General features: G+C 39.0%; 4 protein-coding genes and 1 long non-coding RNA gene across 5 annotated transcripts; 2 read left to right on the top strand and 3 right to left on the bottom strand.

Annotated features, from left to right (window-relative positions):
- Positions 1-4,956: 4,956 nt before the first annotated feature.
- Positions 4,957-5,565, top strand: LOC112185060. The gene has a single exon (XM_024323269.1). The coding sequence runs from the start codon at positions 4,957-4,959 to the stop codon at positions 5,563-5,565; it is 609 nt and encodes a 202-aa protein (XP_024179037.1).
- Positions 5,566-27,564: 21,999 nt separating this feature from the next.
- LOC112189552 (transcription initiation factor TFIID subunit 10) lies at positions 27,565-84,420 on the bottom strand. The gene is made up of 7 exons (XM_040514463.1): positions 84,386-84,420; positions 84,146-84,247; positions 83,992-84,056; positions 81,666-81,728; positions 28,369-28,426; positions 28,222-28,272; positions 27,565-27,825 (listed from the first exon to the last, which is right to left on the bottom strand). The coding sequence occupies exons 2-7, from the start codon at positions 84,245-84,247 to the stop codon at positions 27,745-27,747; spliced, it is 420 nt and encodes a 139-aa protein (XP_040370397.1). The 5' UTR covers positions 84,386-84,420; the 3' UTR covers positions 27,565-27,744.
- Positions 40,589-41,355, top strand: LOC112185606. The gene is made up of 4 exons (XR_002930335.2): positions 40,589-40,695; positions 40,918-40,919; positions 41,133-41,236; positions 41,331-41,355. It is a non-coding gene; the product is annotated as an uncharacterized LOC112185606 (long non-coding RNA).
- On the bottom strand, positions 51,329-56,869 carry LOC112188786 (oligopeptide transporter 4). The gene is made up of 6 exons (XM_024327996.2): positions 56,286-56,869; positions 55,652-55,749; positions 52,941-53,513; positions 52,583-52,835; positions 52,254-52,436; positions 51,329-52,165 (listed from the first exon to the last, which is right to left on the bottom strand). Exons 1-6 carry the CDS (start codon positions 56,781-56,783, stop codon positions 51,554-51,556), a joined length of 2,217 nt encoding a protein of 738 aa, XP_024183764.1. The 5' UTR covers positions 56,784-56,869; the 3' UTR covers positions 51,329-51,553.
- A 978-nt stretch (positions 84,421-85,398) lies between the features above and the next one.
- LOC112188083 (oligopeptide transporter 4) lies at positions 85,399-127,087 on the bottom strand. The gene is made up of 7 exons (XM_024327106.2): positions 126,543-127,087; positions 125,916-126,013; positions 109,064-109,636; positions 108,698-108,950; positions 108,364-108,546; positions 107,581-108,275; positions 85,399-85,565 (listed from the first exon to the last, which is right to left on the bottom strand). Exons 1-6 carry the CDS (start codon positions 127,038-127,040, stop codon positions 107,664-107,666), a joined length of 2,217 nt encoding a protein of 738 aa, XP_024182874.1. The 5' UTR covers positions 127,041-127,087; the 3' UTR covers positions 85,399-85,565; positions 107,581-107,663.
- Between the last annotated feature and the right edge of the window lie 17,092 nt (positions 127,088-144,179).

The following is a 144,179-nucleotide window of genomic DNA, read 5'->3' as shown; positions in this document are numbered from 1 at the left end:
TCTCAACAACGTTAACCCTCATTGGACTACAAGTACCGTCCATCTTACCTCTGTTGTTTGATCTATTTTTCTCTGTTTAGTGAGAAGGTTACAAGCTCAAAACATACAAGAGCCGTTTAATGAGGTTATAAGATTCTAAACGTAATTTCTACAACAAGCATATTTTGCTGTTAAACTCTCATGCTATGTGAAACGAAAGGTACAAGTAAGGGCAGCTCGAAACAGTTTTGAAAAAGCAAGATTGGAGAGGATTTTGTAATAGTAAAGAAAACCAATGCATGATGTAATACTGTTACATTCTTGAAGATTGATTATCAGATGACTAAGCTGCTGGCAGTAACAGAGGTTAAGCTCTATGTGTTGCTCCCTTACCAATTACACTGCCAATGACTTACATATAATTAATTATGTTATTATTGATTTTGCCCAGGAAAAAAAACACTGATTTTCAAATGGAATTCTTGAAATGTACGTGACTGTAAAGTGGCATGACTAAGGACACGAAGAGAACATCAAGATAAAATTATCGTGACCAATCCCAATTCGTACGTGATTTTGTGATACCAAGCCCCCAATTGGCCGATTGCCGATCTACTGTATATTAGCCAATGTTTAAAACATAATTTCTATTCTATAAATCTTAGGCCTCATTGAGGCCACAAATCATTTTCCTTAAAATAACTATAATAGAATATCAATGATATCATTCTTTGAATGGCCATCTTGAGGTCAACATTACCATAAATGGTTGAGTGGAGATTCTAAAATACATGGAGATAGAGCTAACAGAATCTTCGATACAAAGGAAAGAAAGAGCCGAAATGGGCGGAATCTTAGTTATTGGTATTGCTTCAAGTTAGAAACAACTAACTGATTGAAGAGTCCTTCGTCCCTTATTATTTTTTTTCAATTAAAGAAATATATTATCTATCTTAAGTTAGAATGACCATTACATACCCTTCATCCCTTATTATTATTAATTATCGTCTAGATTCATTCATCTAGCAATTAACCTTAGAAATCTAGTTCTCTATCAAATAGATACTTTATTCTCTTCAAACTTCAATATAAAAATCTTTTTACATTTAATCTTAATTTATTAAATTGTTTGTTTGGAATCGATTTTTTCAATTTAGTTCTGTTAGTATATATTACTTTAATATGGTAGCGACTATATGTTTTATTGTATGAAAATAGTTCTTCAGTAAATAAATCTTCAACATGTAATGCAGCACCACATAGTTTTCAATAGGATAGGAAACATGGAAAACGAACCATCCACCAATTTTTAAAGTTAACGGTTCGTTTATTAGAACAATACGTTACAAGTTAACCAGAAATGGTACACTTTTTATAATTCATTGTAAAATAACAACAATTTATAACAGGAAACAATGCGTTGAGTTGAGAGGCCAGCAATGCTAGCTAGCTCATGCTTTTTTATTCGCATATTATTTGTCCTCAACTCCACGTACATGAAAATGTAGTAACTCACTTCTGAGCACCATCAACGCAAAGCCATTGACCCACAAAGAAGCTGTCGCAATTGATATTAGGGTTGATGGCAAGGAAGAAATCAAGACTCAGGTTGAACATTTCAGCAACAAGACTGCAAGTATCACCTTCCTCTGCACCATAAATGTCATTACAAATCAGGTTTGAAGCCTTCTTCCCTGCAAATCCAACTGCGTTCAGCTTTGTATGTATTAGATAAAGCGGACGGAAAATGAATATTCATATACATAACTGAAGAAAACACGTCCACGATACAATTAATTAATAGAATTACTAACTATAAGTAAGGTCTTAATGTGTATACATGATGAAGATGAAAAATCCTTACCCGCTAGTCGTTTACTCTCAGCTACTGAAATTATGACAAGAAGAGAGACAACTAGAAGTAGAATCAAGCTAGGCCTAGCCATATCTTTCTTCTTCTTGTGAAGCAAAGATCGTATTTCTTTGGTTGATTGACCTTAATTTGGGTTGAGTTATGCATGTATTTATAGAAGATTGTATAGGAACATTGTAAACTTTGATTCAATTGGCCGGCATGTTTACATTGGATCACGAGGGATCTAAGAAGGTAACATTGCATTGGATTGCTCGATATATTGCTGGCCAAATAGGTAGAATTTTGGTTTGTGGATAATGATATATATATATATATATATATATATATATATATATATAAAACAGGCAGGCCTTGTACAGTTATTGTATAAAACAATGTCTTGGACATTTGTCAGTATTGATTTCTAAACAAAACTAGGGGATTACAGCATATATTTTTGTTGCTTGACTTGAATTCGTCTTTATGCTGCAGCTTATATATTATGCTGAGCCATCAAACCAAATCCATTGAACAAAGATACCGTTGGCATTCAGGTTAGGATTGATTGAACAGAAGAAATCGATCAACATCTACACAGAACTCCGCCAAGTCCAATGTCCATGTATAGTATCTTAATCTATTAAATTTCTCGCGTGAGGTAGTGAGTATTTCATATGATATCACGTATTTCATCAAGCAATCTTTGTGAACATCTAATTGGATCTCAATGTAAATGACTCATTACTTATTAGGTGATTTTAGACCTTGATATTTATAGTTAATTTTTTTAAAACAACTAAAAAGTGTATTTAATATTATGCAGTTATTCATTCATGTTGGTGCAAATACACGTCAGTGCTCTAAACTCCTCCTTATATTTAATGTATTCATTGCAAAACAATGATAAATTCAAATCCAATAGACTTCCTAAAAACTTGAAAATTATTCTACGCACCTCTCCGGCCATAAATGATGTGCATCTCATTTATGAGCTGGAACATATATACTAATAGACATCGGCTTCTCTTAATCACTCCATTCATCTTACATGCTAATCCATAATGGACCGACAGAGACTGTTGCAGTCGATGTTACGAACTCAGGATTGATTGTAAAGAACAAGTCAGAATCCAGATTGAACTCCTCCAAGATACCAGTGCAAGAATCAGCAGGTTGTACCCCATAAAATGTATCTTACTTTGGCTTGCCATTCCCACCAGCATCCACAAACCCAACTACACCATTTAACGTTTTCTATAGTCTACTAATTAATGTCCCAAATGAAAGAATTGATCGACAAAATATGAGATAGTTGAAAAAACCAGACAAACTATTAAGTAATTAAAGTTTGGTTTATTGACATCATAAGTTAACTAACCCATCATCAATTAACTGACACATTATCTAGATAATAGATTTTTTTAATGGAACTATTTAAAACCGAGTATGAAATAGTCTAACAAAGAGGACTTGTTGCAGCGTGGTGGTATTTGTTTGGCTTCTCACTGTATTCTTTGTGGTTTAAATGAAGAGTCATTGATTCATATTTTTATGACTTGTCCATTCTCTGCTTCGTTATGGGGTAGCTGGGTGGCAGTTTTTAATTTGACCCATATGCCAGCTTCATTGTTGGATTTATTAAACCTGAGGTGTGTTGGTCGTAGCTCCCAAGTAAAGGAAGTTTGGCTTATTTGTTTCAAAATCACTACTTTGTGGTTTATATGGAGAGCTAGAAACAAAATGAAGCATGCTAATTGTGTGGTTACTGTGGAGGCTACGAAGAGGTTAATTATGGGCCATGTTCAAGCTGCTAGTAAACTAGGCATAGGGAGTGTATAATTCGGTAGTTGAGCTTCAAATCTTAGAATTTTTTGGGGTTAGTTGTCGACCTCGTCGGACTCCAAGGATTGTTGAGGTTAATTGGATTCCTCCAATTATAGGCTGGGTGAAGATTAATACAGATGGTGCATGGAAACGTGTTTTGGGAAGAGCAGGTTACGGTGGAGTGTTTACGGACTATCAGGGCTCTTTTATGGGTGCTTTTGCTTCTAATTTTGAGATTCCTAGTTCCGTCGATCGGAGATCATGGAGGTTATTCAGGCAATTAAGCTTGCTTAGGTTAGGGAGTGGAAGCACATTGGCTTGAAGTTAATTCAGCTATGGTACTTAATTAATTTCCTGCATGCACCCCACCTTGTTCCATGGAGGTTCCATGTTGCTTGGGATAATTGTTTGCACCGTATCTCGCAAATGCAATTTAAATTTTCTCATATTTTTATAGAGGGAAATCAGGTGGCAAATGTGCTTGCTAATGTTGGTTTGTCATCATCAGGCTTGGTTTGGTGGAATGAGGCTCCTCCTTTTCTTTTGAATCTTTGTCGACGAAACTCACTTGGTCCTCCCAATTTTCAGTTTATTTGAGTTGTAGTTTTCTTTTCGCTTTTAATCCGTTGATCAACTAGAGGTTAGAACCTCTTTAGCTTTTCTGTTTTTTGGATAGGGGTATGGGTGATGTCCTCCCTTCTTCTGTTTATATCATCCAACTCTTTTAATAAATCAGGTTGGGAGGCTCTACTCTCTCCAATCATATTTTAGTCCAAAAAAAAAATCTAACAGATATAAATTGAGATATGTAAATGTCAATTTTGAAACTCGTATGTATGAAATTGAAAGCACCCCAATAATTAGGAGTTAAAATTTAATTACCCTAAATTTTTGCTTGGGCTCATTGCTCAAGAACACTTGAAAAATAAATTTTGATTTTTTAAGCAAACTTTGGGAACTTACAATGTCAGAACTATTGAAGAAATTTTTGTTCTAATCCTCAGGTTTTATTTATTTGAGTTCTTAAAGAAAACTAAATAAAACCATGTTCACTTAATGTTAGCAATTGGTGGATAAAAGCATATCGAAAAATAAGTAAATTAAAAAAAAGGGAATGTTTTGACAAATAATTGTCGGTTAATGACCATATATTTTTAGTATAGTTGCCATATCCTAGTACTTAAATGAGTAGGAATACTTAGAGGAATTGTTCTCATCCCGACTTTCTCTCCCCTCTCTCTCTCTCTCTGCTAGGGTTAGGGTTTGGAGTTTTTGAAAGTTGTACGGCGTCCCACTTCATGGCAGCAGCTATTGCTTCCATGACAGCCAGGCTAGCGACCAAGTTGTCGCTCAGAGAGGGTGAGGAACCTGTTGACCTAGGAAACCTTGGGGTTTCGGAGAAGGAATTTCTCGCTCGTTGTTTCTACTTGGTGAGGAAACTCAACACTTGTAGGGCGGTGGTTTTGGATTCTTTTAGGAGTGCAGTGCGTTCAATGTGGAGATTGACGGGGACTGTGGAGGTTCAACCACGCGGGGATCGTTTTCTGTTTACGTTCACTCTTGAACGTGATGTCGCCCTGGTGAAGAAGGGAGGCCCTTGGAGTTTTCAGCTGGCTATGCTTTTGTTGAATGACTACGATGGCTTTTCAGTGATTGATGCGGTGAAGCTTGACTTTTTTTGGATCTGGGTTGGGATCCATGGGCTTCCACCAGGTATCTTGACGGCACCCACTGTCCAGCTGGTGGGAGGAACGATCGGTGAGGTTTTAGAGGTTGATCAACCGGTTATCCAACGTGGTGATGCTTGGGTTCGGATTACTTTGGCCATCAATGATCCAGTGCTTTTGGATCGTCATGTTCGGGTTTCGCCCACTGGTGTTCTCACTTTGAGGTTTCAGTATGAGTGACTATTAGGGAGGTGCAGACTGTGTACCTTCTTGAACCACGGAGGACAGAGGTGTTCAAGGGAGGAGGTGGAGGCGACTGACACTGTGGTGGACGATGGTTTACAGCAGGTTCCGAGGCTGGCTCTTCCAGGGCTCGTGTTTAGGGCTAATTCCCAGCCATCTCTTTCCTTGCCTTCGAATTTCAAGGTCCCAACTCTGTTGAAGAAGAAACCAGTGCAGATTCGTCCTCTCCTGGAGGTGGAATCTTCGCCTGGGTCTGAAGATACCTCTGCTATTGACCCTGTGGTTGGGACGCTGATTATACGCATTTATATGCGTGTAATTATATCTAAAATACTAGAATTAAGCTAATCCTCATGTCAATTAATATGTAATTAATTCATTTTTATTTGTTTTGTAGGAAATAAGCGAAATTGCGAAAACGAGAGAAAATTGTGAAGATTTGGGATTTTTGACAAAAAGATGAAAAGTCAACCGCGAGTCAATTTCATCAAAAGGAGCTAAACTTGATCCGAGACTAAAATGAAAATGGCCGCAGATTCAATTAAACTAATTAACATTAGTTTAATTAAAGAATTATCGCAGCTTAACAATTTGGTTATTTGGTTTAATTAAAGAAAATGGAGCTGCAAGCATGCATGTATGGCTTAATTAAGCCATTACCCCATCATCTTAATCAAGTCATCAATTAACCCACGTGCAATCAGCAGCTCCATCCAGTTATGCTCCACCACTGATTACCTGACACATGGCAGCCCAATCCCATCCTTTCTCTTATGAAGACCACGACCCATTATAAGAAGAGGCTCTCACCCTATTGTATCACGAACTCTCTCACCCTAGCAGCGCCGCACAGCCATTACCAAAAGGGGAGGGCTGCTGCCCTCTCCCATCAATCACCTTCCTACCATCTTTTCTTTATTATTTTCTTAGTAATCTTTTGGGAATTTAGGATTGGATTACTCATTCAAGGCTTCAAGGGAATCATCATCAAGAGCACCACACCTCCATTTTGGGTAGTTTGGTGAAGAAATTGCTTAGCTCATACTAGCTCATAGCTAGGAGTGACCAAGCTAACTCTCCCCTCTCTTCCTTATTATCTATTCCATAATTTTATTTGCTATTGATGATGTATTTAACCATGGATAGTGAGTAGTTCAATTTTGGGAGTTAGGGTTGTGAAGCCCTAACTCATCTTGTATAAATATTGATGCTTTAATTTTAATAAATGCAATTTCCATTGTGTATGCTTTAAATCCGAATTTATTGGTCCTTAGAAGCATATTTCTAGGCTTTGTCACCATTTGAAATTATGTTGTGGGCAATTGTGATGAATGGATTGATAAATTGACAACTTATTGGTCTTGTTGCATCTAGGATTTAAGTGTGGTAACCATTAGCTAGCTTAATTGTAGCTAAGCTTGCTTGGGTCTCTATTATCTTGCACTCTAGGCCTCTAATTTTAGATATTGCGGCCTTAACCGGCGTAATGCCTAAATTAGAGAGTTGATTGTGGCCCTAACCGGCATAATCGATACACCGAAAGGATAATTGGTTTAGTAGCCTTAACCGGTACTAGATACGAGACTTGACACATATAGGAAATGCATGCATTTGTGAAATTGGCATTGATATTTACAAGATAGTTAGTGTGAATCACCCGACACTCCATGTTCCCATTAATTTGAAAACTCAAATTTAATTTTCTAGTTCGTTAATTAGTTGTTTAGTTTACTTTTCGGTTGCGTTTAATTTAGTTAATTCACAATTCAAAACCCCCTACAAATTTCGACTCATTTGTGCATATCCACCACTAGGCTCTTAGTTTTGATTAGGCTTTGGTGAAAACCAAAGCCGAGCATTACTAAGGCTTGGTGCCTTAGATTAGTATTTTTATTTATTTTCTTTTTCTTTTCTTTGTTTGCTAAGTGTCTTTATTTCCGATTACCCAAGGATTGTGGGTTAGCCACTAATCCCCGTGGTACGATAAACTTTGGGCATAATATTTCCCTATTTTGACAATGATACGTACGCTTGCGTAAATGTGTATCAAGTCAATGGCGCCTGTAGACACCAAAAATTTAATGAAAATAAATTCATTAAATAATTCGGTCAACACTCAAAATTATGACTGAACAAATATTAGTCTGCATGTGGGTCCCACAAAATGTCCACGTGGCTTGTGAGTCAGCAAAATCACACAGACTCAGAGAATGACACTTGGCGACACATGAAAGGCCCGACGGCAATAAATGAATTTGCTCCGGCTAAATCAATTGATATTAAAGCGGATCAATCAAATTAAATAAATTGATTCCAAGTCAAATCAAGTATTAAATTAGATTTGACATGAGAAAGGGAAGTGATTTCTCAAAGAGAAGCAAGCCCGAGAAAAAGAATCATGTTTATACCATGCCAGAAGGAGGAACATTGGAATCATGGATAATTCACAACAGCATAAAGGTACGGCACGTATATAAAGCATAATAATAAAAGAAGGGTTAGTTAAATTAAAAGAGGAAGGCAAACAGATACCTCAGCGTTGCCACAATCAAGAACTCGCGTCATCTCAAGGTTCCAGAAGAAAAAAGCAAAACTGTAGCAGCAGGTACCTGTCAGAGAAAGAAAAAAAAAAAAAGCACAGACTGTATTGATTATTTCTGAAGGGATCGAAGGAATGAATGAAGACAAACAACCTTTAATTGCTTGATGATCTTCTGCAAGACTGCAACACAAGGACAAAAGGCAATAAAAGCAAGAAAGTTGAGAGCTAGCAGCCAAATCGTTTGCGTTCAGAATACAAAGGAGGCCGTCCCTTTAAATTAACAGGCTAGGGTTTCTCACTTCATTAATTTCCTAGTTGGGACTAGGAAAATATGGCAGAAATCCTAAATTTTCTGCTATATATGGCAATAGTATTTTGAGTGCAGACATTTTGTGAATAAATGTTTTATTCTGAAAAAATTAAGGATTTATTCTGTAAGTATTCTTATATTATGGGCTTTGTCACATGCCCATTTGAAGTCCTTGCCATATTTACAAAATTAAATCCTGATTGCTAGAGAATCTCTACAAAAACATTTCCAGAGAATCTCTAAGAAATTAAATCAAGATTCCAAAGGAATCTCTACAACTTCGGAGTTCTAGAAGTGGCTACAAGTGAAGCAAAATGCCGCGTCAAGCTATGAAAAAAAAAGAGTCAAATTCAAACTTCAAGTCACACCTCCAACACGTGACGACATGTTTGCGGCGCACCTTGAAGTGGGGGCATTTGTAGACACCAAAAATTTAATGAAAATAAATTCATTAAATAATTCGGTCAACACTCAAAATTATGACTGAACAAATATTAGTCTGCATGTGGGTCCCACAAAATGTCCACGTGGCTTGTGAGTCAGCAAAATCACACAGACTCAGAGAATGACACTTGGCGACACATGAAAGGCCCGACGGCAATAAATGAATTTGCTCCGGCTAAATCAATTGATATTAAAGCGGATCAATCAAATTAAATAAATTGATTCCAAGTCAAATCAAGTATTAAATCTCGTCTGCTGATTAGATATCAATTTATAATCAAGACGGCAATCAGTCATCAAATTAATTTGCTGATTCCTTAAATAGTCGTGATTAAATAAGCTAATTAACGCTGATTGATTTGATTATGTTATTAAGGAAAATGTGATTAAAATCAGCCATTAAATTGATTGGCTAATTCCTTAATGATCGTGATTAAATCAGTTAATTAACGCTGATTAATTTGATTACGTAATTAAGGAAAATACAATTAATTACGTGTCATCAAGGCATTCCAAATTGAGAGAGACGCCGACACTATAAATACCCCCTCTCAAATCAAGAGAAGGACTTTAGCCAGAAAAGAGAAGGAAATACTCTCAAAATTCCTGAAGCCTCCCAAGCTCGTGTGAAGAACCCTCAAGCTGCCAAATAGCCGGTTCATCACCAACCTCAAGCCAAAGCACTCGTCACGTGTCGACTCTCGTGACTATCTTCCAACTCAAGATCAAGCGTCGAGCCCTTGAGTGAAATTCATCGTCGGAGATCGAATCAGAGGATTACCAAAGATTGTAACCCGCACTTGAATTAATAAATATATTATTTTTGTACACGTGTCTGTATCTTGTTTGCTTTCAGATTTTCGTGTTTACAGCGCCGTTGCCGGGGATTAGGGTTTAATAGCCTTAATCCCTTGGTAAATCGGTTCTTTAGGTCACTTTAGCATATTTTTATTTCTTTGTTATTAAAAAAAAAAAATTTGGTTGTTTATTTTGTTTGCTTACTTTCTAATTTTATATTTTCTAATTTTTTTGGTTACTAATCTTACTTTTGGGAACTCATTTATATAGGTGCATATTTCTTATCATATTGAGTTATGGATCAATGGAGCTATGGATGGGAAGACCCAAGGGGATATGAGCAAGAAAGTTTTTATGGTGGAGGTCATCAAGTGTGGAATTCTCATGCGATCGGTTCTATGTCTTCTTGCAATGAAACTTGTGCTTTGTGTAATTCTCCTAGGCATTCATCTTTTGAGTGCTCTTTGAGATTTGAGTGCCCGGATTTTATGCAAGAGTGTGAGTACAAGATGGGCATGTATCAAGAGACATTTATACCCAATACATATCCACAAGAAGAAGCTTATGAGCCTAGTAAGGAATTTGTTGACGGACCACTAGCTCAATTGCACGCCTCCCAAGCTCTATTACAAGCCTCTCAAGTTAGTATTTCACAAGAGACCATGGTTTCCGAATCATATCCTCATGAGCAAGCGTATGAGTCTAGGAAGCCTTCTCTTAAAGAATTGTTAGCTCAATTGCAAGCTTCCCAAGCCCAATTGCAAGCCTCACAAGCTCAATTGCAAGCTTCTCAAGAAATACTTATACATACCAATGAGCAACTTAAGGCTAGTCTTGCAGAAGAGCCACCCTTCACCATTTATGAGCATGAATGTTTCTTTGACCAAGTGGAGCCTATTTCAAGAGAAGAAGTGTATATCGAGCATCTTGAGCAAGAATCCTTTATGCAAGTTGAAAATGATGATAGTGATGTTGATGTACAAGAAATTGAGGTTGGTTATGAAAGTTTCAATGCAAGTGGGGTGAGAGACTACACTTCGGAGGAACCGGTGCAATATTGGAAATCTAATCTTCACAATGAAGAGGAGGTATATGAAGTTGATTCCGAAGAAGATGATAGCTTGTCTAGTAAGGAAGATGTGGAGCTTGAAGACTTACACCATGATCCTTTATTCATTGAGGTTGATATTCCCATGGGGGATGAGAGTCATTCAATACCTTGTGATGATGAAGAAATTGAAGAGCCAAGGACTTTCTCTCCTCCCACATCCACGGAAATCCATCATGAGCTTCCTAAGGTGGATTGTAGAATATTGAGCACTTACATTCTTAATGAGAGGATTGAGATCAAGGTACTTTTACCTCTCAATCCACCATTAAGTGGTCAATGTTTCTACAATGAGATGATGGATTGGAAAGGAAATGAAGCACTTGCACTCACCCTTTCCCATCACTCTCAAGAGCTTCAACCACCTATTGTTCCTATGAGCATCATTTCTAATCCACTTGAGAAGGAGAAGGCAAGGTTGGCTCCTAGAAGAAAAATTGAGAAGAGGGTGAAGACTAAGAAGCTACACTTTTGGCCACCAATTGGAGTATTCTTATGTTGCTCTTGGTCTTGCCTCTATGATACATCAATGAGTCCCATAGCCCCAAACAATAGGGTGGTCGTACTTGAGAAGTATCCACCTTGACAACGATCATGTTCTATAGACCGGCTTGGGGTCTTTAAAAACAAGCGCTTCTAGGGAGGCAACCCTAGGTGGTTTTGAAATTTCTTGGTTTATTTTGCATCAATAAGGCTATTTGGCCATCTTTTTGGAGGATGGGAGGTATTCAGAGTTGGAAGTGTGAAGAAAGAAGGAATTTGGTAGTGAGCAGTTTCTGTCCAGGAAATTCAGTTGAATTTGGGTGACTATAGATTCCATTCTACATGCTATTTTGAGCTGAAATTTTTTGGAGATATTCTTCTATATGTCTACTGTCTTGTGCCAAAATTTGAACCACTTTCAGTCCTTGGAGCTCTATTTATTTGGTGGTCAATATATGAAGGTCAAAACAGAGACAGCTACTGTAGAGTCACTTTGGGAAGCTACACCTTCTACATCCCAAGCAATTTGGAGCTAAAATTTTTCAGAGATGTGTCTTCATATGTCTTCTATAGACAGGAGAAAAAGTTTTTGATTTGAACCTTCATAGCTTCTGATAGAGTGCTCCAAGTAACAGAGGTCAGAAACAGGGCACAGCAGAAACTGCAGAACAGATCAGTGAGTTTGGAGGCCAACAATTTTTGACTCATAATTAATTTTCAAGTGAAATTTTAACCAAAGGTAGATTCATGAGTCTAGTTTTATATCCAGTTGGTCTCACCCTCTTTGGACCTCTGGAACTTCAGATATTATAGTTTTGGTGACTGAGGGTCAGCGGAAAACTTCATGACAGATTAGCAAGTTTGACCAGCTTTAATTTGCATTTCAATTGGAGATAGGTGGCTAACTTTATATGGATAGAAAGCTATCTGAGTATACTTTCCATTTCCAGTGGCCTCACCTGATTGATTATCACTTTCTGAGTATGACCTATAGGCATTTGAAGACAGAAAGGTCATTGCTGGAAGTTTTCTGCACTCACTAGTTTGTGTTCACTCGGGTGGTTGGACTTCTTGAACTTCAACGTACTCTTCAATGGAGGCCATTGTAGGGCTGTTGTGAGGTGTGTTGGAGGTGATCAAGGCCATGTTCTTAATGAAGGACCTTGTCTTTATTCTTTGGTAGCCTATTTGTGACGCATTGCTCTGGGACACTATATATTTTTCAATGGAGTCGATTTTTCTTGAGCACCTTGAGCTATTATGGAGCATACGTTAAGGAAGTCAAGGCCTTGTGCCTTGAAGTTGGTGTCTTATTTTAGTCTTCTCCGAAGGTCGTGAGCAATGGCGGTGTCTACAAAGGGGGTTTTCCGTAACTTTTCTCCGCATTTAGATTTTTATTTTCATAGTTAATTTGTGTGTCTTCGCCTGGACTTCACTCTCATGCCTAAATCCGACACGGATTTTAGCTTTCGAGCTCATTTTACAACATTGAGGACAATGTTGGTTTTAAGTGTGGGGGTGAGGGCTCGGGTGCCTAAAAAAAAAAGTTTTCCTTTTTAGTTAGCTTTATGTAATTATATTTTAGTGGTTAATGCCTTTTTCCAACCCCAATGACGAGCCATGGACTTAACTTGTTATGATTGTGGATAGATTAAACATGATCTAGGACTATGAATTTGTTTTGTAATTGAGTGCATATGTGATCTATGCTTGACTATATGTGTGCACATAGCCTATGGTTAGGTTGGTTCATCATAATTAGAGAAGCATATAGATTATTCAATTAACTTGCATGCCTTATTTGTGAGCTTTTGAGCCTAATATCCATAGTGTATGCATTGTTCATTCACTTTTTCTTTCATGTGTGTACAATTTCATGACATTGCGTATCTAGAACTTGCTTGAGACCTCTCGAGGCTACTTTTAGCTTGCGACATGATAGAAAGGATGGAGGCATTAGGACTATATACCACCATGGCCAAAGAAGCATGTGCCCAAAAATATTTACCACTAGATTGCCACTTTGTGCCTATTTATAATTTAACCTTTTTGTTCATTACCACCACAAATCCCTACCTAGCCTAAACACTTTTATCCTACCCTTCCATGGTAGTTGGTGAAGCAATTCGAGAGAATGAATTTATGTTTGAGTGCTTCAAAAGAAAAAAAAAAGTCAAAAGTGTGAGGTTACAAAAAAAATAAGTGTGGGGGTGAGTGATATTGTTTAGAAAAGAAAGTTTGAAAAAAAAAAAAAAAAAGAAGAAGAAGAAGTTAAAAGAAAAAAAATAGAAAAAGAAAAAGGTGATAAAAAAAAATATTTGTTGAAAAGAAAAAAAATAGCTAGTATTATTTTTGCTTATAGTATATTGTAGTGTGGGTTGTACATCGGGATTAGAGTGAGTTAACATTTGAAAGCAAAAATCGTATATCTCTACAAGAGAGAGTTGCTTCACCGATTTTCATGGACTTTGTCTTTCCCTATCCTTTATTTCTTATTGCCACTTGCCCTTAGCCCCATTACAACCAAATAAAAGACCTCTTAATCTTGAATGTTGTGGGTTACCTAGCGGAGATGAGATCGAAGAGCAAGCATATGGTGACGCGTGTTGTGAAATTGCTTTTGAGTGAAATACATATAGCCCCTAAACACTTGAGCGGTAATATTTAGTGAACTTATGTGAGTTTAGTGGGTTATATCGGGTCTTTTATGTGTCTATTTGATTATGGTGGATTGATGTGACACATGGTTTACACATGCATATACTTGAGCATTTCTTACAGGTGCATCTTAATTGCCTTACAAATTTATAATTTCTATGTCATGCTTACATCAACTTCATGGTCATGTACATAATTAGTTCTCCGATGATTATGGTTGGAAAGGCTAATACCACACTTTCTTTAGTTTGAGCATTTGTGTTTGAGTTAATAGATTTTCGGTTATTAATTTACATTTAGTTTGCTTGGGGACAAGCAAAGTTCAAGTGTGGGGGTGTGATTATACGCATTTATATGCGTGTAATTATATCTAAAATACTAGAATTAAGCTAATCCTCATGTCAATTAATATGTAATTAATTCATTTTTATTTGTTTTGCAGGAAATAAGCGAAATTGCGAAAACGAGAGAAAATTGTGAAGATTTGGGATTTTTGACAAAAAGATGAAAAGTCAACCGCGAGTCAATTTCATCAAAAGGAGCTAAACTTGATCCGAGACTAAAATGAAAATGGCCGCAGATTCAATTAAACTAATTAACATTAGTTTAATTAAAGAATTATCGCAGCTTAACAATTTGGTTATTTGGTTTAATTAAAGAAAATGGAGCTGCAAGCATGCATGTATGGCTTAATTAAGCCATTACCCCATCATCTTAATCAAGTCATCAATTAACCCACGTGCAATCAGCAGCTCCATCCAGTTATGCTCCACCACTGATTACCTGACACATGGCAGCCCAATCCCATCCTTTCTCTTATGAAGACCACGACCCATTATAAGAAGAGGCTCTCACCCTATTGTATCACGAACTCTCTCACCCTAGCAGCGCCGCACAGCCATTACCAAAAGGGGAGGGCTGCTGCCCTCTCCCATCAATCACCTTCCTACCATCTTTTCTTTATTATTTTCTTAGTAATCTTTTGGGAATTTAGGATTGGATTACTCATTCAAGGCTTCAAGGGAATCATCATCAAGAGCACCACACCTCCATTTTGGGTAGTTTGGTGAAGAAATTGCTTAGCTCATACTAGCTCATAGCTAGGAGTGACCAAGCTAACTCTCCCCTCTCTTCCTTATTATCTATTCCATAATTTTATTTGCTATTGATGATGTATTTAACCATGGATAGTGAGTAGTTCAATTTTGGGAGTTAGGGTTGTGAAGCCCTAACTCATCTTGTATAAATATTGATGCTTTAATTTTAATAAATGCAATTTCCATTGTGTATGCTTTAAATCCGAATTTATTGGTCCTTAGAAGCATATTTCTAGGCTTTGTCACCCTTTGAAATTATGTTGTGGGCAATTGTGATGAATGGATTGATAAATTGACAACTTATTGGTCTTGTTGCATCTAGGATTTAAGTGTGGTAACCATTAGCTAGCTTAATTGTAGCTAAGCTTGCTTGGGTCTCTATTATCTTGCACTATAGGCCTCTAATTTTAGATATTGCGGCCTTAACCGGCGTAATGCCTAAATTAGAGAGTTGATTGTGGCCCTAACCGGCATAATCGATGCACCGAAAGGATAATTGGTTTAGTAGCCTTAACCGGTACTAGATACGAGACTTGACACATATAGGAAATGCATGCATTTGTGAAATTGGCATTGATATTTGCAAGATAGTTAGTGTGAATCACCCGACACTCCCATGTTCCCATTAATTTGAAAACCCAAATTTAATTTTCTAGTTCGTTAATTAGTTGTTTAGTTTACTTTTCGGTTGTGTTTAATTTAGTTAATTCACAATTCAAAACCCCCTACAAATTTCGACTCATTTGTGCATATCCACCACTAGGCTCTTAGTTTTGATTAGGCTTTGGTGAAAACCAAAGCCGAGCATTACTAAGGCTTGGTGCCTTAGATTAGTATTTTTATTTATTTTCTTTTTCTTTTCTTTGTTTGCTAAGTGTCTTTATTTCCGATTACCCAAGGATTGTGGGTTAGCCACTAATCCCCGTGGTACGATAAACTTTGGGCATAATATTTCCCTATTTTGACAATGATACGTACGCTTGCGTAAATGTGTATCAAGTCAGACGCGTCGCCCTAGGGAAGAGGAGGATGAGGATGGTGGAAAACGAGCTAAACATAGCTTAGCATTGGTTCCGGGCATTCTGCAACCGGAGAACCTCGGGCTGGAATTCTCATCTGAGGGTTTGGTGGAGGTGAAGGTAACGTCGCCTCCCAAAGTGTACAAGAAGAAGGGCAGGCCTCGAGGACATAGAAATAAGGTCAAGAAGGCGATGTCTGTGAGTGAGGGTTCGGGGTCCATGGTCTCTCTTGAGGATGGCGTTGGTAATGCGCCTGGACTTGAGGGAGCGACGACTCCGCCAAATTCCCGTACTGTTTAGGAGAGGATCCCCCCATGCCTACTAGCTGTGATATTGCTTGTTTGTTTTGGGCAACGTACACAAGAAGGGTCTTAGGCGTCAATTGACTCAAGGAGGTGTCACACTTCGGTAGTTGTAAGGTTATTGCTTTTTAGTTTCTTCTGCTTTTGCTGGTAGTTTTTTCTTTGGTTTTGAACTTTGTTTTCTGGATTTTCTTTTGGTTTTTGAGTTCTTGATGAGCTTGCATTGTAATATGAAGGGTGCTTGTACCCCTCATGCTTGACCGAGTGAGGTCGTTATGATTTTCATCAATGGATTAGTCTTCCGTTGCCCTCAAAAAAAAAAAAAAAAGAATAGGAATACTTGGTTTAGTGAAATTAAACTAGCTGTTAATTAAATGAATGTTCAACCTGTAATGGCAGCCTCACACAACTAATTACATCGGATGAAAGAGGGATGGAAAATCTCATAAGCATATCGAGTAATCCATAAATTATGAAACTACGGCTTCCTTTATTATAACAATGTTAATACAGTACGTAAGTTAACTAGGAATTACGGTATACACTTTTTTAAAATTTTGTAAAATAACAACGATTAACGGGAAACAATGGGTTGAGTTGAGACATGAGAGGGCATCAAAGCTACCTAGGTTGCTAGCTCATCCTCTTTTATTCTTACATTATTTGTCCTCAACCCAACATATACATGAAAATGTAGTAACTCACTTCGTAGCACCATCAATACATAGCCATTGACCCACAAAAAAGCTCCTGCAGTTGATGTTAGGGTTGATGGAAAGGAAGGATTTGAGACTCAGATTGAACATTTGAGCGACACTACCGCAAGTATCACCTTCCGCTGCACCATAAACGGAATTACAAACAAGGGTCGGAGTCCTCTTTGCAAGTCCAACTGCATGCATGCATGTAGCTTTTTATGTATTAGATAAAACGGACGGAAAATGAATATTCATTGACAAATTAAAGAAAATACATGTCGACGATACAATTAAAAAATTACTAATTATAATGAAGATGAAAAATTCTAACCAGCTAGTCGTTTACTCTCAGCTACTGAAATGATGACAAGAAGAGAGACAACTAGAAGCACAATCAAGTTAAGCTTAGCCATATTGTTACTCTTCGATCTTTTTAAGCAAAAGAACTCTATTTCTTTGATTCTTTAGCCTTTGGGTTTAGTACATATTTATAGAGAAAATATGCAGGGACATTGTAAACTTTGATTCCTTCGTTCAATAAGAGGCCGGCTTGTTTTACTACGTTGGATTGCCCTGGGATTTAGGGGAAAAATTTGCATTGGTTTGCTCAAAATGCTTGTGTTGTTGTCTTTGCTTTTAATATTACGTAGCATAACTTAAAACATGCATTCTGTGTCTTATTTTACACTTTATTGTTAAATACATGAGATTTTGGAAGCAACTACATGAATGTATTCGATAAACTGACTTGTTATTGTGAAGCTGTTCCTGTTCAAATTCTAGAGATTATAGTTTTCGATGCAGCTGGATTTTAATCATCTTACTTGTTTTTTTTTTTTTTTTTGTAAACATTAAATAGAGGATTAAGCGATATTAGTTCATCTGCGACAGCCGATTTGAGTTGACTGGTACTAAAAAGAAGAAGAAAATTCATAAAGAATAGCCGATTTCTAAAGAAGGCAGGGGACATGGTTTGGGGATGCGAGGATGAAAAGTAGGCTGTACAAAGCCGTTGATCGACAAAGATAGCGTTGCAGTTGATGTTAGTATTAATTAAAAAGAAGAAGTCAGAATCCAGATTGAACTCTTCCATGACACCAGTGCAAAGAACCAGCAGGCTGTACCCCATACTGTATTGCACTTTGGTTTGGAATCCCCAGCAGCAGCCACAAACCCAACTACACCATTCCCCATTTTACAGTGTATTATGAAATTATTGACAAAATCAGATGATAGTGTACTGTGATTAGATGATTGAAGTTCTCTTCAATCGTATGACTTACTGCCGAGTTTTCTACTCTCGGCGGAGGAGATGATGAGGGCCGGAAAAGACAGAGAACAAGAGCCACACTGGTGTTTGACATAACCACAGCCATGATTACTTTGTAGATAATTTCTCTGTCTAGCAAAAACTCTGTACGCTGTATAATGGTATTACATATAGCAAGAAATCAACACGACCTTTGAAATTCATTGGTTCTTAATTTAGGCCAAGTTCCGGCAGTTTGACAAAGAAAAGGTAGACCTGTAAGGAGATACACATCAAATCTTGCTCTCAACTCATGAGAAAGTGGATCTTCTACCTAGAGGGGATTATGCAACATATAGTCATATACTAAACAAGAGCCATTCATCTATGCTTCACTGTACATGCAATAATGTCAATTCAAAGCGACAAGCTTCTTTGCTTTCTTTGTTTTTCTTGTACAGAAATTTGGGAAAGGTAAGCTAAAATAGTTTGTTCCCTTTGTTGTGATATAAAAGAGGGAACCTTGTAGAGCATGTTGACAATATCCATTGATAGGTGATGAAATGAACTATGAAAGAAAGAACAACGACACAGTGTGAAGTGTTTGAGGATAAGTATGAAATGATAAACAGAGAGAGAGAGTAAGATTTCTGTGAGAATAGAGTTTCAAGTGTGTTTATTCATCTCACACAAAGAGGTATTTATAGGAGTATTTTACAAGTGTGAATGCTCAAAGAGTAACTCAATTTGATAACCTCTACATTTACAGCTGCAGCTCCACATGGTGGCTGTGATGATGATAAATTGCCATGCTTGTTGCCCTTTGGCATAAAGCTTGTCACACAAGTCACAATACCTACATTATACACTCAAGTACCTATTTGTATACATGATATAGACATTTATACTATGACTCATGTTTATACATGTGAATCATATATACTACAACACTCCCCCTTGGATATTTCATGTCAAATAGTATTGTCTAGGTCGTGCGCTTCGAAATTGCCTCGTTAAAAACCTTGCCAAGTAATAAAACTCTGTGGGAAAAAACAACCTTGGTCGAAGGAGAAAAAGAGCACAACGCGCATTGAGTGTGGAGTATGTATCTGGATACTCCCCCTGATTTAGACTCCCCCTGGAGATCGTGGGAGTTCGGATAACCTTCTCAATCCGATACTCTTCACATGTTTCTCGAAAGGGGATTTTGGTAACGACTTAGTAAATAAGTCCGCTACATTTTCCTCTGATCGGATTTGATTTACTTCAATTTTTAGAAGTGTTTGTTGTTGCTGATTGTAGAAGAATTTTGGCGATATATGCTTGGTATTGTCCCCCTTGATGAAACCTAATTTCATTTGCTCAATACAAGCTGCATTATCTTCGTAAATGCATGTAGGTTCTTCTGTGGTAGACTTCAAACCACAGGTTCCTCGAATGTGTCTATTTACAGACCTTAGCCATATGCATTCACGCACAGCTTCATTTAGAGCAATAATCTCTGCATGATTCGAGGAAGTAGCAACAAGGGTTTGTTTTGTGGATCTCCAAGATATCGCGGTGCTTCCCATGGTAAAGACATAACCTGTTTGGGAGCGACCTTTGTGAGGGTCAGAGAGATACCCTGCATCAGCAAAACCTATCAAAACATCATTATCATTTTGATGGAGGGGAGTAGGAGAACGTCGGCCACCATGGAAGGTGTCGCCGGCGTTCATATTGCGGAAGGTGGCCTTTTGCCATGTGGGATCTAATCCCATACTTCCGTCCTTTCTTTTCTCCCTGTAGGGATAAAACAAGCCCATATCAATCGTACCTTTTAAGTATCGAAAGATTGTCTTTATACCAATCCAATGGCGGCGTGTTGGCGAGGAACTATGTCGAGCCAACAAGTTCACTGGGAATGAGATATCCGGTCTTGTGCATTGAGCTAAGTACAATAATGCACCTATTGCACTTAGATATGGCACTTCAGCCTCTAATAAGCCTTCGTCCTCATCCTTTGGACGAAATGGATCTTTTCTGGGCTCAAGACTACGGCTGATCATGGGAGTACTCACAGGCTTTGCTTTATCTTCATTAAAGCGCCTTAGTAATTTTTGAGTATATGCTGACTGATGGATCATAATCCCATCACTACGGTGCTCGAGTTCTATTCCGAGACAAAACCGTGTTTTCCCAAGATCTTTCATCTCAAACTCGGATTTCAAATATTTAGCAGTTTCTTTTAACTCATTTAGAGTTCCAATTAGATTCATGTCATCGACATATACTGCTATAATTGCAAATCCGGAACTTGTTCTTTTAATGAACACGCATGGGCATATTTCATTGTTAATATATCCCTTCCTAATCAAGTAGTCACTTAGACGGTTATACCACATCCGTCCGGATTGTTTCAATCCATATAGTGAGCGTCTCAATCTTATTGAAAACGCGCTCCGTGGTTTAGAGCCATTTGATTTGGGTAATTGAAGTCCATCTGGAACCTTCATATATATCTCTGAATCTAGATCCCCATAGAGATATGCTGTAACCACATCCATAAGCTGCATGTCAAGTTTTTCAGAAACTACCAAACTGACAAGGTAGCGGAACGTTATAACGTCCATTACGGGAGAATATGTCTCCTCGTAGTCGATTCCAGGGAGTTGTGAGAAACCTTGTGCCACAAGGCGGGCTTTGTATCTAACAACCTCATTTTTCTCATTACGCTTTCTAACAAAGACCCATTTATGGCCAACATGTTTTATATTTGGTGGTGTCAGCATTATAGACCCAAATACCTATCTCTTTGTTAGTGAATCCAATTCAGTCTGGATCGCATCTTTCCATTTAGACCAATCTGCTCTTCGTTGACATTCTTCAACGGAGCGAGGTTCGATATCATCGTATTCTATAATTCCTTTTGCAATATGATATGCAAAAGCATCATCAATAGTCATAGAATTTCTATCCATCACCCCATGAATACTAGTGTAATTCATGGAGATCTCTCTATTCTCTGGAATTGGTTCTGTTATTGGAGCGTCCTCCAATGATGTCTCTTTGACATAACCATAATCCGGAATATTTTCATGAGAGGGATTAATTGTATCGATGATTAATGGATTATTTTGTGCCAAACTCACTTTCTTTCTTGGGCGAGAATCCATCGAACCAATGGGCCTCCCGCGCTTCCTGGCGGGAGCCATGGGTCTAGCCACTACGTCACCCATATAGGGGACGTTGGCGCCATTCTCATGTATTCTTGAGATGGCATCATGTCCTCTAGTGTTAGGGACATCAATCCTTGCAGGCACATTTGCAGCAGGTATATGTGATCTTGTCACTTTAGCGATATCAGAAAACGCATCAGGCATTGATTCTGCTACGTTCTGAAGATCGAGAATCCTCCGCACTTCTATTTCAGATTGTGCTGTTCGGGGATCAAGATGAGACAGAGTGGGGACAAACCACGACAATTCCTGTCTTTTCTGTTGAACATTATTGTTCATGTCTCCCCCTAATGATGGGAAGACTGTCTCATCAAAGTGACAATCCGAAAATCTAGCGGTAAATAGATCGCCTGTCAAGGGTTCTATATAGCGGATAATGGTGGGAGAGTCATATCCAGTATAAAGACCTAATCGTCTTTGAGGACCCATTTTGGTGCGCTGTGGCTGCGCAATTGGCACATAGACTGCACACCCGAATATTCGTAAGTGTGAGACATCGGGCTCATACCCAGTGACCATCTGGGAAGCAGAAAATGGTTGGGTGGCAGTGGGCCTCAGACGAATAAGCACAGCTGCGTGCAATATTGCATATCCTCAAGTAGAAATAGGGAGATTGGTGCGCATAACCAATGCTCGAGCAACCATTTGAAGTCTTTTAATGGCAGCTTCTGCGAGACCATTTTGGGTGTGTACATGAGGTACAGGGTGTTCAACCTCGATCCCAATGGACATGCAATAATCATCAAAAGTTTTTGATGTAAACTCTCCAGCATTGTCAAGACGAATTGACTTAATAGGATGATCAGGGTGGTGAGCCCTTAATTTAATGATCTGTGCTAGGAGTTTAGCAAATGCAGCATTTCTCGTGGATAATAGCATGACATGTGACCAGCGTGTCGATGCATCAACCAACACCATAAAATATCTAAATGGTCCGCAAGTTGGTTGTATAGGTCCACAAATATCACCTTGTATTCTTTGCAAGAATGGTATATTTTCTTTAGAGTCCTTTGCATAGGATGGTCTTGATCCTACCTTTGCTAAAGAGCAAGCCTTGCAAAACGAATGATATGAAGTAGTTTTTTCGACCAATCTTTGGTTCGTACTTCTTTTCATTTTGAAGAATGGATGTCCGTGTGAAGTTTTTAATATACGGAGCATCATATCACGACCTGGGTGACCCAAGCGGTCGTGCCAGAGTCTATATGTGTCAGAATCCCATAAATTTTCATTCATGACATGGTTGGATTCAATTACTCTGATAGTGGTTGCATATAATCCACTAGAGCAACACATAAGTTTCTCTAATACTCGTGTATTTCCGTAGTTATTAGAGGTAATGCAAAGGAACTCTTGTCCATTCTCACAATGTGTTTCCACATGAAGGTCATTGGCTCTTATATCTTTAAAACTCAATAGGGTTCTTCCATCCCTAGGAGCGTATAGAGCTTCGATGACATTAATATTCGTGCCATTTGGCAACAAAAATTGAGCTGGTCCTCGACCATGAATCAATTGTGATGATCCTGCCATCGTAGTTATTGAAGATCGACTAGGCTTCATCCATAAAAATAATTGCCTGTGTCGTAATATAGTATGTGTGGTGCCACTATCAAGAAGGCATTCCATTTCTCCGGAAAACATACTGAAAAAGGATAAAGTTCGGAATATTAACACATGTCCATGACATTGAATGCGATACTTTATTGATAAGGAAAATAACCAATGATTACGTCAAGGTTTCCAAAGTCTATTCCAAAATACAATCAAACTTTATACAAATTTGTAATTGCTCATTCCGTTTGGTAATTCCAATGAAATATGACCAGGGAAGTAGAGAGATGTTGGTGGAGCGAGGCTCGCTTAAATACCATGATCTCAATTACTTTCCTAGACATCATATTTTATTGGGTACGCCACATGAGAAAAAGTCAATACAATTGTTTATTGATTAAGGCACATTTGCCCTTGGAAAATAGAAAAAGACTATTCTAATCAAAGTCTGCTGCATCCTCGTGCATTTGTTCAGCTTTGAAGTCCTCTATTGTGAGATTGACATCTTCACTATCTTCATTTTCGGCAAGGTTGGATTCTCGCTCCCTGTTTTGCCTATACTCTTTGTAGCTTGCAGCTAGTTGAGTACTTGCACGGCATTGTTTGAGCCAATGCTCGATTGATCCGCATTTATGACACACGTCATTATGGTTACCTCCTTTCATTGGAGGTGCAGTTTGTCCATGTTGTGGATATTCCCTAGGAGGGTTACTGCTACTACCACGCCTTATGATGCGACCTCCATGGCCCATATTGTTATTATATTCACCTCTCCCACGTGTGGAGTTGCCACCACGTGTGAAGTTGCCACGTGTGGAGTTACCACCATGTGTGAAGTTGCCACCACGAGTGTCCGCTTTATAGTTGCAGTTTCTCTCTTTATTGGGGTGGTTATATGGGCCCGTACGCCTTTCTTGTCCCTTATTATTAGGGTGTTGTTGCTTGCGCCCCTTTTTGGGTGCATTATAATTTGCCTCACGGACGCTCTTGGTTCCAATGGGCCTAGAATGATAATTCTTTACAAGGATGTTGTCGTGCTTTTCAGATACCGACAAAATATTAATAAGCTCATTAAACCTTGTAATTCGTCCAGCATTGACTTCTGTGCGAAATTGCTTTGATATCACAATTGCTGAGACGGGAATGGTGGAGAGAGTCTTCTCAAGTAGCTCATCTTCTGTGAGAGGCTTTCCACAGAACTTCAACATGGCTTTGAGTCGAAGAGCTTCCGAATTATATTCTGCAACAGACTTAAAGTCGGAGAAGCGTATATTATTCCACTGAACCTTCAAGTCAGGGAGGAGGGTATCTTGGATATTACCAAAACGCTCTTCTAGCGCTACCCATAAGTCTCGAGCATCTCTCATTGACATATACTCTAGTCTGAGAGTTTTATCCATATGGCGCCGCATCAAGATAATAGCTTGTGCATGCTTTGTAGGTGTTCTTTGGAACACAAGGCCTGGATCAGGAGCTTGAATTATGGGCAATATCCCTCTTGAAGTGAGGTGGTTCTCAACGTCGGTTACCCAACTATAGTATTCCGAACCCGTTGAGTCAAGCATTTGAAAGTCGAGTCTAGGTTCATTCGACATCCTGAAGATAAGAGAAGATATATTAGTTTCGGAGTTCAAAACTTCCACGAAATCTAAAATCAATAATCTTTAGATCAAAACAATGATGTTTTGTGGACACTCTTAGTCCAAATATTATGAACACTCTTAGTTCATAATTACGAACGCTCTTAGTTCGTTTAGCGTGAATTTCTTCGAATTCCGCTTTTGATTGTAAGTTCCCGAGAAAAATAAAAAGAAGAAGAATAGAGTAAAAACTCAAAAGCGGGAACTTTTAGTAAATAATACCTTGGAATAATATTGCCGGAAGTTGTCCAAAAGTCGCGCGGAAAAGTTGTCCGAAAGTCGCCGGAAAAGTTGTCGACAGATGTGTCGACAGCTGCTCAGCAGCAGCTCGGCAGATGCCCTACAGGTGGCTCGGCAGGTGCTCGGCAGGTGGCTCGGCAGCTGCTGCGCAGGGCCTCGGCAGGTGCTCGGCAGCTGCTGCGCAGGACTTGGCAGGGGCTTTCGGCAGGTATCGGCAGGGGCTTTCGGCAGCACTCGGCAGGAGCTTTCGGCAGGTCTCGGCAGCACTCGGCAGCACTTCGACAGCGGTTCAGCAGCGGTTCGATTTTTCCGGTGGCCGGTTCAGGCTGTTTCCGGCCGGTTCTGGGGGTTCTGAAACCGGTTCTGAGCTTCTTGAATCAAGGGCTTTGATATGAGCTAGGGTTTGGAGGTTTTTTTGCAAGTTTGAAAAAATGACTTCGATCGGATTATGAACTACCTCTCCTCTTTTCAATTTCGATTCTAATTCTAGAGCAATTTCGTGCTGATAACGTGTTTGAGGATAAGTATGAAATGATAAACAGAGAGAGAGAGTAAGATTTCTGTGAGAATAGAGTTTCAAGTGTGTTTATTCATCTCACACAAAGAGGTATTTATAGGAGTATTTTACAAGTGTGAATGCTCAAAGAGTAACTCAATTTGATAACCTCTACATTTACAGCTGTAGCTCCACATGGTGGCTGTGATGATGATAAATTGCCATGCTTGTTGCCCTTTGGCATAAAGCTTGTCACACAAGTCACAATACCTACATTATACACTCAAGTACCTATTTGTATACATGATATAGACATTTATACTATGACTCATGTTTATACATGTGAATCATATATACTACAACATGAAGTACATTAATAAAGCCCAAGTGCTACTGATGAATTATATGTTTTTGGTGAATATACTAGCTATATGGAGTTGCAAGATATATCCTTTACAACATCTATGTTACCTAACTAAGGTTGTTACATGATCTGTAAGATTGGACTTACATTATTCACGTTATGATTTCAACAATTGCATATGGTTACTCATGGATGAAGTGATCAAGATTGCATTAAAGATTCTATCCCTGAAACTATAAGGATTTTATATCTGTGATCCGTATCGTATTAGGAAACTTAGTTTGCTTCTATGAGAAGTGATTACATTGTACTGCCGAGTTTTTTACTCTCAGCCAGGGAAATGATGAGAAGAAGAGCAACAACTAGAAACAAGCTAGCCTTAGCCATGTTATTCTTCTTCTTTCTGGAAGTGAAGAGCAAAGAAATTTTGTTTCTTCGAGTCTTTGGGCTTTGTGCTTATATGTGCCTAAACTAAGATGTATTTATAGAACTTTAAATAGGATCGCCTTGTTTAAATTTGATATTCAAGAGGATGGCTAATTCCCCATGCATTTCTTGCCATGAGATTAAGAGAAAATTTTATTTGCATGAGATTGATCATTGGCTTCGTCTGAGTGCTACTAGCTAGATGCAGGGATACATCTTAGATGCGCTGTTACTTAGCGATCCATATAAACAACTTGGAAACTGATTAACTCAGACGAAGCCGATTGCATTTCGTTTATACATTACGATATAACCGGCTTCGTCTGAGTTAATCAGTTTCCAAGTTGTTTATATGGATCGCTAAGTAACAGCGCATCTTGTAAATCTGGATGTAATTACTGAAAACATAAAAATTGAAAATCACACATTCCACATTGTTTGGAGACGACCTCAAGCAGGAAAGAAGTTATCAGGTCGAAGATCGGGTTAACTTAGTACAAGGGTTTCTGCTTTATAATATTTTAATGATGGGTTCTTCATTCAGATAGTCAATGAAATCAAGAAGTCAGGACTATGTTCAGAGTTGAAAATGTCTTTCTTGTCAAGCAAAGCATTAGCAAATATTAAGTTCAGATCCCCTAAAATTGTATAGAAGTACATGCATTTTTCCAGAGTAACTGCCGCGGACAACAGAAACATCTGCATCATTCTGAAACAAAAAAGAAAAGAATCAATCCTTCTGTCTTAATTAGATGGAGACATCACCTCCAAAGGATTTCATTAAACTGAATTTTGATGGTTCCCTCTATGATAATAACCAAGGAGCAGCTGGATTTGTTACAAGAGATGATCAGGGATTTCCTATTCTTGCTTCTACAAATAAAATAGGATACTCTAATGTTTTAATCACCGAAATTCTAGCCCTAAGAGCTGGCCTCCAAGCTGCTCTTATTCATGGTTACTCAAAAATCAAAGTGGAAGGAGATTCAAATGTCTTAATTGACAGCATCAACAATGTTTCTGCAACACTGGCGCATCAACATTCTTGTTTAGGATATCAAATACATGGCAAGTCAATTCCAAGATATTGAGTTTAAACACAGATAGAGAGAAGCAAGTTTTATAGCTGATGCACTGGGGAATTTGGGATATGTCCCACTGGTATTGCAAGCTAGAATCATGCTCTTCCTTTGAATGCTTCTAATACTTTTAACTTTGATCTTCATGGTTTAAGTAGTGTTAGGAGATTTCCTTTGTAAACTTTCTTTAACTCGATCAAAAGAAAACCAAAAACATCTGCGCCTTCAGGTTTTTTTTTTTTTTCCCTCGGGTCCTGGCTTCAGCTTCACATTGAAATAAACAGATATGCAGTCTGCAGTATTTAAGTCACAATATAATGCCATGAATGTAAAACTACATACGAACAATATCTTCAGTCTAAAACAATAGATTGACTGAACATCACCTAATCATCTAGCAGTAATGTTACACAGATCTCACTACATGGAACAACAGAAATCCAAGTACAAATTATTCCTCTCTTGATGCAGGATCTATCCCAGTCAAAGGGCTGTCAGCAAAATATTCTTGGTGCTTCACATTGACGCCGTACTGCTCGATCAAAAATAACAAGGGAAGCAAGTTAACAGAACTAAATCAGCTTAATAACAATAAGTGAAAACAAACTTAGCTTAAAACTACACATAACAAACGCAGATGGAATCATAATAATAAAGTAGACATAAGCGATTCAGATCAGCTCGGGTGGATCACTCCAGAACTGATCACAACTCCCAAGTCTTTACCAGCACTGAAGATTCTATAGTTCCAGACCTCTAATACAAACCAAATTCAAGTATACGACATAACTTAATCTTGGATTAGAAAATATCCAGGACTCCGTCACTTGATATAGTCCAGCTATGAATCTTCAATTATTATTGAAACTGAAGGGCAGAAAAAGTTGGCTCATCAAGATAAAGTGATTGGAAAGACTATCCTTATTACCTCATGCAATGCCTTTGACAGATCTTCTATAGTCAATATAGGGCGCTTATCCTGTTTCCACGTTAAAGTTAAAACTAGACAGAATATGAAGAGAAATAAAAAGAACAAAAAAAACAAGAAAAAAACATCTGCCTAGAATTTCTTTACCTTTTGCTGTTTGTCCCTTTTGTCTTTCACCACTGCTGCCTGTCTTGCTTTGCATTGCCTGCTTAGAGGAATAAGCATGTGAATATTGTTCCAATCAGTAACAGCTTATGTGCTGGCTCACTACAACTGTTACAAAAACGAGTGCAACTAAATATCTTTTGTTCAAAAAAAAAATTTCTCTGATATTTGAAACATCTAATAGGTAATGCCATTTGGTCCTACATTTCTAACTGAGAAGAAGGATTTTGGTTTCAATTATATGTGTGCATCGTTTCCATGTGTGCATAAGTGAACTCTTGTAATGACTCATGAGGCAAAAAGTTGAGAAATCAGTGGTTTACTGTAGAGCATCAGTTGCAACCTCAGCGACAAACTTTTGTGTGGCAACAGCTACCAGCCTAATTCTGTGAATAGAGAAAAACTCAAGTCAATAACTCATATTCAAAAGTACAGATCTAACTCAACTTTTCAAAAATTATAAAATGAAAACTAAATAGTAGCATTTTTCCATTTGTCAGCACAGCAGAAAGTTATACCAAAAGATTTCTAAAGTAACAATGCTTACCTAAGTCATAGTGAACAACCCTTTAATCGTTAATAAGATTTTAATGGCCCAAATGGAAAGGAAAAGATCCCGAATAGAAAAGGAGAATCGCGTACCTGAAACAACCTGTCTCGACTTAATCATGTCTCGACTTTGCTAGTTTTATGTGCTTAAATAATCAATAACTAGAAAGGCATAGTTTATAATAATACTTTGCTGATAACAAGAATTCCATTTTCAATATTTAATGGTATTTTCCAAAAGGGCAACATTTGAAGTCTGCTTGCGTTAATTTTTCACTTCACGTCCCCAATAAATCGAGAATAAATTGCTTAAAATACCAAAAGGAAAAACATATATATTATTAAACCCTCAAACTCATTATACCAACTCCGCATTTGCAAAGTTCTGGTGAGGTCTTAATGAATCCGGGAGGAAAATCCATTGAGCATAATAGGAAATATTATACTATAGATTTGGGCTATTGGCTAAACAAGAATGGAGGATTGGAGGAACATCAATAACCGGCATATTGGTCCCCATCCCTATAGCTCGGTATTCAAAAAACTGTGACTTCATGAACACTAAGTGGTTTTTGCAGGCTTGAAGCACCTAATTGGAGGGAAGAGACATCAACTGTTGGATCGTAATGGCATATAAATACATGAAGAGGAGAAATGTCAGTATTTAATTAGTCTATTAATCGGAGTTCTTTTCAAGGATGGTAAACTGCTCCCTATCTATACCACCAAATCTTCTCTTCTTCCTTAATGTGAGCTCTCTAATTGATCCTAATACCAAGACATGGAATTTTAGCCCCAATTCAACAATTGATTACCGACTCTAAAGCTCCAAAGATTATGGATATGCCAATCAGTGCCTGGACGTCCTTACGTAGATCATCTCATTTGGCCAAATGAGAAGGGTGGCCCTTAATCTGTTTGCTCCAGTTACCATTGGCTGCAAGATTTTTCAATCATCAGATGCCTAGATTCAACCCATTTGTCTCATTATATCCACCAATACATTAATCTGGACTCTGGAGCACCAGCAGCTTCCACCGTACCCCAAACCCCAAGAAAAAGAAAATTCAATTTAATTACGCCTGCTGCATATGGTACCTTGTATAAGGCATGCTTATTCATCATTCCCTCCCCTACCTGCATGTCAATGTTAGGAGACAGTACAGCAAATGTTACTCTTTTTCCCATGGATCTTGAAGAGATGTTTTTAAATACATTATAAACTGTCCCTAGTTCAGCACAGACCTTTTGATAGGTGGGTGATGAGTCCCTCATCACACAATATGAGCATCGGTGATCGAGATGGATCCTTAACTTTATAGGCTGTTGTGTTGGGACTTGGGAGATACGTAAGGCTAGGTGCAATGGGGTTTTTAAGGAGGTTCTGCCACCACCTAATCATGTTATCTCAAGAGCTATCTGTGCTGTCTTTGAATTTACTAGTGCTACAAGTATCACAACTTCTCCACCCTGCTACTTTAATATAAATTGCTCTCCTAACCTAAAGCTCTGATCTCCTTCACCTCCTCCCAATTTGAAGTAAATGTGGACAGAGCATGTGACGAAAACAGAGTGATAGTAGGTTTAGGAGTTGTTCTCCGAAATTCCCCAGGCCACATCATTATAGCTAAGGCTAACTTAGCTCTATCAACTCCCCACTTGAAGCTCAAGCCTGCATTGCCTAGTAAGGGCTCAAACATGCGCTCGATTCCATCATCAAAATGTAATGTTAGAGAGCTGGTCAACAGCGTAAAGGGTAACAATTTTGGAAAGCTGGTCAATAGCATAGAGGGTACCCCATTTCCAATGGGCACTAGCTTGTAAATGCCTTTTCCAATGGGTTTATCCGCCCCCAACTCCCTTGGCCTTTGTCCCTGCTGATGTTGTTTTCATTTTCTAAGCTGGGTATTATTTTCCCTCTAGCATATGAAATCAACTCTGACCAACCAAAAAAATAAAAAAACCCAAGACCATTATCATCTATAGGCTATAGCAATAAAAATGAAATGGAAGGTTAGACAAAAATCTGAGGTAAACTAAACCCAACAGAAATGGGTAAGTTAGATCATCCCAGCTCCCTAATTGAAAAAGAAAAGTACCTACAATCGAAAGTCGGGAGACTGAAAACCGGTTTTGGCCAAGTAATGCTCCACAAGCTCGTCAGGTATCTGCAGAAAAGGAAAAAGAAAAATGACAAAAATGTATGATTTGATCGGAATTGGAAGAATACGAAATTGATGAGCGGTATTTTACGGTGGGAGTCTAGTCCATTAGGGAGGCAAGGAATTGAGAGAGAGATGCGTCGTCATCGTCATGCACTCATGCCTGCCTTCTCTCGATTGCTGGGTTTGGGTAATGCTTCATCTCATTCACTCATTCTTCTCTCCAACGTTCCAAATTGCAACGCATTTTTTTTTTTTTGACAAAATAGTGATGGCATTAAAAATTACACAAGTTTGATATTCGTGTTTGAAAGAAAAATTGTATTCACACATATCTATGTACTTAATACACACCTTGAAAATTTTTTTTGTCAAATATTTTCATCAAAACTTCCTCTTATACCCTCATTTACATTAAAAAAAAAAAAAAAAAACAGTAGGTTTCAACGACAATGCAAATCTGTGCCAAACCAATAGTCACTTGAGCAGCCTATTTCTTAATCCCAGCTAGTCTCTCTCTCGTATTGACTCGATTCCCAGCACAGCAAAGAAGATATTGGTTTCATAGTGTGATTGTGAGATGAAATTATAAAGGTACTAGATATAAATCAACCTCTCTCTCTATATATATATATATATATATATATATATATACCTTCAAGAAATGTCTCCCACAAACTCTAGAGTAATGTTCTGCTTTTGTCGATTTAATATGAAGCTTTGAATTATCAAACTCCACTCCAGTTCAATGTCTTCTTTTTTGTTCGGCTTTCTCAAAGGGTAAAATAGTATTTAACAAAAATTCAAAAGATAGGGGTGTGTAGCTAGTTTTTTTTTTTTTCTCTTTTTTTTTTAAAAAGATGATCAAAGGGTTTCACTCATGCCCCCATGGTGACTCGAACCCATGACTTAGTACATAGGTAGTGGGTGCTCTAACCACTGAGCTAACACCACTTCGTCTAGGGGTACGGTGTGTAGCTAGTACTTAGCTATGTGTCAATAAAATTACTCTGTTTGAAATGTGAATTTATATCCAACATATTTATTAAGTGGATGACCGCCTCAGCTGTTTACAAAATTCTATATAAATATAGAAATATAAGAATTAGATGTAATTGGGACAAAATTTTCTTGCTAATTGTAGTTCAATGACTCATTTGTCATATTAGACTTATAGTACTTATTTCTTTTTTTATATTGCTAACACAACACTTAAATTTTTTGTTGCTGAATTTTTTTTTTTAAATAGGAATTGATTTCATTAGTAATCAAGCTATGAAAACATGCCAAAATCTAACAGAACTTACATAAGAAAATCCAGAAATCTAGATAATCTATCTAAGTCGAACTAAAGTCATTAAAGTCTAAAGGGACGCTTGCTGGATAGTAAGCCTAAGCAAACAACACAACCTCGCTATTCTAAGGAAAAATCATTCATCTAGTTTAATATGCCAGCACGCGATTGTGGTACAAATACAACTAGAAACATCTTAGAAAAAGCTTATAGAGATTATTCCAACTTTAGAAGGCTTGTAAACCAGATGTCTAACAGCAGAGACCTAGAAAAATGCTCGCTCCTTCCCCTTAGGGTTGGAGTTAGCACCATCCTTGGCCTCTTCAGGAGCCAACAACCTCGGCAACAGGTTGGTCTTGCTCTTCTTATCCGAAGCAATTGCAACAAACTCAACCAGCCCAAGCTTGAGCTCGAGCCCAGGCTAAAAAAAACCATGTCCAAATCCGAGCAGATGGAGAAGAGCCCATCAACCCAAATTCAAGTCCAGGCCCACAAGCCCAAGCCCATACCCGAGCAGAGACAACATCAGCCCTAGCCTCCATTGGTCAGGCTTCCTCTACCGCCATCCATCCCTCCGGAGACCTGCCGTTCCACCACCCCATCAATCCGGCAAAAGACCGACGCGCGTCGACCTTGATGCTTCCTTGATCACCAGAGGTGCATGCCTTCGAAGGTACGTGCCTTCTCTCTGCAGACCAAGCAGCTGCCCCATTGAACGAAACGGCATCGGCGATGATAAACACCCAATCTGAGCCTGATTCCTCTGCACTGGACCGGCAGATTACCCAACCCAGGAAGAGATCGATTTGCCGGAACCCGGAGTCGATTTCAAAGAAGACTTCTTCTCGCCCAGGGAGACGCAGTCCTCCAAACCAAAAGCTCGACATCGAACGTCGCTAGGCACGACGGAAACCAACAAAAATGGTGGCGCCGTTGCTATACTCGAAACCCTAAGTGGAGAGTTCCTAAACTAGACTAATTAAATTATGTGCGGTCGTTCTTGTTCTTGATATGATATGCTATTATTTAATATCTCTTTATAAAAATTAGTAAAAATCAACACATTAATTTTAATCATGAAGAAATTAGCAAATTTAATGGGTTAACTTTAATTTATATTATTACTTTTCTGATTGTGTTAAAGGAAAAACATATTATGTGTCTTCGTCAAAGCGACTAATGGAGAGGGAATCAAGGAATCAGTGATTACCATCAATCAACACGATTACGGATCAATCATCATTTAATGTCATCATTGCAATTGATATTTCCGTTATAATTCTCTCCCTATATAAAGGGGCCATGAAATGAAATGAGTAGACCAATTCCAATCCCTATTTTACTTTTACACGTTATCAGCACGCTCAGAGCAAATAACCAAGAAAAAAAAAACCATAGTTTTCTAGTTTCTTTTTTCCTCCCATCGAGAAAAAAGAAAAAAAAAACAACCCAAACCTAGAAGACTTCTCTGCCGCTACCGATAAAAAAAAAAATCTCTCTGCCGTCAACCCAGTGCCCACATCATCGGCGGCCTTCCCATTAGATCCCAGCCCTCCAGGTCAAGCGCTACAGCCTCTAGCCCCTTTGTGCTTTAATCTTCAGCCTCTAGCCACTGTGTGCCTTGCAACCCTCCTCACAGCCGGCCAGGCCTTGTACATGTCCCAGCCCTCGCGCATGTACACACCCAGCGCTGCAACTCGCGCTCATCCTCTGCCGAACCCAACCTGCAGCAGATCCCGGCCTCCTTCCTGCAGATCACAGCCTGCAACTCGATCGCAAAATGCCACCTGCATATTCCAATTTTCTCTTAAAAAAAAAGAAGAAAAAAAGTAGGCCTGCAGCCCAGAAAACAAAGAGAAAAGTAAAGAAAAAAAAACAATAAGTTTTTGTGGCCCATGCAAGAGGAAGCAGCCCAGTTTTTCTCAAAGCTAAAAAAACATCGCTAAACACGCCTGCATCAACACGCGCGTGCGCTAGGATTGTTTTATTTTTTCGAAACTAAGTATGTTCTCTTTAATTTATTTAATTTCATACGATGGTATATTTAATTATTTATTTTCTTGAGCATGCTTTATATTTTATTGTTTATGTTTTTATCATGAACTTTTGAGCATGTTTCGTTAGATAATATTGATCCTCTTAAAGCATGCCTTGTTATTTATGTTTTACATAATTATGTTTAAGCATGTTTTAATTATGCTATAGTTTATACTTTATTTTGAACATGCCATATTTATCTTGTTATATATTATTTATGCAATTGTGAGCATGTTTGGTGAATTTTATTTACTCTTAGATAATTATTCCTAAGCATGCCTTTATATTATGCTATTGTTTATATTTTATTTTACGCATGATATATTATTACTATTATTATGTGTAAAATATATTTTGGTATATATTTGTGAAATTTGAGCATGCCATGTAATTTATTTTAATATATGCTATGTTTTTATTATTTATTATGTGCTATGATTATTACTTCTTTAGAATGCTATACAAAAAGAATTGCGTTTTGCCATGATAATGAAAGTTCATGCGCATTATAAATACACATTTACTGTGATGAAGTATTTTCACATAGCATCGAAAAAAATGTGACCATTACGAATCTTCGTCTTGAAATCTAATTCATATATTTGGAAAATAATTCACATGGATGTCTTTATGACTGCGTAATTTATTTATTCTCTCTTATTTATGTAGATGGCTGATCCAACTCGACCTGAATTTGACATTTTGGACTTAGAAGGACTTGAGTACCATCGTTGGGTTTTTGATGTAGAAACTGCCTTTGTGGCAAAAGACTACACTGCCACCATTACCAACCCCAAAGATGATGAACTATCTAATAAGGTGTAAGCAAATGCCTTAATGTTTCTGAGACGACATATTGATCCTAGCCTACGTTGGGAGTACCTTCAGTTGAAGACACCTAAAGAATTGTGGGATGCCCTTAAGGGACGTTTTGCGAACATTCATGACACTTTGCTCCCAGAACTGGCTGTTCAGTGGAATGGAATCCGCTTGACTATAAAAGCTAGGGTCAATGACTTCAACAAGGACATGTTGTGCTTATAGGTATGTCTCAATTTCTGTGGAAGAGAAATCATAGAAGATGATATGATCTACAAGAGTCTTTCCACATTTCCTACTTCAGCGCTTATACTAGCGAACCAGTATAGGCTGGAGTATGACAACAAAAGAATCACAACCTTCAATAAGTTGATCAGCCTACTGCAAGCGGCTGCGAGGCATAATGAGATTCTCTTGAACAACAATGCCAAGCCCACTGGGACAAAGAAAATTTCCGAGGCTAGTTATAGAAAAATGAAAGGTGGAAAGAACTCCAATGCCAAGGGATTTAGACGTGCTGATCCCTACCCACATGACAACAACGCACCATGTGGCAAGGGACATGGGGATCGTGGTATGGTCCATGGAGGCCCTCCCAATGTATGGAGCATAGATGGTGGTGCTGGCCCTAGTGGTCATGGAAACAAGGTGCAAAGGGCACCTAAGAACCCTTCAATCAAACATGAAAGAGTTGGCAATGAACCATGCTATAGGTGTGGAATCATTGGGCATTGGTACAAAAACTGCCAAGCAAGCAACATAATTGTAGCCACTTACAAGAGGTATAGGGAGTCTAAAGAACAAGAGGCTCACTATATAGAAGAAGAAGGTCATGACCCAGATGTCAACCTCACTATTGCAGACTTCAATGGCAACAAGGAACTTGCTCCATCAAAGGATGCTTCAGAGTTTGACTGGTCTGCTTTATTTATTTTCTAAAGCCAGATGTGAAGGCATAATGCCTCATTTTTAATTAGACTATTGTTTGGTCTTAAAGAATGGTTTGATGAATTAGATTTCTGAACAATATCTTGATTTGATTATTGTTGGCATATTAATAAATTTCTAATTTAATTTATTCTGAAGCATTGAATTTATTCAAATTTATTTACTACACATATTTACATGGTTCGAAATAGCACTATAAAGATGTAAAGCAATACATCTAGAAAAAGAAAAAATTATTTGAATGAAAAGATTATCATTCTACCTAAAATAGAAATACTCTAAAAAATATGAGATATATTTAATGTCACATACACTCTGTATGCACCAAGAACTAATCGAACCTTGTTAAAGATTCAAAGATATTTGTGCCAACGATTATCATGTAGAAACACACAGTGAGAATGGAACTGAATACCTTTATATAACCTCTAATGAATGTGGAAGGAAACCCATTTTAGAGAAACTTGTGAGATAATCTAGTAGACTGTACCTCACTACGATTCAGATTATTGAATCCTATGCTGTCACCAATAATGAAATGTGGGACACCGACTCATACAGGCTTTGGCACTACCACCTAGGGCACCCCGGTCGTGACATGATGATCCATATTTTAAAGAACTCATACGGACATCCCTTCTTTCGAGTGAAAAATAAAATGAGAAAAAAAATCTGCCACACTGCAAGGTGTCATTCCTATTACTGCTCAAATGCAGTCATTGCCTTCTGAAGTACCAGAAACACTACCTCCATCCCATTATGCCTCATTGACTATTTCAAAGGCACATTACTAGTTTTGCAAAGCCTGCTCTTTAGCAAAAACATGATCAAGACCTTCCTATGCTAAAGATACAAAACAAAACATTCCATTCTTACAAAGGATACAAGCAGATATCTGTGGACCTATCCATCCAGAATGCGGACCATTCAAGTACTTTATGATTCTGGTGGATGCTTTGACACATTGGTCACATGTCGTTTTATTGTCCACAAGAAATGCTGCATTTGCAAAATTCCTAGCACAAATTATACTCTTAAGGGCTCACCACCCTGATCACCCTATAAAGTCTATAAGGCTTGATAACGCTTAAGATTTTACATCAAAAGCATTTGATGATTATTGCATGTCTATTGGGATCGATGTAGAGCATCATGTACCCCATATGCATACACAAAATGGTCTCGCAGAAGCCACCATCAAAAGGCTATAGATGGTGGCTAAGACATTGGTTATGCGCACCAACCTGCCTATATCTGCCTGGGGTTATGCAATATTGCACGCAGCTTTACTTATTCGTTTCAGACCCACTGCTAGCCAACCATTTTCTGTGTACCAGTTGGTAACTAGATATGAGCCTGACATTTCACACTCACGCATATTTGGTTGCGCAGTATATGTGTCTATTGTGTCCCCACAGCGCATCAAAATAGGTCCACAGAGACGATTAAGTATTTATGTTGGATACGAATCCCCAACAATTATCCGCTACTTGGATTGACAGGCGATCTCTTCACTGCTAGATTTGCGGATTTTCACTTTGATGAAACAGTCTTCCAGTCGTTAGGGGGAGATAGAAAAAGGGATTTTCCAAGGGAACGACAGGAATTGTCGTGGTTTGTCCCCACTCTGTCTCATTTTGATCCTCGCACTTCACAATGTGAAAGTGAAGTGAAAAGAATAATTGATCTTTAGAATGTAGCAGATTCGATGCCTAATGCGTTTACTGATATCACAAAAGTGACGAGATCACATATACCAGCTGCAAATGTGTCTACAAGGTTAGAAGTCCCCAACAAGGGGCACGGTGCAGCAGATAGAGGCACTGCAACCACACTTATTGGAGGTGTGGTTAAGGCCGTGGCTCCCCAAAGGAAGAGGGGGAGGCCGCTTGGTTCGATTGACACTCACCTAAGGAATAAGAGGGCGAGTAAGGCACAAACTGATCCATTAATCATCAATGTAGAGAATTCCTCTCATGAGATTGTCTCTTAGTATAGTTATGTCACTACTAGAATAACTCAATCACACGACAGCCATCAGACGACACATGAGTTTTTGTTGTTGTCTGAGTTAGTCAGACGACAGATTTTTTAAACCTGTCGTCTCACTTCTACTCATCCAACACATGATCCTTTGGTAAATTTGAGAGATTTCAGACAACACTAACAAGGATATATGTTGTCTGAAAAACGAAAAAAAAAAAAACAAACAAAATTTAATTTACATTTATTTTTTTCCAACTCAAAACACTCAAAACCTAGTAGCCTTTGTGAAAAACCCGTGTTCCCTCCCTTAGCTAAAATTTTAGGTCACTCTCCCTCCCAAATCGCTCTCAGCCTCTCTCTCACTCACTGTATCTCTCAGTCTCAGTCGATACACTCTCAATGGGCTGTCTCTGTCGATCTAGACTGACTTTAGTCTTTAACCTCCATCTCTCTCTCTCTCTCTCTCTCTCTCTCTCTCTCTCTCTCTCTCTCTCTCTCTCTCTCTCTCTCTCTCTCTCTCTCTCTCTCTCTCTCTCTCTCTCGTAAGTTCTTCTTGGTTTTTCTTACTTCAATATAAGATTCATGTTCTTCAATTTTTCAAATCGAAAAAAAAATTGGGTTTTGATTCTATAATTGGGTTTTGTGATATTGGTGTGCAGCTATTGCAGTAATTTCAATTCTATAATTGACATTCTCAATTCTATTGCCCGCGTCTCTCTCCACCGTAGGTTCTCTCTCCTTCAGTCTCTCTCAGTCGCGACTCTCTTCTCTCCCTCCCTCCCTCCTTGTTCTCCTTCTCTATCTCTTACTTCTCAATCAGATTCAGTTTTTCGTTTTCTTTTCATTGGGTTTTGATTGAGTTTCTGAGTTCTGATATGATTGATTTTCGGATATTGCTGTTTCTTATTTATTGGGTTTCTGAGATCGATTGATACTTTGAATTTCAAAATTGGATTGTTGCTACTTTGAATTTTGAAATTGGATGGTTGCTGCAATTGTTCATGTTTCTAAGTCGGATATTGCTGTTCCCCCCCCCCCCCCCCCATTTCTCCTTGTAAGTTCTTCCTCTTTAAGATTTAGTTCAGTTCTCCATTTTTTCATTGGGTTTCGATTGGGTTTATTGATATAAATGGGTGTATTGATTGGGTTTTCATAGGTACGTACCTAGTGCTGGAATCCATACAAAAGTACTAGTGGACAAGACTTTGCAAGCTTGACAAAAGAACCTTGTAAGTAGAAATTCACTTTTTTTCGACAGAGGAGGTAGTCTCTATTCTTTGTTCAACTTCGTAAAACATAGTGCCAATATGACACATTTAGTAGTTTGTTGCATTTTCAAATGAGCACCAATTCCCCATGCGATTGAGAGTGTAGGTGATATGTGTGTGCACTTTTGCACGAGCTGTGGAGGATTTTGTCCCTGCGTAATCTTTCATATTAAATGGTTTCTCTTGTGTTAATAGGATATATATATATATATATATATATTATATATATATATTATATGTATGTATATGAGCTTAATACATGAGCTATCAATTACTGGTCTGTGGTAGGATGGAGAGGCAGCGTAAAGAGGAAGAAGTCAAAACTCAATCCTCGAGAAAATGACAAGAGGCAGAGCAATCAGTAATGAACAGGGTATGTGAATTTGACCGTCACAAACTTTAATTATCTACCCTGCTTTCCTGTGCTTATAGTTGTCTTGTTTTAGGCAAATAGTCCTCAAACAGGGGGTCAGCAATCTGGTGGAACCCTGAAATCGTTGAAGGATAAATTTAGCAAGGAGGAGAAAGAAGTCCCAGAAGCATCTGGTTTGAAGACCCTGAAATCTCGTATTATACTTCTGTTTTGTTAATTAAATATGATTTCTGTAAAATATTAACTCTTTTCAGTCCTAGTAGTTCTTTCAGAAATCTAGTTGCGAATGAGGCGTCATTTGCGCTGAGGATTGTATGGATTGTGTTTATGAGGTGTTTATTCTGTGGAGTCTGGACTACAAGTGATACTCATTTTTGAGTTTTTGTTGTTTTGTGTTTCTTTTAGAAGTTGCCGGGTGGATCTTCTTGGACATTGGATGTGTTCACTGAAGCAATTGTTGGAAAGTTGAAGTCATATCCTTTCATTTAGCTTATGGTATATTTTTTTTCTGTAACTTTTTCCTAGAATGATATAAAAATAAACTCCCCGGTTGAGTTGATTTTCTTAACACCTATGCTACATTTGCTGAAAAGATTTTTGGCTTGAAAAGTATAGTTGCATATCGCAGCGGTCTGGAAATTAGTACACATGTCACTAGGAAAGATGTTGAGGAAGGTGTTTCTGAGGTCATACAGGTTGAGTACTGCATTTAGATGGTGTTTTATCTTTATTAACCGGAATGTATGCTAATTATTCTGTCTCTGCAGCTGGAAAGCCTGTTCACATATCAAATAAAAGTTTTATCGACTATATTTTCACTCGTAGTTTGGAGGTTGCTCTACTTTTTGACTTGCCAATGCAGATACATACAGGGTAATGGAGAGTATTGCAATTATCAAATTCGTTTTGCATTGTTGGAATGATTACTGCTAATATAATAGAAAAATTTGGATTTTTTTTTTGTTTATTTGAAGGAATACTTCTCTTGTTAGCTGATTACTTCTTTCATGTAAGAAACTTGGGTCAATTTTAGAAAAACACTAATGCTGAAATGAAATGTGAAGGAAATAGATTCACATGCTTATCCATTTTTAGGAGTTGCGAACCAAATTTTATGATTCTAAGTACTAGTACTAATTCTACAACCTATTTTCAACTAGGATGCAAAAGTTTATAGGTAAGCTGTATGCTTCTGTGATTGTTCAAAGTTGTATGTTCTTGGGATATAATTGATTGACACTTTTGACCTGTAACTAGTTTTGGCGACAAAGATTTGGACTTGAGGCTATTCAATCCCCTTCATCTCCGAGCTGTGCTTGAGGCCAAGAGATTTTCTAAAAGCCGCATTGTTCTTTTACATGCATCCTACCCGTTTTCAAAGGAAGCATCATATCTAGCCTCTGTTTATCCCCAGGTGATATTTGCAGTTTCTTTGAATTAAAATAGTCTTTTGGGCATTGAATGTAAACTGGCAGGTCATTGAGGATGATAAGCGTTTTCACATACAGGTCTACCTCGACTTTGGCTTGGGTAAGCTCAGTGTCCAAGGGATGGTATCTTCACTAAAAGAACTTTTGGAGCTTGCTCCAATTAAGAAGGTAACAGTATATCTGGTTTTCAGTTGTTAGTTACTTTTCTTTCAAGAATGCATCTGGTTCTTCAATGCATATCTGAATGAAAATTTATTATACCTTACTATACTTGGTTTCTCAAGACTGAAATTTGCTCTCTCTTATTTCAAGGAAACAATACAGAGACTTAGAGAATTAGTTCAGTTTGGGGATTTCAGCTTCTTCAAAGTTTGTGGTTATGTTTTGGTTGGACATGAATAGCTAGTACTTTGAATTGATATGTAAGAAATACTTCATACAATTGGGTACCCTATTTGTAGTTTCGGTGTGTTTTGGCAATGTATGACAATGATGTGCTAGTAAATGACATTTGAACTAATTTGTATTTCATATTTGCCTATTTCCAGAAATCAGTTGTGCTTATTCAATTCAAACAACATATATAAGGCTATTAACTGTGGTAGTGCAATATCATCAGACAACACATAAATTTACTAACACATAATATCTATTGTCTGAGGAACATTCAGACAACAGTTTTAATAAATGAGACATTGTGTGCAATTCCTTGCAACGACATAACCAAACTATCACTGATGTCTGAGTTTTATTCAAGACAACACATGCATCCAACACATTGTTATCTTAATGGAATTTCAGACAACATTATCATCCAACAACATGTTATCTTAAATGAACTTCAGACAACAGAAACAAAAATTACGTGTTGTCTGAGGTTCATTCAAGACAACAGATGCATCCAACACATTATTATCTTAAATGCTTTCAGACAACATTTACATCTAGCAACCTGTTATCTTAAATACATTTCAGACAACAGAAAAAAAGTATGTGTAGTCTGAGGTTCATTTCAGACAACAACATTCACATATTGTTGTTGTTGGAGATTCATCAGACACAACACAACATTCAGGAAATAGTTGTCCTAAAGTAATTTCACTCAACACCAAAATAACAAGCTGTTGTCTAAGTCAACACACATTAGATTTTGGATAAATTCAGACAATAAATATTTACTTATATGTGTTGTGTGACTGAGAAACAGACAACTGTTATCGATAGTTGTCTGAATGAAGTCAATCAGACATCAGGCTACTAGACAACAGCAGGTTTTTCATTCAGACAACAGTCGTTCGACAGTTGTCTGATTAACTTTGTGGTATAGTGTGTCCATGAATCAATACTGGAGGACACTCCGATGTTTGAAATGATTCTAGAGCACAAAGAAATCTCAATGGATTATGAGAGTGCGTATGAGTTGATAGAAAGATCTTCCATACACATTGATGATGTATTTGCATACACTGTTGCTCAAGAAATCATAGAGCACGATGATATCGAACCAGGCTCTATTGCAGAATGTCAACAAAGAGCAGATTGGCCTAAATGGAAAGAAGCAATCCAAGCTGAATTAGATTCTCTGACAAAGAGACAGGTATTTGTTCCGGTAGTGCTAACCCCACCAAGTGTAAAGTCTGTAGGACATAAATAAGTCTTTGTGAGAAAGCGTAATGAGAAGAATGAAGTCATGAGGTAAAAGGCTCGCCTTGTAGTGCAAGGTATCTCACAACGCCCTGGAATTGACTACGAGGAGACATACTCTCCCGTAATAGACGTTATAACGTTCCGCTACTTAGTTAGCTTAATAGTTTCTGAAGGACTGGAAATGCAGCTCATAGATGTGGTTACTACATATCTCTATGGGGATCTAGATTCATAGATATATATATATATATATATATATATATATATATATATGAAAGTGATTGATGGCCTTACATTACCCAAGTCAAGTGACTCTAAACCACGAAGTGTGTTTGCAATTAGGTTGAAACCCTCACTTTACGGATTGAAACAATCCAGGCAGATATGGTATACCCGTCTAAGTGACTACTTGATTGGGAATGGATATAAGAACGATGAATTATGCCCCTGCGTACTCATAAAGAAAACAAGTTCCGAATTTGCAATTGTAGCAGTATATGTCGATGATATGAACATAATAGGTACTCTTGATGAAATAAGAGAAACCGCGAGCTACTTGAAATCCAAATTTGAGATTAAGGATCTTGGGAAAACTCGATTCTGTCTAGGCCTTGAACTAGAACATTGAGTTTGTGGAATACTAATCCACCAGTCTGCGTATGTCCAAAAGTTAGTCGATTTAACATGGACAAAGTGCATCCTTCTAGCACTCCCGTGATCGGTCGAAGTTTGGATGCAAGGAAAGATCCATTTCGTCCAAAGGAAGATGACGAAGAGGTGTTGGGAGCTGAAATTCCCTATCTAAGTGCAATGGGAAAATTTCACAAACAGTACACCAAGTAAAGGCCACTAATAATTCTTATACATAAAGTTCCAAACCGACCATTTTGGTACACGGACTCTCAAGCCCGACCCACTATGTAGACACGACGTCAATGACGCCATTAATTTGAGGGGTATTATGGTCTCTTCAGTTTTTTTTTTTACTCTGAGCACCCTGCTTTCTTTCTTTGGGCACCCAGCTCTCTCTCTCTCTCTCTCACTATGGGCACCCATCTCTCTTCCTCCTTCCCGATCCCGATCCCCTCTGCAATTCCAACCTCAGATTTAGCCTCATTTTGACCACCATTTTCCAACAGGCAAGGTTCGGCATCTTTATCCTCATCCTGACCAGCCATGTTCTTACTGTAGGTTTCACAAATAGGCTTGTCATGAAATTTTGATATCTTGAAGTTAGAGATGAACCAAGCAACTGAATCAAATGCTTTATTTTCAATCGGATACTGGCAGCCGATGGCTGCAGAGCAGAATTCAGAAAGCAACTCAGCAGAAGATGTATTTTTCACATTTGAATTACCAGATATGTTATTCACACCAGTAAACCTCCTATGCCATTTCCTCCAAAATTTCTCACCGATGCTTTTAAAATTTGAAGTATGGGTAAGATAAGTACCTACTCTTCTTCCTCTCTCTCGACTCAACGCCTATTTCAATCATTCCTTCATTTCCGCCATCACCATTTCGTTGACTAGAAGCATTGCTCTCTTTCACTGTCGGGGATATCACTAGGCTAGTCTCTTCAATTTCAGAATCCCTCTTCATCTTTCTCTTCCTGGACTTTGAACTTGAGATGGAAGTTTTATCAGCATTACCCCTACCAAAAAGTTGTTCTAAGCTTTGAGAGAGAAATTAAGGAGAGGTAGAAACCCTGAGCTGAGAAAGAGAAAGGGGAAAGTGTGAGCCACTAACTATTTCAGATCAAGCAAAAGAGAATCAAAGAAGGAGGAGGAGGGCGGAGCCAGCGACAGGGAGATTTCGGTGACGGGAATTCTGGGATTCTTTGATTTGGGGTTAAGGTTCTTCATTTTAGGGCTTTTCCATTCTAGAAATTTTGGGGTTTGAGAGAGGCTGAGAGTCGTGGGCCTTCTGGTAGTGGTTCATCTCCGACTTGATAAGCTTCCGGTCGCGGCAGCCATGGATGGAGAGAGTAGTGGGTCTGTGGAACGAGACAGTCTCATGTACTGTCAAGAGAGTCAGAGAGAGGAAATTGACGAAAGTACTTAATTACCCTCAGACAAATGAAAAATGACACAAGGATTAACGACGTCATTATAGTGGGTCAGACTCGAGAGTCCGTGTACCAAAATAATCGGTTTGAAACTTTATGTATAAGAATTATTAGTGGCCTTTACTTGGTGTACTGTTTGCAAAATTTTCCTAAGTGCAATAGGCGCATTATTGTACTTAGCCCAATGTACTCTGTTAACGTTTGGATCCGTGGGATCTCATTAACGTAAAGAAAGAGATAGAGAGATAGAGAAAGAGAGAGTGACACGAGATGTATAGTGGTTCACTTCCCGCCTTAGCGGGAAACTACGTCCACTTGAATGTTACACTAGTGTGTTGAGCCTTGCGGCCCAAGGGGATTACAAAAGATGTAATGGGATTGGATTGGGTTTAAGTGGGAGGAGGCATTCCTTTTATAGGTGAAGGAAGCCATCTCCTTTACATTTTCTTAGATGTGGGATGCAAAACCACTATTCTAGTCTAGAAAGCCTATTTGTGAGGGCATGTTGGCAAGGCCGGAAAGGTGGCTTCCCGGAGACGGATTTGATACTTCCGGATACCGTAGCGTAGCTTGAACATAGGGCTACAAGATGCAAGTAGCGGTTGGATCCCATGAGGGTGTTGTTTATGCTTGGTGAGGTAGCAAACTAGCCTTGCTAGTAGAGGTATCTACAAGTCCCCGAAGTCCCCGAGTAAGAGGAGCTTCTTGGTTGGGGAGTTATAATCATGAAGTCATCAAGCATAAACAATGTCCGAGAGGCGCCTAGCCCCTACAAGTCCCTGAGCTCCGTAAGAAAGAAGGGACTCCTTTAACCTACACAATGAGACAAAAACGCGCATATGTAGAATGCTTGTTGTATTGGTTACCGCTCGTATTAATGGAATGCGAAAAGAATTCGATTTGTTGCGAACAACAAATGGTAGGAGAACTCAATATTCCATTAATGTGTATGAACATGTAAAATATTGGTAGTTGTATATGTGGATCTTATGGCCATATAACACGCACAATAGATAGTGGCAAATGTAATGGGTGTCCATATAAATTTGTGGGAGTAGTCCCGGTGACATCGTATGAAGCGTTTGTGAACTTGGGGCTTAAGTAAAGCATGTTGGACATGATCGAGCAAGTTGGGTTGTTTGAGCAAGTTGGGTGTAGTTGAGTGTGTAGGCGTTGTGCAAGCATGCGAGGCGTGGCCCAAGCGCAAGTCGTGGCCATACTCGATACCCAAGCGAGTCGTAACCCGAACAAGTCGTTTATCCGAGCATGTTTTAGTAAGTCGTAAGTGTCACAAGCTTCTAGATGAGTGTCACATATTTATTTAATTGAGTTGCAATTAAGTAGTAGCATGGCATATCTAGCATGTGAGACGTAGAAAGTGTTGCCAAATGTACGAAATGTTGTAGGCATGCTTAAAAGTTATGGAAGCATGTAAAGATATATCAAGTGTGATATTCTATAAGCATCCTTAAAAGTAGTGAAAGCATGTAACGGCTCTAATTGCGAGAGCGTAAGAGATAAGACATAGTGACTTATCTTATGCCAAGTTGGAGGCTAGCGGAGTTGGCCGAGCATGACGGTCCATTGCCTTAGTGGATAAAGTGCTCCGATAATGTATGTCAACTTGTAGTTGAGGTTGAATGCTCGATAGAAATAATTGAATTTCCTTGAAACAAAATATATGATTAATATGTGGATTTGTAAAATCAACATCAACAATTTGCATAGATACTTTGATAAAATTGTAAGCAAAATAGTTGTTGACAACAAATGACATACTTGATTGTGTGCCGCTAATGTGAAATTCAATATGGCAATGAAATATTAAAGAAAAAGAAACATGTCACCGTGTGTGATTCTAACACCAATAAAATTAGGGGTGAGCATGTTATATATGCATGGTAGTTCGCAATTTGAACCTGGCCAAATATGCATGGTTGACTTCCATAACCAATTCATACGTGGGCATGCTCTGTTAATCAACTTGGATCATAAGAATATAGATATAGCTATATGCACATATAGCTCATGCTATCACATGCAATTGTGGATAGGACAAGACTAGTCATTAAGACTTGTGATGCACTAGATGTCAAGTGGAAAGGTACATGCACGGTTCACATCTCTCTAGGAGATAAATGGCAAATAATTTAAGCATATAACTGTTCATTTGATAATTAGCTTATCAGGACCTATACGTGTCAATAGGTGATGGCCTAAGCGGCCCATACATAAACATTTATATATGTGAACTGTATGTGCAGCAGTACAGGCAGGTGTCACCCAAACTATGCAAAGAGCAGAAGCACGTGATGCTTGCATTAGTAAGGAGAGAAGTATATATCGAGGGAAACTTAGCTCTGCCATAAAGACTCGAAGCCTGAAGCCTGACACCCCAAATTGAAAGCTGTCCCCCGGAGGACATCGTTTGGCGCTGCAGTGATTGCTGCCGGCGTTGGGGTGATAGCGTTGGCCTGGGCCCTGCGTTGCCTATGACTGCAAGCGAAGAAGGTGTGTTCAAGGATTGCAGCAGAGGATTACAAGGCCTGGCGGTGGCTTTTGGCGGGTTAACGAGCTGGCGGAGAGGAGTATTTGACCTGCGGTGCTGGGCCTTGTCCACTGGTTGCAGGTTGGTGCTTAGCGGTAGCTTGGTGCTCAGCAAAGAAAGCGGAGACTCGGAGTTCAGCGGCGACTTGGAGTTCAGCGGAGACACAGATCTCGGCGGAGAGGTTGCTCGAAGATGGAATGGGTGCCCAGAGTAATTTCTGGGTGTCCAGAGCTTGGCGGAGGATACCAGCGGCGGCTGTTTGGCGGTGAGTTTCCCAGTGGGGCGTGGTGGATCTCTGGTGCTCAGCGGTGACTTGGAGATGAGCGGAGACTTGGTGTTGTGCGAGCTCAGCGGAGGAGCGAAGTGCAGTGGAAACTCAGAGCTCAGCGGAGATAGCAGAGACAGCGGAGACTCGACAGACCTGGAGCTCAGCGGAGGATTGGCCTAGCGGTGATGCTCAACGGAGCTTGTTTGGCCATGTAGTCTAGCGGAGGCTTGCCGGCGGAGGTGGCTAGCGGTGGTCCTGGAACTCAACGGAGGCTAGAGGAGGACCGGACTGGAATTTGCAGCTGTCATCACCGAGGAGCCTGGGGTCAGTGGTGTATAGTCCGATGGAGCCTATCCGGTGGTGAAGTTTAGCGGAGGCTGCTAGGTGGTGCAGTCCGGCGGAGGCTTGACACTTGGAGCTCAGCGGAGATTGGAAGTTCGGCGGAGACTCAAGAGTTCGGCGGAGACTCGTAATGGCTAGCGGTGGCAGCTGGTCGGCGGAGAGGATCCTTGCTCGTGGTCTTGCCACATGGCAGAGCTTGGCGGAAGATGCCGGCGGTGAACAGTCCAGCAGAGCGGAGCATGGTGCTCGGCGGAGCACTTGGCAGGTGGAGTCTTGGCCAGACCTGGACCTCTGGACAAGCTTGGCGGAGCGTTAACCGTTAGGGCTGGGCAGTCGGTGCTGGAACTGATGCTTGACGTTTGTCGGTGACAGGCGAGTCAAGAACAGCTGGGTGATGAGCGACAGGTGCTGGGTGACGAGTGAACCGCTGGGCCTGCCTGGCGTGCTAGCAATGGGCGCTGGCATGCCGGCTCTAGGCTGGGCTGGCGGAGCGGAGCCGCTGATGATTGCAGTTTGGTGCCTGGGTGCCCAGAGTAGTTAGCGCCAAATTTTTTTTTGAATAGTGCAGCGTTGACTACAGGTGCTGGGCGTTGACCACTTTTGGGTCAGGAAGGCCATCGTTGACTTTGTTGTTGTTGGCGTTGACCAGCCATGCTCCGCGTTGACCGGACCCATGGGCGTTGACAAGCGTTGATCGGCCTCGATAGGTGTTGACCAACCATGTTTGGCGTTGACCAAGGGTTGACTTGGTAGTGGCACAAGTTGCCGCTAAGTATATCAATTATATAACTCAAAGAAAGAAATTACTTTGAGCTCGGTTAAGATGACTTAACTCAATGGTAAGTGACGAAGCCTTTGTGTCGGCTTCCCACAGACGGCGCCAATGTTAACGCTTGGATCCGTGGGATCTCATTAACGTAAAGAAAGAGATAGAGAGATAGAGAGAGAGAGAGTGACACGAGATGTATAGTGGTTCACTTCCCGCCTTAGCGGGAAACTACGTCCACTTGAATGTTACACTAATGTGTTGAGCCTTGCGGCCCAAGGGGATTACAAAAGATGTAATGGGATTGGATTGGGTTTAAGTGGGAGGAGGCATTCCTTTTATAGGTGAAGGAAGCCATCTCCTTTACATTTTCTTAGATGTGGGATGCAAAACCACTATTCTAGTCTAGAAAGCCTATTTGTGAGGGCATGTTGGCAAGGCCGGAAAGGTGGCTTCCCGGAGACGGATTTGCGACTTCCGGATACCGTCGCGTAGCTTGAACATAGGGCTACAAGATGCAAGTAGCGGTTGGATCCCATAAGGGTGTTGTTTATGCTTGGTGAGGAAGCAAACTAGCCTTGCTAGTAAAGGTATCTACATACTCGAACATACATTGCATTCTCGGTGAACTTGTTAGCTAGATTTAGCTCAGCGCCAACGCAGCGTCACTGGAATGGTATTAAGAACATTTTTCAATACCTAAAAGGAACCATTGTCTTAGGACTGTTCTTTACCTACAAAAAGACAAGAGAAACCGCAGATGGAACTGCAATCCCTAAAAAAAATGTTGATGGCGAAAGTGCCACTCACTACACCGAAACTCCAAATGACGTTTTGGTTGGTTTTGTTGATGCTGGGTACCTCTATGACCCACATAAAGGTCGTCACCAAACTAGTTATGTATTTACCATTGGGAATACGACAATAACTTAGAATTCAACCAAGCAAACCCTTGTGGTTACCTCCTCGAACCACTCAGAGATCATTGCTCTACATGAGGCGGTTCGTGAGTGTGTATGGTTAAGAGCTATCATCACACATATTCGATGGACTAGTGGTTTGAGTTCTACCACTGAAGAGCCTACTTGCATTTACGGAGATAATGCAGCTTGCATCGAACAGATGAAGCTAGGATATATCAAGGGTGATAATACAAAACACATATCGCCAAAGTTTTTCTACAATCAGCAACAACAGACCCACCTCAAGATTCAAGTGAATCAAGTAAGGTCTGAGGAGAATGTGGCAGATTTGTTCACCAAATCATTGCCTAAGGCCATATTTGAGAAACATGTGAAAAGCATAGAAATGCGAAGACTTTCCAAGCTCCCCTGATTAATGTAAGTATCAGGGGGAGTTGTAGACGTCAGAGGGAGTCTAACGCACACATGTCATACTCAAATGTAAAAGGTGCGTTGTGCTATTTTCATTCAACTAAGGTGGATTTTTTGTCCCACATGGTTTTTATTGTTACTTGGCAAGGTTTTTAGTGAGGCAATAACTCATGCACCATTTTCGTCTTTGACTTGGCATAAGGAGGAGTGTTAAAGGAAAAACATATTATGTGTCTTCGTCAAGCGGCTGACGGAGAGGGAATCAAGGAATCAGTAATTATCATCAATCAACAAGATTACGGATCAATCATCATTTAATGTCATCATTGTAATTAATATTTCCATTGTAATTCTCTCCCTATATAAAGGGGCTATGAAATGAAATGAGTAGATCAATTCCAATCCCAATTTTACTTTTACAGATTGAATTTAATTTGTATTATTACTTTTCTGATTGTATTAATACATTATTTTACCTTGATCTTATTTATTACATATTGCCCCATTCTTCTTCTCCTTGTCTTTCTTCTTTGGGTAAGTTTCCTTTTGGAATCAGTGGTTCCTTTTTTCTTGACCCAATATGTGAATTTTCCTATGCGAGCCATGAAATTTGTTTGTACAAGCTAGAATTTTGTTTTGAATGCAAGTACTTGGTAGGATTTTATTATCTTGACACTTATAAGCAAACTGTGGATACTGGTTTCCAGGCACAAAGTGTTTCTCCTTTTGAAAGGGATATGGGGTTTATGATTTCCACCCAATTAGTCAGTTGTATTTTATTTTTTTTGTTACAAAAAAGTTTAGGTAGGAGGGAGGCTTCCCTACACTACCAGGAGGCTTCCCTACACTACCAAGGCCAAGGCAAACCTACGACCTCAACCCAACAGGACTTACAAAACTGGCCAGTGTCCCAGCTCAGCCCATTGGTAGGGAATTATGCAGGACATTTTCTAGATTGCCCACCAAATGAGAGATTGTTGGTAGCAGAGATCGAACTTGTGTGGGTTTACAGCTCAAGTCCGCTCTTGCCAACTGAACCAACTCTCATTGGCATTAGTCAATTGTATTTTGGCTGATAGGCAACAATACAATTTGATCGTTGGTGATTTGTTAACAAGGTAACATCTTTATTTATATGTAACATTTTTATGTATATGGTAACAGTTTGATGATGGCAAGAGAATGAAGCATCTAGCTATGATCTCATTCCCCACATAATACCTCCTTCACTTCATTAGATACAGTTGACATTATAATATTTGATGATTCTGTACTGTGCAACTATAGAAAAAGGAAATCACATGTAACTGTAGACAGACAATGGAGCATTAGAACACTGGACAGCCGTCGACCACTATGCCCTTGGCGGTTGGACAAACTGCCAAGTCACAGTGTTCACCGTTTGTTCCCCACCAAGTCAAAGTTGAATTCTCAATCCCTACTGAAAGGTAAATTAAAACTGCCATGAAAGCCACCCCAGCATCTAATGCTGCTGAAAGAACGTAATTGTACCTCTGCCACCACTCCTTCCTGTAACGGAAGACAAAAAAGTTGAAGATGGTTCCGACTACGATCCAGGAATTGTAGTTCAATGCTGTAGCTGGTGGCATATAAGCTGTTGCTCCTAGAAGGACTGGGAGATTTATGAGACGTATCCAAGTTTGCTTTGGGAATGCCTTGTGTAGTAGCCAAACAATAACTGGTCCTATAAAACCTCCGAGGAAGAACCAGTTCATGGCACTATAGTTTCCAAGGCTTCCAAATATACGTTTTGGTCCTGCCAAACCCCATATCACAGACGCATCAAAGAAGACTCGGTCACCTGGGCACGTCCAAGGACTATCCGATTGAGGATCATCCACGCATATGTTCTTGATAGAGTGCAGCAACCATTCTGCTACCACAAGGTTTATGGTTCCCGCAAGAATTGTTCCTATGAACTAGATGTCACAAAATGCATCAGATGAGAAACATATAAGAGAATGATCAGGAGTGAAGGTTGTTAATATGCAAATTTAATATATATACCTGAACTAAGAACATTGATCTTGGAGGGATCTTCATGTAATGTCCAAGCTTGAAATCTTGTAGGAAGGAGACTGCTTGAGCCATGCTCATGTAGCCGTAAGTTTTAAAGCATACATTGGCTATTGGTCTTCCTGGTAATATGATTCCCATGATGTACTCTGTTATTATGTTTAGTCCTGGTGTCTGTCATTGATCAGGGATAAAAACATTCGTGATTGAGAAATCTGGTATAGCAAAAGCCACTTGACTACTTGTAAGGATAAGTTGAAATATTCAACACTGATATGTTTTGCTGCAAGCTAAAACAAAAGAGGAACCATGTATCTCACCTGGTTTGTCGTCGCTGTTATGATGCTGATAGGAAGGGTGAATGTAAAGGCTATGGCACTAGCAAATAGAAGTCCCCACCATGGCATCTGAACCTGATCATTCAAGAAGATGCAAAGTACAAGGGAAACTGCAATTGTAACGGAGAGCAACACGTAAAACCACCAGGAAGGTATGTCCTTGTATTTTCTCATCAATCTAGTATGGATGTCATCCTTTCCTTGGTAAGAAGCACGATAGCGATCCATGATCTCTCTGCCATTGAGTTTTACATCATACATGGTATGTCAGTATAATCTTTTCAGAACACTAAGACCCATGTAAGTCAGTATAATCTTTTCTAAGAACCATTTATATTACCTTCCATAGAATAACCCTACATGTGTGAGGGTGGAAGCGATTGTGGCAAAACCAAAGCCATAAGTGAGAGCAAAAAACGTGCTTAAGTGAATTCGTCCCTGCTCCTCATACTTTGCTATATCTAACTGAAACTTGTCATTGACAATAGCTGGTATGTCGTAGCGTTGACCTGCTGCAGTAAACAAGTGCGAGGAAAAGATGGGAAACTTCTGTGCATCGTACGAGTCCAATCCCCAGTATGCTATAGGGATTACAATGTAGATTATCAATGCATAGCCAACGAAAACATTAGCAATGGCAAAGAAGGGGCAGACGAGGGGGCTGAACAAGAAGGACGCCACTGCAGTCCAGTCAAGCGTAATTGCTCCAACTCCAAGGCCTCTCATGCCTGAGCCAATCTGCTGGGCTGTAACCGACTTGGAGAATATCCAACAAACCCATGAAATGCTTGTGAGGGTGGTGAAGAGATACCCTGGGAAAGCATACCATGTAAAACTGCAGATTAGAGCAATTAGGAAGAACTTTGCCCGTGAAATGCGCTGGTCACCTTTCTCCTCTTTCTCATGCAAAGCCCTGTAAGCAGTTAATTAGCTATCAGATGATAAATCACATTAATAAACATTGATATAATGTTTGAGGCTAGGATATAATGACTTTGAAACTTTAAGTGTCATGAATTTAGCATATCTTAGTTAGCATGTTTATATGTATGTTATTTGCGTCTGTAAGATAGTCCATAGTGAATCATTATGAGATAATGAAATTGCACAAGTTAGGCTAGGAGTGATATCTGTTGAGTTTGAAAGACTAAAAAGGAATTGGAGGCTATAAATATTGTGATCAACTCCTGAGGCAAGTTTACCCTTAAACGTTTCTGCATACCATATACATAGAGTAGTAGTGCTATAAGATTTATCACACAAGCAAATCAGTGAATGACAAAAGTCAATTTGGTATATAACTCCAAGGAGTACCGATCGACTTGATTTTCTTTATCGATATATATTAGGTCTGCGAGTTGAAAACACATACATGCAGGGTCAGTTTATTTTCTTTCTTACTGATGAGGAGGTATTACTTTATCACACTTATTATTGGACGTCTATCCAACTTTTTCCACACTAACTTTTCGGTTTGTGTTTATAATTATAGTATGAGGAAGTAGAAGTCTCCAACTGTTTTGAAGTTCGGGGCCTCAGAAGATTGATTAAGCGAGTTTTCTCAGGCGATATGTTGGAAGAGGAATATTTTGCTAGCAGTAGCTAGCATCCAAGAACTTTGACCTCTACTTTTCTCTGTCTTTCTTGTTCCAAATGGTGGGTAGAAATGGGGACACATATAGTGACTGGAAATTGCTTACGGTCTTACCGAAGGAGAAGGCATGAAAGAAGGTAATAGAATTTCGGGATTTTCTTCCATCCATAAGCGCATATGGTGGATTTTGGTTCCTGTCACTACCTTATTTTCTTCCATCTGCATAATATATACGACTCTCTGGCAACTTTTTTTGGCATATGCAGAAATTTTCTCTTGTGGTTGGCAACTGGACAATTCAAATATCACATCATGTCATATGGGCATGATCATTGACTCTTCTTGATTTGGAAATTATTATCAGTGTTCTAAAAATCAATCGGTAGGGGATAGATAAGCGGTGGGGAGAGGCCTAACGCCCAATTACTTAGGCGGAAATTATACGGGGGCCTAGGCTAATATTTTTTTATTTTAGCTTTAATATATAACATATAGATAAGCGTTTAATTAAAACAAAAAAAATCATAGTCAAGTCAATAATAATTGATTGAAAACATGGAGAAAAGTTAAGTATATAATTACTCATAAATCAAAAGTTAGTTTTTAAAAAAAAAATTAATTTAACAATTTTCTTAAACCCGACATGTCTAGGCGCTGCCTAAACTAATCGAGATGACTTACCACTTTCTAACTCTTAAATAGGTCTAGGCGGCCACCTAGAGGGATTTTTATAACACTGGTTACATGAATTTTGCAAAATCTCTTTGTTAAAACAAGTTACAAGTTGAGTGAGAATGAAGGGCAAAAGAGGACTAAAAAAAAAAAGAAACCCACTAATTTTGATCGTTGATACGAGCGTATTTGAAATCTTTGGGTCAATCTCTGCTGCTGGTCGATTTAAGATGCTAATTGACTCATCTCAGTTGACCATAGAGATGGACACAGATTGATTTCTAGTCTATGGGACATGTAAGCCACCATCGGAGAGATTTGCTTGATATGAGGGACCTGCATGTGCATAATTGACTAGATCTCTATATAATTATGGGAATGACAGCAACGGTGAATACTTTAATCAACAAGGATACTAGGATAGAGACGAGTTTCTCAATAATCTACAAACTAGCCCCTATTCGCCAAAATAAGTGAAAATTCATAACCGTATATGTAATTTCGACAATTTTCATTCTTTAGGTCTTTTTATAAAAATTATTCCCGTAAAATGCCAATTAATTAATAATTTTTCAGTCATTTAAACTAACACACCGTAAATTAATTTTACAATTAGTATAATGACAACTATATATAAACAATCGAATGGTCCTTATCTATTTATTGCAAAAGTGGAAGGTTGGTGCATTTTCTAAATTTGTGAACTTTCTGCCATCCTCGAGTGATTATTTAATATACAAAAGTCGATATGTAAATAAGGATGAAGAAGATGATAAAAGACGTACCGGAAAAGTGAAACCTGAACGAGTGTGCTCGGCCACCACATATGAGCAGGCTCCACAACATACTTTCTTAAAAGTCCAGCCCAACCATATCCCAACACCTACATAATCGTTTTTTGGCTTAAATTAGATACAAATTAGATAATGCTATCAACTTTCTATTTAAGATTCTTCTATACTTCCTTCGTATATTCTTTTTCTTTCATCATTGAGGATGAATGGTGTTAGAGCATGACTCAGAACATATTAAGATTGTTGTGATGAAAAAACAAATAGCACGTGGTACGGTGGTAGCCCGCATACTTTCTTAAGAGTCCAGCATAGTTATGATTGAAACATTAAACAATATCATGACTTGATAAGATTGTTTAGATAATTAACTGAGCAATACTGGACAATTTTTACTTTGGTCAGAAACAAAAAGCGAACCACATATCGATGAAATCCATTTTAAAGGCAAAGATATTTAAACTATACAACAAGCCAGCTAATAAAGTCAGGCCACCATCTGTCACGTTATCGGCAGGGAGCTCCGATGAAATTATGAATCCCACTTTTCGTTGTATGGTTTGTTTCGTAACACAAGAAAAACCAAACAAACCAGAAAAAGTTGTAAACGGGGTTCTCATGTGCGTACCTGGGTTGTTATAATAAGCAGCCAGCTAGCGAGGAAAGTGATCTTCCGGAAATAAAACTTCTTGATGATGTTGACAATCCCCACAGCGTAAGCCGAGCCAGATCCGAAAGCACTTCCGGCGTTGGCGAAAATGGTGATCAGCACATGCTCTTTGATGTTGAAGGGACCGGGGTTCAGGGAAACCTCAGAGCCAAGTCCGGGGATCCGGAACTTGGTGGTGGGGAGGATTCTGGCCATGAAGTGGCCTATGGGGAGCGTAGCGACTTGTACGGTGATTTGAGTGATGATGAGTGGCTCGGTTCTGTAGGCGAAGAACTGGTTGAGAAAGGAGAGGAGGGCGCAGGAGAGGAGGCCTAGGAACCACATTCGGAAGGTCCAGACGGGGAGGGTCGGGTCGTCGTCGTTGGTCACCGTCAGACGGACTTGCTCGACGGGGGAGACGTCGTCGTCGTCTTCAATTTTGGGTTTGGGAGCTTCTAATTCCATAACAGTTCCCATTTTGGGTTGAGACTTGAGAGAAATGAGTAGCTAGCTAGAGAGCTGTGGTGCTTGGGGAAGGAAGGGTTAGGAGGGGCTTTAAATGCATGGGGAAATGGGGGTGACGTGTGGACTTTCGAGGATTAGTACATAAGAGGGGCTTGACTAAGGAGTGGGGCCTGTGGGACCTATGGAGAAAAAAAATAGTGAACAATTATGGACGAAAAGGATTGGGCCGGGCATGATTCTTTCATCGTTTATTTATGACGTCATGTTTACCATTTATTCAGGGGCGACGAGACTATTTGTAAAATTCTTGCAGTGTTCTTGGAGCAGGGATTTACCGGTTACTGTTTAATTAGTAGACTAAATAATATTTCTTCGTTTTTTTTTTAAAACTTTCTTTTGGCTCAAAGTTCATGAAGTATGCAAAATAACACAAATAAGTCCAAGGAATATAAAAAGCTCATTTCTCTCTCCTCTCTCTCCTTGCGTCGTCTATTAGGGTTAGGGCTAGGATTTGGTTGACCGCTAGCATTTTCATGGTAGCTATTACCAAAGGATGGTGAGCCTGGCTTCGAGGCTCTCATTGAAGGACAGTGAGGATCCGGTAGACCTCGGTGATCTCAAGAACCCGTAGAAGTTTTACCTATCTCGCAATCACTTTATAGTAGGGTGGTTGAACTCTTGTCGATAGGTAAATATCGATTCTTTCCTGAGTGTGATTCACTCTATGTGGCATTTGAATGGGATTGTGGGAGTGCAGCAACGACAAGATCGATTCACGTTCTCCTTTTCCAATGAAAGAGACATCTCTCAGGTTAAGAGAGGCGGCTCAAGTGTTTTCAACGTTCAATGGTGCTACTTAATGACTATGGCGACACATCTGACATTACGGTCATCCCTATGAATTTTGTTTAGATCTAGGTGGAGATTCAAGAGTTGCCTTCGGTGTTTCTTACTAATGATACTCTTCGGTTGATTGGAGAAACAATTGGGTCAGTGCTTGAGGTTGATGAGCACGGCTGCGCAGTGGTAAGGCTTGGTTCGGGTCACACTCTCAATTCGGAATCTAGTGCGTCTGAATAGGAGATTTAGGGTTTCCCTGACATAGGTGGTTGCTTTGTGCTACCGCTATTTGCCGCTGATGGGGAGGTGCATAATATGCTCGATGGTTAATCATGGAGGGCGGCTTGTCCCCATGCGGTGGAAGCTTAGGCGGAGCAGCGAGATGAGGGAAAGATGGCAATGATGATGGAATCTCCTATTCTAGAGGTATTGATTCGGGGAAACACACCTCCTGCCCTCGCCTTCTCGATTCCTTTTGTTTAAGAGGAAATCAGGGAACCAGTTAGGGTTTCGGGGGTGCGAAGGCAAAAGGTTGATGACGTTTCTAGGGTAAGGAAGCGACCAAAGCATAGCCTACCCTTGTGCCATAGAGCTGCAGGCTGAGAACTTTAGGCGGTCGTCTGAAGGTTTGTTCGAGATCTCTGTTACCAGGGGTAATAGGTGTCATTACACTTAGAACAATTCTGCTCCTTTATTCAGGAGCCTATCAGAACAAGAATATTCTAACTAGGAAAATAGTAAAGAAACAGTTTCTGAAGCCAATGCACTCAATTGCCGTGCAACAAGAAACTATTCAATTTGGATGTAGAATACTGACTGTTCTGTAGGATTACGTCAAACATAAGCATGGGTAGCTCAGTCGTTCCTCTCGGATCCCAAACCCGGAACCCAAGAGGACCAGAGACCATCCGCTTGGTCCAAAGATAGGTCGAAATCCACGAAAGCATCATCCCTGTCTTGGGCACCTCGCATATTTTAGGTCCCACTCTAGCCCACATCGTGGCCACTGCCATAGGTAGCCCACTAGGGCCCATGCCCATACCTCTCCACCAAACAGGGAGTGAATCTGATTTGCACACCCAAGTTGGTTTGGGCCTTCCACTAGGTCACCCAAATGATTTGGACCCTCGTCCAGAAGAGGGTATGTTAATGTCTAAAATTTAGTGGTAGCCAAATCTTGGTTAACGCTGGTCCGATTGGCGGACCGCTACTTGGGATGTTCTGATGACTTCCGCTATCTGTCAAATGCAATACAGAGGGCGTCAGAGGGAGACCGCCCTGGGCGGTCTTCTCTTCTCTGATGCCTTAGCTATTCAATTTATTTATGTTGATAGAATAACAGTAGGTAGGTAGTAAATGCGTAATTAATGAGGAGAGAGGAGTGAACATTTTATAGGTGAAGAAGAGACTGATCTCTCTTTGATTTCGATGTGGGACTGATATGCTTCAATTCCCAGCTTCTGATGGTTCAACGAAGTGATCTTGGTGTGGCGTGTGAGTGGTGATCTGGGGCTCCGCTGATAGCTTATAATGTTGTGTTTCCGTAGGTCACACCGTTGGTGGTTATTAATACCGCTAGCGGTAGCATGAGCGTAGCTCATTATAGCTAATTATGTTTGGCAAATGCTCATGTAAGTATAAGTCCCCCAAGTCCCCAGTCAAGGAGGGCAATCTTGGTTGGGGAATTGCCTAGCGGTTCGAAGCGTTACTTCTGCTAGACTTGCAACAGCATAATTAGCCTCAGTGTGTTGTCAGCCATGGATTTGTTCTTAGCAAACATGCTTCATACCCTTTCGGGTGGGCCCCTACTAGGCCCCCCCAAGGAGTCCCCCACTCCCCAGCTAAGATAGGCCTTCGTTTGGCCGGTATATTGTTTGATGAGGGGGATATGCGTTGAGCAGAGGGTGTTGGGTAGCGAGTCCAATCTTTGATACCCGAGTGGCAGGGGTCAACGTACCTGATCAGGGCCGTCGAAGACTGTGTTGACACATCCCCTTACTTGTCTCGGAGGACCATAGCTTGACTGCAACGCCGCGTGGCTGTCATTGTCCATGTGAGGCGTTGCCTCGGGAATTGTCGTTGGCGGAAATCCCTCCGCTGAGAGTAGGCTGTAAGAAGTGTCACGTGTACTTTGATGCTTGTGAGAAAGAAGTCTGCTAGCAGTGTTTTGCTTAGCGGAGACTGTCTCTCTTGCAAGATGAAAAGGGAGAAGTTCCGCTAGCGGTATTGCGCTTAGCAGAGGCTGTCTCGCTTACAAGATGAAAAGGGAGAAGTTCCGCTAGCGGTGTTGCGCTTAAGGAGACTATCATGAAAAGGGAAAAGTTTCGCTAGCGGTGTTGCCCTTAGCGGAGACTGTCTCGATGCTTGGTATGCTTGCCTTGTGATGGTTACTTCGGGGAGACACTTCGTCTGACAGCTCCTGACTCGTGGCTGTCACGTATTGGGTTGGCGTGCGGGTGTACACCTTCCTAACACGGTTGTCTCTTCATCATTAATGCGAGTAATTATAGATGCCTCGGTTAATCCGGGGAGTAAGTACGATTGTGGGGCACGTGTACGGCTGTGGTATGATGTCGTTTTTTAGCGGACGGCCCGGATTTGCATGATGTTGACATAAAAGAGAGGGAAGCTCAGAGAGTTTAACATTTTCTGCACTTGAAACCTAACTCTTCGTCTTCAAGCCTTGTTTTCTGAAAGTCGAGGAGTGCATTCTGCAAATCAAGTGTGTTTGTTGTTGGAAGAAAGAGAATCGTCACCGGGAAGACAATCGTTTCCAAGTACACCAAGGGTTCCTTAACTTCAGGTCGGTAATCTGAGTCTGGTGCCTGTTTCATTGTTTCTTGTTTCTGTCAGTTTGTGCTTTTCTATTTGAAGTGGATGGTGCCATTCCAATGTGTGTTTGAGGGTCTAGAATAGTTTTGGGAATGGGTTTAGTGTTTGTGGCAGGGAGTTGAGGTTATGGATTTGCTAGATGGTCGAATCTAGGTTTTGAATGTACATAAATTGTGTTCTTGTTTTGGTACTTTCTGGGTTTTCTGGGTATGGTTGTTCTTGTAAAATTGATTAAAATAGAAAAGAAATTTGGTAAAATAAAAGAAAGAAAAGTTAAGATAAAAATAGATAGGCTAATATATATATAGTAAAACCAAGGTGAGAAAACAATCCTGGTATGGTGAAGCACGTCAAAAGACGATGTCCTAAAGCCTTTGTAGCCTCCCTACGTGCAGGTGCTGACGGTCTACAAGACTCCAAGATACGACCCCAATACAAGCAACCAAAAGTCCGCTATGAGCACATTCACAGTCGGATAGAATCTCCAAGTCACAGAACCGTTGCCCAAAATAATAGTAAAATATGGAAGGTAGTAATCGAAATTGTAGTATGTAAATGAGGAGTAGATATAATCCTTTTGTTGTTAGCAACTTGGGAAACATTGTTTCCTTTTATAGGCTCCAATTATCTCATGTAACCTCCATCATAAAACACACCATAAAATCAGAAAATTAAATCCAAATTGAAACTCCTATAACCCCCAAATAATTATAGGATTAAAAGCATAAGTTACAATTGAAAATTGAAAATCAAATTAAATTAAATGAAAGATTTTAAAATCTTTTAAAATACCAACATCTTAGTCTAGTTACTTTGAGTAGTGAGGGATTATATGATATACCGTACCTGTTTATTTCCAGTACTTTTATAAGCAATCTTTGTGAACGTCAAATTAGATATCACTGTATCAGAATATTGGGTAGCCTGAGCTGCCTGTGTATTATATGCCTTGCTGCATTTATATTCTTAAACGTTGCTTTCCTAATTATGAATGTTTGGGAAAAATTATGTTGGTACATCACTATGCCCGAAGCAGCGTACTGGAGAAAGGCTCGATCGGAAGGTGGTGGAGGGCAGAAGAGATGGGAAGCTAAGGGAAACAAGATTCGGAGAATGAGGGAGAGGAGGTGTTCGAGCTTGGGAAGGATGGTTTCTGTTGAAATCGTGAAGTGGGTGAGATAATTCAAAGGAGAACACGCTTTTGCTGGGATAGGGGATGAGGAATCCAATGTCCTGTTGGAAATTTGGTTGATGGATGCTACTTCCGTCACCATATTTTAATTCTCCTACAAAATCACACAAATACAATATAATTTAATAATAAATAATTATCATTGTTTTATTGTCATATAGATTAAAATAACAAAAATTATAAGACTTATCTCTTGAATTGTAGTCTTCCAAGGAACACATCATTCGAAAAGCGTTTATGGTTGAGGCATGTAAACACTGCCCTTAAGAGTAGATTTCGCTCTTCGGAGACAATATCTCAATGTAGCAAGTTAGTAGCGCCCTACCCTCTAGGGTACAACAACCGTTAATCCTTGTAAGCGTACACTCGCAATACTTGGATCCTAGAACAGCTTGATAATTTCCTTTGGCATAGGAAAGAAGAATATTGAGGGCATAAAATTGACTAGAATATGAAAAAAGAACTCTTGAGGAGAATGTATGGTGATCATACACATATATACATAATAAGAAGGAAACGATGGTATATATATGACTCAGCAAAGAAAACTAGTAATTAAGGTATGATAATGATCATCAATATTCATAATGTTGGCTTTTGTAACTGATATGAAAAAACTTACCAGTCAACAATGGATAAAGAAGCAATTAACATGCCTCACAATTGTAAAAGATGTAGTGAAAATAAAGGATATACCATGGGGTAGGAGTGAAATCTTTTGATCCTCTTTTGAAAATATGAAGAAGAAGAAAAAAGGATATACCAACTTATGCAATTAAGGTTTTATTGAAAAACAAAGCACCAAATAATTGGCTATGATTAAACTCAATAAATAATATTCTATTTTGAAATATTATATCTAAAATTCCAACAGAAAAAAGTGGGAGAGAGAGAGATGGTAGGAGCTAAGCCTGGTGGTGGAGAAATCTGAGATTTCTCAACAACGTTAACCCTCACTGGACTACAAGTACCGTCCATCTTACCTCTGTTGTTTGATCTATTTTTCTCTGTTTAGTGAGAAGGTTACAAGCTCAAAACATACAAGAGCTGTTTAATGAGGTTATAAGATTCTAAACGTAATTTCTACAACAAGCATATTTTGCTGTTAAACTCTCATGCTATGTGAAACGAAAGGTACAAGTAATGGCAGCTCGAAACAGTTTTGAAAAAGCAAGATTGGAGAGGATTTTGTAATAGTAAAGAAAACCAATGCATGATGTAATACTGTTGCATTCTTGAAGATTGATTATCAGATGACTAAGCTGCTGGCAGTAACAGAGGTTAAGCTCTATGTGTTGCTCCCTTACCAATTACACTGTCAATGACTTACATATAATTAATTATGTTATTATTGATTTTGGACAGGAAAAAAAACACTGATTTTGATCAAATGGAATTCTTGAAATGTACGTGACTGTAAAGTGGCATGACTAAGGACACAAAGAGAACATCAAGATAAAATTATCATGAACAATCCCAATTCGTACGTGATTTTGTGATACCAAGCCCCCAATTGGCCGTTTGCCGATCTACTGTATATTAGCCAATGTTTAAAACATAATCTCTATTCTATAAATCTTAGGCCTCATTGAGGCCACAAATCATTTTCCTTAAAATAACTATAATAGAATCCCAATGATATCATTCTTTGAATGGCCATCTTGAGGTCAACATTACCATAAATGGTTGAGTGGAGATTCTAAAATAAATGGAGATAGAGCTAACAAAATCTTCGATACAAAGGAAAGAAAGAGCCGAAATGGGCGGAATCTTAGTTATTGGTATTGCTGCAAGTTAGAAACAACTAACTGATTGAAGAGTCCTTCGTCCCTTATTATTTTTTTCAATTAAAGAAATATATTATCTATCTTAAGTTAGAATGACCATTACATACCCTTCATCTCTTATTATTATTAACTATCGTCTAGATTCATTCATCTAGCAATTAACCTTAGAAACCTAGTTCTCTATCAAATAGATACTTTATTCTCTTCAAACTTCAATATAAAAATCTTTTTACATTTAATCTTAATTTATTAAATTGTTTGTTTGGAATCGATTTTTTCAATTTAGTTCTGTTAGTATATATTACTTTAATATGGTAGCGATTATATGTTTTATTGTATGAAAATAGTTCTTCAGTAAATAAATCTTTAACATGTAATGCAGCCCCGCATAGTTTTCAATAGGATTGGAAACATGGAAAACGAACCATCCACCAATTTTTAAAGTTAACGGTTCGTTTATTAGAACAATACATTACAAGTTAACCAGAAATGGTACACTTTTTATAATTCTTTGTAAAATAACAACAATTTATAACAGGAAACAATGCGTTGAGTTGAGAGGGCACCAAAGCTAGCTAGTCATGCTCTTTTATTCGCATATTATTTGTCCTCAACTCCACGTACATGAAAATGTAGTAACTCACTTCTGAGCACCATCAATGCAAAGCCATTGACCCACAAAGAAGCTGTCGCAATTGATATTAGGGTTGATGGCAAGGAAGAAATCGAGACTCAGGTTGAACATTTCAGCCACAAGACTGCAAGTATCACCTTCCTCTGCACCATAAATGTCATTACAAATCAGGTTCGAAGCCTTCTTCCCTGCAAATCCAACTGCGTTCAGCTTTGTATGTATTAGATAAAGCGGACGGAAAATGAATATTCATATACATAACTGAATAAAACACATCCACGATACAATTAATTAATAGAATTACTAACTATAAGTAAGGTCTTAATGTGTATACAGGATGAAGATGAAAAATCCGTACCAGCTAGTCGTTTACTCTCAGCTACTGAAATGATGACAAGAAGAGAGACAACTAGAAGTAGAATCAAGCTAGGCCTAGTGTTAGGGGCCGCACTTGTAATGCTACAAGCAACCTTGTCAAAGGTCATTAGTCAAGCCTTTGGTTGGTTTGCTTGTGTGCTAGGGATGTTTTGGTAATTTACAAATTATGTAATTTATTTTATTTTTAGCATTAGTCTCCTCAGCCTTTTTCATGTTTCCTCCTTTCATGTTCATGTAAGGCCGATATGCTCTTTGGGGAGGAGTTCCTAGTCGGCATAGTTTGGACTAGTGAACTAGTATAGGTAAACACATGTACTTTTGCCTCCCTTGCCGTCTTACCATCAATAAAAGAGGAATTATTCAATCATCTGTGTCTCATGAGATTGCCCTTTGATCTTTCCTTTCGATTATCCATTGTTCTTCGTGGTTGCCCAACGTTTATATAATTGTGTTCTTGCTTGTTGCTAGCACTATTTTAATATCGTGTGACTTTCATTGTTCCTTGCAAGGTACTCACTTGGCTGACTTGCTTGCTAGCAAGTGCCGCACGGTCCGCTTTGCACATTGCAAAGTTCGGCCCGTGACACCTAGCCATATCTTTCTTCTTCTTGTGAAGCAAAGATCGCATTTCTTTGGTTGATTGACCTTAATTTGGGTTGAGTTATGCATGTATTTATAGAAGATTGTATGGGAACATTGTAAACTTTGATTCAATTGGCCGGCATGTTTACATTGGATCACGAGGGATCTAAGAAGGTAACATTGCACTACATTGCTCGATATATTGCTGGCCAAATAGGTAGAATTTTGGTTTGTGGATAATGATATATATATATATATATTTATATATATATATATATATATATATAACAGGCAGGCCTTGTACAGTTATTGTATAGAACAATGTCTTGGACATTTGTCAGTATTGATTTCTAAACAAAACTAGGGGATTACAGCATATAGTTTTGTTGCTTGACTTGAATTCTTCTTTATGCTGCAGCTTATATATTATGCTGAGCCATCAAACCAAATCCATTGAACAAAGATACCGTTGGCATTGAGGTTAGGATTGATTGAACAGAAGAAATCGATCAGCACCTACACAGAACTCCGCCAAGTCCTTTGTCCATGTATAGTATCTTAATCTATTAAATTTCTCCGCGCGAGGTAGTGAGTATTTCATATGATATCACGTATTTCATCAAGCAATCTTTGTGAACATCTAATTGGATCTCAATGTATCGGAAGATTGAGACTTTGATCTCACCGTATTGGATATATGCTTGGACATGATAGGAGCATTTTAATGCGACGTTTTAACTGCATTTCCCTACATTTCTTACGTTATTTCCTTATTAAAATCCTGTTTAGGAAAGTTTCCATTCTTTGATTGGGAAAGTTCCTATTTGTAGAAAGTTTATATTTTTGTAGTTTCTATTTATCATTTTTAGTAAGTTGCCATTTTTCATTTTAGGAAAGTTTCTATTTTTCTTATTAGTTTCTAATTTTAGGACCTCCAAGCAAGTGGAAAATCTTGAGGAGGAAAATCAAAGTTGCAACCAAGTGGAAAATCTTGAGGAGGAAAATCAAAGTTGCAACCAAGTGGAAAATCTTGAGGAGGAAAATCAAAGTTGCAACTAAGTGGAAAATCTTGAGGAAATTGATGCGCCTGAAAGCAAGCGCGCAATTTAACCCTGAAATATCGTTAGTAGTATAAGCAAATAGGGATCGTTCTATTCCGGGGATTGAGGGTACACTTGTAATTGTGAAACAAATAAAGAAAAGTATTATTTACAAAAATAAAATAAAGAATATAAATATATACAATTGTATAAACAAATAAAGAATTAAAATAAAAAAGTATTATTTACAAAAATAAAATAAAGAATAAATATATACAAGTAAACACAAATAAGGGGGGATTAGGATTCTTAAAATTAAAATTAAAATAAATAAAATAAAGAAAACGTAAAAACATATATACAAGGGTGGAACGCAAGGAACAAAGATCAAAATCAATTCCATGTAATCAAATTCGATTCAAACCCTATAATTGTTCTTCCAAGTCATGAGAGAGGAGTTGATCATGTGAAACATTCGAAAGCAAATGATTTCCCATATTTTACTTTTCAATGCTAATTAACCTAAGCGAAAGCACCTAGATTAATCCTATCAAACATGCAATCAAGCCCTAGAAAGCTAGTCAATCATGACATGTTCAACGCATTAGACATAGAGAAAGGCTATCAACTCAAGTGTACAACTTAGTTATGGAAAAGTCCACCTAATTGCAATCCTCTTCAATTAAATTCGATTCTTGTCCAGAACCTTTACTACTTTTGATTCAAGTTACACAAAACGAAAAGTCGATTTCATGTTCTTAAACCTAGCACCAATTACATGCAAATCCTATAAGTGTCGACCAAAATAAGATAAACATATAAAAGTTTTCTGTAAAGCAAATTTAATCGAACAAACTCACATAAGCAACTTATAATCACAATTATAGAATTCGAAAACTTTATTTAAACATAGAAATTGGGCTTAAACTTTGCCCTAAACATTATTGTTAACTAGAAACAAGTTCATACGAAATCAAACAAGGAAACCAAAAAGGTTACAAGGAAAAGGAACGAATTACACCGTGAGTGGAGATGGAGATGGAGAGCTAGATGGTTGGATCTTGAATCTTGGAAGCAAGCCTTCAAGGTGGATGATGGAGGATATGATCTTCACGGCTCCTTCTTCTTCTTCCTCTCCTTGCTTGAAAATGCAGAACTTTGCAACTAGAGAATGGAGAAGGAAAATGGAGAGGAAATGGTGAGACAAGAAGATGAAACTTTCATTTTGAGTCCTATATTTTATATATATATATATATATATTTTTTTTTTTGTCTTTTATTTTTGAGTCCTATATTTAAAAAAATAATAATAATAATAATAATAATAATACTCTAAACTAAGCCATGTCTGCATCTTTGTAGGAGTTGAGGCTGAGCTCAAGGGAAATGTGAGAGCCACCGCCATAACCGCCACCTCCCTCGGAAGTAGTCTTCATGTTGCCCAAGATGTCCTCACCATGCATGGGGAATAGTGGAAGGGTTTCAATCTCTTGGTGATATTCTCCTCGTTGTTCCATGATCGATCCATCAGCACCATAGCCGACACGTGACCCAAAGTTTAGATCAATGGATCTGTCAGTGGATCTGTCATTACTAGTAGAACCAGTGGAACCAAAATTGAGATCGAGAGATCCACCAACCGGAACGTTCCGAAATTCCTTCAACTTCTGCCTCTCACGAGCCTTGAGGTTCTGGAACCAAAAGAAGACGTTTTTGTCCTCGATCTGCCCATACTGTTTCAGATGAAGGCAGATCTCTTGAATCTGCTCTGGAGTTGGGTACTTAAAACCCTTATCATAGTAAAGGCCCTTGAGGATTCTTAGTTGAGGCGGTGTGGGAGCCCACCGGTTATTAGTCCCGGCTGCTTGGTTGTTTCCTCCATCCTCGATTTGTTGCTGGGTCTGTTGCTCCATTAGTTGCAGAGTTCGTGGTTCCATGTTGATGAAGAAAGGATTTGAGTTTCGAAAGAAAGGCTGAAGGGTTGAGAGAGAAAGGCTGGAACTCGGAAGAATTTTCTTTTGGAGTGAATAGTCGCTCCCTCAGAATGCACCTATTTATAGAACGAGTGAGCGGATCTCCACCGTTGGATGGACGATCTCTGAGATTAAATCTACGCGTTAGATTAAAGTCACCCGAAAACACGGAAAAGCTGTTGGTGCGTGGAAGACACGTGGGGGAACCAAACGAATCTCGAGGAGCTGTGACAGACAAGCTACAGCAGAAAGCAGGTTTAATTGCCGTGAATCAAGGAAAAGAAAGAACGCGTGGGGGAATCAAACGAATCTCGAGGATCCGTGACAGACAAGCTATAGCCGAAAGCATGCCATAAATCCAGGAAAAGAAAGGAATATTTACACGTGGGGGAGTTTCTTGGGCCGTGAACTATCATAACTCTTCTCCTTCCTGGAGAAGCTTTGTTAAAACCGTGTGCCTGTTGAGATTTCTACCCTATTTTGTGCTTTACATATACATCCTTTTTTGTCTCCTCCAGATTTTACTAAGGTTTGTCTAAGCGTGCAGTTTCAAATTCCTTCTACTTCCTCATGGCTCGAACCAAGGTAACCCCTCGCAGGGGCGTCAATCAACGCCGTGTTCTCTCTTTGGAAGAAGAAGGTCGTCAAGCGGCCACTAGAGCTGGGCTTACTCGTCCATGGGACCATCGTCCTATCCGTGAGCGTACCCGCAGTCCCCCTCCTCTGCCTCGTCGCTCTCCCAGACTGCATCCCGGAGAGTCTTCTTCCTCACCAGCTACTCGTGCTCCTCGGCCTATGGCCACCCTGGAAAGCTTGTCGGATTCGATTGATGATTTGCGTTCCTCTCTCCGCGATGGTATTATGGTGACAGATTGGAGAGTCAATTGCATGATCGATTACATCTCTGAGATGAACTGCTCTTTGATCCGCTGTCACACTGCAATAAACAAGCTTGCTCAGGAAGTCAATAACTTGCAGAGTTATCCTCCTGGGTTTCCTCGCAAGGACGCTACTGCATCACAACATGAGGACCCGCCTCCGAAGGCTGAAACCAGCAAGAGCGCTGCCACTCGCCCGCATACCGCTCCTCCAAAGGAGTAAATGGAGGTACAAGTCTAGGCTGAAAGACTTTAAACATTAAGCGCTGCATGGGAGGCAACCCATTTCAACTGTAGCTGTGGAGGAGCCATCAAACGCAGATTTGCTTTCTTGAACTCTTCCTTCTATTTTATTTTCTTAAATTTTAAGTTGTTTTAGGTTTCGTTGTGTTCATTTTCTCTTCTATGCTTGATTTATGCTTTGCATGATTTATATTTGTTTATACATTGAGGACAATGCATGAATTAAGTATGGGGGAAGGGTTATTGCTTTATTGTGTTTTTAGTAGTTAGTATATAAAAAAAAAAAAAAAAATAGTTGATGTTGGATTGTGTTTTTTGTGTTTTTAATTGATGTTGTGATACACTAAGGTATATTGGATTAAACATAGTCTTGAAAAAGGGTAGCTGTTTCAGTCTCATTGCACATCGAGACTCCCTGTTCCCGTACCTAAGTGTTGAAATTAAATTAATTTAAAAAAAAAAAAAAATTTGGTTACTTTTGTTTTTGTTTTGAGTCTTAGAATGCCCTTTCAACTGTCTAAGATGATTCTATATCTCTAAAATCATGATTAAAAGAGAATCACAAAATTGAGATGATTTTTAAAATGGTATTCTTTGGTTAATTGAGATATATGAAAAATGCATGCATGTGTAGTGGATATGGATTTCGTAACCTTGGTACAGAATATGAGCATGTTAGGATGAGTTTTGATTCATAAAAGCCCATGTGAGATATTTGAGCCATGTCCCTTTTTCTTGGAGTGATAATTGAAAAATATATTCTTAATTTCTTGGCGATGTTTTGATGATCTCATTACTCTTTCATTTGATTGATTGCTTGCCATAGATTAAGTTTGATGGACTAGAGAATGCTAGAATTCGCTCTTGTGCTTGTTGAGACGTTTGTCAATACATGGCCCTGATTCTGGAAAGGATAGAGGCAACCTAGGAATTATCACCATTGCCAAATAAGCATGTGTCCCTATTTGTGCCCGTCATGAGACTCTCTTAGATAAACCCCTTTGAGCTTACATTAAGCCTTTTCTTTCATCACCCTTAAATCCTTAACCCTGAACCTTAGTATAGCTACACTCCTACCATTTGTTCTAAAAACTTAGTGGAGCTATATTTTGGGACTTTACTTGAGGATTTGGCATTGAGAAAGAAGATTGAGAAGAGGTGAAAGTTCAAGTGTGGGGGTAGACTTGTCCATAAAGAAAAAAAATACCATAAAGAAAAAAAATATGTGAAAGCCGTGAAAAATGAAAAGAAAAGAAAAGAAAAAAATTTGTGTACGGCTAGAAAAGAAAAGAAAAAATGTATATGGATTTTAGTCCTCCATACTTGGTGAGTTTGGAGTTTGTTTTGAATTGAAGACCCACTATTGGAAAATTTGGTCTTTGTCCAATTCACTAGTTCGAGGGAAGTTTAGAGTGAAGATTGGGCCTAACATGAAGACATTTGGCCCTTTCATAAAACCTCTATGGGATGTGACGTTTTGATATATTTTGATGGATTTCTAGAAGTCTCTACATTTACATGAGCTCTGCTAGGTTTTTAGGACACTTTGTGAAATTCCTTACCTTTCGTTTCTTAAAACCTTGAGCCTTGGCCCCATTACAACCCTTAATAAGACCTTCTTGATCCTTAAGATGGGACAGCCTTTGATTTGTGGAGATGAGTTACAAGAGTTGAACCTATGGCTTGGGTCCATCCGTGCAAGTAGTTGATATCCTTCATGAGATCTTTTCAAAAAAATTATATTCACAAAGTGCTTTTCGTTTCTTATATATGTGAGCTATTTGATTGCCTCAAAATATTTTCTCTCACATATAATTGAGTGATTATAAGCTTTTAAGCATGGTCTTGAATTCTGAGAGAAGAAAGAGTGGATATACCTTGTGAGGATATGAATCATACTTGTTTGAAGCATGCTTAACATAAACCATCACCATTGTCACAACCAAGTCCTACTTGTGTATGTGTGGATTATATGTTTTAATTAACTCTTGAATATCTACATATTGATTCTTGGTTGAGTGCTAATCTTGATGTTGTGAAAGTAGGAGATTTCTGAGACAAAAAGTTGAAGGGCAATAGAGTCATTGTTTTTGTAGAGTCTTTAATTTTCGTTGAGTCTTAGTGTGTGTCATAGTGTGATTTTGCTAAGGGACTAGCAAAAGCTAAGTGTGGGGGAATTTGATAGGAGCATTTTAATGCGACGTTTTAACTGCATTTCCCTACATTTCTTACGTTATTTCCTTATTAAAATCCTGTTTAGGAAAGTTTCCATTCTTTGATTGGGAAAGTTCCTATTTGTAGAAAGTTTATATTTTTGTAGTTTCTATTTATCATTTTTAGTAAGTTGCCATTTTTCATTTTAGGAAAGTTTCTATTTTTCTTATTAGTTTCTAATTTTAGGACCTCCAAGCAAGTGGAAAATCTTGAGGAGGAAAATCAAAGTTGCAACCAAGTGGAAAATCTTGAGGAGGAAAATCAAAGTTGCAACCAAGTGGAAAATCTTGAGGAGGAAAATCAAAGTTGCAACTAAGTGGAAAATCTTGAGGAGGAAAATCAAAGTTGCAACCAAGTGGAAAATCTTGAGGAGGAAAATCAAAGTTGCAAGCAAGTGGAAAATCTTGAGGAGGAAAATCAAAGTTGCAACCAAGTGGAAAATCTTGAGGAGGAAAATCAATTCAAGTTGAACAAGTGATAAACAAGTGGGAAGATATTTTTTACAAATTTGTCTAACATATCTAGCCCTTCATTTATGTTCATCTCCACCCTCCATTCATCATTTTTGGGCTATAAATACACTTCTCCTCTCACTCTCATAACACCAATTCCTTCATCCATTTCATCTTCTTGTCTCACCATTTCCTCTCCATTTTCCTTAGTCACCAATTCCTTCATCCATTCCATCTTCTTTGTCTCTCCATTTCCTTTCCATTTTTCCACAAATTCCTTCATCCATTCCATCTTCTTTGTCTCTCCATTTCCTTTCCATTTTCCTTCTCCATTCTCTAGTTGCAAAGTTCTGCGTTTTCAAGCAAGGAGAGGAAGAAGAAGAAGGAGCCGTGAAGATCATATCCTCCATCATCCACCTTGAATGCTTGCTTCCAAGATTCAAGATCCAACCATCTAGCTTTCCATCTCCATCTCCACTCACGGTGTAATTCGTTCCTTTTCCTTGTAACCTTTTTGGTTTCCTTGTTTGATTTCGTATGAACTTGTTTCTAGTTAACCTAACGTTTAGGGCAAAGTTTAAGCCCAATTTCTATGTTTAAATAAAGTTTTCGAATTCTATAGTTGTGATTCTAAGTTGCTTATGTGAGTTTGTTCGATTAAATTTGCTTTACAGAAAACTTTTATATGTTTATCTTATTTGGGTCGACACTTATAGGATTTGCATGTAATTGGTGCTAGGTTTAAGAACATGAAATCGACTTTTCGTTTTGTGTAACTTGAATCAAAAGTAGTAAAGGTTTTGGACAAGAATCGAATTTAATTGAAGAGGATTGCAATTAGGTGGACTTTTCCATAACTATGTTGTACACTTGAGTTGATAGCCTTTCTCTATGTCTAATGCGTTGAACATGTCATGATTGACTAGCTTTCTAGGGCTTGATTGCATGTTTGATAGGATTAATCTAGGTGCTTTCGCTTAGGTTAATTAGCATTGAAAAGTAAAAATGGGAAATCATTTGCTTTCGAATGTTTCACATGATCAACTCCTCTCTCATGACTTGGAAGAACAATTATAGGGTTTGAATCGAATTTGATTACATGGAATTGATTTTGATCTTTGTTCCTTGCGTTCCACCATTGTATATATGTTTTTAAGTTTTCTTTATTTTATTTATTTTAATTTTAATTTTAAGAATCCTAATCCCCCCCTTATTTGTGTTTACTTGTATATATTTATTCTTTATTTTATTTTTGTAAATAATACTTTATTATTTTAATTCTTTATTTGTTTATACAATTGTATATATTTATATTCTTTATTTTATTTTTGTAAATAATACTTTTCTTTATTTGTTTCACAATTACAAGTGTACCCTCAATTCCCGGATAGAACGATCCCTACTTACTTATACTACTAACGATATTTCAGGGTTAAATTATGCGCTTCCCAAAGGCGCATCAGGACACCCAAGGAATTGTATTAAATCTTCTGTGAAATTTATGTTGCAAGGCTAAAGTTGTGACCACTTAATGAAATAGAATTAAGACAATTAACATATATTTGACATTCCTGTTTTGCATGTGACAACGACTTTATTATAATCGAAAAAATCTATTTTTCATCTTATAGCACATTTTGAGAAACCAAATCATCAAATTTACTGGGTATTGGTTTACTTACACGTTCACTTAAAATCTATGAGATGGTGGAAGCAACTAAAAGAATTATAGCATCATCTAAACATAATAACAAACTTTGACAAAAGACGCTACTCAATTTAAGAATTGAGAATATAGGTTGTAAATTCAAATTGGAAATTTTTCTATGCACCGACAATGTAAATGACTCATTACTTATTAGGTGATTTCAGACTTTGATATTTATAGTTAATTTTTTTAAAACAACTAAAAAGTGTATTTAACATTATACAGTTATTCATTCATGTTGGTGCAAATACACGTCAATGCTTTAAATTCCTCCTTATATTTAATGTATTCATTGCAAAACAATGATAAATTCAAATTCAATAGACTTCCTAAAAACTTAGAAATTATTCTACGCACCTCTCCGGCCATAAATGATGTGCATCTCATTTATGAGCTGGAACGTATATACTATTAATAGACACCGGCTTCTCTTAATTACTCCATTCATCTTACATGCTAATCCATAATGGACCGACAGAGATACTGTTGCAGTTGATGTTACGAATTCAGGATTGATTGTAATGAACAAGTCGGAATCCAGATTGAACTCCTCCATGATACCAGTGCAAGAATCAGCAGGTTGTACCCCATAAACTGTATCTTACTTTGGCTTGCCATTCCCACCAGCATCCACAAACCCAACTACACCATTTAACGTTCTCTATAGTCTATTAATTAATGTCCCAAATGAAAGAATTGATCGACAAAATATGAGATAGTTGAAAAAACCAGACGAACTATTAAGTAATTAAAGTTTGGTTTATTGACATCATAAGTTAACTAACCCATCATCAATTAACTGACACATTATCTAGATAATAGATTTTTTTAATGGAACTATTTAAAACCGAGTATGAAATAGTCTAACAAAGAGGACTTGTTGCAGCGTGGTGGTATTTGTTTGGCTTCTCGCTGTATTCTTTGTGGTTTAAATGAAGAGTCATTGATTCATATTTTTATGACTTGTCCATTCTCTGCTTCGTTATGGGGTAGTTGGGTGGCAGTTTTTAATTTGACCCATATGCCAGCTTCATTGTTGGATTTATTAAACCTGAGGTGTGTTGGTCGTAGCTCCCAAGTAAATGAAGTTTGGCTTATTTGTTTCACAATCACTACTTTGCGGTTTATATGGAGAGCTAGAAACAAAATGAAGCATGATAATTGTGTGGTTACTGTGGAGGCTAAGAGGTTAATTATGGGCCATGTTCAAGCTGCTAGTAAACTAGGCACAGGGAGTGTATAATTCGGTAGTTGAGCTTCAAATCTTAGAATATTTTGGGGTTAGTTGTCGACCTCGTCGGACTCCAAGGATTGTTGAGGTTAATTGGATTCCTCCAATTATAGGTTGTGTGAAGATTAATACAGATGGTGCATGGCAACGTGTTTTGGGAAGAGCAGGTTACGGTGGAGTGTTTAGGGACTATCAGGGCTCTTTTATGGGTGCTTTTGCTTCTAATTTTGAGATTCTTAGTTCCGTCGATGCGGAGATCATGGCGGTTATTCAGGCAATTAAGCTTGCTTATTAGGTTAGGGAGTGGAAGCACATTTGGCTTGAAGTTGATTCAACTATGGTACTTAATTAATTTCCTGCATGCACCCCACCTTGTTCCATGGAGGTTCCGTGTTGCTTGGGATAATTGTTTGCACCGTATCTCGCAAATGCAATTTAAATCTTCTCATATTTTTATAGAGGGAAATCAGGTGGCAAATGTGCTTGCTAATGTTGGTTTGTCATCGTCAGACTTGGTTTGGTGGAATGAGGCTCCTCCTTTTCTTTTGAATCTTTGTCGACGAAACTTACTTGGTCCTCCCAATTTTCAGTTTATTTGAGTTGTACGTAGTTTTCTTTTCGCTTTTAATCTGTTGATCAAGTAGAGGTTAGAACCTTTTTAGCTTTTCTGTTTTTTGGCTAGGGGTATGGGTGATGTCCTCCCTTCTTCTGTTTTTATCATCCAGCTCTTTTAATAAATCAGGTTGGGAGGCTCTGTTATCTCCAATCATATTTTAGTCCAAAAAAAAAGTCTAACAGATATAAATTGAGATATGTAAATGTCAATTTTGAAACTCGTATGTATGAAATTGAAAGCACCCCAATAATTAGGAGTTAAAATTTAATTACCCCAAATTTTTGTTTGGGCTCATTGCACAAGAACACTTGAAAAATAAATTTTGGTTTTGGGAACTTACAGTGTCAGAACTATTGAAGAAATTTTTGTTCTAATCCTCAGGTTTTATTTATTTGAGTTCTTAAAGAAAACTAAATAAAACCATGTTCACTTAATGTTAGCAATTCGTGGATAAAAGCATATCGAAAAATAAGTAAGATAAAAAAAAGGGAATGTTTTGACAAATAATTGTCGGTTAATGACCATATATTTTCAGTATAGTTGCCATATCCCAGTACTTAAATGAGTAGGAATACTTGGTTTAGTGAAACTAAACTAGCTGTTAATTAAATGAATGTTCAACCTGTAATGGCAGCCTCACACAACTAATTACATCGGATGAAGGAGGGATGGAAAATCTCATAAGCATATCGAGTAATCCATAAATTATGAAACTACGGCTTCCTTTATTATAACAATGTTAATACAGTACGTAAGTTAACTAGGAATTACGGTATACACTTTTTAAAAATTTTGTAAAATAACAACGATTAACGGGAAACAATGGGTTGAGTTGAGACATGAGAGGGCATCAAAGCTACCTAGGTTGCTAGCTCATCCTCTTTTATTCTTACATTATTTGTCCTCAACTCAACATATACATGAAAATGTAGTAACTCACTTCGTAGCACCATCAATACATAGCCATTGACCCACAAAAAAGCTCCTGCAGTTGATGTTAGGGTTGATGGAAAGGAAGGATTTGAGACTCAGATTGAACATTTGAGCGACACTACCGCAAGTATCACCTTCCGCTGCACCATAAACGGAATTACAAACAAGGGTCGGAGTCCTCTTTGCAAGTCCAACTGCATGCATGCATGTAGCTTTTTATGTATTAGATAAAACGGACGGAAAATGAATATTCATCTACAAAATTAAAGAAAATACATGTCGACGATACAATTAACAAAATTACTAATTATAATGAAGATGAAAAATTCTAACCAGCTAGTCGTTTACTCTCAGCTACAGAAATGATGACAAGAAGAGAGACAACTAGAAGCACAATCAAGTTAAGCTTAGCCATATTGTTCCTCTTCGATCTTTTTAAGCAAAAGAACTCTATTTCTTTGATTCTTTAGCCTTTGGGTTTAGTACATATTTATAGAGAAAATATGCAGGGACATTGTAAACTATGATTCCTTCGTTCAATAAGAGGCCGGCTTGTTTTACTACGTTGGATTGCCCTGGGATTTAGGGGGAAAATTTGCATTGGTTTGCTCAAAATGCTTGTGTTGTTGTCTTTGCTTTTAATATTACGGAGCATAACTTAAAACATGCATTCTGTGTCTTATTTTACACTTTATTGTTAAATACATGAGATTTTGGAAGCAACTACATGAATGTATTCGATAAACGGACTTGTTATTGTGAAGCTGTTCCTGTTCAAATTCTAGAGATTATAGTTTTCGATGCAGCTGGATTTTAATCATCTTACTTGTTTTTTTTTTTTTTTTGTAAACATTAAATAGAGGATTAAGCGATATTAGTTCATCTGCAACAGCTGATTTGAGTTGACTGGCATCCACCTACAATCTCAAAAAAAAGGGGCCTCACAATCTCGATCGTTTGTTCTATCGTACAGTGGTTCATTTATTTTTCTGGTAATTACCCCTCATAAGTACTAAAAAGAAGAAGAGAATTCATAAAGAATAGCCGATTTCTAAAGAAGGCAGGGACATGGTTTGGGGATGCGAGGATGAAAATTAGGCTGTACAAAGCCGTTGATCGACAAAGATAGCGTTGCAGTTGATGTTAGTATTAATTAAAAAGAAGAAGTCAGAATCCAGATTGAACTCTTCCATGACACCAGTGCAAAGAACCAGCAGGCTGTACCCCATACTGTATTGCACTTTGGTTTGGAATCCCCAGCAGCAGCCACAAACCCAACTACACAATTCCCCATTTTACAGTGTATTATGAAATTATTGACAAAATCAGATGATAGTGTACTGTGATTAGATTATTGAAGTTCTCTTCAATCGTACGACTTACTGCCGAGTTTTCTACTCTCGGTGGAGGAGATGATGAGGGCCGGAAAAGACAGAGAACAAGAGCCACACTGGTGTTTGACATAACCACAGCCATGATTACTTTGTAGATAATTTCTCTGTCTAGCAAAAACTCTGTACGCTGTATAATGGTATTACATATAGCAAGAAATCAACACGACCTTTGAAATTCATTGGTTCTTAATTTAGGCCAAGTTCCGGCAGTTTGACAAAGAAAAGGTAGACCTGTAAGGAGATACACATCAAATCTTGCTCTCAACTCATGAGAAAGTGGATCTTCTACCTAGAGGGGATTATGCAACATATAGTCATATACTAAACAAGAGCCATTCATCTATGCTTCACTCTACATGCAATAATGTCATTTCAAAGCGACAAGCTTCTTTGCTTTCTTTGTTTTGCTTGTACAGAAATTTGGGAAAGGTAAGCTAAAATAGTTGTTCACTTTGTTGTGATATAAAAGAGGGAACCTTGTAGAGCATGTTGACAATATCCATTGATAGGTGATGAAATGAACTATGAAAGAAAGAACAACGACACAGTGTGAAGTACATTAATAAAGCTCAAGTGCTACTAGATGAATTATATGTTTTTGGTGAATATACTAGCTATATGGAGTTGCAAGATATATCCTTTACAACATCTATGTTACCTAACTAAGGTTGTTACATGATCTGTAAGATTGGACTTACATTATTCACGTTATGATTTCAACAATTGCATATGGTTACTCATGGATGAAGTGATCAAGATTGCATTAAAGATTCTATCCCTGAAACTATAAGGATTTTATATCTGTGATCCGTATCGTATTAGGAAACTTAGTTTGCTTCTATGAGAAGTGATTACATTGTACTGCCGAGTTTTTTACTCTCAGCCAGGGAAATGATGAGAAGAAGAGCAACAACTAGAAACAAGCTAGCCTTAGCCATGTTATTCTTCTTCTTTCTGGAAGTGAAGAGCAAATAAATTTTGTTTCTTCGAGTCTTTGGGCTTTGTGCTTATATGTGCCTAAACTAAGATGTATTTATAGAACTTTAAATAGGATCGCCTTGTTTAAATTTGATATTCAAGAGGATGGCTAATTCCCCATGCATTTCTTGCCATGAGATTAAGAGATAATTTTATTTGCATGAGATTGGTCATTGGCTTCGTCTGAGTGCTACTAGATGCAGGGATACATCTTAGATGCGCTGTTACTTAGCGATCCATATAAACAACTTGGAAACTGATTAACTCAGACGAAGCCGATTGCATTTCGTTTATACATTACGATATAACCGGCTTCGTCTGAGTTAATCAGTTTCCAAGTTGCTTATATGGATCGCTAAGTAACAGCGCATCTTGTAAATCTGGATGTAATTACTGAAAACATAAAAATTGAAAATCTGATGCAGAACAGATGACAGCTCAATTTGAAGAACAGTTGGATCATGCTAAAGGAGGAAAACGAAAAGTGACTAGTAGACGCGAAACGGGCTTTCGGAGTCCGATTGGGACGTACCTTACCTTTCCGGAAAGGGAATCGCGCTAGAAATCAAACTCGTTGCTTGGCCATGACCTGTGGTCTTTTTCGGGCTTTCGGGGTCGTTTAGGGCCTCAAAACTGCATTTTTCTATTTTTCGGTGTTTTGGTTTTCCTAGTTAATTTCGGGTTGTTTTCGTTTTTACCCATGGGCTTTAGGGTTTCATTGTTAGTCGCCCTAGGGTTTATTTTCTTATAAATAAGCCGCCTTAAAGCTGCAGAATGGATCTTTTTATCTTTTATCAATAAAATTGAGATTATTCTCTTTTATCTCTGGTGGACTCCAGAATCCTTTGCTTAGGTTTATTGCTGGTAAACCTAGATATCAATCCGTCTGCGTCAAAATCACACCTTCCACATTGTTTGGAGACGAATTCAAGCAGGAAAGAAGTTATCAGGTGATTCAGGTCGAAGATCGGGTTAACTTAGTACAAGGGTTTCAGCTTTATAATCTTTTAATGATGGGTTCTTCATTCAGATAGTCAATGAAATCAAGAAGTCAGGACTATGTTCAGAGTTGAAAATGTCTTTCTTGTCAAGCAAAGCATTAGCAAATATTAAGTTCAGATCCCCTAAATTGTATAGAAGTACATGCATTTTTCCAGAGTAACTCCCGCGGACAACAGAAACATCTGCATCATTCTGAAACAAAAAAGAAAAGAATCAATCCTTCTGTCTTAATTAGATGGAGACATCACCTCCAAAGGATTTCATTAAACTGAATTTTGATGGTTCCCTCTATGATAATAACCAAGGAGCAGCTGGATTTGTTACAAGAGATGATCAGGGATTTCCTATTCTTGCTTCTACAAATAAAATAGGATACTCTAATGTTTTAATCACCGAAATTCTAGCCCTAAGAGCTGGCCTCCAAGCTGCTCTTATTCATGGTTACTCAAAAATCAAAGTGGAAGGAGATTTAAATGTCTTAATTGACAGCATCAACAATGTTTCTGCAACACTGGCGCATCAACATTCTTGTTTAGGATATCAAATGCATGGCAAGTCAATTCCAAGATATTGAGTTTAAACACAGATAGAGAGAAGCAAATTTTATAGTTGATGCACTGGGGAATTTGGGATATGTCCCATTGGTATTGCAAGCTAGAATCATGCTCTTCCTTTGAATGCTTCTAATACTTTTAACTTTGATCTTCATGGTTTAAGTAGTGTTAGGAGATTTCCTTTGTAAACTTTCTTTAACTCGATCAAAAGAAAACAAAAAACCAAAAACATCTGCGCCTTCAGTTTTTTTTTTTTTTTCCCTCGGGTCCTGGCTTCAGCTTCACATTGAAATAAACAGATATGCAGTCTGCAGTATTTAAGTCACAATATAATGCCATGAATGTAAAACTACATGCGAACAATATCTTCAGTCTAAAACAATAGATTGACTGAACATCACCTAATCATCTAGCAGTAATGTTACACAGATCTCACTACATGGAACAACAGAAATCCAAGTACAAATTATTCCTCACTTGATGCAGGATCTATATCCCAGTCAAAGGGCTGTCAGCAAAATATTCTTGGTGCTTCACATTGACGCCGTACTGCTGGATCAAAAATAACAAGGGAAGCAAGTTAACAGAACTAAATCAGCTTAATAACAATAAGTGAAAACAAACTTAGCTTAAAACTACACATAACAAACGCAGATGGAATCATAATAATAAAGTAGACATAAGCGATTCAGATCAGCTCGGGTGGATCACTCCAGAACTGATCACAACTCCCAAGTCTTTACCAGCACTGAAGATTCTATAGTTCCAGACCTCTAATACAAACCAAATTCAAGTATACGACATAACTTAATCTTGGATTAGAAAATATCCAGGACTCCATCACTTGATATAGTCCAGCTATGAATCTTCAATTATTATTGAAACTGAAGGGCAGAAAAAGTTGGCTCATCAAGATAAAGTGATTGGAAAGACTATCCTTATTACCTCATGCAATGCCTTTGACAGATCTTCTATAGTCAATATTGGGCGCTTATCCTGTTTCCGCGTTAAAGTTAAAACTAGACAGAATATGAAGAGAAATAAAAAGAACAAAAAAAACAAGAAAAAAACATCTGCCTAGAATTTCTTTACCTTTTGCTGTTTGTCCCTTTTGTCTTTCACCACTGCTGCCTGTCTTTCTTTGCATTGCCTGCTTAGAGGAATAAGCATGTGAATATTGTTCCAATCAGTAACAGCTTATGTGCTGGCTAACTACAACTGTTACAAAAACGAGTGCAACTAAATATCTTTTGTTCAAAAAAAAAATTTCTCTGATATTTGAAACATCTAATAGGTAATGCCATTTGGTCCTACATTTCTAACTGAGAAGAAAGATTTTGGTTTCAATTATATGTGTGCATCGTTTCCATGTGTGCATAAGTGAACTCTTGTAATGACTCATGAGGCAAAAAGTTGAGAAATCAGTGGTTTACTGTAGAGCATCAGTTGCAACCTCAGCGACAAACTTTTGTGTGGCAACAGCTACCAGCCTAATTCTGTGAATAGAGAAAAACTCAAGTCAATAACTCATATTCAAAAGTACAGATCTAACTCAACTTTTCAAAAATTATAAAATGAAAAAAAAAGAAATGAAAACTAAATAGTAGCATTTTTCCATTTGTCAGCACAGCAGAAAGTTATACCAAAAGATTTCTAAAGTAACAATGCTTACCTAAGTCATAATGAACAACCCTTTAATCGTTAATAAGATTTTAATGGCCCAAATGGAAAGGAAAAGATCCCGGATAGAAAAGGAGAATCGCGTACCTGAAACAACCTGTCTCGACTTAATCATGTCTCGACTTTGCTAATTTTATGTGCTTAAATAATCAATAACTAGAAAGGCATAGTTTATAATAATACTTTGCTGATAACAAGAATTCCATTTTCAATATTTAATGGTATTTTCCAAAAGGGCAACATTTGAAGTCTGATTGCGTTAATTTTTCACTTCACGTCCCCAATAAATCGAGAATAAATTGCATAAAATACCAAAAGGAAAAACATATATATTATTAAACCCTCAAACTAATTATACCAGCTCCGCATTTGCAAAGTTCTGGTGAGGTCTTAATGAATCCGGGAGGAAAATCCATTGAGCATAATAGGAAATATTATACTATAGATTTGGGCTATTGGCTAAACAAGAATGGAGGATTGGAGGAACATCAATAATCGGCATATTGGTCCCCATCCCTATAGCTCGGTATTCAAAAAACTGTGACTTCATGAACACTAAGTGGTTTTTGCAGGCTTGAAGCACCTAATTGGAGGGAAGAGACATCAACTGTTGGATCGTAATGGCATATAAATACATGAAGGGGAGAAATGTCAGTATTTAGTCTATTAATCGGAGTTCTTTTCAAGGATGGTAAACTGCTCCCTATCTATACCACCAAATCTTCTCTTCTTCCTTAATGTGAGCTCTCTAATTGATCCTAATACCAAGACATGGAATTTTAGCCCCAATTCAACAATTGATTACCGACTCTGAAGCTCCAAAGATTATGGATATGCCAATCAGTGCCTGGACGTCCTTACGTAGATCATCTCATTTGGCCAAATGAGAAGGGTGGCCCTTAATCTGTTTGCACCAGTTACCATTGGCTGCAAGATTTTTCAATCATCAGATGCCTAGATTCAACCCATTTGTCTCATTATATTCACCAAGACATTAATCTGAACTCTGGAGAACCAGCAGCTTCCGCCATACCCCAAACCCCAAGAAAAGGAAGATTCGATTTAATTAGGCCTGCTGCATATGGTACCTCATATAAGACATGCTTATTCATCATTCCCTCCCCCATTTGCATGTCAATTTTAGGAGACAGTACAGCAAAAGTTACTCGTATTCCCATGGATCCTGAAGACATGGTTTTAAATACATTATAAACTATCCCCAGTTCAGCACACATCTTCTGATAGGTGGGTGATGAGTCCCTTATCACACAATATGAGCATCAGTGATCGAGATGGATCCTTAACGTTATAGACTGTTGTGTTGGGACTTGGGAGATACGTAAGGCTAGGTGCAATGGGGTTTTTAAGGAGGTTCTGCCACCACCTAATCATGTTATCTCAAGAGCTATCTGTGCTGTCTTTGAATTTACTAGTGCTACAAGTATCACAACTTCTCCACCCTGCTACTTTAATACAAATTGCTCTCCTAACCTAAAGCTCTGATCTCCTTCACCTCCTCCCAATTTGAAGTAAATGTGGACAGAGCATGTGACGAAAACAGAGTGATAGTAGGTTTAGGAGTTGTTCTCCGAAATTCTCCAGGCCACATCATTATAGCGAAGGCTAACTTAGCTCCATCAACTCCCCACTTGAAGCTCAAGCCTGCACTGCCTAGTAAGGGCTCAAACATTCCCTCGATTCCATCATCAAAATGTAATGTTAGAGAGCTGGTCAACAGCCTAAAGGGTAACAATTTTGGAAAGCTGGTCAATAGCCTATAGGGTAACCCATTTTCAATGGGTACTAGCTTCTAAATGCCTTTTCCAATGGGTTTATCCGCCCCCAACTCCCTTGGCCCTTGTCCCTGCTGATGTTGTTTTCATTTTCTAAGCTGGGTATTATTTTCCTTATAGCATATGAAATCAACTCTGACCAAAAAAAAAAAAAGCAAGACCATTATCATCTATAGCAATAAAAATAAAACGAAAGGTTAGACAAAAACCTGAGGTAAACTAAACCCCAACAGACATGGGTAAGTTAGATCATCCGAGCTCCCTAATTGAAAAGAAAAGTACCTACAATCGAAAGTCGGGACACTGAAAGCCGGTTTTGGCCAAGTAATGCTCCACAAGCTCGTCAGGTATCTGCAGAGAAAGAAAAAGAAAAATGAAAAATGTATGATTTGATTGGAATTGGAATTGGAAGATTACGAAGTTGACGAGCGGTATTTTACGGTGGGAGTGTAGTCCATTAGGGAGGCAAGGAATTGAGAGAGAGATGCGTCGTCATCATCGTGCCTGCCTTCTCTCGATTGCTGGGTTTGGGTATGCTTCATCTTTTTTTTTTTTTTTTTTTTTTTAAAAAAAACCCCACCCCATTCCCACCCTTGATGGGGCTCGAACTCTTGACCTCTTATATATGAGATCAAAGCCTTACCACCCCACCAAACACACACACCCAAGGTATGCTTCATCTCATTTACTCTTTCTTCTCTCCAACATTCCAAATTGCAACAACTGTAGTCACTCCGCTCCCGGTTTATATTATTATCTTATTGAATTCAAAAGAGAAATCCACTTGTATTAATACATTATTTTACCTTGATCTTATTTGTTACATATTGCCCCATTCTTCTTCTCCTCCTCTTTCTTCTTCAGGTAAGTTTCCTTTTGGAATCAATGGTTCATTTTTTCTTGACCCAATATGTGAATTTTCCTATGCGAGCCATGAAATTTGTTTGTACATGCTTAGGGCTGTCAATTCTCACACAACTCGAAACCCACACGAAATAAAGCGGGTTGAACCCGCACGATTAAAAAGCGGGTCGGCCGTGGGTCAACCCGCCATTACCCATTTAATAAATGGGTCGGTCAAAGGTCAACCCGCCAACACTAAGTGAACCTGTATAACTCGATTATGCTATACTTCTTTAAATTTTGGACGTTGGGATTATTTAGTCATAGGATTAGACAATTTGAAATATTTTGCTTTATAATTATTGAATTTAATTATTTATGAATTATATATAATTATTTATATTCTTCATCTTGTGGAGTTTTTAGATAATTTAATCAATTTATACATTTTTTTAGTTAAATGGGTTGCATTATTAACCTTTAAATGAATCATTTTGTCTAACACAACATGACCTATTTGTTAAACACTTAAATGGGTTAAGCGGGTTGGAAACGGGTAATCCGTTTAATAAATAGGTTGGGTTTGAGTTTAAATTTTTGACACGATTATTAAATGGGTTGACTTTGGCTTTGGGTTTGTCTCTTGTGACACGACAAATACCTTGACCCGACACGAACCCAACCCGACACAACCCATTGACAGCCCTAACATGCTAGTATTTTGTTTTGAATGCAAGTACTTGGTGGGATTTTATTATCTTGACACTTACAAGCAAACTGTGGATACTGGTTTCCAGGCACAGTGTTTCTCCTTTCGAAATAGATATGGGGTTCAAGATTTCCACCCAACTAGTCAGTTGTATTTTGGCCGCAGATAAGCAACAATACAATTTGATCGTTGGTGATTTGTTAAGGTAACATCTTTATGTATATGGTAACAATTTGATAGCAAGAGATTCATTCTCTAGCTATGATCTCATTCCCCACATAATACCTCCTTCACTTCATTTGATACAGTTTGTTGTAAAATAGAAAAATTTCTGAGAGAGAGAGAGAGTTTGGACACAGAGAATCAGATTGTGTGTATTATTCATCTCACCATGAGGAGCCTTATATAGGACTACATGGTGTACACAAAAGGGTAATGCTTAATTACAATCCAATCACTCCTACAATTACAACCTATCAATCACCAATCTATAGGGATAGGCACCTATTACTCAACATCTATTTACATGATTATCCACAAATATTTACAACACTCCCCCTTGGATATTCCATGTCAATAGTGTTGCATAGGCTGAGCGCTTCTAAGTTGCCTCGTCAAAAACCTTGCCAAGTAATAAAAACCCTGTGGAAAAAAAACAACCTTGCTCGAAGGAGAAAAAGAGCACAACGCGCTTGAGTGTGGAGTAGCAGTATCACAGCTTCAGAGATAGGTGAAGTCTTCTTATCAGCACCATAAGTAGGTAGTATGTCTACGAGAGGGATGCATTAGAGTTGCTACACCAAAACCTTTCCCGGTAAACCCAGTGGGAGAAACCCGTGGTCGAAGGGAAAAGATGAGCAAATGCATGTATATGTCGAATCAAAGCATCTTCAGGATGTAGTATAAGTGGGGTGACCATGCTAAAGATGTGCCTCGTTAAAACCTTGCCAGGTAACAAAACCCAGTGGGACAAAATAACCCTGGACGAAGGACAAAAAGAGTACACGATGGTCAAGTGGGTATGCTTCAAGATACTCCCCCTAATTTCGACTCCCCCTGAAAATTACATGTTAGGTAATTCAGATAGTTTACGTAGACCAATACCTTGAACATGGTTCTGGAATGTAGACTTTGGTAGTGACTTGGTAAAGAGGTCTGCACGATTGTCTTCAAATCAAATATGCTTAACTTCAATCTTCTGATGCTCCTGTTGTTGCTAATTGAAGGAGAACTTCGATACAATATGTTTGGTGTTGTCTCCTTTGATGAAACCCATCTTTATCTGCTCTATGTAAGCAGCATTATCCTCGTAGATAATGGTTGGTTCATCAGTGGTGGAATGCAGTCCACATGTGCTTTGAACATGCTTTGTAACGGCTTTTAGCCATGTACATTCACATACTGCTTCGTGAAGAGCTAGTATCTCAGCATGATTCGAAGAGGTAGCAACAAGTATCTATTTCGTAGACCTCCAAGAAATTGCAGTATTCCCAACGGTAAGACATAACCAATCTGGGAACATGCCTTGTGCGGGTCTGATAGATAGTCTATATCAGCATATCCAACAAGGCGAGCATCATTCTGAGGATCAAGGGGGTTTGATCCATTCCTTGATGCATAGGGATAAAATAATCCCATATCCGTTGTACCTCTAAGGTAGCGAAAAATGTCTTTTATGCCATTCTGGTGGCTGCGTGTTGGCGCAGAGCTATATCTAGCTAACAAGTTCACATCGAATGAGATGTCTTGTCTAGGGAATTAAGCCAAGTACAATAATGCACCTATTGCACTTAGATATGGGACTTCTGGCACCAATATCTCTTCGTTATCATCTGCAGGACGATACGATTCTCTCTAGACTTTAGACGACCATGGGTGTGCTTGCTTTTATCCTCATTAAAGCATCTTAACATCTTCTGGATGTAATTTGGTTGATGGACCAAAATTTCATTTGCACTGTGCTCGGGCTCTAGGTCGAGACAATAATTTGTTCTCCCAAGGCCTTTCATCTCAAGTTCCAACTTCAGGTGCTTTGCGGTTTCCTTGATCTCTTCAGGAGTATCGATCAAATTCATGTCATTGACATAGACCGCCACAATTCCAAACTAGGAACTTGTTTCCTTAATAAACATGCATGGGCATAGTTTATTATTCACATATCTCATCCCGATTAAATATTCACTTAGACGGTTATACCACCTCCGTCTGGATTGTTTCAATCCATAAAGTGAACGCCTCAAAACTAATGAAGAGCGTGTTCCGTGGTCTAGAACTATTTGCATCGGGTATATTAAGTCCTTCTGGAACTTTTATGTATATCTCTGTGTCGTGATCCCCATAGAGATAAGCTGTGACCACATTCATAAGCTGCATATTCAGTTTTTCGGAAACTACCAAACTGAAAAGGTAGTGGAACGTTATGACGTCCATTACGGGAGAATACGTCTCCTCGTAATCAACCACAGGGCATTGAGAAAATTATTGCGCCACTAGACGAGTCTTGTGTATCACAATCTCGTTTTTCTCATTACGCTTCTTTACAAATACCCATTTAAATTCTACGGGTTTAACATGGGGAGGTGTAGGAACAACAGGTCCAAACACCTTTCTCTTTGTCAAGGAATCTATTTTGACCTGTATTGCTTATTTCCTTGTTAGCCAGTCGTCTTTTCATTGATATTGATCAACAAAGCAAGGTTCGAGGTCATCGCATATTATAGTTTCGGTGGCCACCGCAAATACTAATATATCATCGATGATAATCTCAATCCGATTCCAAATCTTACTAAATTTACCGAGATTTCTCTATTCTCGGGAGTGGGTTCAAATGTTGGAGCGTCCCCCAACATAGTCTCTTCTAGGACATACCCATAATCCGGATTTATCTCGTGAGATGAATCGGTTTGAGATTGCAATGTCAAGAGGATTCGTTTGTGCCAAGTTTACCCTCTTCTGGGGATAAGAATCCTTCGAACCTAATGGTCTACCTCACTTCTGAGCAGGGACATATGACTGGTTAGCCGCCATGGTCGTACCTCGTCCATCTGGGACGACACATCCTACAGGGACGTCTATCCTTGCAGGCACATTTGCAGCAGGTATATATGATCTCGTCACTTTAGCTAGATCAGAGAAAACGTCTGGCATATTTTGGGCTACACTCTGTAGATCTAGAATTCTCCGCACTTCATTATCACATTGTGCGGTTCGGGGATCAAGATGAGACATAGTGGGGACATTCCACGTCAATTCACGTCGTTCATCAGGAACGGTAACGTTCTTATCTCCCCCTAACGGCGGGAAGACTGTCTCATCAAAGTGACAATCCGCAAATCTAGCGGTAACACTACTAGGATAAAGTTCATAGACATCAGTTCACAACTGATGTTAAAAAAAAAAAAAATCCGATGTCTTAGTGGGTGATTGATAGGAGCATTTTAATGTGGTATTTTAATAGTTAATTCCTCACATTTTGCTTAGTTAATTCCTTAACGAATCGATTTTTAACTGAATTTCTATTTTCTTAGGTACATTGGAGTAAATGATGGTGAAATGAGCATTATGTCCACACTTACCTACAAATGGTGGAGATAAAATTGAAGTAAATGAGTAGGAAATCCATCATCATCATCACCCAAAAATATTCCATGTTTTAGGGTGTAATCATCATGTTTTCTCCATCATTTCTCACACTAATCCACCATCATCATCACCCAAAAACATTCCATGTTTTAGGGTGTAATCATCATGTTTTCTCCATCATTACTCACACTAACATACTCCACTTTCATTATTTTTCTTCCACTCATCATTTCACTCTTCTTTTTCTTCCCTATATAAACACCTTCTCCTCTCATTCCAAAACACATTCCTTCATCCATTTCATCTCCTTGTCTCACCATTTCCTCTCCATTTTCCTTAGACATTCCTTCATCCATTTCATCTTCTTGTCTCACCATTTCCTCTCCATTTTCCTTAGTCACACATTCCTTCATCCATTCCATCTTCTTTGTCTCTCCATTTCCTCTCCATATTTCTTTTTCATTCTCTAGTTTTCTTGTTCTTCATTTTCAAGCCAAGAGAAAGAGAAGCCATGCAATACATCAATTTCCTAACCGCCATCCACCCTTGTGTCGTCCCTAGAAGATTGCTTGCTTTCAAGGATCTTCAAGTTCTTCATTTCAAGGCTTTATCATTCATCTTTCATGGTGTATTATATCCTTTCTCTTGTTTTCTTTGTTTGATTTTGTAAGACTATGAATTCTAGTTAACAAATAATGTTAAGGGCAAAGTTTAAAGCCCGTTTATATGTTTTGAGATAAAGTTGTGATTTCTATATGTTGATTTTTATGTTGCTTATGTGGGTTTGTTTAATTAAATTTGCATGATAGAAAACTTTTGTATTTTAATCTTATGTGGTTGCAAACACTTAGGGTTTTGATATAATTGGTGCTAGGTTTAAGAACATGAAATCGACTTTTCGTTTTGTGTAAACTTGAATCAAAGTAGTAAAGGTTTTGTGCAAAGACCGAATTTAATTAAAGAGGATTGCAATTAGGTGGACTTTTCCATACTAAGTTGTACACTTGAGTTGATAGCCTTTCACTATGTGTAATGCGTTAAACATGACATGATTGACTAGCTTTCTAGGGTTTGATTGCATGTTTGATAGGATTAATCTAGGTGCTTTCGCTTAGGTTAATTAGCATTGAAAAGTAAAAAATGGGAATTCATTTGCTTTCGAATGTTTCACATGATCAACTCCTCTCTCATGACATTTAAAATCAACTATAGGAATTGTAATTGGATTTCTTGCATATGGATGTGGTTTTGATCTTTGTTCCTTGCGTTCCACCCTTGTATATATGTTTTTACGTTTTCTTTATTTTATTTATTTTAATTTTAATTTTAAGAATCCTAATCCTCCCCTTATTTGTGTTTACTTGTATATATTTATTCTTTATTTTATTTTTGTAAATAATACTTTATTATTTTAATTCTTTATTTGTTTATACAATTGTATATATTTATATTCTTTATTTTATTTTTGTAAATAATACTTTTCTTTATTTGTATCACAATTACAAGTGTACCCTCAATCCCCGGAATAGAACGATCCCTATTTGCCTATACTACTAACGATATTTCAGGGTTAAATTATGCGCTTCCCAAGAGCGCATCAATTTTTGGCGCCGTTGCCGGGGATTGAAAAATCACTTGCTAAATTGTGTCATTTATTGTATATATTTGTTGTATAAAAATTGTTTGAAACTTAGTTTAAATTAACTAGGATGTTATTTATATTATTGAACATGAATTTTAATTGTAGGTTGTAAATTGAGAGGAATAGGTGAAGTCTCTTTTGTTAATATTGGCCTAAACCCCTTATTGGTACCTAGCTCAGGTCCCTTAAGGTTGAGGGCGGCCTTTATTAACACTTGTTGAACTGTCTTCACACTTATGAACTTTTTCATCTTAGTAAGAAAGCGTATGTGAAATGGTGTCTAGGAAGGGGACAACGTTCATGACGGGTTTTTGAATCCAGAAGTGCTTGCAAATGGGCCTAAACCACAATGTGGGAGTAGCTCATGCCAAAATGGATTTTTCCTCTCGTGTTCGTCCTCCCCCACCTGGCCATTTCTGTAAGGTTGCCCAAACGATTTGAAAGGGAGTTTGTGTCTAGGCGACTATACTTGGGCCGCACGTCCACTTGATTTACCGCTTGGAATTTGATTCGATATCAATAATGTTTATAATAAAAGAAATACTTGTGAATACTCTATACGTGTAAATTATTTTGTTGTTTCACACTTTAAACTTGTAAAAATACTTTTCACGTTTTATACTCACTTGAGTACTTAACTTGTGTCTTTTGTACAATATACTTGTTAATTATACTTGTAGTTTGTAATTAATAGTTATACTTATTTTTATTTTGTATTTCTTTGTTAATTATAGTTACTAACTTTATTTAATGTAGGTACCGTCTGGCTGCAAGACGTAAAATACAAGCGCTACTTGGGAGGCAACCCAATTCAGAATATAATCAGATTTGCTTTCTCTTTCCCTATTTCTTTTTATTTTTCATTTTTTTCTCTATTGTTTTTATTTTAGGATTTGTTTTCGTAAATGTCTTCTATCTATGCTTACTTATTTCATTGCATGCTTTTAAATGATTACATTGAAGATAATGCAATAATTAAGTGTGGGGGAAGAGATTTATATTTTTGTCTTTCATTTTGAGTCCTATATATATATATATATATATATATTTGTCTTTTATTTTGAGTCCTATAAATATTTTTGTCTTTCATTTTGAGTCCTATATTTTATATATATATATATATTTTTTTTTTTTGTCTTTTATTTTTGAGTCCTATATTTAAAAAAAAAATTAAAAAAAAATAAAAAAAAAATAAAAAAAATAATAAAAAAAAACTGCATTTATTCAGTCTTATTAAATTCAGCTATTTACAAAAAAAAAAAAAAAAAAATTTACACTATACTAAGCTATGTCTGCATCTCCGTAGGAGTTGAGGCTGAGCTCAAGGGAAATGCGAGAGTCACCGCCATAGCCGCTACCTCCCTCGGAAGTAGTCTTCATGTTGCCAAAGATGTCCTCACCATGCATGGGGAATAGTGGAAGGGTTTCAATCTCCTGGTGATCTCCTCCTCGTTGTTCCATGAAAGATTGTCCTCCTGTTGTGCCAAAGGAGGCAGTACTGGTATTAGTGTTGAAGGGTGAGGAGGAATATGGGTCAACACCATAGCCGACACGTGACCCAAAGTTTAGATCAATGGATCTACCATCATCAGTAGAACTAGTGGATCCAAAATTGAGATCGAGAGATCCACCAACCGGAACGTTCCGAAATTCCTTCAACTTCTGCCTCTCACGAGCCTTGAGGTTCTGGAACCAAAAGAAGACGTTTTTGTCCTCGATCTGCCCATACTGTTTCAGATGGAGGCAGATATCTTGAATCTGCTCTGGAGTTGGGTACTTAAAACCCTTATCATAGTAAAGGCCCTTGAGGATTCTTAGTTGAGGCGATGTGGGAGCCCACCGGTTATTAGTCCCGGCTGCTTGGTTGTTTCCTCCATCCTCGATTTGTTGCTGGGTCTGTTGCTCCATTAGTTGCAGAGTTTGTGGTTCCATGTTGATGAAGAAAGGATTTGAGTTTCGAAAGAAAGGCTGAAGGGTTGAGAGAGAAAGACTGGAACTCGGAAGAATTTTCTTTTGGAGTGAACAGTCGCTCAGAATGCACATATTTATAGAACGAGTGAGCATATCTCCACCGTTGGATGGACGATCTCTGAGATTAAATCTACGCGTTGGATTAAAGTCACCCGAAATCACGGAAAAGCTGTTGGCGCGTGGAGGACACGTGGGGGAACCAAACGAATCTCGAGGAGCTGTGACAAACAAGCTACAGCAGAAAGCAGGTTTAATTGCCGTGAATCAAGGAAAAGAAAGGACGCGTGGGGGAATCAAACGAATCTCGAGGATTCGTGACAGACAAGCTATAGCCGAAAGCATGCCATAAATCCATGAACAGAAAGGAATATTTACACGTGGGGGAGTTTCTTGGGCCGTGAACTATCATAACTCTTCTCCTTCCCGGAGAAGCTTTGTTAAAACCGTGTGCCTGTTGAGATTTCTACCCTATTTTGTGCTTTACATATACATCCTTTTTTGTCTCCTCCAAATTTTACTAAGGTTTGTCTAAGCGTGCAGTTTCAAATTCCTTCTACTTCCTCATGGCTCGAACCAAGGTTACCCCTCGCAGGGGCGTCAATCAACGCCGTGTTCTCTCTTTGGAAGAAGAAGGTCGTCAAGCGGCCACTAGAGCTGGGCTTACTCGTCCATGGGACCATCGTCCTATTCGTGAGCGTACCCGCAGTCCCCCTCCTCTGCCTCGTCGCTCTCCCAGACTGCATCCCGGAGAGTCTTCTTCCTCACCAGCTGCTCGTGCTCCTCGGCCTATGGCCACCCTGGAAAGCTTGTCTGATTTGATTGATGATTTGCGTTCCTCTCTCCGCGATGGTATTATGGTGACAGATTGGAGAGTCAATTGCATGATCGATTACATCTCTGAGATGAACTGCTCTTTGATCCGCTGTCACACTGCAATAAACAAGCTTGCTCAGGAAGTCAATAACTTGCAGAGTTATCCTCCTGGGTTTCCTCGCAAGGACGCTACTGCATCACAACATGAGGACCCACCTCCGAAGGCTGAAACCAGCAAGAGGGCTGTCACTCGCCCGCATACCGCTCCTCCAAAGGAGTAAATGGAGGTACAAGTCTAGGCTGAAAGACTTTAAACATTAAGCGCTGCATGGGAGGCAACCCAGTTCAACTGTATCTGTGGAGGAGCCATCAAACGCAGATTTGCTTTCTTGAACTCTTCCTTCTATTTTATTTTCATGAATTTTAAGTTGTTTTAGGTTTCGTTGTGTTCATTTTCTCTTCTATGCTTGATTTATGCTTTGCATGATTTATATTTGTTTATACATTGAGGACAATGCATGAATTAAGTATGGGGGACAGATTATTGCTTTGTTGTGTTTTTAGTAGTTAGTATATAAAGAAAAAAAAAAAAATGTGTTTAACAAAAGAAAATGTTGTGATACACTAAGGTATATTGGATTAAACATAGTCTTGAAAAAGGGTAGCTGTTTCAGTCCCATTGCACATCGAGACTCCCTGTTCCCGTACCTAAGTGTTGAAATTAAATTAAATTGTAAAAAAAAAAAAATGTTGGTTTTAGAGTGTTTTTGTTTGTTTGAGTCTTAGGATGCTCCTAACGTCTAGGATGAATATGTCTCTGAATTCATGGCTGAAGGTTTTCACAATCAAAATAGAACTTAATTGAATTCTGTGGTTAATCGACATTGTGATGCTTGTATGAAGATTTGAGATAGGATTGTAACTTGGTTCATTAAGCATGCTAGGATTAAGTCTAATTCATTTGACCCGAAGTGAGCTATTGAGCTAAAATACTTTCTTTTCAAGTGCTTAATTGATAATTCCAGAATTTCGTGGCTGTATTTGCAAAACCTCATCATTCTTTGAAAATCCAATGATCATGTGCCATAGATTTTAATGGACTAGAGAATACTAGAACTCGACTGTTATGACTGTCAAAACTTGTATGCCATAATATGCACTGATCCTGGATAGGATAGAAGGCATTAGGGTAACCACCAAAGCCAAACAAGCATGTGTCCCCAATTGTGCCCGTCGTGGGACTCCTTAGAATGAACCCCTTTGAGCCTACATTGAAAACCTTTATTTCATCACCCTCACTACCCTACCATGAGCTTAGTACAGGATATCTCTACCCTTGTCTTAAGGACTTAGTAGAGCATGACATAGTATGTAGGGGTGACGATGAAAGACAAGTATGGGGTGGGAAAAATCCAAGAAAAAAAAATTTTGCCTTGAAAAAAAAAAGAAAGAAAGAAAGAAAGAAAAGCGGCAAAAGAGAAGAAAAATTGAAAAGAAAACTCTTGGGAAAATGTTGAAGTGTGGTTTTGGACTTGCAAATTTGTAGAAGGCTCAAAGTTGAAAATTATGCCTTTGTCCATTCCCATGTTGGTTAGAGTGAAGGTTTGGCCCAAAACAATGATATTTGGTCTACAAAAATGATGACATAAGGTGATCCTTATATGCTCTGCTAGGTCCTTAGGATTTTTTTTTGTATCCTTAATCTTCATTTCGAAAACCCTAGCTTAGCCCCATTACAACCTGTTTTAAGTGCTAACTTGATCCTTGAGATGGGCAGTCTTTGGTTAGTGGAGTCAGTCACGCAGTCGAGCTTATGGTTTAGGTCCATTTGTGCACTTAGTCATTTCATGAGGTCTTTAAAAATTCTTCACAAAATGCTTTTATTGATGAAATATGCAAGCTGTTTGTTGCCTTACAATTTGTTCTCTTGCATATACTTGAGTGTGAAGCTTTTAAGCATAGCCATTTCTGAGAGAAAAATCGAGAGTATGCCCTGTGAGTTTGGATTGGACTTGTTCGAAACATGCTATCATTCACTGTATAACTTAAGTTCTCCATATCTTACTTAGTCATATGAGTGTCACACGTTTATTAACTTTGGAATTATCTATGTGATTTTGATTAAGTGTTTAACGTGGAAGCCATGAGTTTAGAGTCTCTGAGACAACAGTTAGGGGCAGTAGAGTCATTTACTTACTTTTTGTTGAGTCTTTTGTTTTGTTTTGTGTTTTGATTTTGCTAAGGGACTAGCAAAAGCTAAGTGTGGGGGAATTTGATAGGAGCATTTTAATGTGGTATTTTAATAGTTAATTCCTCACATTTTGCTTAGTTAATTCCTTAACGAATCGATTTTTAACTGAATTTCTATTTTCTTAGGTACATTGGAGTAAATGATGGTGAAATGAGCATTATGTCCACACTTACCTACAAATGGTGGAGATAAAATTGAAGTAAATGAGTAGGAAATCCATCATCATCATCACCCAAAATATTCCATGTTTTAGGGTGTAATCATCATGTTTTCTCCATCATTTCTCACACTAATCCACCATCATCATCACCCAAAAACATTCCATGTTTTAGGGTGTAATCATCATGTTTTCTCCATCATTACTCACACTAACATACTCCACTTTCATTATTTTTCTTCCACTCATCATTTCACTCTTCTTTTTCTTCCCTATATAAACACCTTCTCCTCTCATTCCAAAACACATTCCTTCATCCATTTCATCTCCTTGTCTCACCATTTCCTCTCCATTTTCCTTAGACATTCCTTCATCCATTTCATCTTCTTGTCTCACCATTTCCTCTCCATTTTCCTTAGTCACACATTCCTTCATCCATTCCATCTTCTTTGTCTCTCCATTTCCTCTCCATATTTCTTTTTCATTCTCTAGTTTTCTTGTTCTTCATTTTCAAGCCAAGAGAAAGAGAAGCCATGCAATACATCAATTTCCTAACCGCCATCCACCCTTGTGTCGTCCCTAGAAGATTGCTTGCTTTCAAGGATCTTCAAGTTCTTCATTTCAAGGCTTTATCATTCATCTTTCATGGTGTATTATATCCTTTCTCTTGTTTTCTTTGTTTGATTTTGTAAGACTATGAATTCTAGTTAACAAATAATGTTAAGGGCAAAGTTTAAAGCCCGTTTATATGTTTTGAGATAAAGTTGTGATTTCTATATGTTGATTTTTATGTTGCTTATGTGGGTTTGTTTAATTAAATTTGCATGATAGAAAACTTTTGTATTTTAATCTTATGTGGTTGCAAACACTTAGGGTTTTGATATAATTGGTGCTAGGTTTAAGAACATGAAATCGACTTTTCGTTTTGTGTAAACTTGAATCAAAGTAGTAAAGGTTTTGTGCAAAGACCGAATTTAATTAAAGAGGATTGCAATTAGGTGGACTTTTCCATACTAAGTTGTACACTTGAGTTGATAGCCTTTCACTATGTGTAATGCGTTAAACATGACATGATTGACTAGCTTTCTAGGGTTTGATTGCATGTTTGATAGGATTAATCTAGGTGCTTTCGCTTAGGTTAATTAGCATTGAAAAGTAAAAAATGGGAATTCATTTGCTTTCGAATGTTTCACATGATCAACTCCTCTCTCATGACATTTAAAATCAACTATAGGAATTGTAATTGGATTTCTTGCATATGGATGTGGTTTTGATCTTTGTTCCTTGCGTTCCACCCTTGTATATATGTTTTTACGTTTTCTTTATTTTATTTATTTTAATTTTAATTTTAAGAATCCTAATCCTCCCCTTATTTGTGTTTACTTGTATATATTTATTCTTTATTTTATTTTTGTAAATAATACTTTATTATTTTAATTCTTTATTTGTTTATACAATTGTATATATTTATATTCTTTATTTTATTTTTGTAAATAATACTTTTCTTTATTTGTATCACAATTACAAGTGTACCCTCAATCCCCGGAATAGAACGATCCCTATTTGCCTATACTACTAACGATATTTCAGGGTTAAATTATGCGCTTGCTTTGAGCGCATCAGTGATGTTAAAGATCGCCAAAACTAAGACATCGGTTGTGAACCGATGTCTAGTATGCCACAAGACATCGGTTTAAGGTTCAGAACCGATGTAAAAACGTTTATGTGATCACCATTTTGGTGTGTTTATCTATTGTCGAACCTTCATATTTTGGCATTAGATGCTTAATGAAATATAAGTCTAACAACACAATTATCCATTTTAACATCGTTTCTGATTTAGAAACGATGTCTAATAATATTTTACACATCGGTTCTAATAAATTTTTACATCTGGTTCATAAGCTAGACATCGGTTTTCTACTTAGATCGATGTCCATAGTTACTCTAGACATCGATTTTTGTTTATATCTCGATGTCCATATTAAATTAGACATCGGTTTTGTATTTATATCGATGTCCATAGTTACTCTAGACATCGGTTTTTGTTTATACATCGATGTCCATATTAATTCTAGACATCGGTTTTTGTTTATATATCGATGTCCATATTAATTGTAGACATCGGTTTTGTGTTTTTATCGATGTCCATAATTGTTTTAGACATCAGTTTTCATTTATATCTTGATGTCCATATTTATACCCTTTCGTGCTGTATTTGGTACTAGAAAGTTGATCCACAAATAACATGAAATTCAAATATTGGGGAATTGCATTAATTTCTATACAAAATTAGAGCTTGAGGTAGCTTCAAAAATTAAACCCCCATATATAGTTTGCAGCAAAACCACATCTCTCATACAAAAAATACATAATAAATAATGAAAGATCCCTACAATCAGCAACTTGAAGAACTACCTGCTTACGACTTCTCTTCCCTTTGCCTAAAGCGTTTAATTCTTCAACTTTATGCACTTCATATCTGTCCTTTAACAAATCTTCCCAGAAATTTGATTTATCATTGTCAGTAGGACTACTGTCAACTGCAGCCTTTTTTGGTTCCTCCTCTTCTACGCCCTCTGCTTCGTCAATGTATTCAAAATTTGCAACCTATAGCACATTATGCAGGTTTATTTAGTTTTGGGGGAAAGAAGTTTAACAAAAGAAAAATCAATAAACAGAGGGAATGAGATTAAACAATAAGAAATCTTATGGAACATGACTGTCAATGAGTCAAGTATGTTTTTATTGCCTTTATAAAACCAAGGAACTATCAAATGTTACAACCCTTGATGACTAAACAAGACTGACGGAGAATTCCAGACCAAGTTTGCAATTTCTACAGACAGAAATTTTAGACTCCAACAATACACAGATGAATATTCTCTTTCCTCTACATAAAGGTAAGCTATTTCATCAGAAATCATTTCAGAAAAATGATATCTCTGGGACGAACCAACAAGGAACGAGTGTGCCACCGTCCCTTTATTATATTTTTGAAGGTAGCTTTGTTATATTGACCTTCATATATATACTCAAATTTGTAAATCCCTATACGTGACTCTGCTAGTATGCAATAGTTCAAGCTCATCTAGAACACTAGTTAAAAAGTAAAAGAAATGGCCTGACAAACTACCATACTAAATTTATTAAACTGATGCTTATGAGTTACCACAACATCCACTACTTTCTCTAAGTGCTAAGCATTATGTTTTTTCATTAACAGTTAACAAACAACAAAACTGAGCAAAACAGACACAGCAGAAGAAAACCCATTTACCAGTTCACCTCAAATGCATAGCAAATACAAAAAATGCCCAGTGGCTAATTCTCAAACCATCATTCCCACACAGTCCAATCAATCCCACACAAAATGAATATCAAATTCTATTGTGGTAAATAAAATGCAAATTTGCAATACAACAATACAGTACATAAAGAAGAATGGAATGATATTGTATTTGCAATGCACTGAACAAAATCAGAACATTTAGAAAGAAAGCAGTGATGAAACACAACCAGCTGACTTCAATAGAGAGAAAATCAGAAAACTACCTTTAAAAAACATATGGGTTTACTGCTCTAGGTACAGACTTCTCCTTGTTGAAGCCATGACGGAAGAATGAAAGTCAAGTGTCTCAGAGTTTTGGCTGCACAGAATCTTAAAAAAAAAAGATTAGGTTCTTTTATAACAACCCTATATAACAGAGACCTCATAGAAAATTAGAAATAGAGGTAAAAGAAAACAAAGGGATGACTAACCATATATCAGCCTTCGATCAATTGCTTTGCACATGCATATGACCATCTCTGCTTCTCAATAGACCTAAAGATGCAAGGGGAATCATCTTCTTTAAGCAGATAATATGCAGGATCCTAAGAAAAATGGCAAGGAAGAAGTTAAATTTTTCAGTTAAAGAAATAATTACTTGTATGTGCTTACCTGTTGCCAAAACTGGCATTTATCCTATTTACTTTATGAAATAAAAAGGAAGACAAGTAATGAAAAACTGAAGTCAAATGGAACTAATGCGTTCATATATAACCTATTCTTCCCTCCTTTTGACGTTTTATATTTTCCAATGATGTGTCTCTATGTCATCCATCTATAATGCACATTCTCAGACCTGCATTAGAGTGAACTGCATCGGAACTCGAAAACAATATAATTCAATTGTAACATTTGTTTCCAGCAACTAGGAAAGCTAACAAAAATTAAAATCAAATACAGACGAGAGAACCATACATTTATAATGAAGTGAAGGTATAAACCATATAATTCAGTATTATGACATGTCATTTAAGTAGATTCCAAAGAGTATAAGATAAATATTCCTCCCCTACAAAACTTAGGACACACAAATGAAACTACACAAACCAACCAAAACTACATTCAAAAATGAAGTTTTTACAAAAATTAAGTTGGGTACAGAATTAAAGTCTCACACAAGAAACACAGAGAGCCCAAGAAACTTGCAAATAATTATCATAAACCATACAGCGAAGATCAAAAGTATACCGATAGGTGCGCAATCAAGATCTTTAAGAAATTCTTGATCAGAGTCAGTGTCGTCTGGATATGCACTTTCATAGTCTATACCTGTGAAAGAAGGTTTCTTGTCTCCTACTGAATTGGTACCTATGCAGAACATAATGAATAGAAAGTATGAACCAACTGGACTAGGATATACATAAACAAACTACCACTAAGAATAAACATATACATAGAATCGCCGCAGATATAATGAGATATATGATCCTATCAACAAATAATAACTTTATGTATTTTACGTAGGCTACTACAGTCGCTGCAGATACAATGAGATCTATGATCCTATAAACAGATAATTACTTTATGTATTTTATGTAGGCTACGCATCATGCACATCAACCTAAATGGCCAAATCCTCTACTTCATCTTCCAACGAATCCTCTACTATACGAATGCCCAAAAAGAGTTTCCTAACTTTTCCACCAAACTGTTTTTTACCTCATCCGACAAAGACACATCTGCATTATGAGAAAATACATAAACCAACCATGTTTCTGAACATAAACAAACTAGGAATAGGAAAGCTAAGAGACTAGATAACGAAATCAACTCGGGAAATCTAACAAAACTATATTCAAATACAGGAAAGAAAAGACATTGATGAGAACAAGAATAATCAATAAAATTCAGTGACATACAGGAGAGGATATGTACATCTTTGATGAACAACAAATAGAGACGCTGAAGAGGCAATGAGATCCCACATGATACTTGTCTTCAAATCAAATTGATCCCAGAAGAGTAATAAAGGGAAAAAAATGGCTCAATGTTTCCTCCTAGACAGTAGCCACCAATTATTAGGACACAGGTGTAATGATCAAACCATTGCAGGACACGGCGTAATATTTTCCAATGATTAGTAAGTAAACTGGACCTGCATTAGAGTGAACTGCATCGGAACTCGAAAACAATATAATTCAATTGTAACATTTGTTTCCAGCAACTAGAATATGATATCTCAAGTGAAAGTTGCTCGCAACAAATAAATGATCACCTAATAGCCCTCAAATGTTCTTTTTCTCATTATACATTTGATTAAATTACGCATACCTCGTCGAGAATGAACTCAGAAACTGAAAAGCATTTAAACCAAAATGTAGACAGTAGCACTATCTTTCTTCAATTGTTCCTCGTGTTATTAGCCTATAAATCATCACCTGCAACCCCAAAATCCCTTTTATAAGACTGAAACCAAAACAAAAAAAAAAAAGAATATTGATACCATTGAAGTAATAAATTCAACCTTGTTAGTTTGCCCAAGTCGATGAGCTCTTGCCATAGCTTGTAGATCTGCATGAGGATTCCAATCACTGCAGACCAAAACTATTCCTTAAACTCTGTCCTGTAATACTTCCTTCATATCTTTTATTTAAAATGATTTCAGAGTTCCATGATAAATTTTTTTGAAGGATTTCAAAACGGTAAAAAAAAATTGTTAGTGAAGTTTAAGTATTTACCTATCATATATGATCACTGTGTCAGCAGTTGCAAGGTAAAGACCCCTAAAACGCAGAGCACAACCTTCAGCTGCCATAACGTAGACAAGCATAGCATTCATGCCAATCCATTGCAGAGGGAGAAACAGGTACTTTATATCCCAGATATCAACATGGAATGAGAGGATATCAACTTTTATAAAGAGGAGTAAACAAAAAACTTAAAGATCCAAAATATTTCCATGACAATATCATACCATGATGTAGAAGGCTGAAAACACCAAAGCTGTTGCTCCAGATGTTATGCGTGTTGGGTATAGGTAATTCTTTGGGTGTTTGGTGATGAGAATGATCAACAGAATCACCACAAGTGCAACACCAATGATCAATAACTTACAATTTGAATTTATTAAATGCCATGCCACTTCAACACATTTCCCAAACCTTACCATATTTGAATCCAACACCTTGACACCGTCCTGCAAAGTCAAGAGTCTCCCTTACAGTCATCTCCACCGCAAACCAGTCCTGTTGACTGACATAAGCCGACGTCCTCTGCGGCACAAACTCTTTTAAGCCATGGCCATTGTATGTTGTGCTACCTGACATCTTCAAAGTGATCAAACATAAACAAATGAGTACTAATTGAAGCTGAAGTCTCAAAATCAGCAACTATCATAAACTTCATGAGTATGCAAGATAAACCACTACCTGAAGACCAGTTCCAAGGCGTACGGCGAGAGCCAATAGTAGCGTCGTCTTGCCGGAGCTCGGTGGACCCAATAACAACGTCAATCTGAAACACAAACCCAGAATTAAAGAGAGCACAAGCATGAATCAAATTTACGAAATCACAAACCCAGAAAACTATAGATTCAAGCAAATTACCGTCGATGAGAGCGATGGCCGTCGCCGCCTCGACGGTCGAAGAGAGGGGCTGAGAAGGGGAGGCCCGTGGAAAGAGAAAGGACAGACGGCCACTGCAGCTCCGGCTTCGGCTTCTCGATCTCAGCAATTGGGAGATTCGCTGGATTTCAGACGAGAGATGAGAGAGAAGGAGGCGGACAAGGAGGAGGAAATCAAGCCATCGGAGCCAGAGAAGGCGAAAGAGGTCGTCGGTTACTGGACGGGGGCGACAGATGACTTCGGTTGCGGTGTCTCTGTATCGCGGTGTAGGGAAAGAGGACGATCGGTCGCGGTGCGGGTGAAAGAGGAAGTCAGTCTCGGTGTTTCTGTATCGCGGCCGGTGTGGGGAAAAATAGAGGAAAACCTAGCTAGTCAATCAGTCGTGGAAAGACTAAGTGTTGGGAGGGAGTTAAAATTTTGCTCCCGCTTCCTTAATTTTTGACTTAGTACATTTCCGCGTTTTTTTAAAATTTTGTTTGAAAAGTATAGACATCAGTTCAGCATAAGAACCGATGTTAATTATTTTATAGAAATCAGATTTTTTAGAACCGATGTTATAAACACAATTTACATCAGTTGAAATCCTAACTGATTTTAAAGACATGATGTCTATTAGCATTATTCTAGTAGTGTAAAGAGATCGCCTGTCAAGGGCTCGAAAGAGCACATAATGGATGGGATTCATAATCGACATGTATGGCCATCATTTGTTGAGGACCCAATTTTGTACGTTGTGACGGCACAATTGGCACGTGGACTGCATACCAAAATGCGCGTAAGTGCGAAACATCAGGTTCGTACCCAGTCACCAACTGTAACACGGAGTAAGGTTGGGTAGCAGTGGGCCTCAACGGGACCAACATAGCTGCATGCAAGATTGCATAGCCCCACACAAAAACTAGGAGCTTGGTGCGCATTACCAAGATTCTATTTGCGAGACCATCTTGGGTGTGAACATAGGGAACTATATGTTCAGCATCAATCCCAAGGGATATGCAATAATCATCGAAAGACTTCGATGTAAACTCTCCGGTATTATCAAGTCTTATAAACTTTATGGGATAATCCGAGTGGTGAACTCTCAATTTCATGATCTGGGTGAGAGTTTAGCAAAAGCAGTATTTTCTTATGGACAGTAGTGTAACATGTGATCACTTTGTCGATACATCAACCAAAACCATTAATATTTAACTGGTCCACATGGTGGTTGGATATGTCCACAAATTTCCCTTGCATTCTGTGCAGAAAAATGGTGGTGTATGTACTAGTTTTTGCATATGATGGTCTAGTATTAAATATTCTTAACGAGTATGGCATAGTGTGTCATATATACAGGACCCTTATTCAGAAGGGGTTGCACCTACGATGAGTTGAGGATACAGTGCATCATACTTTGACCTGGGTGTCCCAAAAGGTCATGCCATAGCAAGTAGTTGCTTGAATTAGTTAGCTTCTAGCTAACAGATTTCAATTTCTCCAATGTACGCTTCTGGCTGCACACTCGGAGGTTATACAAAGATATTCCACGCATTTTTCTCAGTGGTTTCAGCGTGGTAACTGTTGGTTCGAATATCCTTAACACTCAATAACGTTCTTCTGGAACGTGGAGATTATAAGGCCTCATTAATGGTAGGTTCAGTACCATTGGACAACATACTGTGGGTTTTGCCATAACCCTCTATCAGGTTGGATTGGCCTGATACGGTTGTCACAGAGGTATGAATAGACAATAAGTTTGAAAAACATCTCCGATCTGGGAGTATGGTGTGTGTAATAGCACTTTTAACCAGACAACAAACTTCCCCACAGAATATGTCTATTCATTTATTTAATTCAATGGATCACATGTATAAACAAGTTTATTGAATTAAATATATTCGAACATAACCACATTTTCATAATCCAAAATAATTGAAAACATAAATCACCAAAATCCGAAGATGTTTCATTCATTAAGATGAAATAGATATGGCACAAGGGGCCAATTATACCCATGTCTTCGAGTTCTAATCCTCGGTATGTTCAGTAACTGCCTGAAAATCCGTGATCTCTAGTGTGGAATCAATAGAAAATGACCCTTTAATAAAGTTGGTATTTCGAGTTCCGCGACCGGCGTAATACTCATCTACTGCTTCGGCTATCGCACAACAGGTGCGGGACCAGCAGTCAATTCCTCCACATCGATAATAAAGATAATGTTGATTCTGGTGGCAGCGGGCCGGACCAGTATTCCTTTCAACTCGGGCTTGCTGAGTTATGGCATCATGGTTCCTGTCACGTGGAGCCTAATTACATGGCCTCTTGGGCTTTGGTCAAGTGGCAGACGGTTATATGGGTTAATTTCGTTCTGCCAATCATGTCTTGCTTCAAGCAAGAAATGGTCATCTGATGGTGAAAGTGCTCTTCTAGAGCGACCCAAAGAGTCTGTGTATCCTCTTCATCAGATACTCAACTTGGAGTGTTTTCTCCATATGTTTCCTTTGAACATTATGGCACTCACCTTAAAAACCTTAGTGACGACATTGTCATGAGTATCGATTGTTGATGTCATCTTCTTTGTAGTCAGATGAATTTTCACATCTTGAGTCCACTTTAGATAGTTTCTTCCGGAAACCTCCAAAGCAACAAAGTCAAACATGTTGAGATTTGACATTTGTTATAGGAAAGGAACAAATAATATTAGTGCTTTGGGTAATATCATCCATAAGCAAGTAATGAGAACTTCAGGTTCTATAACATGGTATGAAAAATCGGATTAGACATGTAAAATCTACTGGTTTTATCATGTGTGGTGAATTTATGAAAGGAAACTTCAAGTTTCTTAAATGGCATTATCGAAACTACAAGTTCGATTTATATATGAACTACAGGTTCATTTAGAACTTCTAGTTCATTAGGTACCTGCATTTTCTACACATATATTCTAGTGCGAAAATTCAGACAAGTAACACAATAATATTGAAAAAGGTAAATTGTAATAATATCTCACAAATTGGATAAATTGAAATCATAAATCAATTGAGATATTAATTGCATGCTAGTAAAATAACATATTAATTATCACACAATTATGTGAATAAATGCTTCTGGCAATTAATTACACATATTAAATATAGTGAATCTATTTACAATATGAAATCATTTTTCCTTTTATTTTTGATTCTGCTGGACCAAAGAAGGAGTGGGCTTGATAGTGAAGCCTATCGGGCTTAGTCTGCAGGCTTGTGACCCGGGCTTTCATGCGTAAGTCAAATGGTGTGTGAGGCATGCTGGGCTGCTTGGTCCCACGGAGGAAGAGTGGGCCTGCTGGGCTCAGGCTGGTCTGCCAAGGAATGAAAAATTATTACTCAACCCTTTCGGTAACTCCAATTGAATACGACCAGGTAAGGAAGGATGAGGTTTAGGTGGAGCGAGGCTCACTTAAGTATACTGCCTCATCTGAACCTTGCCTAGACATCGCATCCAACTGGATGAGCCTACTTTGAGAAGATTCATAACTTTTGTCATGGTAACATGTAGTGAGCTGCTATTCTGGCCTTGCAACTTGGGCTTGAGCTTCTGGCTCGAATTTTTTGTTATGACTTTGGGCTTGATTTGAGCTTCTGACTCAGCCTCTATTAATATTCACAATTATAACATAACCAAATTCAATATATGTTATTAAATCGTAACATAAATAAATTAATGCAGCGGTTAGATACCTAAGGAAATGGGTTCAAATCCCATTAATGCTTCTGGCATTTCGTATAGGTAATAAATTGGGTAAATGCTTCTGGCATAAGGAATTATAATGGCATAATTCAAATTAGTGTAACAAAAAATTAAGCCCATAATTCTTCTATCATAATTCACGCAATAATTCAGAATTGTCTCAATGTGATAATGAAGTGATTGTGGTAATGAGCAAAAATTACAATGGTAATTGCTTTGGATAAAATCAATCAAAATCAAATCACGGGTTGAATCAATTGATCAATCACCAATTATATGGAGTTGAATATGCTTTTGGCAGTATTAATATTAAATGTGTTGATAAATTCCAGCTAGCCATAGTGGCATAGTGGACAATGTGCTAGGCTAATGCATGATGTGGCTGGGTTCGAATCCCAGGAGCAGCAAAATCCCTTTTCTTTTTGCTTGTTTTTTAATTGGTATGCACTATATGGTACTACTGGACCAAATGCTTCAAATCCAAGAATCCTAACCCTTTTTTTTCTTTTCCAACCAAACAATCCAAAGCCAAATAAACCAAGACACATAAACGAATATATATAAATATGTATATACCAAATATTAGGGTTCATGCATCATGGTGATTGTTCATATTCAATCATTAGGCTCAATAAACATGAATATGAAATTAGATTTTGGAAAACATTACTTGATGAAGAACGGATGAATCTTCAGCTTATGTGGGCAGAACTGAGAAAGTTGTCTTCTCATCCAATCCAAGAACTAGTCACCTCTTCTGGTAGGAAATCCCGAATCTCAAAGCTATTCGATCCAAATCTTAGAGCTAGTCGTGAACACGGAGCAGATTCTCTTCTGAACAGCTGCTACTTCAAATGGTGTATAGGTCTCAAAACAACTCCAATATGGCTGAAATTTGGAGGTCAAAGAGAAGAGGCAGAGACGAACAACTTTGATGAAGGAAAGTTTTTGATCTGACGTCCCAATCAAGAGGTTTCGGGGTGTGCAAACAGGCTGCAGCAGGGGGTTTTTTTTTTCTTGGCTAGAGCTTTGGTTAGAGCTTCGTGCTGATAACGTGTTGTAAAACAGAAAAATTTCTGAGAGAGAGAGAGAGAGTTTGGACACAGAGAATCAGATTGTGTGTATTATTCATCTCACCATGAGGAGCCTTATATAGGACTACATGGTGTACACAAAAGGGTAATGCTTAATTACAATCCAATCACTCCTACAATTACAACCTATCAATCACCAATCTATAGGGATATGCACCTATTACTCAACATCTATTTACATGATTATCCACAAATATTTACAACACAGTTGACATTATAATATTTGATGATTTTGTACTGTGCAACTATAGAAAAAGGAAATTACATGTACTGTAGACAGACAGTGGAGCATTAGAACACGGGACAGCCGTCGACCTCTATGCCCTTGGCGGTTGGACAAACTGCCAAGTCACAGTGTTCACCATTTGTTCCCCACCAAGTCAAACTTGTATTCTCAATCCCTACTGAAAGGTAAATTAAAACTGCCATGAAAGCCACCCCAGCATCTAATGCTGCTGAAAGAACGTAATTGTACCTCTGCCACCACTCCTTCCTGTAACGGAAGACAAAAAAGTTGAAGATGGTTCCGACTACGATCCAGGAATTGTAGTTCAATGCTGTAGCTGGTGGCATATAAGCTGTTGCTCCTAGAAGGACTGGGAGATTTATGAGACGTATCCAAGTTTGCTTTGGGAATGCCTTGTGTAGTAGCCAAACAATAACTGGTCCTATAAAACCTCCGAGGAAGAACCAGTTCATGGCACTATAGTTTCCAAGGCTTCCAAATATACGTCTTGGTCCTGCCAAACCCCATATCACAGACGCGTCAAAGAAGACTCGGTCACCTGGGCACGTCCAAGGACTATCCGATTGAGGATCATCCACGCATATGTTCTTGATAGAGTGCAGCAACCACTCTGCTACCACAAGGTTCGTGGTTCCCGCAAGAATTGTTCCTATGAACTAGATGTCACAAAATGCATCAGATGAGAAACATATAAGAGAATGATCAGGAGTGAAGGTTGTTAATATGCAGATTTAATATATATACCTGAACTAAGAACATTGATCTTGGAGGGATCTTCATGTAATGTCCAAGCTTGAAATCTTGTAGGAAGGAGACTGCTTGAGCCATGCTCATGTAGCCGTAAGTTTTGAAGCATACATTGGCTATTGGTCTACCTGGTAATATGATTCCCATGATGTACTCTGTTATTATGTTTAGTCCTGGTGTCTGTACATTGATCAGGGATCAAAACATTCGTGAGTGAGAAATCTGGTATAGCAAAAGCCACTTGACGTACTACTTTCAAGGATAAGTTGAAATATTCAACACTGATATGTTTTGCTGCAAACTAAAACAAAAGAGGAACCATGTATCTCACCTGGTTTGTTGTTGCTGTTATGATGCTGATAGGAAGGGTGAATGTAAAGGCTATGGCACCAGCAAATAGAAGTCCCCACCATGGCATCTGAACCTGATCATTCAAGAATATGCAAAGTACAAGGGAAACTGCAAGTGTAACGGCCAGCAACACGTAAAACCACCAGGAAGGTATGTCCTTGTATTTTCTCATCAATCTAGTATGGATGTCATCCTTTCCTTGGTAAGAAGCACGATAGCGATCCATGATCTCTCTGCCATTGAGTTTTATATCATACATGGTATGTCAATATAATCTTTTCAGAACACCAAGAACCGTGTAACTCAGTATAATTTTTTCTAAGAACCATTTATAATTTTATATTACCTTCCATAGAACAACCCTACATGTGTGAGGGTGGAAGCGATAGTGGCAAAACCAAAGCCATAAGTGAGGGCAAAAAAGGTGCTTAAGTGAATTCGTCCCTGCTCCTTATACTTTGCTATATCTAACTCAAAATTGTCATTGACAATAGCTGGTATGTCGTAGCGTTGACCTGCTGCAGTAAACAAGTGTGAGGAAAAGATGGGAAACTTCTGTGCATCGTACAAGTCCAATCCCCAGTATGCTGTAGGGATTACAATGTAGATTATCAATGCATAGCCGACGAAAACATTAGCAATGGCAAAGAAAGGGCAGATGAGGGGGCTGAACAAGAAGGATGCCACTGCAGTCCAGTCAAGCGTAATGGCTCCAACTCCAAGGCCTCTCATGCCTGAGCCAATCTGCTGGGCTGTAACCGACTTGGAGAATATCCAACATACCCATGATATGTTTGTGAGGGTGGTGAAGAGATACCCTGGGAAAGCATACCATGTAAAACTGCAAACTAGAGCAATTAGGAAGAACTTTGCCCGTGAAATGCGCTGGTCACCTTTCTCCTCTTTCTCATGCAAAGCCCTGTAAGCAGTTAATTAGCTATCAGATTATAAATCACATTAATAAACATTGATGTAATGTTTGAAGCTAGGTTATAATGACTTTGAAACTTTAGTGTCATGAATTTAACATATCTTAGTTAGCATGTTTATATGGATGTTATATGCGTCTTTAAGATAGTCCATAGTGAATCATTATGAGATAATGAAATTGCACAAGTTAGGAGTGATATCTATTGAGTTTGAAAGACTAAGAAGGAATTGGAGGGCTATAAATATTGTGATAAAGTCATGAGGCAAGTCTACCCTTAAACGTTTCTGCATACTATATACATACAGTAGTAGTGGTATATGATTTATCACACAAGCAAATCAGTGAATGACAAAAGTCAATTTGGTACACAACCCCAAGGAGTACCGACTTGATTTTTTTTTTTGAAAAGCCGACTTGATTTTCTTTATCGACGTATTGCAGACCAGAGTTGAAAACACATGCAGGGATCTTACTGTTGAGGAGGTATTACTTTATCATTCACTTATCATTGGACGTCTATCCAACTTTTTCCACTTTTGGGTTGTGTTTGTTGAAGGATGCCGATATAGTGTGGCTCTACAAACTAGGGTTTAGGATTGTAATAGGAAAGTATTATAGGTATTCAATTGTATTCGGATTCTCTTACCTTTTGTATATAAGGGCTCCTATTATCAATAATAAACACACAATTCTATATAAGGGCTTCTATTATCAATAATAAACACACAATTCTATTCTCCTACAACACGTTATCAGCATGAGTTCTAACCCTAGCCGGAAAAAAAGAAAAAAACCCTAAAAACCCTAAACATCAAAATCTGCCGCAGCCTCCCTGCCTCAGCTTTCCTGCCGAGCCTGCAACCCTCCCCTGCAGCCTCATCCTGCATCTTCCTGCAAACCCCTGCACACCACGCTGCTGCTCCCTGCACACCTGCGCACCAGCCCGCACGCACCCGCTAGCCCACCAGCCCCTGCTCCGAACCTTGCTGCTGCCGCACCTTTTGTCGCGCAGCCCATCAGCCTCGCAGACCTGCAGCCTCGCAGCCCCGCAAGCCGCAAGCACTGCAGCCCCCTGCACACCCGCCCAACACCAGGCCTCCACAGCGCCGACCCGATCTCGACCCAGATTGCCTGCAGCACTAACCCGATCTCGACCCGCCTGCAGCAGCCCACTCCAGCAGCCAACACCTCCGCGCCTCCCTGTCTGCCAGCGCCCCGCGACCGCATCTGCAAACCTCCCATCGCTGTAGACCAGAAGAAGACGACGCAGCAGAGAACAGAGGAAAGGAAGTAAGCAAGCAGAAGAAGACCGAAAGAAAAAGAAGAAAAAAAAGAGAAGGGACCCGGCCCAAGAAAAAAGAAAGAAAAAAAGAAAAAGAAAAGGAAAGGGGACCCGGCCGGCCAGAAAAAAAAAGGGGAGAGAAAAAAAAACAAAAAAAAAAAAAAAAGGAGGAAAGCCCAAAGAACAACAACCCAGAAGAAAAAAAAACACGCATGCTTCAACACGCGCGTGTCCTCAAGCCAAGAACAATCACGTAAGTTTTTATAATTAAGGTTGCTGCTTTCTTGTATTTAAATTCTTTTTATTTTCTGCAAATATTGGAATATATGTTGCCAAATGATTTTGATATTTAACAAAGCGGAATTGTGGGGATTCACGCTTAACGAACTAAGAGTGTTCGTGTGAACTAAGAGCGTTCACAATACTTGGACTAAGAGCGTCCGTAAGCATCAAATTGTGACCATATTAAAACATTATTGTTTGGTCTAATCCAAAAGAGATTCTTGGAAATTGATTTCTTGGTAGCATAGCTCGGAAATCTCATTATTTTAGTTTTCGTGAAAGTTTAACTCCGAAACTAATATATTTTCTCTTCTTATTTTCAGGATGTCGAATGAACCTAGACTCGACTTTCCCATGTTTGACTCAATAGGCTCGAATTACCACAGTTGGGTTACCGATGTTGAGAATCATCTCACTTCCAAGGGAATATTACCCATAATCCAGGCACCTAACCCGGATCTTGTGTTCAACGGAACATCTCAAAGCATGCTCAAGCAGTTATCTTGATGAGACGCCATATGGATAAGGCACTCAGATTGGAGTATATGTCGATCAAGGATGCAAGAGAGCTATGGGTAGCGCTAGAAGAGCGCTTTGGCAATGTCCAAGATTCCCTCCTCCCTGACTTGAAGGTTCAATGGAACAATCTGCGCTTTGCTGACTTCAAGTCTGTTGCTGAATATAATTCAGAGGCTCTTCGCTTACAATCCATGTTGAGATTCTGTGGACAACATGTCACAGAGCAAGAGCTAATTGAGAAGACTCTCTCCACCTTCCCCGTTTCAGCCATTGTGGTATCAAAGCAATACCGTACTGAAGTCAATGCTGGACGGATCACAAGGTTTCATCAGCTTATCAATATCATATCTGTAGTTGAGAAACATGATAACATACTCGTGAGGAATTATAATTCAAGGCCCATTGGAACTAAGAGTGTTCATGAGGCGAATTATAATGCACCCAAAAGAGGGCGCAAGGAGCGGAACCCTAGGAATAAGGGACATGAGGGATGTATGGGTCCATATAACTGCCCTAATCAGGAAGGAAACCGCAAATTTGGAGTGGATACACGTGGTGGCAATGCCACACGTGGGAGAGGGGGTCGTGGCAACCCTATCTGTGGTAATAGAGCCATAGCTCGTGGTGGTGGCGCCATGGGTAGTGGTGGAGGCGCCAATCCTCCTAGGGAACGCCCACAGCGTGCACAACGTGCACCTCAATTGAAGGGAGGCAACCACAATGATATGTGTCATCGATGTGGATCTAGTGAGCATTGGTTCAAGCAATGCAAGGCAAGCGAGCAACTAGCTTCAAGATACAGGGCATACAGGGACCTGAGGGAGCAAGAAGTGTACCTTGCAGAAGAAGAAGAAGAAAATGGTGGAGACGTTAATCTCACCATAGAGGACTTCAAAGCTGAAGATGAAGTGCACAAGGATGCTGCAGACTTTGATTAGAAATAGTCCTCTTTATTTTTCAAGAATCATGTAATAGTCAATAAATGACAATTGTTTTAACTCTTTCTTATGTGGCGTACCCAATAAAATATGATGTTTAGGAAAGTCATTGAGATAATTGGTACTTAAGCGAGCCTCGCTCCACCAACCTCTCTCTCTACTTTCCTGGTCATATTCGATTGGAGTTGCCAAACGAATAGAGTGACTACAATGTGTCTCAGTTTGATTTTCTTTGTTTTGGATTATACCTTTTTGGAACATTTGATGTAATCATTGGCTACATTTATTAATAAAGTATCGTATTATTAAATGTCATGGACATGTTTTTAATTTCGAACATTATTATTTCTCAGTATGTTTCCTGGAGAGTTGGAATGCCTTGTTGATAGTGACACCACACATACTATATTGCGACATAGGCAACTATTTCTATGCATGACGCCTAGTCGATCTTCTGTGACTACGATGGCTGGACCATCACAATTGATTCATGGTTGAGGACCAGCTCAATTTATGTTGCCAAATGGCACAAGTATTAATGTCACCGAAGCTCTATATGCTCCTAGGGCTGGAAGGACCCTATTGAGTTTTAAAGATATAAGAGCCAATGGTTTTCATGTGGAAACACATTGTGAGAATGGACAAGAGTTCCTTTGCATCACCTCTAATGACTACGGACATAAACGAGTGTTGGAGAAACTTATGTGTCGCTCTAGTGGGTTGTATGCAACCGCTATTCGAGTCATTGAATCCAACCATATCATGAGAGATGACTTATGGGATTCTGACACATATAGGCTTTGGCATGATCATCTAGGACACCCAGGTCGTGATCTGATAATCCGTATACTAAAGACTTCGCACGGACATTCATTTTTCAAAACGAAAAGAAGTCAGAACAAAAATTCGGTCCAAGGTAGGGCCAGAGCCGCCTACCCCCTGCGGCCCAACAGTGGTATTGACAGCACTAATGCCTCCTTGGTTCCTTTCTCTACTTCTAAAGTCAATTGTGACTTCGTGGCTCAACCGGATTCTTCCATGGTTGCTTCTAAAGCCCATCTTTCGTTTTGCAAAGCCTGCTCTTTAGCAAAATTAGGATCGAAACCATCCTATGCAAAGGACACTAAACAAAATATTCCATTCTTGCAACGAATCCAAGGTGATATTTGTGGACCTATCCAACCAGCTTGCGGACCATTTAGATATTTTATGGTGTTGGTTGATGCATCAACACGTTGGTCACATGTCATGCTTTTGTCCACCAGAAATGCTGCATTTACTAAACTCCTAGCACAAATCATTAAATTAATGGCTCACCACCCTGATCATCCCATTAAGTCAATTCGTCTTGACAATGCTGGAGAGTTTACATCAAAAACTTTTGATGACTATTGCATGTCCATTGGGATTGAGGTTGAACACCCTGTTCCTCACATTCACACCCAAAATGGTCTCGCAGACGCCACCATTAAAAGACTTCAAATGGTTGCTAGAGCATTGGTTATGCGCACCAATCTCCCTGTTTTTGCTTGGGGCTATGCAATATTGCATGCAGCTGTGCTTATTCGTCTGAGGCCTACTGCCACTCAACCCTTTTCTGCATCCCAGATGGTTACTGGGTATGAGCCTAATGTCTCACACTTACGCATATTTGGGTATGCAGTTTATGTGTCAATTGCGCCGCCACAGCGCACCAAAATGGGTCCTCAAAGACGATTAGGCATTTATGTTGGATATGACTCTCCAACCATTATCCGCTATTTGGAACCCTTAACAGGCGATCAATTTACCGCAAGATTTGCGGATTGTCACTTTGATGAGACAGTCTTCCCGTCGTTAGGGGATTGTCACTTTACTGCAAGATTTCCCGTCGTTGCGGATTGTCACTTTACTGCAAACGTGCCTGCAAGGATTGATGTCCCTAAAAATAGTGGACATGGCGCCACCTCTAGGGGTATTGAGCATGGCGCTGCAACCACTAATGGTGATGGCAATGTGGCTCAGGCCGGGCTCCCAGCAAGGAAACGTGGGAGGCCCAAAGGTTAGATGGATTCTCGCCCGAGAAAGAAAGCGAATTTGGCACAAAGAGATCCATTAATCATCGACATAAATAACCCGTCTCATGAAGATATTCCGGATTATGGTTATGTCCAAGAAACATCATTGGGGGACGCTCCAATGTCAGAACCAATACCAGAGAATAGAGAGATCTCCATGAATTACACTAGTGTACATGAGACGTTGAGTCGAGACTTTATTATCCTTGATGACGCGTTTGCATACTCTATCGCTCAAAGAATTATAGAACATGATGATATCGAACCTCGCTCTGTTGAAGAATGTCAACGAAGAGCAGACTGGCCTAAATGGAAAAATGCGATCCAGGTTGAATTGGATTCACTAACAAAGAGACAGGTATTTGGGCCTATAACGCTGACACCCCCAAGTATAAAGCCTGTTGGCCATAAATGAGTCTTTGTTAGAAAGCGTAATGAGAAAAATGAGGTTGTTAGATACAAAGCCCGCCTTGTGGCCAAGGTTTCTCACAACGCCCTGGAATCGACTACGAGGAGACATATTCTCCCGTAATGGACGTTATAACGTTCCGCTACCTTGTCAGTTAGGTAGTTTCCGAAAAACTTGACATGCAGCTTATGGATGTGGTTACAGCATATGTCTATGGGGATCTAGATTCAGAGATATATATGAAGGTTCCAGATGGACTTCAATTACCCAAATCAAGTGGCTCTAAACCACGGAGCGCGTTTTCAATAAGATTGAGACGCTCACTATATGGATTGAAACAATCCGGACGGATGTGGTATAACAGTCTAAGTGACTACTTGATTGGGAAGGGATATGTCAATGATGAAATATGCCCATGTGTGTTTATAAAGAGAACAAGTTCCGGATTTGCAATTATAGCAGTTTATGTCGATGACATGAACCTAATTGGAACTCTAGATGAGTTAAAGGAAACTGCTAAGTACTTGAAATCCGAATTTGAGATGAAAGATCTTGGGAAAACATGGTTTTGTCTCAGACTGGAAATCGAGCACCGTAGTGATGGGATTATGATCCACCAGTCAGCGTATACTCAAAAATTATTAAGGCGCTTTAATGAAGATAAAGCAAAGCCTGTGAGTATTTCCATGATAGGTCGTAGTCTTGAGCCTGAAAAAGACCCGTTTCGTCCAAGGGATGAGGACGAAAACTTATTAGAGGCTGAAGTGCCCTATCTAAGTGCAATAGGCGCATTGTTGTACTTAGCTCAATGCACAAGACCGGACATCTCATTCGCAGTGAACTTGTTAGCTAGACATAGTTCTACGCCAACATACCGCCATTGGATTGGCATAAAGACAATCGTTCTATACCTGAGAGGTACGATTGATATGGGCTTGTTTTATCCCTACAGAGAGAAGAGAAATAACGGAAGTGTGAGATCGGACTCCACAAGGCAAAACGCCACCTTCCGTGCTCCTCCTCCCCTCCATCAAAATAACAATGATGTCTTGATGGGTTTTGCTGATGCAGGGTATCTTTCTGACCCTCACAAAGGTCGCTCCCAAACGGGTTATGTCTTTACCATGGGAAGCACTGCGATATCTAGGAGGTCTACAAAGCAGACCCTTGTTGCTACTTCCTCAAATCATGCAGAGATTATTGCTCTACATGAAGCCGTGTGAGAATGCATATGGCTAAGGTCTGTAGTTAGACACATACGAGGAACTTGTGGTTTGAAGTCTACCACAGATGAACCTACATGCATTTATGAAGATAATGCAGCTTGTATTGAGCAAATGAAATTAGGTTTCATCAAGGGCGACAACACCAAGCATATATCGCCAAAGTTCTTTTACAATCAGCAACAACAGGCACTTCTAAATATTGAAGTGAACTAGATCCGATCAGAGGATAATGTAGCAGACTTATTTACTAAGTTGTTACCTAAATCCACCTTTGAGAAACATGTGAAGAGCATTGGATTGAGAAAGTTATCCGAACTCCCATGATTGTAGCAATCAGGGGGAGATATTGACATCAGGTGGAGGCATGATGTCTACATGTTCGATCTCGAAGAGTGAAGGATGTGTTGTGCTCTTTTTGTCCTTCGACCAGGGTTATTTTTGTCCCACAGGGTTTTTGTTACCTGGCAAGGTTTTTAACAAGGCAACGATCAAAGCGTCATCACCAAGTTTGAGCGGCACAAGGGGGAGTGTTGAAGGATGTCGACATAGTGTGCCTCTACAAACTAGGGTTTAGGATTGTAATAGGAAAGTATTATAGGTATTCAATTGTATTCGGATTCTCTTACCTTCTGTATAACTTGTAACTCCCTATATAAGGGCTCCTATTATCAATAATAAACACACAATTCTATTCTCCTACAACAGTGTTTATAATTATAGTATGAGGAAGTAGAAATGGAGTTCGGGTCCTCGGAAGATTGATTAAGCGAGTTTTGTCAGGTAATATGTTGGAAGAGGAATATTTTGCTAGCAGTAGCATCCAAGAACCTTGACCTCTACTTTTCTCTGTCTTTCTTGTTCGAGATGGTCGGTGGAAATGGAGGACACAGATCGTGACTGGAAATTGCTTACGGTCTTACCGAAGGATAAGGCATGAAAGAAGGTAATAGAATTTCGGGATTTTTTTTCCATCCATAAGGTAATTGGATTAGGAAACATCACAAGGAAAACCACTTGACTGAATAGAGAGACTCAAGTTTCACATCAAATTTTTATGTGGATTTTGGTTCCTGTCACCACCTAATTTTCTTCCATCTGCATAATATAACTCTCTGGCAACCTAGGGTTTGGAAAGAGTGAAGGAGCAGTGGTCGCTCGTCCGGCGGCGCCTCCTCATCGATCGGGGCTTCCCGCCTCAGCGACGAATGGCAGGTATTGCCGGACGGGAGATGGGGGTCTTGAGACCTTCGATCTTGTCTTCTTTGCGGTGGTCGGGGCTTGGCATGATTCTTCTCTACTCTCAGGCAGAGGCGCAGGCGGGGAGGAGGAATTCGGCGGCGGTGCAGGCTTGGAGCAAGGGGTCAGAGACCAGATCGTGGCGGCGGCTTGCCATGGATCGTATGGCGTTGATCTCTGTTCGGAGGTGGGTCGCTCGGCGATGTTTGCAGCTGTGGGTTCGGGCTCCCGGGAGGATGGGCACAGATGGGTGGAGCGATTTCGTTCCGAGGTGGAAGTGCTCGGCAATTCCATTCTTGTTTCTCGGTGGATTGGATTGGAGTGGATGTGTTTCCAGATCTGGATCCGGCCGACGACAGGCAGGTGAATCGGTGTGGCTTGCGGTGTTGAATGGGTACCTCTGGGGTGGTGAGCTCGAAGGGCAAGAGTTGTGGCGGTGGTCTGCCGGCGGGCAAATTGGAGAGAGGGAAGTTGTTCGTCATAGCTTTGGTCTGGTGCGTGAAGGGATGGTCAATCATGGTAGTTTCTTTCAGTTTTTTACTAGGGTTTTAGTTTCAGGGTTTTGGTTAGGTCGAATAAATCGTCCCTACTCTTTTGAGCTAGGGTTTGGAGGTTCTGGTCGTGTTGTGGAGCCATCTATATGGTGTTACTCCTGGGAACAATATGTTATAATTTTGATGCTGGTTGGTTATCAACGGAAAGGTGGATTTCCCTTTCACGTGGTCTGGCGGTTTATGGACACGGTGTGGAAGAGGGTGGAGTGGTTCGTCTGGATGTTGGTGACGAGGTTGTATCGTGACGCTCGGGATTGGTTATCGTTCTTTGTAGCCTGGGGTGATAGGCGGAAAAATTGGTTAGGGGTTGAACCTTTTCGGTTCATGGATGTTACTATTAGTGACGGACCCATAACTATGGATCTTGGTAGGAATATGTGTCGTGGTGTTGATACCACAACCGGTTATTCCAATGCTTTGTAATTTTTTTGGTTATTAATGGATTCTTTTCTTCTCAAAAAAAAAAAAAAAAAAACTCTCTGACAACCTTTTTTGGCATATGCAGAAATTTTCTCTTGTGGTTGGAAATTGGATAATTCCAATATCACATCATGTCATATGGGTAAGATCATTAACTCTTCTTGATTTGGAAATTATTATCAGTGTTCTAAAAATCGATTGGTAGGGGATAGATAAGCGGTGGGGAGGGACCTAACGCCCAATTACTTAGGCGGAGATTATACAGGGACCTACGCTAATATTTTTTATTTTAGCTTTAATATATAACATATAGATAAGCGTTTAATTAAAACAAAAAAATCATAGTCAATAATAATTGATTGAAAACATGGAGAAAAGTTAAGTATATAATTACTTATAAATCAAAAGTTAGTTTTTAAGTACTTAATCTAAATAAATAAAAAATTCAACAATTTTCTTAAGCTCGACATATCTAGGCGCTATCTAAACTAATCGAGACGACTGACCACTTTCTAGCTCTTAGACAGGTCTAGGTTGCCACCAAGAGGGATTTTTATAACACTGGTTACATAAATTTTGCAAAATCTCTTTATTAAAACAAGGGATTAATTTCAGTTTACCTCCCTGAGGTTAGGGGTAGTCATCATGTTAGTCCCTCGAGTTTCAATTTAATCAGTAACACCCTTGTACTCTCCAAATTCATCAACCGTGTCTAATTTCTACTATTCCGTCCAATTTGGACCGTTAAGTCTGACTTTTGAGGGCTAAAATGGTCATTTCAAGACAAAAAAAAAACAAAAACAAAAAAAAGAATTTTTTTTTCTTTTTTTCGCTTTTTTTTTTCTTGTTTTTTTTTCCTTTTTCTTCGCTTATTATTATTATTATTATTATTATTATTATTATTATTTTATAATTTTGTCTTCAACCTATACACCACAAGTTATAATAGGTTTATAAAAACAAAAAAAAAACTCTTGGTGGTCAAAAAGGTGCTCGTTGGTCTACGATATTTGTGATATATCTCCGATAAAGCAAAGAATTTTAGGATATATCTATAAAATATAATAGGTTTATAAAGTGAAGAATTTTAGGATATATCCCCAATAAAGTGAAGAAATATCTATAAAATATGATTAAAAAAATAAATACATATATTTCTTCACTTTATTGGGGATATATCCTAAAATTCTTCACTTTATTGTGATATATCTCCGATAAAGCAAAAAAATTTATATTTTAAACCTATTATATTTAAACCTATTATAGGATATATTTTAAACCTATTATATTTTATAGATATATTTTACAAACATATCCTAAAATTTTTTGCTTTATCGGAGATATATCACAAATATCGTAGACCAACGAGCACCTTTTTGACCACCAAGAGTTTTTTTTTGTTTTTATAAACCTATTATAACTTGTGGTGTATAGGTTGAAGACAAAATTATAAAATAATAATAATAATAATAATAAGAGAAGAAAAAGAAAAAAAAACAAGAAAATAAAAAAATGCAAAAAAAAAAAAACGAAAAAAAGAAATTTTTTTTTTGTCTTGAAATGACCATTTTAGCCCTCAAAAGTCAGACTTAACGGTCCAAATTGGACGGAATAGTAGAAATTGGACACAGTTGATGAATTTGGAGAGTACAAGGGTGTTACTGATTAAATTGAAACTCGAGGGACTAACATGATGACGACCCCTAACCTCAGGGGGTAAACTGAAATTAATCATAAAACAAGTTACAAGTTGAGTGAGAACGAAGTGCAAAAGAGGACTTAAAAAAAATAGAGCTGAAACCCACTAATTTTGATCGTTGATATGGGCGTCTTTGAAATCTTTAGGTCAATCTCTGCTGCTGGTCCATTTAAGATGCTAATTGACTCTTCTCAGTTGACAATATGTATGGATAGATTTCTAGTCTATGGGAGATGCAAGCCACTATTGGAGAGATTTGCTTGATATGAGGTAACTGCATGTGCTTAATTGACTAGCTGACCACTACATCTCTATATAATTATAAGAATGACAGCAACGGTGAATGCTTTTAATCAACAATGACACTAGGAAAACTACAAACTAGCCCCTATTCGCTAAAAATAAATGAAAACTCACTACTAGCAAAATAACAACACACACGGATTTACTGTAGTTAAAAGCCACAGATATCCGTGTGAAATAGAAATACTGACAGAAATCCGTGTGAAATGAGCATAATGGGGCCCACAATAATTTATACAATAACAATATCAACGGATATCCGTATGAATAAACAACAGTCACAGATATCTGTGTAAAAACTAAAACATTTTCACACGGATATCTGTGTGAAAAACAATTCACACGGATTTCTGTATGTATTATAAATTAGTTTATTTTGAAATCATTAATTTTTTATGTTATGTGAATTATGGAGGGACGGATTTCCGTTACAATAAGTATTTGATACAGATTTCTGTGTGAAATGAGTAATACACTCGGATTTCCGTGTGAAAATGTTGACACAGTAATCCGTGTGAAAAAGCCAAAACGGAGACTACACACAGAAATCCGTGTGCATAAACAATAGTAACTGATGTCTGTGTAAAAACTAAAACATTTTCACACGGATATCTGTGTGAAAATAACAATTAGCTACAAAATTCCGTGTGAAAAAATATAGGTGTATATAAGGTTGACCATTTATTTGATATCGAAATAACGACTGATTGAGTTAATTTTTTTTACACAATATCTATTAATACACTATAAATAGATGGGTAATGTCAAATTTATTGATTTTCAATTTTGATTTATTGGTTCGCACCAAATTCTTATATGTCTACTAATGTGGTATAACTAGTTTATTAGTTGTCAAGAAAAGTATACATTTAATGAGTAACAATGTGGAGCAAATAGATTTTATCAAAATCGACCGTTGGATGTTGTCATGATTAGAATAAATAGTTATGGTCAAAATATCAGCTATTTTTGTTATCGTTTAGGTCTCGATCTACTATATCAACCCTTAACCCTAAATACCACATAAAACTAATATGCTCATAACCGCTCATTCGCAACTTATTTTTTCGATCTGTCAGCTCTCATACTCTCATGAATATGAGGTATACCAAATAATGTAAAAATTTTGTAAAATTTATCTCCTTGTGGTTTAACTCCCCTTAGGGAAGTATCGATGTATATAAGGTTAACCACTTTATTTGATATTGAAATAATGGCTCTAATTTGAGTTAATTTTTTTACACCATACCTATTAATATGCTATAAATACCCATCTCAAATTTATTAATTTTCAATTTTTAATTTTTGGATTGCACAAAATTCTTATATGTCTACTAATGTGGTATAACTAGTTTATTAGTTATAATGAAAAGTATACCTTCCATAAGCAACAATGCGTAGGAAATAGACTTTATCAAAATCGACCGTAGGATGTTATCATGATAAGAATAAATGGTTGTGTTCAAAATTTCAGCTATTTTCGTCGTCGTTTGGGTTTCGATCTAGTAGGTCAACCCTAAACTTTAAATACTACATAAAACTAATATGCTCATAACCGCACACTCCTAACTTTTTTTTTTGATCTGTAAACTCTTATGCTCTCATGGGTAGAAGCTATATCAAGTAATGTAAAAATTTCTGAAATTTTATCTCCTCAAGGGTCGGCTCCCCTTAGGGAAGTAGAAGCTTTTAAAGGATTGACCAGTTTTTGGTACAGACATCTGTGTGCAATGAGTAATACACACAGATATCTGTGTGAAATGTTAACACAGAAATCCGTGTGAAAAGAACAATGAGCTACAAAATTCCGTGTGAAAAAGGAGACTACACACAGAAATCCGTGTGAATAAACAACAGTAACTGATGTCTGTGTAAAAACTAAAACCTATTCACACGGATGTCCGTGTGAAAAGAAAAATTAGCTACAGAATTCCGTGTGAAAAAGTATATGTGTATATAAAGTTCACCACTTATTTGATATTGAAAGAACGGCAGATTGAGTTAATTTTTTTACACCGTACCTATTAATACGCTATAAATAGATGAGTAATGTCAAATTTATCAATTTTTTATTTTTATTTTTTGGATTGCACAAAATTTTTATATGTCTACTAATGTGGTATAACTAGTTTATTAGTTATAATGAAAAGTATACCTTCCATAAGCAACAATGCGTAGAAAATAGACTTTATCAAAATCGACCGTAGGATGTTATCATGATAAGAATAAATGGTTGTGTTCAAAATTTCAGCTATTTTCGTCGTCGTTTGGGTTTCGATCTAGTAGGTCAACCCTAAATTTTAAAGACTACATAAAACTAATATGCTCATAACCGCTCACTCGTAACTTATTTTTTTGATCTGTAAACTCTCATGCTCTCATGGGTAGAAGCTATATCAAGTAATGTAAAAATTTCTGAAATTTTATCTCCTCAAGGGTCGGCTCCTCTTAGGGAAGTAGTAGCGTTTAAAGGGTTGACCGGTTTTTGGTACAGACATCTGTGTGAAATAAGTAACACACACAGAAATCCGTGTGAAAAGAACCATTCGCTACAGAATTCTGTGTGAAAAACTCTATTAGCTACAGAATTCCGTTACAACAAGTGTTTATTACAGAATTATCTGTGAAATGAGCAACACACGAATATCTGTGTGAAATGAAAAATTAGCTACTAAATTCCGTGTGAAAAAATAGAATAGAGACAGAATTCAGTGTAAACAATAATTAACATGACAGTTATATATTACCAAGATAAATACACACGAAAATCAGTGGTAAATATATATGTATTTCACACGGATTTTCGTGGTAAATTTTTTCCCGCTCACTTTTTTGGAACAAATTCAATTTCCCTCCCGTAGTAGTATTACACACGGATTTCCGTGGATTTCTTAAGTACATACACACGGATATCCGTAGCAAAGGTAAATGTATTTCACACGGATTTCCGTGTGCAATACTATAAACACACAGATATCTGAAAATTTTCCACAAAATAACAACACATAGGGATTTACTGTATTTAAAAGCCACAGAAATCCGTGTGAAATAGAAATACTAACAGAAATCCGTGTGAAATACTAACAGATATGTAGCTCACACGGATTTTCGTTGTAAATTTTTTTCCCGCTCACTTTTTTGGAATAAATTCAATTTCCCTCCCGTAGTAGTACTACACACGGATTTCTGTGGATTACTGAGCTATACACACGGATATCAGTAGCAAGGGTAAATGTATTTCACACGGATATCCGTGGCAATTCCGCTTATAACCAGCACATTGATCCAAATCTGAAGCATATCGATCCCTATTTCTCTCTCTCCTCTCCCCGAGCTGAAAACAGAGCATGGAGTCTCCGGCTCCGTTCTCCCTCCTCCGGCCACCGTTTGACGCCAAACCACATCCTACAGCTTCGTATCTTCCTTGTACAGCTGCCTGTGGTAGCCTTGAGCGACGGCACGGCCTGTATCGGCGGCGGTAACCACGTTTCCATTTTCGGCCGTTTTGGTTCAAACCGAGATTTCTCCTATCTCCGGCCACTAAAACTCGAGTTCTTTAGTTTGTTGAACTAGTATCAAGGAGTAGAACATGCAAAAAGAAGTACCGGACCCGAAGCAACCGTTTTTACGTTGAACGGAGCATCTATCGGAAACTGCAGTTTTTCCGGCCAAACCGGACTGTTTTGGTAATTTTCGATCACTTTTACTCATTTTCTGACTTCGTGCTAGTTATAAATGTTTCTCAAAATGATGAAACGAAGCGGAGAAGCCCGGCCCCAACACCATTGGAGGTGGTCGGCGGCGGCTCTGCCCGTAACTCCGGCGACCTTTTTCGGCCAGTTCCGGGGGTCCCAAGAGAAGTTTCTGCTCATTTTTAGATTCTACATGTCGATACGATCATTTTGATATATAGCATGTGAATTTTGGATATCGTATGATTTAGTTGTGAATTTTACAATTTCAATCGATTTTGATAGTTCGATTTGTGATATGTGAAGATCGGACCATCCGTTAGACTTGTAATTTTGATATGATGATCGTAGGACTGTCACAAATGTGGGTCTTGCAGAAACTACCTACCTATATTGATTTTCAATTTGCTTGAGACGTGTTACTCTATGACATTGTCTTGGTTGCCATACAGACGAATACCGGTAATCGAAGACAAAGTTCGGTTATGTCAAGCTCTCATCCAAACTTTTCACATTTCACTTGGAATGTTGCAGCTTGGGCAGACAATGAAATTAGTAGTACTTGCATTGTTGATGATCATGTACTAATTTTTATTCTAATTAGCATTGGTATGAAATGTAAAAAAATATCTTGCTATGAATGTAAAGTTTGAATATTTTCGATTGAGTTGTGGATTTGTTCATTTTATTGTAAATATTTGTAATATATTTAAATTGTAGAAAAATAAAAGTATTTTTTTGAATAAAAAATAAAAGTATTATTATGTTTAGGTTGCAAATTAATTAGCAGAAATTTTTTTTTTAACATGCTGTTACTTTTACACACAGAAATCAGTGAGAGTTAGGGTAAAAGGATTTGACACAGAAATCCGTGTGAGATAGGTATGTATTTGACACAGAAATCCGTGTGAGATTGGTACGTATTTGGTACAGAAATCCGTGTGAAATAGAGTTGTTCACACGGATGCATTCCATTACGGTGATCTATATTTACGGAAAGATAGTGAGGCCCACTTCTAATATTCACACGGACAAAATAATCCGTGTGAGATAGGTATGTATTTGACACAGAAATCCGTGTGAGATAAGTACGTATTTGGCACAGAAATCCGTGTGAAATAGAGTTGTTCACACGGATTGCAGCTAATTCCGGTAATTTATATTTGTGGAATTATAGTGGGGCCCACGTAAGTATTTCACACGGACAACATAATCCGTGGCGGATGAGCATTACCCCCCCTCCAAACCACACGGTAATACCAATCTGTGCGTGCACCGTGGGTAAAAGCTATCACACACTGAAATCCGTGTGAGATAGTCTTATTACCCACAGATTAAAATCCGTGGGTAATTGTTGTTTTGCTAGTAGTGACTCATACCCATACATGTAATTTCGACAATTTTCATTCTTTAGGTCTCTTCATAAAAAATTATTCCTGTCAAATGCCAATTAAGCAGTAAATTTTCAGTCATTTAAACTAACACAATGTGTAAATTAATTTTACAATTAGTATAATGACAACTATATATAAACAAATGAATGATCCTTATCTATTTATTGCAAAAGTGGAGGGTGCAAATTTGTGAACTTACCGCCATCCCCGAGTGATTATTTATAAATAATGATGAAGAAGATGATAAAAGGCATACCGGAAAAGTGAAACCTGAACGAGTGTGTTCGGCCACCACATATGAGCAGGCTCCACAACATACTTTCTCAGGAGTCCAGCCCAACCATATCCCAACACCTACATAACCATTTTTCGCTCAAATTAGATACAAATTAGAGAATACTATTAACTTTCTCTTTAAGATTCTTCTATATTTTATCCGTACATTCTTTTTCTTTCATCATGGAGAATGAATGATGTTAGAGCATGACTTAGAACATATTAAGATTGTTGTGATGAGAAAACAAATATCACGTGGTAGCCCGCATACTTTCTTAAGAGTCCAGCATAGTTATGACTGAAAAATTAAACAATCTCATCATCTCATGACTTGATAAGATTGTTTAGCTAAATAATTAAGCAAAACTGAACAATTTTTACTTTGGTCAGAAACAAAAAGCAAACCATATATCGACGAAATCCATTTTAAAGGCAAAGATATTTAAACTATACAACAAGCCAGCTAATACAGTCAGGCCACCATCTGTCACGTTCGGCAGCTCCGATGAAATTATGAATCCCACTTTTCGCTGTATGGTCTGCTTGGCAGCACAAGAAAAACCAAACCAGAAAAAGTTGTAAACGGGGTTCTCGATCATGTGCGTACCTGGGTTGTTATAATAAGCAGCCAGCTAGCGAGGAAAGTGATCTTCCGCATATAAAACTTCGTGATGATGTTGACAATCCCCACAGCGTAAGCCGAGCCAGATCCGAAAGCACTTCCGGCGTTGGCGAAAATGGTGATCAGCACATGCTCTTTGATGTTGAACGGACCGGGGTTCAGGGAAACCTCAGAGCCAAGTCCAGGGATCCGGAACTTGGTGGTGGGGAGGATTCTGGCCATGAAGTGGCCTATGGGGAGCGTAGCGACTTGTACGGTGATTTGGGTGATGATGAGTGGCTCGGTTCTGTAGGCGAAGAACTGGTTGAGAAAGGAGAGGAGGGCGCAGGAGAGGAGGCCTAGGAACCACATTCGGAAGGTCCAGACGGGGAGGGTCGGGTCGTCGTCGTTGGTCACCGTCAGACGGACTTGCTCGACGGGGGAGACATCGTCGTCGTCTTCGATTTTGGGTTTGGGAGCTTCTAATTCCATAACAGTTCCCATTTTGGGTTGAGACTAAAGAGAAATGAGTAGCTAGCTAGAGAGCTGTGGTGTTTGGGGAAGGAAGGGTTAGCAGGGGCTTTAAATGCATGGGGAAATGGGGGTGACGTGTGGACTTTCGAGGATTATTACACAAGTGGGCTTGACTAAGGAGTGGGGCCTGTGGGACCTATGGAGAAAAAAAATAGTGAATAATTATGGACGAAAAGGATTGAGCCAGGCATGATTTTTTAATCGTTTATTTATGAAGTCATGTTTACCATTTATTCAAGGGCGACGAGACCATTTGTAAAATTCTTGCAGTGTTCTTGGAGCCGGGATTTACCGGTTACTGTTTAATTAGTAGACTAAATAATACTTCTTCGTTTTTTTTTTTTTTTTTTAACTTTCTTTTGAGTCAAAGTTCATGAAGTTTGAAGTTTGACGAAGTGGGGTTAGCTCAGTAGTCAGAGCACCCACTACCTAATGACTAAGTCATGGGTTCGAGTCACCATGGGGGTAGGAGTGAAATCCTTTAATCTTCTTTTCTAAAATTAGAAAATTAAAAAAAAAAAGTTCATGAAGTTTGCAAAATAACACAAATAAGTCCAAGGAATATGAGAAGCTACTTTCTCTCTCCTCTCTCTCCTTGCGTCTTTTAGGGTTAGGGCTAGGATTTGGTTGACCGCCAGCATTTTCATGGCAACTACTGCCAAAGGATGGTGAGCCTGGCCTCGAGACTCTCATTGAAGGACAGTGAAGATCCGGTAGACTTCGGTGATCTTAAGAACCCATGGAAGTTTTACCTCTCTCGCAATCACTTTATAGTAGGGTGGTTGACCACTTGTGGATAGGTAAATATCGATTCTTTCCCGAGTGTGATTCACTCTATGTGGCGTTTGAATGGGATTGTGGGAGTGCAGCAATGACAAGATCGATTCACGTTCTCCTTTTCCAATGAAAGAGACATCTCTCAGGTCAAGAGAGGCGGCTCGAGTGTTTTCAACGTTCAATGGTGCTACTTAATAACTATGACGACACATCTGACATTACAGTCGTCTCTATGAATTTTGTTTAGATCTAGGTGGAGATTCAAGAGTTGCCTCGGGTGTTTCTTACTAGTGATACTCTTCGGTTGATTGGAGAAACAATTGGGTCGGTGCTTGAGGTTGATGAGCAGGGCTGCGCAGTGGTAAGGCTTGGTTCGGGTCACTCTCTCAATCCGGAATCTGGTGCATCTGAATAGGAGATTTAGGGTGTGACGTCCCGAACCCGAATTCACCGGTTTACTAGTCATTTGGACGGTAAACAACTTTTACTTTCACTTTTACTGTCGTTTCAATGCTTTTAGGGGGCCCTAAAAGTTGACTTTTTCTTCGGGTCAAAATTTGAGAAAATTTCCTTCATGAAAGTTGTAGAGGACGTTAAACCGAGCGCGTGCATATGTGGTACGTAAAAATCGGAGTTCGTATGCAAAAGTTATAAGCGAAATGGTAAAGTTACTGTTCATAGTAAGTTTCTATAAATAGGACGAGTTACTGTGGTAAGTTTCCATTTTCGGAAACTTACCGAGCCCTCTCCTTTCTCTCTCCCCGATTCTCTCTTCCTCTCCGACCTCGTCACCTTCTTCCGGCCATATCTCCTCCATCCGGCGACGGATTTTGACGTGTAAGGTGTCGTTGGAAAGCTCTCTTCATTCTCTTGATTTCTGGGTTCGTTTGGTAGCCGAATATGAACTGTGGAAGGTGCAGCAATGAGAAGAAGAGGACGGTCACTGTAGCCGAACGGAGGTTTCATCGATTTCCGGAGATTCCGGCCACCTCCGGTCCCCATTTCGCCATCGAAGGTTCGCTTTTCATCACTGATCATTTCCCCTATGGCCTTGTATCACGATTTAGTGTGTAGATGCCGAATCGACGAATTGAAATTCTAGGGTTCTTGAGGATTTCTGGGTTTTTGTTCATTGATCGATTTCGGCCGTTTTTAATTGTTATTTGGGAATGTTGTAGTTGAGAAGTTGAATCAGTGTGTTGAGAAGGTGCTACTACCAAATTTTGGTGGCCATCAGAGATGGTGGCGGCGGCGCCGCCACTGTGGGCGGCGGTAGCGGCGGCTAGGGTAGTTTATAAATTTCAATTTTTAGCTAGTTAAATTCTATAATTATCATAGAGCTTGTATATGAAATTTGGTGAATTTTGGAGAAGCTTGGATTTAATTATGAATTTTTGAAGTTTAGGGTTTCGATTATCGAACTACGAGAATCCGACCGTCGGATATCTCTCGGTTCTGCCTTGGAACCTTTAAATTAACGAATTGGTATTAGTGGTATAATTTGGGTTGCATCCAAGGAGAAGTGGAGATGTAATTATGAGGAATTGATTTTAGGAATCGTATTAATTTGTCGAATAACTATTCACGGAATATAATTGTGTACAGGGCGATGTACCGAGCTATTGCTCGACGAAGGAACTCGTATGCATGATCGCCTAAATAGTACTGTGAGTGGACATTTGTTTTTAAATTAATTCCGCATGCAGTATTATTATTATTTTCTTCCAATTGAGATTTAATTATGTTTTGAATATTTGAGATTTAGTTTATCGAGATTTATTTATGGATTACGAGATTAGTATTGAAATTCGTTCCCGAGGGCTTTTAGTAGATTTTTGAGATAGTCATTCATGAGTTATTGAGTTGGAAAATGATTTTCGGGAAGTGACTGATTCGGAAAAATATTATGAGAATTATTGTTTTCGAATATCAGTTTTTATGAAGATATACGAGTGCGAGGGATTTAGCAAATATTTGAGCATGATTGATTTATCGAGATTTATTGGGTTTTGAATTCCGCACTTATCAGACTTGGGTTAGATGGAACTTTCTTTCCGAAAGCAATTATTGAATTATAGAGTATGTGATTATGCTTTCGAGGATTTATTGAGATATCGAGGATTTAGTTAGTGAGTTATTACTGAGTTATGCTTTCGGTGAATTATTATTGATTTATTGAGGTAATATCGAGTTTCTTTCCGAAAGCAAGTGATTGAAAGAGGTTATGTTCAGTTCTTGAGGAGGCTATTCAGTTTATTAAGGAGGCCAGTTTTGGCGCATGCGTATCTTACCTAGTTGGCAGTCCCTTCTAGGTAATAGTCTGGTTGGCAGTCCCTTCCAGACTACAGCTCGGTTGGCAGTCCCATCCGATGCGTCACCTGGTTGGCAGTCCCTTCCAGATGACATGAGGTAGCTAGTCGGCAGTCCCGTCTACTACCTGTGGTTAGTCGGCAGTCCCGTCTACTACATGTGGCTAGTTGGCAGTCTCATCTATCCACCGCCTCCTATCCCGGTTGGCAGTCCCTTCCGATGCGTCATCTGGGTGGCAGTCCCTCCTAGATGGCATGAGATGACTAGACAGCAGTCCTTTCTAGTCATCAAACGAGCCTCATGAAAAGGATGTTTTTATAAGGATTGAGGATGAGATTTTAAGAGGTTTCAAGATGTTCTCGTTACGTGATTGGGATTTCAGTAAAGAGGATGATTAAGAGTGTTTTCAAGATTGTTACTGCATGCGAGGTTTTAGAGAATAACTTGGGAAAACATTAAGTTTTACTTATTCATTTGAAATTACTTATTTTTCGTCCACTCACTCTAACGGATTTTAAATGTTTTCCCCTGGGCCCTTCGGTTTTAAATGCCCAGTTTGCAGGCCAGTTTAGCTTGAGGTCGAGCGTACTTGGGGTTGAGGCATAGCTGTCATAGCTTCCGCATTATAAAAGTATTGGTCGTTTATATTGTATTCTACCTTCTTGTACGCCTGAGAAATAGATTGCTCTGATAACTCTTGAGATTAATATTCTTAAGTTTCAGAATTGTTTTGTGATATGAGAGATGTTGTGATATAGGGAGCAGGGTGGCTCCAGGAGAATAAGGATGGATGATTTAGAAGTGTAATTGTTTTTCTACAGGTTTTGGGTTGTCCATTTTTGGGGGAAGTTCTGTCAAATTTTCGGTAGAATTTCTTCTAAGGTGGGCCCCGCAGGGCCTCTTCGGATTTTCAGGGTGAAATCCGGGGCGGGTCCTGTCAGTTGGTATCAGAGCACTAGGTTGTAAGATTCTGTAGACTTGTTTCGATCTGGTTACCTTATATGCTTGATGTTACTCAGTACCTCCCGAGTGATGGCCCGACTGCAGCGGTTCCCCATCGTTTACTCTTCGGTGCTGAAGTATTCATCAAGTATGTAAGGTACGTGGTTAGTTGATTTTCCTTCAGGTGCTATGCCTCTTATACGCCGACCTCATAGGGATCTGTCTGCATATCAGATTGTTTAAGTGTCTTGCACCTTTTCATGGTGATGGTGATGTTAGATTACCTTACAGGGTTGAGTTATGCTACGAAATGTGATCCGAGGGAATGAGGTGGTTATCTCTCCCTCGATGCCAACAAGTTTGTTGGGGTAAGGTTTAAGGTGCAAGACTGGAGTTCGATTTCGTGTTTGATTGTTAGAGTTGAGTGGGCATAGATTTAGGTTGTCTCAGTTTGCTATAAATTGCTTTAGAATCAGAATTGTTGATGGAAATGGAACTAGTAACATTAGTGGTTCTGACGTTGAACCAAGTTTCAGGAGATGTGTTACGTGATGTGATATGGCATGTATGTGACATTTGTGATATCATTGATAGTTGTTGGAGATTACTTGGAAATCATGACTGGTTATCTTGGCTCTTTGGCCTAACCATGATAATTGGATTTTGTTTTGTTCGGATTGGAAGAAATTGATTTTTTTTTTTTTATACATTGACTTATAATTGATCCTTTTGAAGTTGTGGATCGTATTGAGTAAGGAGATAGACAGAATTTAAGTTTGATATAGTTTTATGTTTGAAACTTGAGTATTTAGTTGGACGCATAGAGCTTTACAGTCGAGTTATGATCTTTGCCAGTATTTAATTAAGAAGATTAGAAACAACTTTTGTATATGAGATTGTGCCTATGCGTGTACTTAATTGGTTATCCGTTTTGGCTGAAATGGTTGTACCTAAAGTTTGGAGAATAGCGGTAGTGATTTCGTTGGGTATTCATAATGGTGCAAGTGGAATTACTTGTGATACAAAGTATGATTCGAGTTATAAATTGAGGAGCCTTGAAGATTAATTGTGATAGATTCTTGGTGAAGTTTTTGCTAGACAGTTGGATTGTGATATTGTAAGAGTGGTTAGTGGAATAACTTTGAGGAAATAAGTTTCCTAGTTGGCTCCGGAAATACTTCTAATTAAGGTTTGACCAGAATTCTTGTTATATGTGGTGTGGGTCAAACGTAATACGGTATGTCTGTGTAGTGGCGTATTTCAATGGTAATTAAATGGAGGAATTGGATCGCCAGGTGGTTGGATTAATTTCAGATCCAGGTACCGCTTTGTGTGAAATGAGATGTTGGACGGGTGTCTGTTTTACATCAAGGTTGTTGTCCGAGGAAAGATTCTGTGAACGGTGTTTTATCATCTAGGAAAAAATTGGTTGTTGCTTGAGTTGAATACGTACATTAACAGATTGCTTTGAAGGAATTAAGTGAATTTTTCTACCTTGGTACCGTTACTGGTGGAATGGGTTAAACAGTTTGAAATTTAGTTTTCACTTTGATTGATCTTTCTACCGTATGGTGGCCCTTGATTGGAGAAGTATAGAAAGCTGTTGGTACGATTGATATTCGGTCACCATCACGGGTTTATAGGTACGATGACTTGGCAAAATGTTCGAGTTGAGTTTGGAAATTAATTGTTTGGACCTTGGGTTTTATCAAGGGTTTCAATTGACTCTTGAAGTACTAAATTGTTGAGCGAGTATGGTTGAGTTGTGTTGTTGGATTTATGCTTAGCGAGATGAGGTTTGGGAAATTTTGGTGCAATCTTAGTTAGCGCAGATTAGTTTTTGGAATTGTTATTGTAGCTTAAATATTATTGAATTAGTGTTGTTAGAGGGTGGATCTTCAGCTACTTTATCCTCAGTTTAGCGATGACAGTATCGTTTGGGGATATCAGCTTTGAGCCATGCAAGGAGAGTTGGCTATACTCAAATACTTGCAAGTTTGACGTTGATTATTGGAATATTATGGTTTGGAAACGCGGAGAAGAAATAATGGACTACTTTGCTAGCAGTCTGGTACAGAAATTTTGAACATGAACAGGTATGCGAAATGTGTCTCCTTATGGCCAGCAGGGTATATATCAAAGAAGTTTCTCTAGTTGACTTAGATGTCATCTCAAGGCTTTGATCAATGTTTTAGTCAGGTATCAAAGTAGCGCAATGAAAGTGTAGTGGCCCCATAACATGCATGATTAAGAACTTATAGGTTGGTTCGAGGCTACTCTTTGATATGCTTGACGACTATGGGATCTCTACGTGCACGACATTCGATCAGAAATCCAAGCACAAATAGACAAAAAGCAAGTGCGGTTTTGTGGTTGCTAAGGAAATTGGTTGTTTCAGACATGTGGGTTATCAGTGAGCATCTTGTGATGTTTTATTAACTGTTGGACTTTCCATAACCCGTGTACGAATTGAAATTGTTTTAAGTGTGAGTAAATGTATTATCATGTTGTTGGTGAACAAAGTGGATCTTCATTGTACAAGTTATATGAAAAAGAGTATGAATGCTACTATTCAAACCGAATAGTTTGTGATATTGATACCATGAGTCATCCGAACTATTATTTGACCTAAATTTCTTGACGTCGAAGTTGTGTACTTGTAAGTATGTACTACTACATAGTTAGGTAAGACAAGGGTATCCAACTTGGAACATTGATACATTTGGGGTTCTAAGTATATGTTTTTGGCTGCTTGTGTAATCGAGATTGTCGAGATTATCAGCTACTCCAGTCGTTGACTTAAGATTGCAAAAGGGAAACTTAATCCAAAGAAGATTTGATTTTTGTTATGCAGTTTCAAGGTGTGGTTCGTGCAAGTAACCGACCTTGATTTAGCCTTGAGTCTTTATTCTGAGAATTTTAGTAGGTGTTTCTGCTCACATAATTGAACCGTTTACAGATTGCTTCAAACATAATGCTTTGACGATGTTCTCCCTCAGTTGTTAAGGACTGTCAGTAATGAGTGGAAGTAAATCTATCTACTAAGACACTGAATTTAGTAAGAACGCTGTGGGAATTATTCAGATCGCAATAATTGACTAGATTTCAGCTAGAGAATTGTTTCTTATAAGGATTGATCTCCATGTTCTAATTGGTCAAGTTTTGGATCAGTTTTGAAGGTAATTTCTACATGATTTGAGCAGACTTGCACAACTTTTCTGTGCCTTATCATCGCCACGGCCGTACGATTGATGTGCTATTCATCTCGTGACTGTTTACTATGGATTGGCGTGTGCACCCATCTCTACTTCAACAGTATGGAATTTCGAGGACGAAATTTTTATAAGGTGGGGAGATTGTGACGTCCCGAACCCGAATTCACCGGTTTACTAGTCATTTGGACGGTAAACAACTTTTACTTTCACTTTTACTGTCGTTTCAATGCTTTTAGGGGGCCCTAAAAGTTGACTTTTTCTTCGGGTCAAAATTTGAGAAAATTTCCTTCATGAAAGTTGTAGAGGACGTTAAACCGAGCGCGTGCATATGTGGTACGTAAAAATCGGAGTTCGTATGCAAAAGTTATAAGCGAAATGGTAAAGTTACTGTTCATAGTAAGTTTCTATAAATAGGACGAGTTACTGTGGTAAGTTTCCATTTTCGGAAACTTACCGAGCCCTCTCCTTTCTCTCTCCCCGATTCTCTCTTCCTCTCCGACCTCGTCACCTTCTTCCGGCCATATCTCCTCCATCCGGCGACGGATTTTGACGTGTAAGGTGTCGTTGGAAAGCTCTCTTCATTCTCTTGATTTATGGGTTCGTTTGGTAGCCGAATATGAACTGTGGAAGGTGCAGCAATGAGAAGAAGAGGACGGTCACTGTAGCCGAACGGAGGTTTCATCGATTTCCGGAGATTCCGGCCACCTCCGGTCCCCATTTCGCCATCGAAGGTTCGCTTTTCATCACTGATCATTTCCCCTATGGCCTTGTATCACGATTTAGTGTGTAGATGCCGAATTGACGAATTGAAATTCTAGGGTTCTTGAGGATTTCTGGGTTTTTGTTCATTGATCGATTTCGGCCGTTTTTAATTGTTATTTGGGAATGTTGTAGTTGAGAAGTTGAATCAGTGTGTTGAGAAGGTGCTACTACCAAATTTTGGTGGCCATCAGAGATGGTGGCGGCGGCGCCGCCACTGTGGGCGGCGGTAGCGGCGGCTAGGGTAGTTTATAAATTTCAATTTTTAGCTAGTTAAATTCTATAATTATCATAGAGCTTGTATATGAAATTTGGTGAATTTTGGAGAAGCTTGGATTTAATTATGAATTTTTGAAGTTTAGGGTTTCGATTATCGAACTACGAGAATCCGACCGTCGGATATCTCTCGGTTCTGCCTTGGAACCTTTAAATTAACGAATTGGTATTAGTGGTATAATTTGGGTTGCATCCAAGGAGAAGTGGAGATGTAATTATGAGGAATTGATTTTAGGAATCGTATTAATTTGTCGAATAACTATTCACGGAATATAATTGTGTACAGGGCGATGTACCGAGCTATTGCTCGACGAAGGAACTCGTATGCATGATCGCCTAAATAGTACTGTGAGTGGACATTTGTTTTTAAATTAATTCCGCATGCAGTATTATTATTATTTTCTTCCAATTGAGATTTAATTATGTTTTGAATATTTGAGATTTAGTTTATCGAGATTTATTTATGGATTACGAGATTAGTATTGAAATTCGTTCCCGAGGGCTTTTAGTAGATTTTTGAGATAGTCATTCATGAGTTATTGAGTTGGGAAATGATTTTCGGGAAGTGACTGATTCGGAAAAATATTATGAGAATTATTGTTTTCGAATATCAGTTTTTATGAAGATATACGAGTGCGAGGGATTTAGCAAATATTTGAGCATGATTGATTTATCGAGATTTATTGGGTTTTGAATTCCGCACTTATCAGACTTGGGTTAGATGGAACTTTCTTTCCGAAAGCAATTATTGAATTATAGAGTATGTGATTATGCTTTCGAGGATTTATTGAGATATCGAGGATTTAGTTAGTGAGTTATTACTGAGTTATGCTTTCGGTGAATTATTATTGATTTATTGAGGTAATATCGAGTTTCTTTCCGAAAGCAAGTGATTGAAAGAGGTTATGTTCAGTTCTTGAGGAGGCTATTCAGTTTATTAAGGAGGCCAGTTTTGGCGCATGCGTATCTTACCTAGTTGGCAGTCCCTTCTAGGTAATAGTCTGGTTGGCAGTCCCTTCCAGACTACAGCTCGGTTGGCAGTCCCATCCGATGCGTCACCTGGTTGGCAGTCCCTTCCAGATGACATGAGGTAGCTAGTCGGCAGTCCCGTCTACTACCTGTGGTTAGTCGGCAGTCCCGTCTACTACATGTGGCTAGTTGGCAGTCTCATCTATCCACCGCCTCCTATCCCGGTTGGCAGTCCCTTCCGATGCGTCATCTGGGTGGCAGTCCCTCCTAGATGGCATGAGATGACTAGACAGCAGTCCTTTCTAGTCATCAAACGAGCCTCATGAAAAGGATGTTTTTATAAGGATTGAGGATGAGATTTTAAGAGGTTTCAAGATGTTCTCGTTACGTGATTGGGATTTCAGTAAAGAGGATGATTAAGAGTGTTTTCAAGATTGTTACTGCATGCGAGGTTTTAGAGAATAACTTGGGAAAACATTAAGTTTTACTTATTCATTTGAAATTACTTATTTTTCGTCCACTCACTCTAACGGATTTTAAATGTTTTCCCCTGGGCCCTTCGGTTTTAAATGCCCAGTTTGCAGGCCAGTTTAGCTTGAGGTCGAGCGTACTTGGGGTTGAGGCATAGCTGTCATAGCTTCCGCATTATAAAAGTATTGGTCGTTTATATTGTATTCTACCTTCTTGTACGCCTGAGAAATAGATTGCTCTGATAACTCTTGAGATTAATATTCTTAAGTTTCAGAATTGTTTTGTGATATGAGAGATGTTGTGATATAGGGAGCAGGGTGGCTCCAGGAGAATAAGGATGGATGATTTAGAAGTGTAATTGTTTTTCTACAGGTTTTGGGTTGTCCATTTTTGGGGGAAGTTCTGTCAAATTTTCGGTAGAATTTCTTCTAAGGTGGGCCCCGCAGGGCCTCTTCGGATTTTCAGGGTGAAATCCGGGGCGGGTCCTGTCATAGGGTTTCCCCGACATAGGTGGTTGTTTTGTGCTACAGCTTTGCCGCTGATGGGGAGGTGCAGAATATGCTCGATGGTTAATCATGGAGGGCGGCTTGTCCCCATGCGGTGGAAGCTTAGGCGGAGCAGCGGGATGAGGGAAAGATGGGAATGATGATGGAATCTCCTATTCTAGAGGTATTGATTCGGGGCAACACACCTCCTGCCCTCGCCTTCTCTATTCCTTTTGTTTAAGAGGAAATCGGGGAACCAGTTAGGGTTTCGGAGGTGTGAAGGCATAGGGTTGATGACGTTTCTAGGGTTGGGAAGCGACCAAAGCATAGCCTTACGCTTGTGCCATGAAGCTGCAGGCTGAGAACTTTAGGCTGTCGTCTAAAGGTTTGTTCGAGATCTTTGTTACCAAGGGTGATAGGTGTCATTACACTTAGAACAATTCTGCTTCTTTATTCAGGAGCCTATCAGAACAAGAATATTCTAACTAGGAAAATAGTAAAGAAACAGCTTCTGAAGCCAATGCACTCAATTGCGGTGCAACAAGAAACTATTCAATTTGGATGTAGAATACTGACTGTTCTGTAGGCTTACGTCAAACATAAGCATGGTTAGCTCAGTCGTTCCTCTCGGATCCCAAACCCGGAAACCAAGAGGACCAGAGACCATCCGCTTGGTCCAAAGATAGGTCCAAATCCACGAAAGCATCATCCCTGTCTTAGGCACCTCGCATATTTTAGGTCAAACTCTAGTCCACATCGTGGCCACTGCCATAGGTAGCGCACTAGGGCCCATGCCCATAACTCTCCACCAAACAGGGAACGAATCTGATTTGCACACCCAAGTTGGTTTGGGCCTTCCACTAGGTCACCCAAATGATTTGGACCCTCGTCCAGAAGAGGGTATGTTAACGTCTAAGATTTAGAGGTAGCCAAATCTTGGTTAACGCTGGTCCGATGGGTGGACCGCTACTTGGGATGTTCTGATGACCTCCGCTATCTGTCAAATGCAATACAGAAGGCGTCAGAGGGAGACCGCCCTTGGCGGTCTTCTCTTCTTCGATGCCTAAGTTAGTCAATATATTTATGTTGACAAAATAACAGTAGGTAAGTATTAAATGCGTAATTAATAAGGAGAGAGGAGTGAACATTTTATAGGTGAAGAAGAGATTGATCTCTCTTTGATTTCGATGTGGGACTGATATGCTTCAATTCCCAGCTTTTGATGGTTCAACGAAGTGATCTTGGTGCGGCGCGTGAGCGGTGATCTGGGGCTCCGCTGATAGCTTATACTACTGTGTTTCCGTAGGTCACACCATTGGTGGTTATTGATATCGCTAGCGGTAGCATGAGCGTAGCTCATTATAGCTAATTATGTTTGGCAAATGCTCATGTAAGTACAAGTCCTCCAAGTCCCCAGTCAAGGAGGGCAATCTTGGTTGGGGAATTGCCTAGCAGTTCGAAGCGTTACTTCTGCTGGACTTGCAACAGCATAATTAGCCTCAGTGTGTTGTCAGCCATGGATTTGTTCTGAGCAAACGTGCTTGATACCCTTTCGGTTGGGCCCCTGCTAGGCCCTCCCAGGGAGTCTCCCACTCCCCAGCTAAGATAGGCCTTCATTTGGCAGGTATATTGTTTGATAAGGGAGATATGCGTTGAGCAATGGGTGTTGGGTAGCGAGCCCAATCTTCAATACCCGAGTGGTAGGGGTCAACGTGCCTGATCAGGGCCTTCAAAGATTGTGTTGACGCATCCCCTAACTTGTCTCGGAGGACCATAGCTTGACTACAATGCCGCGTGGCTGTCATTGTCCATGTGAGGCGTTGCCTCAGGAATTGCCGTTGGCGGAAATCCCTCCGTTGAGAGTAGGCTGTAAGAAGTGTCACAGGTACTTTGATGCTTGTGAGAAAGAAGTTGTGCTTAGCGGAGACTGTCTCACTTGCAAGATGAAAAGGGAGAAGTTCCGCTAGCGATATTGCGCTTAGCAGAGGATGTCTCTCTTGTAAGATGAAAAGGAAGAAGTTCCGCTAGCGGTGTTGCGCTTAGTGGAGACTGTCTCACTTGCAAGATGAAAAGGGAGAAGTTCTGCTAGAGGTGTTGTGCTTAGCGGAGACTCTCTCGCTTGCAAGATGAAAATGGAGAAGTTCCGCTAGCGGTGTTGCACTTAGCGGAGACTGTCTCGATGCTTGGTATGCTTGCCTTTTGATGGTTACTTCAGAGAGACCCTTAGTCTGACAGCTCTTGACTTATGGCTGTCACGTATTGGGTTGGTGTGCGCCTTCCTAACACGGTCGTCTCTTCATCATTAATGCGAGTAATTATAGATGCCTCGGTTAATCCGGGGAGTAAGTACGATTGTGGGGCACGTGTACTGCTGTCGTGTGATGTCGTTTTTTAGCGGACGGCCCGGATTTGCGTGATGTTAACATAAAAGAGAGGGAAGCTCAGAGAGTTTAACATTTTCTGCACTTGAAACCTAACTCGTCGTCTTCAAGCCTTGTTTTCTGAAAGTAGAGGAGTGCATTATGGAAATCGAGTGTGTTTGCTGTTGGAAGAAAGAGAATCGTCGCTGGGAAGACAATCGTTTCCATGTACACCAAGGGTTCTTCGACTTCAGGTCAGTAATCTGAGCCTGGTGCCTGTTTCATTGTTTCTTGTTTCTGTCAGTTTGTGCTTTTGCTATTTAAAGTGGATGGTGCCATTCCAATGTGTATTTGAGGGTCTAGAATAGTTTTGGGAATGGGTTTAAGTGTTTGTGACAGGGAGTTGAGGTTTATGGATTTGTTAGATGGTCGAATCTAGGTTTTGAATGTACATAAATTGTGTTCTTGTTTTGGTACTTTCTGGGTTTTCTGGGTATGGTTGTTCTTGATATTCTTGGCTAAAATCTGACATAGGGATAGTTTGGATCTTTTTGGAACTAACTGACTTGGGTTTTAGGGTGTTTTCGATGGCTAGCATTATAGAGATCTCGAGCAGTGAGGATTCCAGGTCTGACATGTCGTTCAGCGGTTCCGATAGGATATTTATTGACTTGTTGCGTCCGTCTACCCCTGCAGGAACCTCACTTCCATAACCGCCAAACATCGAGCCATTGCAAACTTTACCGTGGGAAGTAGCCATGGGTCTTGGTGGTCATCTAGAGAGTTCGACTGCAAGGGAAGAAAATGTCGCCCGTAAGCGGCGTGAAGACAGGCTAGCCAGCAATAGTGTTGCTAGCAGTTCCGCCGGCAGGGAGGATGTTGGCGGCGAAGAAATAGAGTCGACCTAGGTTCTTCCTAATGGTATGCCGGTTAATGAGGCTGGTGGTCTAATGACTGCGTCGGCGGTTAATCGTCTGAAGCGGGTGTTCGGTCTTCCTAGCGTAGTGAAGCTGCAGCCGCCGACGAGGGACGAGTAGGCATCAATTATGCTGGCGGGATACGCCGCTATTCATGAGGCAGTCTTTCGCCAGGGAGTGCTACTGCCAAACCTTCAAATTTTGGTTTGCGAGTTCCATCTTGCCTTTGGGCAAATTTTCCCTAATATGTGGTGATTGTTGATGGCGTTAAACTCTCTCTGGTGTCTGTCTAGCTGTGAAAGGCTGATCGTGGGGGAGGTACTCCATTTCTACGAGCTTGTCTATGTGAGGCGCCAAGGGTGTAGCGGATAGGTGAACCTTACCCGTCGCTAGGGGGCGCCCAAGTTGATTGAGAACCTAAAAGATTCTATGTCCCTCTGTCGGGCTACCTTATGTGTTGCGACCACAGAATGAGAGTACGATGCGGGGGTAAACGAAGGGGAGCCGACATTTAGGATTAAGTCGGAGTTCCAACCAATCTGAGGTTGTTGCTAAACTCCGCTGGTCGAAGTTGCCAGATTTGTTTGTGTGATATGCCTTTGTTACTTTTTCTAATCACTGCTTATGTTTTTGTGTAGCGGTCTTACGTTTTAACTTGACACGTAAGGAGCAGTGTCGCATGGCAAGGATTAATGGGTACTGGCAGAACCGTAACCTCTTGACCTTCGCCTGCTCACCGGTTGGGAGTTGTTGGTAAATCTACAGTTGACGTGCGCCCTTGGTAAGTACCTCCTGCCAATTTGTGCTTTAACTAAATTTGTCCCATGCTGACTAGCGTTGTGCTCGTTCAGATTCACCGTCGGGTAACAAAACCAGTCGCAAGGCATTTGATAAGGCCATGGACCATGCAGAACTAGATAACTTTCTCGAGGGCATGTATGCCGCTGGGCTTAACACTCGGCAAACCGCTGTTGACCCGAAGACACTGGTGGTTAGCCAGTCGGAGACTGAAGTGGTGATGCTGATGCCGATGCCGCATCATTCACATCTTGACGCCGGCGGTTCGTTCGTTGTGCAAGCGGTGTCTCACACCGAGTGTGGGGCTGCTGGTGGAAGCAAGGCTCATGCCGCCCCGAGAAGAATGAAAGAGTGGCCGCCCAGGCGTGGGCCCCAGAGGGAGAGGGGTGTGCCAGCGAAGGAATCTGCTACCATTACGTGGCTGGAGCCATAAGGACCCTCGAGGCACATTGCCACTGGTGCCACACATGGGATTCTCCAGAAGAAGCGGCTGCAAAACGACGGCAATAAGGGAGATGAGGCTGATGATGCAGAGACCATCGGGGCCCGCCAACATAAGAAGGCTAAGTAGGCCTCGCAGCCGGTGATTGTGGTTGTCGCTGGGGAGGTGCCGCAGGGGGATCTGAACTCGTTCTCTGACTATGCGGAGTTTCTTACCGATCCCGGGCGGGAGTTCTTGTTCTATCTTTGTGAAAGGCTCGAGTTTGGTGGATTGGACGGGACGGTGTGGCCTACGGTCCTCCAGCAGGCCCTGCTTAGCTCGACCTTCGGGCACCTGTCCGTCGGGCTGCACAAACTACTTTTGGCTGCGTCAACATAGTCTCTCTCGAAGCAGCAACTGAAGGATGAAATTACGGGTCTTCGGCGGGAGTTGGAGGAGACGTCGAAGAAGCTAGAAGAGACCGAGGGCCTCCGCGCCAAGGCTGAGGTTAACCTGGTGGACGTGCTTGGGAAGCTGAGTGTTGCAATCACTAGGGATGTTGAGCGGAATACCAGGTTAGTGTAGCTGGAGATAGACATGGCTCTGCTTCAAAAGCAAGTGGGCTCCAAGGATCTGCGTGTGGAGAATTTTCAGCGAGAGGTTGCCGGCAAGGTTGCGGAGCAGAAGAAGCTTGAGGGTGAGGTTGCCCGGCTGGAAGCAGAGAGGACCCGTGCTAATGTCGTTACCATTGAGGCCTACAAACAATCTCCAGAGTACAAGCAAGCTCTGATGGAGGCGGCGAAGGCCGGTGCTGTAGCTAACGTCGAGATGTTGAATCAGAAGGGCGTGATCAACTGGGATGAGGCTCCCCGACCCACCAGTACGTCGAGTCAGCCACCAGTGCCGGCAGGTGGGCCTACGGTCAACCAGCCTAAGGGTTTGCATTCTGGCAGCGATGAAAGCGGCCATGGTCAGGCGGATGACGTACTGCGGACCCCACTGCCCACCCAGTTGGAAGTGTCCCGTGCTGAGTTCCTGGCGGGCCACACTTGGGTGGATGGCACCATGGTGACGCCGAGTCCTACCGCCCATGGCTCTGATCAAACCAGCCGCCTGGCCTCTCAGCAACCGCCAGTTGGTGGTGAAGATGTTGTCGTTGCCTCTGACAATCCTTGAAGACTGCCCTGGCCTTGTAGTTTTTTTTTTTTTTTTTTTTTTTGCTGTCGCTGAGGCGTATTGTAATTTGACAATGTTTTTGGGCGCTAAATATATGAAGTATTGTTTTTCTCTGAGATTTTCAAAGTGTGATTGTTGCTTATAGCGTGATTGCGTTGTTTGAATGTTGATGTACAGCTAGAGTTTTGACTTGTGCTTTTGTTAATCAATGAAACATTAAAGGAATTAAAATTGTTCAAGTGCACGATGTAGCGGACGTGGTCCGCTGAACGTTGTTGGCATTGCCAGTTAACTTTTGTGCTAGACTTGGTGACAATGGTTTGAATAATTCCTTGTTTCATTGATGGCTGAAAGACCAGCGTTTACAAAAGAGGGGTTGTACCCGTTGGGTAGCTTCCCTTAGCTAAATATTGCACAAAAATTTAGCTAAGTCAAGATGCTCTTGGGTAGCGGTAGGACTATTTGTGGTAATACCGAAGGTGTTTGGTATTCCAAGGGTGGGTCGTTGTGACGCCATCCTTGTCCATTAAGTAAAATGTGCCCGGGCTGGCGACTTCCACAATTTTGTATACTCCTTCCTAAGTTGGGCAGAGTGCCATTGGTGATGGAATAACTTCTTTCATTACCCAGTCCCCCAGTTAGAGGTTCCGGGCCTTTACCCTAGTGTTGTAGAAACACGATACCCGCTGCTTATTTTGCAAGTTGTGCAAATGGGCGTTGTGGCATTTCTCTTCGAGGAGATCCCTATATAGGTTGATGCCTATTAGCATTGAATCTACCCTCAAGTGCAAGAGGTACAAGTTATAGAATAGAGGATTAAGTAAGGATGTCGAATCCACGAGGATTGGTAAATCCTTTCCTAGCTAGGGAAAACCTAAGGAAAAACTAGAAGAATATGCAAATGTACAATCACAAACAAAGGCTCACAAGTGAACCAAAGTTCATGGTGAGTACGTGCAAGATGGTGTGTAGAGATTTAATTTTGATTTTGAGATTGGTTTCTATTCAAATTGAAACAATGAAAGCAAGTAATATAAACTAAGCTAAACTAAACAAGTTGTTATCAAATGGATGGGAGTTAGGGCATCAGGTTTCACCTTTTGCCTCCCTTACAAGCACTAAAGCAATTGAATATGAATGATGCAAAGCTAATTGTCCAACTACCCTCTTAGCATCTGGATAGGACTACTAAGGCTTAAACCATTTTTATTTTATTAACTCTAACCGGATCAG

The sequence above is a fragment of the Rosa chinensis genome, chromosome 2 (assembly GCF_002994745.2).
Source record: "Rosa chinensis cultivar Old Blush chromosome 2, RchiOBHm-V2, whole genome shotgun sequence".
In the NCBI taxonomy this organism is placed as follows: Eukaryota; Viridiplantae; Streptophyta; class Magnoliopsida; order Rosales; family Rosaceae; genus Rosa; species Rosa chinensis.
The sequence above is the reverse complement of the archived record's forward strand: the minus strand, read 5'-3'. Positions and strand labels throughout refer to the sequence as shown.

What these genes read in the sequence shown, in the direction of transcription:
- LOC112185060 (XM_024323269.1), top strand. Translation starts at nt 4,957, where the DNA reads ATGGCAGCAGCTATTGCTTCCATGACAGCCAGGCTAGCGACCAAGTTG.
- LOC112189552 (XM_040514463.1), bottom strand. Translation starts at nt 84,247, where the DNA reads ATGAAGCATACCCAAACCCAGCAATCGAGAGAAGGCAGGCACGATGAT. An exon ending in CAGTGTCCCGACTTTCGATT is followed by an intron (nt 81,729 to 83,991) that starts GTAGGTACTTTT and finishes CTCTATTCACAG; the next exon opens with AATTAGGCTGGTAGCTGTTG. An exon ending in GTTGCAACTGATGCTCTACA is followed by an intron (nt 28,427 to 81,665) that starts GTAAACCACTGA and finishes TCCTCTAAGCAG; the next exon opens with GCAATGCAAAGCAAGACAGG.
- LOC112188083 (XM_024327106.2), bottom strand. Translation starts at nt 127,040, where the DNA reads ATGGGAACTGTTATGGAATTAGAAGCTCCCAAACCCAAAATCGAAGAC. An exon ending in GTTCAGGTTTCACTTTTCCG is followed by an intron (nt 109,637 to 125,915) that starts GTATGCCTTTTA and finishes AACTGCTTACAG; the next exon opens with GGCTTTGCATGAGAAAGAGG. An exon ending in GTAGGGTTGTTCTATGGAAG is followed by an intron (nt 108,951 to 109,063) that starts GTAATATAAAAT and finishes ACTCAATGGCAG; the next exon opens with AGAGATCATGGATCGCTATC.
- LOC112188786 (XM_024327996.2), bottom strand. Translation starts at nt 56,783, where the DNA reads ATGGGAACTGTTATGGAATTAGAAGCTCCCAAACCCAAAATTGAAGAC. An exon ending in GTTCAGGTTTCACTTTTCCG is followed by an intron (nt 53,514 to 55,651) that starts GTACGTCTTTTA and finishes AACTGCTTACAG; the next exon opens with GGCTTTGCATGAGAAAGAGG. An exon ending in GTAGGGTTATTCTATGGAAG is followed by an intron (nt 52,836 to 52,940) that starts GTAATATAAATG and finishes ACTCAATGGCAG; the next exon opens with AGAGATCATGGATCGCTATC.